Source organism: Sphaerodactylus townsendi, linkage group LG15 (assembly GCF_021028975.2).
Source record: "Sphaerodactylus townsendi isolate TG3544 linkage group LG15, MPM_Stown_v2.3, whole genome shotgun sequence".
Classification (NCBI taxonomy): domain Eukaryota; kingdom Metazoa; phylum Chordata; class Lepidosauria; order Squamata; family Sphaerodactylidae; genus Sphaerodactylus; species Sphaerodactylus townsendi.
In genome coordinates, this window is record NC_059439.1 from 20,023,328 (window position 1) to 20,140,030 (window position 116,703).

The window sequence follows — 116,703 nt, forward strand, 5'->3', positions numbered from 1 at the left end:
CGGTGCATATCCAGGAGGCCACGTTGCGTGCCCACCGGTGTGTGCTGGCTGCCGGCAGCCCCTTCTTCCACGATAAGCTCCTGCTGGGCTACTCCGAGATCGAGGTGCCTCCAGTGGTGCCCAGCCAGGTGGTGCGGCAACTGGTGGAGTTCATGTACAGCGGCTCTCTGGTCGTCGCCCAGTCCGAAGCTCTGCAGATCCTCACGGCTGCCTCCATCTTGCAGATCAAGACCGTTATCGATGAATGCACCCAGATCATCTCCCAGAGCCGCAGCCCAAAGCCTCCAGCTGCCCCCCCGTCGGTGCCTCTCTCCCTTCCTAGGGTTCTGCCTGCCAAGCCCCAAGAGCAGCCCCCCAAGGAAGCTATCGGCGGGGTCTCCCGGCCCGGGGACCTTGAGGCTGCCGACCTTGAGGCTCCCAAGCTCCTCTGCGCTTCTGAGGTGCGCTACAAGCTGCGTGACCTGCTCTCCTCCCAGCACCGGGAGGCGAGGGCCGCCGCCTGCGAGGGGGGCTTGAGCGACGGGGAAACAGGGGCTTCTTATCTGCACCCCGCCGAGGCCACGACCAGCTGCCACAGCCGCAAGCAGCGCCAACCCGTGAGGCTTCAGCTCTCTGAGGCGATGCCCGTCATCATCAAGGACGAGGAGGAGGGCGGCAGTGAAGGCGGCGAGGGTGCGGTGGCCGAACGAGAAGCCAAACTGAGCTGCTTTGCCGAGTGCGGTGGCAGCGGAAACTTCCCCAGCAGCTACAGCAACGAGGCAGAGGCAAAGGAGTCCGGGAACGCCAACGAGGCTAGCAGGAAGGAGAACCTCCACTTGGACTACACCACCTCCGAGGGCCAGGATTTCTTCGGGAACCAGGTAGTGTTCTCAGAGTCCTTCATCCCGACCTGGCAGGGGGAGGAGAGCAACGAAGAAGCCACCTCGTCAGCCATGCGGGACAGGGAGAAGTTTCACGCAGACTGCAGCTTGGAGGCATCCAACTTGAGGAATTTGGCGGGGGAGTTCAAGTCGGACCTGGGCGGCCCCTCCTCGGCGTTCCCGGCCCGCGGTGGCGGCGGCAGCGCTGGGGGGATGACTTTTGCGTCTTCTCTGGGCATCCAACGGGAGTTGAAGGCCGAGGTCAGCGGTGCCGGCACGGCGACCAGCACCACCAGCATCTTCCAGTTCCATCTCCCCCAGCCCGGTGGCGTGACCCAGAGCTTTTACAGCATACAGCAGCAGCAGGAGGCGGGCGCTGGCAACATGGTGCAGCTCAGTCCCAGCTCCATGGTCCCAGGTTCCCTGCATGGCGGAGAACAGCAGAGCCAACAGGCCGGTCCCTCGCGCTGCTCTGAGCCCTCCTACCAGTGTAGCCACTGCCAGAAAACATTCAGCTCCCGCAAAAACTACACCAAGCATATGTTCATCCATTCCGGTAATGGCGGCTACGATCTTTATGTATTACTTTAATTTTGTCTACTTCATTTGGACTCCGCTTTGCTCTCCAATGGGGAGCCAAAGTGGTAGCGGATTCTAATCTGGAGAACCGGGTTTGATTCCCCACTCCTCCACCTGAGTGGCAGAGGCTTATCTGGTGAACCAGATGTGTTTCCGCACTCCTACATTCCTGCTGGCTGAGCTTGGGCTAGTCCAGTGGTTCTCAACCTTCCTAATACTGTGACCCTTTAATACAGTTCCTCATGTTGTGGTGACCCCCAACCCTAACATTTATCCATTTTACAGATGGAGAACAATGATGCAGAGTCTTAGGCGACCCCTGTGAAAGGGTCGTTCGATCCCCAAAGGGGTCCCGACCCCCAGGTTGAGAACCACTGGGCTAGTCACAGATTCTCTCTGAACTCTGTCAGCCCCACCTACCTCACAAGGTGACTGTTGTGGGGAGAGGAAGGGAAAGGAGCTTGTAGGCCTCCTTGAGTCTCCTTACAGGAGAGAAAAGGCGGGATATAAATTCAAACTCCTACTCCTCCTCTTCTTCGTCTTCTCACATCCTCCCTGCCTCCAGTTTATCCATAACTCAACCACCCTGAGAGGTAGGTTAGACCCAAGAGCATTTGACAAGCCCAAGCTAGCCCAAGTGAGGATTTTTACCTGGGCCTCCCAGATCCTCATTCGACAGTCGAACCACAGCACCACCTGGTCAGCGGCAACAGCGCTTTGGCACATAGTGCTTAAAGGAAATTGTGCTTTTTTTGACATTTCCCATTGCCTAGGTTGCCACGGCTACCACCTCTGTTCCTGCCCCTCTTGGCACCAGTAAGGGCTGCTCCTTGTGTTTGAAACACATTAATAACTGATATGTCACTTTTAAGCAGTAGCAGGGTGTCAGTTATTAGTCTGAAACTATACTAATGTGCAAAGGTTAAGGACAAACCCACGGGGTTTCGTCACATCACAATGTTTACTAAACAGACTTTGTTGATTGGGTGATTGACCTTTGCCTTCCCCAGTCATCTGTATATCAGTTACCAAATGATGTCTCAACAAAGTGTGAACAAAGGTGATTAAGGTATCGCTGTACCGTAATCCTACAGCAATCAGTCAGTTGCCTATAATAGCCCTCTAGTGGTGGAAAAGAGAATGGCAGCTGGGGCGGGGGGTGCTGGGACAACAGCCCCTTCCACAGATGCAGAATAATGCATTTTCAATCCACTTTCACAACTGTTTGCAAGTGGATGTTGCTATTCCGCACAACAAAATCCAGCTGCAAAGTGCATTGAAAGTGGATCAAAAGTGCCCTATTCTGCATGTGCGGAAGGGGTCAAGGAAAAGCAGGGGAAGTGATGCGTGGACCCTGTTACTCCTGCAGCTGCCTCTGCCATTCCCGCCATGTGGATGCAGGTTAAGTGTTCAGATGCTCCAAAGTGAGGGAGCAATTCCAGATCCTTTGGCAGGGTCATTCACATTCTGGAGTGAGAAACAGAAGCAGCTCTTTTGGCGCTTATCATAACAAGGTGTGGTGTCAGGGGTTCTCAGCTCTTGATTTTTTTTTCACCTGACTTACCTATGTGTTTCTATTCGAGTTGGGGGAGGGTTTGATTAACTGTTGACTTTTCTTTGCTCAGAGGGGCAGTGGCTTGTTTGTTTGCATTTCCTGGTTTGTTTGTTCATGGCTTCTCTGTCTCAGCAGTCCTTGATGTATCGTTCGTTTTGCCCCTGGATACAACCAGCGTTTTTTGCTGGGGGACAAGGGAGGGTATGTCCCCTTTGACCACCCAAAGAGGCTATGCTGGAGATCAGGGGGCCTTCACAGACCAAACTGTGTGGGATCAGGGCTGTAAAACAGACAGGAGTTAAGTGTAAAATCTGTATGGATCTAACCCCTTTTGTTCTGCTTTAAGACTCCGCAAACTGTGGGCTCCATCATACCCTGAATCATCTCTTTCTCTATCTCTCTCTCCCCCTCTTTGCTTTTTGTGCTGAAAATCCCACTAGAGTCCTGGAACTCAAAAGCTTTTGTGATGTGTTGGACTGTCCTAATACAAAGTTGTCCTAATACTAAGTCAAGTCTCAGAAGCTAAGCAGGGTTGGTCCTGGTTAGTGTTTGGATGGGAGACCACCAAGGAATTCCAGGGTCACAATGTAAAGGAAAGCAATAGCAAAAAAACCTCTGTTAGTCACTTCCCTTGACCACCCTAAGGGGCCAACCAAAACCAAAAGAGAACTTGCTACACCCAGGCTCCTGGCTGACAAATTTCATATAAAGAGATGTCGGTATGAAAAGTGCTCAGTTTTAATAAAGAGCGTGCAACACTGCTACCATCTAGCATATAACCCTGGCTGGGACTGATGGGAATTGTAGTCCATGAACATCTGGAGTGCCATAGGTTGGCCACCCCTGCCTTAGATCTTCCAACAAAATTGTGATGGGGATCGTAGGAGAGGAGCTGTCGCAGGAGAGGAGCTGTTGGGCTGATGGGAATTGTAGGAGAGGAGCTGTTGGGCTGATATTTCTCCGGCGTTTTAGCGTTCCCCATGCTTCGTGTTGACCTTCCGCCTCCTTTCCTCTGGCAGGTGAGAAGCCCCATCAGTGCAGTATCTGCTGGCGCTCGTTCTCGCTGCGAGACTACCTGCTCAAGCACATGGTGACCCACACGGGGGTGCGCGCCTTCCAGTGCTCCATCTGCTGCAAGCGCTTCACCCAGAAGAGCTCCCTGAACGTCCACATGCGCACCCACCGCCCCGAACGCTTCCAGTGCTGCATTTGCAACAAGTACTTCTCCCACCGCACCCTGCTGGAGCGCCACATGACCACCCACACCGCCTGGAAAGGCGGGCAGCCCGAGGCTCCAGTGGCCATCGTTGCCGCCCCCTCCGCTGCCGACTGGAAGGACAAGCCGAGCATCGCTGCCGCCTCCGCCCAGGGGACCCTCCCCTCCGTGTGGAAGTCGGGAGAGGCGTCTTCCGAGAGTGGCGTCACAGCGTGGAAAGCGGGTGACCCCGTCTCCGGGGAAGGCAGCCTGGTGGCCTGGAAGGGGGAGGAAACTGGGGAAGGGCCCGTTGCCGTTTGGAAAGGGGACCCGGCGGCAGAGGTAGCCATACAGACTCACCCAGGCTAGGAAATTCCCTTTTGCTACTTCAGGAAGGGGCCTTGCCCAGTCCTCACTGCTCAGGCAGGCAGACTCATGGGGCTGTCTTGAGTTGCTGGATCAGGAAGGGCGCCCAGCATCCTGTAAGTTGGGGAGAGGTCCGATGCAGGGCCAAGAGTTTTCCTTTTGCAGAGCAGTGTTTCTCTGGGTCTGGGAGGCTGGAGGGAGCATATCTCATTATTACTGATGTTTGTAGGCCAGCCTCCCTCTACAGGGGGCAGATTCATTGGGGGCCATCCCGTTTCATCTTCACGACACCCTTGTGAAGTAGGTAAAGTCCAGCGTGATCGTGACCTGCCAAAGACCACGCTTCATGGCTGATTGGGCTTTGGAACCCAGGTCTCTCCATACTACACTCTATCCACTAGGGAGCCCTTCCTCTTTGGCGCTCGCTGTTAGAGGCGTGGCCAGCCAGAGGAATGGATCTCCGCTCATACCATTCACAGAAATGTTAGAGCTGCCAGCATGAAGCCACCATCATCCTTAATGTTTAGGATCAGAAATATCTTAAGGCAATTTTTTAAAAAAAGATTCCAAACGTAGGAGTGTTATGCTAACCATCTTAAAGCAGTTTCTGGTCCTCATTGTCAAATGTCTGGGTTCCAGGAATATTTACACACATTGACATTTCAGTTGGCTTCCTCTGCCCGTCCTCCCCACAGTATGAAATAAAACAGTGCATATATTGATGGCTGAATCACGTTTTTGGAGATTCTTGGAAAACGTCTGCAGGATCAAAGCCAGAGGTGGGATCCAGCTGGTTCTTACCAGTTCCCGAGGGTGTGTGCCGAGAGGGGGCTACTAATTGGGTCTGCTTTTCCATTAGAAATTCCATTCGGTCCAAAAATCATAAAGTCCTGTTGTTCCCTCTGTGGCTGGTTAGCAAAGGTAGAAAACGGGATAATTCTCCCTGTTGGGCTGTTTTCAAAACATGTTTTAGAAATATGGTAAAGTTCCTTGTTTAAGGAAAGTATCCTTCTTTTTATTTCTAGAAACAAAATTAAGTATTTGAAAGTATTAAGTATTTGACAGGCAGTCAATTAGAGGAGAAGTAGTTGTTTCTGTTGGCAGTAGACGATAGGACTTGCTATAATGAGTTTAAATTATGGACAGAAAGATACCAGCTGGAAATTAGGAACAGAGAAATTATTAATGCCCCGCCCCCAGAATGCCTGGCCATGCCCCCGTCGTGCCCAGCCCCATTGGCTATTTGAATCCCACCACGATGGGAACCTGTTACTAAAATTTTTGGATCCCACCACTGATCAAAGGCTTATCACTTGACCAAAGAATCTGGTGAGTTAACATTTTCCGGAGACAGAGAAATGGTTGAGGTTTAAAAGTGGCCAACTTTGCAGTGCAGGTGGCAGATCGCATCAATATGTGGACCCTATAAAGGTCTGTCTTGTCTACTCCAACTTGCAGCGACTCTTCCGGTCTCATCTGGAGGTCTTCCCCATCATCTACTGTGTGTTCCCTTTTACTAAGACTTGCCAGAGATTGACCCCTGAACCTTCTGCGTGCAAAGCCGATGCTCTGCCTTCCGCACATGCAGAATAATGCCCTTTCGATCCACTTCCACAATTGTTTGCAAGTGGATTTTGCTATTCTGCACAGTAAAATCCAGCTGCAAAGTGCATTGAAAGTGTGCTATTCTGCATGTGCAGAAGGGGCCTGAGATACAAAAGCCATTGTTGAATGCGCTTTCGCCTAAAAAGCTCCCTACGAGAAACTAGAGAGTTCTCAGATTTATTTATTTTTTTCAAATAGCTTGGTCATTTGGTACCCAATTTCAACTTGGGGAAGGGGTGATGGATTCTGGACCTGAAATGGCTCAAAGGATCCACTGCTTGCAGTACTTAAGAAAAGATATGGATCGCTGGTTGAGTAACTAAATGTTTTCCCCAACAGGGTAAATATCATTTATTTGCTTATTTACCTTATATACTCGCGTATAAGTCTACTTTTTCAGTACATTTTTTGTTCTGAAAAAAGCCCCCCTCGACTTATATGCGAGTGAGGGTCCCACTTAATTCTTGTGTGGTGTTCCCCTTCTCCCATCTTCGCTCTCCTCTGCCTTCTTCTCTGCCTCCCCTTCCAGCCGCTTTCTCAGCCTCCTTCTCTGCTTCGCTCTCCTCTGCCTTCCCCCTTTCAGCCGCTTTCTCTGCCTCTGCCTTCTTTACGGTGGCAGCCGGTCCCTGGCTCTCGGCGGGTGACAGCCAGTCGACCTGGGTGAGCTGGACAAGCTGTGGGAGGGAGAGGTCAGTGGCAGAAACCTTGGGATTGGTGAGATGGGGGGTCAGTGGCAGAGACCCCCAAATAGTGCCCGACCTTATCTATTTTTATTTTTGGAATTTACCAGTAGCTGCAGCATTTCCCACCCTAGACTTATACTCGAGTCAATAAGTTTTCCCGTTTTTTTGTGGTAAAATTAGGTGCCTTGACTTATATTCAGGTCGACTTATACACGAGTATATATGGTAGATATTTATACTGGCTTTTCTTCCCCACTGGGGTTTCCTGTCTCTCCCTTTTGCCATTTTCCCCTGAAGAGCTTTCTTTTCTTAAAAAAAAAATTTGTGATTGCAAGGTCACTGTAACAATGGTCATGGCTGCCAACCTCCAGGGAATGCCTGGAGAATTCCTGCCATTACAATTGATCTTTAGATGATCAAGATCAGTTCCCCTGGAAAAAAATGGCCGCCTTGAAGGGCGGAGTCTATGGTATTATACCTTGTTGAGGTACCTCCCTAGACTCCACTTCCAAATCTTCAGGTATTTCCCAGCCCACAGCTGGCAACCCTAATTAAAATAGTGCACTAGTCCCCAAATCCCCAGAGTTCACTGGAAAAAAGTATGGCTTTTTCTTCCAGAAATATGCCTTTCTGGTCTGCACAAAGAAAGAAGCTAGAAACCTTTTTTTAAAAAATGAAACCTGGATCCACTACACCACACTACCTTAACTGTAGTTAGTTCAACCCCATGAAATCCACTGGGACTGTTTCTCTGGGAGAAACTGGGAGCAGCAGTGGTGTAGGAGGTTAAGAGCTCGTGTATCTAATCTGGAGGAACCGGGTTTGATTCCCAGTTCTGCCGCTTGAGCTGTGGAGGCTTATCTGGGGAATTCAAATTAGCCTGTACACTCCCACACACGCCAGCTGGGTGACCTTGGGCTAGTCACAGCTTCTCAGAGCTCTCTCAGCCCCACCTTCCTCACAGGGTGTTTGTTGTGAGGGGGGAAGGGCAAGGAGATTGTAAGCCCCTTTGAGTCTCCTGCAGGAGAGAAAGGAGAGATATAAATCCAAACTCTTCTTCTTCTTCTTCTTCCTTCTTCTTCTTTCCTTTATTTCTTTTATAGCCTGCCTTGCTCCCCTACATCATTCTGTTCTCCGTTTTATCTTCCCAACAACCCTATGAGGTAGGTAAGGCTGTGAGTGTGTGACTGGACCAAGGCCACCCAGCAAGCTTCCATGGCAGAGTGGGGATCTGAACCCAGATCTCACTGATCCTCCAACACTAACCATGGTTTGCTTAAAAAAAAGTGGGCAAGATCTTCATTCCCTTCACTAAATTGCAGAGTAAGCAATCCTAGGCAGATCTACTCAGAGGCAAGTCCCATATTATTCACTGGGACTTACTCCCAGGAAAACAGCTCCAGTGTTATCAGTGAGACTTGTAACACCCATTTATCATCTTTATCCCATACTGCAAACTTAACTTGCGATAATAGCCATTCTGTGACTGTCTCTGGAGAGCTTAACGCTCGCTGGGCCCATAATTTGAAGTGCCCTGAAGAAATATTGTTTGCATTCATTAAGCCTGTAATGATTGCTAACTGAATGCCCCAAGGGCATCGACTGCCCCCTTGATGTTTTAGATCTCTGTTTCTCACATTGAGAAGACTGGTTTTAGTAGATCTGACTCTGCTGAAATCCAGCATATTACTATAATTATTATTATTATTTTATTTATTATTTATACGCCAGCAGTGGCCTAGAAGGTTAAGAGCGCATGTATCTAATCTGGAGGAACCGGGTTTGATTCCCAGCTCTGCCGCTTGAGCTGTGGAGGCTTATCTGGGGAATTCAGATTAGCCTGTACACTCCCACACACGCCAGCTGGGTGACCTTGGGCTAGTCACAGCTTCTCGGAGCTCTCTCAGCCCCACCTACCTCACAGGGTGTTTGTTGTGAGGGGGGAAGGGCAAGGAGATTGTAAGCCCCTTTGAGTCTCCTGCAGGAGAGAAAGGGATATAAATCCAAACTCTTCTTCTTCTTCTTCTTCTTCTTCTTCTTCTTCTATATGCTGCTTTTCTGAAACAGCTCAGTGGCTCACAACATTCTTATAAAATATACAATTCTAAAATGCTGACAACTCAATAAAATTACTAACTGTTGGACAACTAGTGCACACAATAAAACAGACTAAAAGCATGCGACTGACAGAAATCTTCATATACTCCCACTCTCCTAGGAGAGTCTGGTGATAGTACAGATGACAAACTGAATGGAAGTGGGGAGGCCGGCCTCAACCAAATGCCTGGCGAAATAATTCAGTTTTAGAGGCTCTGTGGAACTCTTTCAGACCCCACAGGGCCTCGATGGCAGAAGGTAAAGCATTCCACCAAGTGGGATCCAGAGCAGTAAATGCCCTTGCCCTAGTTGAGGCTAGGCATATCTCCAAGCGACCAAGGTCCACCAGGAAGTTAGCCTCTGAAGAACGGAGGGTCCAGTTTGGGCAGTATGGGGATATTCGGTTCCTAAGATATGAAGGTCCCAGCCCGCTAATGGCCTTAAAGGTTAAAACGAACACCTTAAACCTGACTCGGAACGCAACTGGAAGCCAATGTAGCGAGCAGAGAACTACGGCTCCAATCGCTCCACCTCTCAGCAAAGACATTACCTTTGCTTCCGTGATGGCAGAGAATAAAAGAAGATGATAGCCACCAATCAACTTCTAGACATACCAGCTGCTCCCCCAGTCCCCGAGGACACTCTTGCCAAAGTTAAACTGTTCTCACAAAAGTGGAAACTTTTAATAGTTCTCCGCTTAGGTTAATTAACTAACCATCTCCAGAGAGAGGCGGGCTGGGGAGTTTGAAAGCCCTCCCCTAGAGCTTATTTACATTCCAAGATGAGGATGCATCTAGAGGCACCTTTTTAATCAATCCCCAAGCAACTCGCTACAATTACAGCTTCCTCCAGTCAACAATTTGAGCTTGTTATATTCAATGTTCTCACAGGTTGTACCCTTCGGGCAGATGTTTCTACTGAACTAGCCAAGAGAGGTGGTGGGGATGTTACCAGAGGAGTTGCACGACCAAGACTTGCTCCCAGAATGGTTCTGCAGTGGGCAAGGAACAAAGGGGCAGTCTTGGTGGTCCATCATGGAGACCAGAAAGGGCCATGGAGGGTGGAGGAATAAGAACATAAGAACTAGCCTGCTGGATCAGACCAGAGTCCATCTAGTCCAGCATTCTTCTACTCACAGTGGCCCACCAGGTGCCTTTGGGAGCTCACATGCAGGATGTGAAAGCAATGGCCTTCTGCTGCTGCTGCTCCTGAGCACCTGGTCTGCTAAGGCATTTGCAATCTGAGATCAAGGAGGATCAAGATTGGTAGCCATAGATTGACTTCTCCTCCATAAATCTGTCCAAGCCCCTTTTCAAGCTATCCAGGTTAGTGGCCATCACCACCTCCTGTGGCAGCATATTCCAAACACCATTTGAGGGGGTGGCAAAATGGAGACCTAAGCTTGTCTGTTTGGATAGGTTTGGCTGTTGTTACTTTATAGCAGTGGTGGTGAACCTTTGGCACTCCAGATGTTATGGACTACAATTCCCATCAGCCCCTACAATTGGCCATGCTGGCAGGGGCTGATGGGAATCATAGTCCATAACATCTGGAGTGCCAAAGGTTCGCCACCACGGCTTTATAGTAATCATTAAAATGTGGTGTTTATGAATGCCTTGGACCGCCAAAAATCCCAACTCAGTGGGTTCTAGATTCAATCAAGCCTGGACAGTTCCTAGAAGCTAAAATGACTGAACTGAGGCTGCCGTACTTTAGACACACAATGAGAAGTCAGCGGGAGAAGAGGAAGACCCAACATAAGATGGGTTGACTCTACAAAGGAAGCCATGGCTCTCCATTCGTAAGACCCGAGCAAGGCTGTTAACGATAGGACGTTTGGAGAACGTGGATTCATGGAGTCGCCATGAGCTGGAAGCAACATAACAGCACTTGACACGGACGCACGGAATCCTTTCAATCTGAAGAACTTGACTGCTGGAAGCTCTTTCCATGTACCGATCCAGATGTAAGGCCAAACCACGTCTTACTTTAACCATGGTTAGGTTGCGAAACCAGGGTTGGACTTGCAGAGGACCTCTCATATCCGCAAAAAAACCCTGGTTTTTATGAAGTTTGCCCTGCCTGGTGAGTGTGTGAAGGGAGAACCAGGGAACAAGCCGGATGACCACATTGACTAATCACGTGTAAGCCAGCATGGTGTCATAGTTTGAAGGTCAGACTAGGATCTGGGATACCTGGTTTCAAATTCTTATGACATGGAAGCTTGTTGGAGGACCTTGGATGAGGTACAGACTCTTAACCTCTATGGCTACCAATCTTGATCCTCCTTGATCTCAGATTGAAAATGCCTTAGCAGACCAGGTGCTCAGGAGCAGCAGCAGCAGAAGGCCATTGCTTTCACATCCTGCACATGAGCTCCCAAAGGCACCTGGTGGGCCACTGCGAGTAGCAGAGTCCTGGACTAGATGGACTCTGGTCTGATCCAGCAGGCTAGTTCTTATGTTCTTATGTTCTAACCTGATTTACTAGAGGAGAGGGGAACTGCATCAGTTGTTTTGGGTCCCCTGTGAAGAGAAAGGTATAATATAAATGAAGTAAATAAAATAAGACTAACCAATTGATGGTTTGAACCAAGGTTTCCAATCTTGGCTGCAGGCTTGAACTCACTAAGGCAAGAATGGCCAGTTGATGTTATTTTTTAGTGAATTCTTAACCCACCCCTTCCTTCAAGAAGCCCTGGGCAGTATTTGTAGGTCTCCCTCCACACATGTCACCACTTCTGCTGTGTAAAGGTAAAGCTGCTGGTCTTTCTCTTCCTGCATACCTGTGGCACACCTGTGGCACCTCTGTGGAGGTGCTGATGGTGAGCCAGGTGGGAGCTACGGCTGACATATTGGTAGCACTGCTCGAGTGGCCAAGCTGGGTTCTTGGCCGGGCCAGCCCTGGTCTGAGAATAATAGAATCATAGAGTTGTAAGACCCCCCAAGGACCATCAAGTCCAACCCCGTGCAATGCAAGAACACACAATCAAAGCACCCTTGACAGATGGTCATCTAACCTCTCTTTAAAGACCTCCAAAGAAGGAGACTCCACCACTCTCCAAGGTAGTGCATTTCACTGTCAAACAGCCCTTACTGTCAGGAAGTTTTCCCTGATGTTTAGGTGGAACCTCTTTTCCTTCACCTTGAACCCATCACTCCTGGTCCTAGTCTCTGCAGCAGCAGAAAACAAGCTTGCTCCCTCACCAACATGGCATCCCTTCAAATATCTGAACATGGCTATCATGTCATCTCTTCACCTTCTCTTCACCAAACTAAACATACCCAGCTCCCTAAGTCTCTCCTCATGGGGCATGGATTCCAGACCTTTTACCATTCCAGACCTGTTACAGAACAGGCGGTAGATTTTCTACGATGAGAGGGATTTTCTTTGTTGGTTACCTGCAGGGTAGCAATTCCTGTAGTCCACCTGCAGCTCTCCCCAACACATTTTGTCACCATTTCTCTAGCAGCACATGCAACAGCAGAACAGACAGGGAGATTTCTGTCATGCGTGGCTGTGCATACCCATAATTGCAGGTGCATCCCGTCCCTTTAAAGTGCATTGGACATGCCCAGCCGTACACATGCAGAAAGGGGACAGCTTTCCTGCTTATCTTTCAGCCCCTTGCCACCTGGACAGTGCATCCTCCAGAACCATTCCTTTTAACCTCATCTCTTGCTCAAGGTTGGGCTGAATTGCGCCCCCCTTGCTGCAGGGGGCACCTGGACCTGAATCCTGTCCAATAAAAGGAAAGTGATGATGGGGAGGGGGAGCAGGAGGCGGGGAGAGGAGAAAGGAATAGAGACATCTGATGCTCAGTCTGGCCACTAGACAGCCGCTCTGGGCCATGTACAAGGACCCAGCATGCCTGCTCTGTGATTTTAACCCCTTCCTTTCCTACCAGAAAATTCTCCCAGTGCAATGAACGACATTTCCTGGATCGGAGGAAGAGCTCTGCTGTTCGGATGCAGGTCACGTTCAAGTTCCAGGCTTCACGGCAGGACTGAAAGCCAGAAAGTTCAGATTGTATTTTATTTTTGTTTCTATCACTGCCACTTTGTTAATGAGAGAGCTATGCCAGTTGAATTAGTCTGGGCAAGGGATACAGAGCCTTGGTGGGATTAGGGATGTCAACCTCCAGGGGGGACCTGGAGATCCTGTCAAACTATAGCTCCTCTCCAGACTACAGAGATCAATTCTGGAGAAAATGGATGCTTTGGAGGCTGGACTCTGCGGTCCCTGCCCTCCCTAGGGTCCTGTCAAGCGGAACATAGGATCCTGGTTTGTCATGTGAATGGGTTTTCTCTTACTTCCGGTTTCCTGCTGTCTTTGTGCTTTGTAACCTATGGCAATGTAGTTTGTGCCCAAGTGCCCGTTGGACTGATAGTCCAAATCCAAATCCAAAACCTTTATTAGGCATAAAACTGGTGTGTGTCAAGAATTCCAAATACAATAAGATCATTATTGCACAACTTGCAGAACACAGGGTAAAAATATAGCAACAGCTTCAGAGATTTCAACATTAGAGTTATTTAGAAGCTTAGCCATTTTTATCTTATCAGAAAGGAGCATCAATCCTGTTGGTAATACAGTTCTCAAATCAGTTCTGATGTTGTTGTATTTTGAACAGTGAAGCAGAATATGAGAAAGCGTATCAGTTGTGTCAGGACAAAACCGACAGCAGCGCTCATTTTGTGGAATATTAGAGAAGCGACCTTGAAGATGTGCTGACGGAAAAGAGTTACACCTTGCTGTAGTCATGACCCATCTGCAATTGTCATTAACAAGTTGTTCCAGGTATATAGCAGGGCTAGATTTCTGAGGGATAATCCCAAAGAATATTTTGGCTTTGAGAACTACCGGCTCTCACATTCCTGCTCTGTACTGTACTGTTTTGATATCTCCAGGGGGTGAGGGCAATGGCGGGATTCAAATAACAACCGTTTCTGGTGGTGGGATAAGGACTCCAATAATTTTAACAACTGTTTGTTGATAAGCACCATTTTAACAACCGGTTCTGCCAAAGTGGTGCAAACCGGCTGAATCCCACCACTGGGTGAAAGGAAGGGGCAGGGGGACCTCGGCAGGCATAAAAGTGTGCTTGAAAAGCCATTCGTTAGAACCGGCTTCTTCTGTGGCTATGCTGTTGTCTGTCAATATTAGGCTTTGATTGAAATCACTACGTTCGATATTGCTAACAGGGCTCGACAGGTTCAAACCCCCCCCCCCCCCCCCCAATCTGCAAAAGTTTTCCAACCTGATTCTTCAAAGCCTGTTGGTGACCTTGGGGGCAGTCACAGTTCTCTCCAAACTCTCTTAGCCCCCCGAGGCAGGCAACGGCAAACCCCCTTTGAACGTCTCGTGCCTTGAAAACCCTACAGGATTGCCATACGTCAACTGTGACTTGAAGGCGCTTTCCGCCACCACAGGTTGGCCCAGGAATGCACTGTACAGCGTGGATTAAAGTTGCCACTCGTTCTGCTGAAAGGACAGGGTGGCTTTTTTCCTTTGGGAAAAAATGGTGTGGAGAAGAAACACAATAATGTACGGTGGCCTGAATTAGTTGTGTTCCCAGGGTATCATGGACCACAGAGAATATTTCTATTACCCATGGATACACCCACCAGTTTTTGAGAGTCATTCCTACCCATACAGCCTTTACCGTTTCTCCCGCCTAGCACCTTTCTTCAAAAGCAAGCGAAACGACCGCTTCGCTGCCTGCCGATGAAAAATAACCACACACAGATGCATCTACGCTCCTCGTTCAACTTTAATACGCTTTGAATGAAGCCATGGAGATTACAGAGTGAGGTTTTCATGGAAGATGGGTGGGCGATGAACTCTAAATGCCTGCTGATCAGAGACAGTGGGAAGGAAGAACACCTAAAATGAGGAAAGGGGTCCTATTACTGGGGTAGTGGCCTATCTAAAGGCTCCTCTAGGCTACTGAAAACAAAACAGACTTTCCCATTACAGCTTTGCTAGCCAAGATCCAGTGGCAGTAACAACAGATATGCTATCCATGCATGACCAAACAAAGGGACGTAGGCTTGCCAGTTCCAACCTGGAGGTCCGGCTTACAAGTTCAGAGAGAGTGGCTGCCCATGCCATCCTAACCAGAATTATATCCTTCAAAGAGCACTGAAGTCACGGGGGAGGATCCAGATTTTTGTTGTTTCCCTTTTTCCCACTGCAGACATTCCCCCGCCATTCATTTCTCAGACAGACAGCATGGTGTAGTGGTTAAGAGCAGGTGCACTCTAATTGGAGAACTGGGTTTGATTCCCCGCTCTGCCACTTGAGCTGCGAAGGCTTATCTGGGGAACCAGATTAGCGTGTGCACTCCAACACAGGCCAGTTGGGTGACCTTGGGCTAGTCACAGTTCTTTGGAGCTCTCTCAGCCCCACCCATCTCACAGGGTATTTGTTGTGGGTGGGGGGGGGGGAAGGGAAAGGAGATTGTAAGCCCCTTAGAGAAAGCAGGATATAAATCCTAACTGTTCTTCTTCTTCTTTTTATACCCCTTCTTCTTTATACCCCTCTGCACAAGCCACATTTTGAGATCTGTGGGCTGCAGTGGCAAGGGAGAGCAAGAGGGAAGGAAAGTTCTGTTCCATTGATGGAAAATATAGGCTGGTTCCAACCCAATGGGCTTAAAAGGATGTAACTTTACGGAACTATGACCAGGATAGCCCCCAGTTAGCCTGCTCCTGTCAGATCTCAGAAGCTAAGCAAGTTTGGCCTTGGTTAGTATTTGGACGGGCGACCTCCAAGGAATACCAGGCAATGGCAACCACCCCGAACCTCTTTTGCTTTGAAAACCCCACCAGAGGGCCTCCGTAAGTCAGCTGGGTCTTGACAGCTCATACACACATACAAACAACTCTTCTGAGGACTGCATTGTGCATCTCCTGAACTGTCCTTCTGGTAGCCTTTGGATCCATCCTTCTCTCTCACCTGCTGAGGTGAGACTGGATTTACTGTTGCAGATGCAACAGGAAAGTAGGCAAAGGAACGGATGGAAATGCTACGGCTACATCCTCTTCCACATCCTTGGCCCAGAAAGGATTTCTGGGGTTGCAAGCATGTAACCTTGTGGAAATAGCCTTGCAGTGCAGGAGTAGCTGGTTGCCCTTATTGAAAGAGAAAAGCATCATGTGAAGTTATGATGGTGTATTCTATTTCTGTCCCACTTTCTGTCCAAAATCAGGGCCCTTGCAGTGGGTCACAGTCATAAAAACCTCCAAAATAATCAATGGTTATTGTAAAAAATGATTAAAAATAGCAAAATATAACTGAGCAGCAACTAAGCAAAACAGAACGGGCACGACATGGCACAGCACAGCTGTGAAGAAAGCACTGTGGCATTTACCACTTCACCGAGGCCCCTTCCGCAAATGCAGAATCTTTTTGATCCACATTGCAGCTGGATTTTACTGTGCGGAATAGCAAAATTGTGCGGATTTTACTGTGCGGAACAGCAAAATTGCAAACCATTGTGAAAGTGGATTGATGGTGCATTATTCTGCATGTGCGGAAGGGGCCTTAGTTGTACAAAACCTTTCTAGTGGGGTGAAAGAGTGAAAGAGTGGGGCTGGGGTCATTCGAAAGGAGAAGGGAAAAAAGGAAGTAAAAGGCCACCGGCGATGGCATGGGCACTGTCTAATAGGTGTCTGCAAAATTGACACAATGATATTTCAAACAGCCCTCAAATTGCTACCAGGATTGTCCTCTGTGGAAACTCTTAAACGTATTCTCTTTATTTGTCCAAAATATTCTCTGCTTAGAAGTGGCTGCTCTCTCTTATCCAAGACGAACGGCCCTTTAAACCAAACTATCGTGCAACTTTTGAATAGTGATGATCCTCTTATTCTGGAAAAGATTGCTCAGTTTTTGTTACAGGCTCTGGCCCTGTGGGTTATATTTTTATGTATGATCAATTTATGCCTAACAAAGGTTTGTTCGTTTAGTTGTGGTGACAGTTGTGTGGACATATCTGGTAGATAAGTCGTTCCTAACGTTTGGGGAGTTTGTGGCTGGCATCTTCAGAGGTGTATCACAGAGGGAAGTCTGTTACACACTGTGTCTGTTACACACTGGACACAGTGTGTAACACACTTCTCTCTGTGATACACCTCTGAGGATGCCAGCCACAGATGCAGGTGAAACGTTAGAACGAGATCTACCAGACCACGGCCACACAGCCTGGAAAACCCACAACCAGTTGAATCCGGCTGCGAAAGCCTTCCACATTTGTTTGTTTAATTTCACCTTTCTCACAGTTGACCTACAACAAAGCATGCAGATTAAGGCAAAGTATGCACATTTGCATAAGTCTTGTTTTTGTTTTGTTTTTTAAATGTGTTATTACAAAATCCAATTGCTGAATTCTGGATTTTGCTTCAAACGTAGTCAGTTCCCCCCTTCATGTTGGCTTGCTTTTAATGCTGAAATAGAAACTTGTGATGGGGATCAGTGGGTGGATTTGGCAGTCCCGTGTTTTCAGGGTGGGCACTTGTAAGATCTTTCAAGGGCCACCATGTGGACTTTCTGATGCGTGCTGAGGCCCGACTTCTGGCGAAAGCTTTTCCCGCACTCCATGCAGCGATACGGCTTCTCCCCAGAGTGGATCCTCTGGTGGATAGTGAGGTGGGAGCTGACGCTGAAGGTCTTCCCGCACTCGTCGCATCTGTAAGGCCTCTCCCCTGTGTGGATTCTCTGGTGCAAAATGAGCGTTGAACTCTGGCTGAACCGTTTCCCGCAAATCTGGCATTCGTAAGGCTTCTCTCCGGTGTGGATTCTCTGGTGCTTGGTTAAATGAGAACTCACCGAGAAGCTCTTCCCGCAGTCGGTGCACTTGTAGGGTTTCTCCCCCGTGTGGATGCGGCGGTGGAGGATGAGGGTCGAGCTCTGGCTGAACCTCTTCCCGCAATCATTGCACATGTATGGTTTCTCGCCTGTGTGGGTTCTTTTGTGAATGGTGAGGTGGGAGCTCACTCCGAAACTTTTCCCGCAGTCCAAGCATGGGTAGAGCTTATTGCTGGAACCGTGTGGTCTTTGTGGGTTGCTGATGATCTGCTGGGCTTGGTTGAGACTTTGCTGAGCCCGGTTGAGGCTCTCCTGAGCTTGGTTGAGGCTGTGCTGAGCTTGGCTGAGGTTGTCCCCACAATGGAGGCACACATTCTGGCTAGGCCCCATGTACACCCTGGGAGGGATGCTGAGGTTGTCTTTAGGCATGGGGGGAGGGAGAGGCAGCTTGGTCCATCCTTTCCCTGCATCCTCACCTTGATGCCCACCTGGACCGAAGTAAAGGGAGCTTTCGGATCGCTCTGGTAACGGCTTTGGTGCCTGCGTGGCTTCATTCCCTCCTGGCTGAGGATTTGAGTTCATGTTTCCACTGTCTATTGAAAGGAAAGAGAGCAAAGATAGCATATTATGTTTGCTTGATTTTTTTTTTAAAAAGATGTCATTTGGTAATTGAATGGATACTTTATCTGGTTGGTTTGCTGATTTAAATAGAGGGACCCACCCAATGAGAGCCAGCGTGGTGTTGTAGTTAACAGCAGGTGAAGCCTAATCTGGAGAACTGGGTTTGATTCCCCACTCCTCCCCCTGAGTGGAAGAGGCTGATCTGGTGAACCAGATGTGTTTCCACATTCCTACATTCCTGCTGGGTGACCTTGGGCTAGTCACAGTTCTTCAGAACTCTCTCAGCCTACCTACAAGGTGTCTGTGGTGGGGAGAGGAAGGGAAAGGAGCTTATAATCCACCTTGAGTCTCCTTACAGGAGAGAAAAGGTGGGGTATATCCAAACTCTTCTTCTTCTTTGGACAGGGTGCGTCAGATATTGAAAGAATACCCATTTGTTGATAGTGCAACTCCAAAAAACAGTGTTTCCCTTTGAATTGCTACTCTAGGAAAACAAGCCCTGAGCTATAGGACCAATGGCCATGAGTTGGACCAGGGGCAGTAACATATGAGGCTAACAGCTAGCTTTTCTTTCTCACTTTTGAGGCTAATTGCAGAATTCTGTGAGAATTCTGCCAGAGCTATTATACTGGACCTCAGCCTCCAAACTTTGTGAATTGACATGTTCGATCACTGAATACATGTTCCCCACCGCAACAACCTTCCCTACTCTACCACAAAACAGTATAACCCTAAGGTTTCAGTCACTGCAAAATTTAAAATAAATACGGTTCCTAACAGATTTTATTGGACAGAGTTCTGCTGACAAAGCAGGGTGAGGCCTTCTAGGTTTCACAGGCCCGCTTCTACTTGATCAAGAATTCGGTGGGACGCAAAAGTTCACACATCCTCAAACCAGCAGAAACGGCTGATGTTATCAGAATACTGATTATGGTCTGCGATCTCAAGACAGCAACAGCGGTTTGAACTACTTTTGAGGAGGGCAAAATCCAAGAAAAGAAATAAACAAGAAAAGTCCTTACCTAATGAGAGCAGGGTCCCATAATTGTCCTGCACAATGTCCCTGTAGGTGGGTCTCTGGCATGGGTCAAGAAGGGCCCACTGTATCTCAGCCAAATACATCAGCCACTTCTGCAGAAAGTCCCTAGAAAAAAAAGTAAGCGTCGCCTGCTGAAAATTCAACACCTTTAGATCGGGCGCCGGTTTTAACAACTTTTGTTGTTTTAAATTGTATTCATTTAAAGTAATTGCTGCTATCAGGTTTTTAATGGGGTTAAGTTATATTTTTATGCTCATTTGCTGTCTTTGAGAACAGCTATATTGTATTATGGAAAAAAATTGTGAGCCGCCTTGAGCCCTCTGGGGTTGAGGCGGCCTATAAATCTAACAAATAAATAAATAAATCCTGTTCTGGCTGCGACTCGGCTCTTTCTCCCTTGCAAGGAATCCCACCTTTGCTCACCTGAACTCAAAGGCCTTCCACCTGCCTTGCCACCCAATGCTCTGACATTCTTCCCCATCTACCCACCAATCCCGGCCCCACAAGGCTTGCACGTCTTGAAAGTGTTGTGGAAGTTCAACAGGTGCAGCTTTTCTCCACACGGGGTTAGAGGGGGGAGAAAGCTTCGCCAGCTGGATTTCTGCTTTTCAGAAAGGCACAAAGCCTCGACCTGGGCAATGAAACCTCCTTCCTTGTCTCTTCCCTGCGACCTTGTCGTTGCTCCACGACCCCCCCTCCCCACGGAGCAGATGACGGCCCCAGGTTCGAATCGCGGGAGAGGAAGCCCCTCGCTCGCAGCTCTCCGGATCGGGGCCGGCGTGGCCGGCCAGGAAGTTGCCCGGGGATGCATGGCCGGACTTTGGCGCCCCGATCGGCCAGAGAGTTACCTGCCGTCTCTGGCTTCAGGATCGGCTCCCCGGGGAGCCGCGCGCGCACTTTGCGCCCCCCTCGTCGTTGCAAAACCCGGGGCTGGGGCTGCGCGGCCGGTGCGATCCCGAGCCAGGGCTGGGCTGCTTGTCGCTGCTGCCGCCGCCGCGCAAGCAGACGAAGCCCGGGCGGCAACCCCGACAACAAGGCTCTGGGAGGCTGACCTGGGAAGTTCAGCCCCCAGAATCGTCAGCAGCGAAGGGGAAAGAAGAAGGGAGGAAAATTTACGCGCGAGAACCGACTCGGCCTCCTTTCCCTGGCTCCCTGTTTGGGGTTTTTTTTTTTGACAATAGCCAGAGCCCTCTAGCGGCCTCCCTCGTTGCATCTTGCACAGGCCGAGCCACCCAGAGAGGTCCTTCCAAGCCACCGTTTTGCACGGCAGAGCGGCACTGCTGGCCAGGCAGGCGAAAGGCAAAACCAGGCCTTGGACCGCCTCTCCAGCCTGAAGAAGGTGGAAGGCGTGCCAAGCAGGTGGCTGCTGGCCCCTGCACGAGGCAGTGGAAATGTTATTCCAGCCTCAGCTTTGATGATGATGATGATGAGGAAGAGGAGGAGTAGTAGTTTTGATTTATATCCCCCCTTTCTCTCCTGTAGGAGACTCAAAGGGGCTTACAATCTCCTTGCCCTTCCCCCCTCACAACAAACACCCTGTGAGGTGGGTGGGGCTGAGAGAGCTCGGAGAAGCTGTGACTAGCCCAAGGTCACCCAGCTGGCGTGTGTGGGAGTGTACAGGCTAATCTGAATTCCCCAAATAAGCCTCCACAGCTCAGGCGGCAGAGCGGGGAATCAAACCCGGTTCCTCCAGATTAGATGCACGAGCTCTTAACCTCCTACGCCACTGCTGCTCCTAGAACTAGAGCCCCCCACTTTACTTCGTCTGTCCCACCCAAATTCTACCCCACAAAGAATTAGGGTGGAATTTTTTTTGGAGGCAGGGAAAAGCCCTTATCCGCACATCGTTGACCGCAGCCTCACTCTTGCTTTATGTCGCGTCAGCCGCTCACTGTCTAGATTGGCTTATCTTCAGGAGATGATCCGGGCCCTGAGATCGAGCGCTAGATGTGATTTCGGGGTTATTTGTCCTCCCTGCTTTCTCTTTCCTGGAGATCCCAAGGGGTTAATTACATTGTATTCCCCTCACAACCACCACTCACAACCACAACCACTCACAACCACAAGTCTTGCCCTCACAACCACCCTGCGACGGTGGGCAAAACTCAAGAATTGTGATGGGCCCGAGGGCACCCTGCAAGTTTCCTCAATAGAGCAAGGATTTGAACCCACTTGGTTTCAGTGTATGACTGTAACCACTACACAACACTGGCTCTCGCTCTTTCGTTAGTATGTATTTCTTCAAAGAATGCAATAACTTCTGGTTACAATAATAATCCTCGTGCCATTAAAAAGACAGGAATTGATTTTGGCTCAATAGGGATATTTTAGGATCTAAACTGGTTCTTTTAATGGATCCAAAGCTAGCATAATGAGTGAGTCTGATAAGATTTTCTATCCTTTTTTCCTGTGCTCCAAGGAGGCGAGAAATACACATGCCTCCCTCCCCACTTTATCCGTGCAACAGTCCTGTGAGATAGATCAGGCTGAAACCGTGGTTACACCAAGGTCACCTGGTGAGTTCCAAGACAGAATGGAGTTCAAACCTGATTCTCCCATGTTCTAAACAAGTAATTCCCAACTTTTTTTCACTTGCGTACCCCTTTGCAGTCTATTTCCCTAAAATTGTACCCCCATATTAGCAAACCCATTATGTAATTTTTTCATGTACCCCCACACACTCTGGCAAGGACCCCTGTGAGTAGGCATACCCCAAATTGGGAACCACTGTTCTGGACCAACACTCTAAGCCAGTGATGGCGAACCTATGGCACGGGTGCCAGAGGTGGCACTCAGAGCCCTCTCTGTGGGCACGCACAAACAGAGCCCCCCCCCCACATCTAGGCTGGTCTGGGCTGCTGGGCTCGATTATTAGCATTAAACCTAAGACCTAGATTTGCGGAAACAGTGTAGGTAACCTTGTTAAGCACTGTTAAACCCCACTGATTTTCATGCGAAGAACTAAAGCGTGATCCTTTACCTGGAAGTAAGCTCGGTTGCTGGCAATGGGGCTTGCTTCCGAGTAAACCCTTCTAGGGTCATGATTCACCTGTTGGAAGAGTTGCACGGTTGCTTCAAAGCAAAGCCACCGACTACCACCCAGCTTGCTCCCGAGTAATGCATGCCTTGTAGCCAACCTCAGTATTCAGGTTAAATTGCTGTGTTGGCACTTTGCGATAAAGAAGTGGGTTTGAGGTTGCAATTTGGGCCCTCGGTCTTGAAAAGGTTCGCCATCACTGCTCTAAGCACAGCACCAGACAGGCTTCCTGGTTATAAGAAATGAGCCTAAAGCCCTGGTCAAATGCATTCTTAAAGTTCTATGTCAGATGTACAATTTCAGTGCAACTTTCAAACACTCTTGGGTGTAAACTTAAGAACAGCTGGATAAGAACAACAGTCCCCTTGTCCAGCATTCTATGATACACCGTAACCAACCAGTTTCTCTGGAGGGCCAACAACAGCTCAAGGCCTCGCCTGGTGTAGCTTCCTGGCACTGATATTCAGAGGTTTGCTGCCTCTGAGGCCCCTTCCGCACATGCAGAATAATGCACTTTCAAGCTGGACTTTACTTGCAAAATAGCAACGTCCCCTTTTTACAATGTAAAAACGGTTGTGAACGTGGATTGAAAGTGCTTTATTCTGCATGTGCGGAAGGGGCCTCAATGTTGACGTTCCCTTTTATTTATTTTATTTTTATTTATTTCTGAGATTTGTATACAGCCCTACCCCCGGAGGGCTCTGGGCGGTGGACAGCATAAATTTACCACATATACAATTAAAAACCCATTAAATTAAAATACAGCGATCAATATAATAAAACAGCGTCAGCAATAAAACCCTTATTAAAAACCCTCCCAGAGAGGGGGGGAAAGGGGGTCCCATAGTTGGTAAAGGGACCTCGAACACAGGAGAATAGAGGGGGCACTTATCAGCGGCAGGACACTCCAAAAGCCCGGTGGAACAACTCCGTCTTACAGGCCCTGTGGAACTCACCAAGATCCCACAGGGCCCGAACAGCTGGAGGAAGAGTGTTCCACCAGGCAGGGGCCAAGGCCGTAAAGGCCCTGGCCCGAGTGGAGGCCAACCGCATCATTGAGAGGCTGGGGACCACCAGCAGATTGGTCTCTGCTGAACACAGAGGCCTAGTAGGGACATATGGGGTAATGCGGTCCCGAAGGTACGAGGGTCCCAGGCCGCGTAAGGCCTTAAAGGTCAACACCTATCACCATGGCTAATATCCACAATAGACCTTCCATGACTCTAATCCTCCTTTAAAGCCATCTGCGTTTGCGGCCATCCCTACATGCTCTGTTGGTAAATTTCACAACTTAATCACTCATTGAATGAAGAATTATTTCTTTTTGTCTTGAATCTACTACCCACTAAATCACTGGGTGCCCTTCAGTTTTAGTGCTTTGGGAGAGGGAAAAGTTCATTCTCTCAGTTCAGTTCTGGGCACCACAATTCAAGAAGGATATTGACAAGCTGGGGCAGGTCCGGAGGAGGGTGACCAAAATGGTAAAAGGTCTGGAATCCATGCCCTACGAGGAGAGACTTAGGGAGCTGGGGATGTTTAGTTTGGTGAAGAGAAGGTGAAGAAGTGACATTATAGCCATTTTAGATATTTGAAGGGACATCATGTTGGTGAGGGAGCAAGCTTGTTTTCTGTGGCTCCAGAGGCTAGGACCGGGAGTAATGGGTTCAAGGTGAAGGAAAAGAGATTCCACCTAAACATCAGGACAAACCTCCTGACAATAAGGGCTGTTCGACAGTGAAATGCACTACTTCCGAGTGTGGTGGAGTCTCCTTCTTTGGAGGTTTTTAAAGAGAGGATGGATGGCCATCTGTCAGGAGTGCTTTAATTATGCTTTCCTGCATTTCAGGGGGTTGGACCTAATGACCCGGGGTCTCTTCCAACTCTATGTGTAGTAATGCACTGCCGATTGCTTAGCACCGTGGTAGAACGTTGGGACGCCAACGGACCTACGGCCTTGCCGGTCGCACCGCATCCCCACTCCTCATCCCCCCATGAGTCGCGGTGTGAACTGTCTGGCGGCTCAATCACCGAGCGCCGGACGTGGTCTTGCCCCCAGGTGAAGGATTAGGCTCCAGGCAGCTTACGCTCCTTTCGCCGCGTATGCCAGGTGAGATCATGCATCACGCCGGTGAGTCGCCGACCTCCCGCCCCTCCCGCTCTCTCCCGGAACTCCCCCCGGTCCTCCCTCCTACACGCGCCCCGATGGAATAACAACAAAAGGTGCCCCGAAGAAGGAACCGGCATGCGGGAGCTTCGCTAGGAACACGGACCTCCCGGTCTCCCAGCTGCTGGCGATCTCCACCAGATGTTATCTCCAGCGTCACCAAATTCACCGTTCGCTGCGGCTGACCCGCGTGCGTGCGACCACAAGCTGGATGCCGAAACCCGGGAATTCTCGAACCTCCACCCTGCTCACCGTGCGCCTGGGGAAGGGCCGGCCCGGTACCGAAGTCCCGCTGGATCCGAGCATCCAGGAGGACCACCGTTTCGATATCGCCTGTCCCTCTGGATCGGCGCATCCAGAACCGCAGCGTCCCTAGGACACTCTCTCGTCCGGCCGGAACACCCGGTGAGTATGGGAGCTTGCAAAAGCAGGGCTTATGACAAACACGTTGGCCGAACTGAAAGCGTTAGCGAGAAATGCGGCAGGGTCCCGGTAAAGAGAAGGGGAGCTGCATAGGGTGGTTGAGGAGATTGAAGCTCAGTGTCCATGGTACCCAGAGGGGGGGACGGTGAATCTTAAGGACTGGGGAAAACGCCAGGCGCACTCTTAGCGCAGAGCCTGTAGCGCCGATGTCGCTGCTACTGGCGTGGAGACAATGTTTTGTCGCCATCCCAGCCTGCAGACCTATGGCTCCCTTGCTGTAGGCCAGCCCTCGCTTTCGATCTTTCACCTTCAATTTCAACCCCGGAATTTTCTCTATCCACTAAATTGGGCGCCTGTCCTCCTTCTGCCCTAAACCAGCTACTTCACCCAATTTCAAACTCTCAGCTCAGCCGCTACCTCCCCTTGCTCCGCCTTTATTTTCCGAAGCCACTGCACCCTTTTCGTCAGCGCCACGCCAATGGCGCGGGTTTCAAAACTCTCGCCAGAGCGTGTTAGCCACGAGTCTGCGGAGAAAGAAACCCTGGCGGAAGGCGATGCCGAGATTCTTGCATTGTGCCCGATCCACTTCACAGATACTGAGGGAGAGGGTGAAAGGCGTCGTTCGTTGAGTTGTCGATTACCGCCCGCTGGCTATAACATCCTCACTGGAGCTCCATAAGCGATGCGGGGCGTGGGAGTCACTAGCCCTTGCATTAGGAGGGCATGCTGGAGGCCATCGCCAAGGAACCACCTAATGGTTCCAGGCGACTGGAAGACCACCTTTAGCATGCTCCTGAGCCCTGCACAATTTGTAGTCTGGGAAAGCGAGTTCCGCCAGCAGTGCTTCAACAGAACTGGCCACCTCTGGCCGAAGCCCACCACACCGCCAGCGCAGCTTTAGAAGCTTCGATGCTTTTACCGCCAGCCCCAGCGATCAGATTGTCCTGCCTGGGGCCACCCTTACGATTGCAGCCTCTGAGTGTAGCCTATAAGGCATTTGTCAAGGTCCCCTACGCATGCGACCAGCCAACCCAGAGTTTTCTCCTCCATCGGCAAAAAACCCCAAGAGCCCTATGCGGGGACGGTAAACGGGACTCCAGGAAGCGCTCAAGGGGCGGGGTGGATAGCGAGGCTAGGCCCAAAACGGGCTCCTCATGCGCCTCGCAAAAGAGAACGCCTCCACGGAGTGCCGCAGGGCGTCGCGGGCCTGGGCAAAAATCACCGAACTGGCCGACATGCCCAAGGCTTGCCAGGACATCGGGTCCTCCAGCCCACCAAGCTAGCTCTCCTAGCCGCGGCACTCTCCCACCAGCGGGGAGGGGCAGCCTCAGGATGACTGCGCTGCTTTCACTGCGGCGGACCCGGACACTTCCGAAGGGAGTGTAGGCCGCCCGGTCGGGGCGCTTGCCACCCCGCTGGACTAGGGTCCTCCCCCAGGAGGAGAAGGCCCCCTAAGACCCGATGCCCACGTTGCCAGAAAGGCTTCCACTGGAGCTTGACTGCCCGATCGAGAAACTTCCGCCTTGGCGTCTCCCCAGCCCAGGACCAAGGAGGAGAGTACTAGAGCAGACCCAAGCGCCCAGGCCCCTGCCTAAACCACCCCCCTCTCGTGATGGCATCTCGCTCGCATGCACCCAGCCCATCTCCTTTAAGTTCCCCCACGAGGTTCTTGTCGCCCCAACCCAGTATGACGAACCCATCCCTACCGGGACTATTGGGCTGGTGCTGCCAAAGGCCTCTGCCGCTGAACAGGGACTGTTCATCGCCGTCCCAGAGTGATCGACTCCACGCGCCAAGGACCCATCCATCTCCCAAAGTCTGGACAAACATCCCACAGGAGTTGCCTGCCGGAGCCAGCTTCGCTCAGCTGATTCTCGCGCCCCATGCGCCGCCCGCTGCCGACCCAATAAAGGCCCCTACGAGCCCCAGCAGCCAACATGGGGCAGCCGCACGGCCATGGCAGCGGTGGAGACGCATGTCGGGGAGCTCCATGCCCATACCTGGAGGCGGCTTCGCCAGCAGAAGGAGTGTAAGTTCAAGGGCCTGGTGGACACCGGCGCTGATGTTACCGTCATCAGAGCAGCCGAGTGGCCCGACCAGTGGCCCGACCCGAGGCTTACCAGCACATCTGGGATGGGGGGGAGACAAACCGCGAGACGGTAGACATCCGCCAGCTCCGCGGTCAACAGCCCAGGGCTCGAGCTGACAGCTCACAGTCCTTAGCCCCATCGTTTTAGACATCCATGTCAATCTCTGGGGAAGGGACCTCATGAGTCCAGGTTAAAACGACTCTGGTCTGGGATGGGTAAAGAAACCGTCACAGATCACTATCCCAATCGTGCCCTCCAAAGACTACTTTCTAATTTCCGTAAGAAAACTGTTTCCCTCTCCCCTCCTTTTCTCTTTCTGTTTTTCGACCAGTAGAGGCGGGAGGGCCAATTGGCTGACTGGCCCTCCCTGGATTAAAATCTGGGCCCGTCCTGGTACCGCAGCACTGCCAGGACAGGCCCCAGTTTAAGGGGGAAGTGGTGATGGCATTATAGCACTATCATCACTTCTAAGATGCTTGGCCGAGTGGTTTCGGCGGGTGACATCTCCCAAAGATAGTTCGATCAAAAAAAATTTTAGCACCATCCAGCTTCCTGCATTGTACCACCAAGGTTGCCGTAAGTGCAACTCCCTTGCAAAGACCCCCCCCCCTTTTTTTTTCCTTTGTGTGTGCGAGGAATTTGCCTCCAATTGCCTGATTACTTCATTCCCCGGATGCACCCATCCCCCCAAAAAAGCGCTTCCAAAAGCCCCTTTTGTGTTGCTGATTAAGCATGCATACCCACAATCCCCCCAGGACCCGCCTGTTTCCTCCCCCCTCGAGGCTCGGACCCTCGCCTTGTGGCCAGCACCCTGATGGCGGCTCTGAAGCCAGCTCCCACCAGGGTGCAGCCTACCTCCTGCCCTCCCTGTCAAACAACTAAAGAAAGAGGAGTAGGCGGCCCCCAGGAGGATTGCATTAAAAGCAACCTTCACAGGCTGCAAAACAAGCCTTCTTATATTAAATTCTAAACTCTAAACCCGATCCCGATATCCCGCCATCCGGCTCACAGAACTGAGCCTGGGGCGGGGACCAGGCTTATAACCTGGGAAAAGGGGGTGTGTTTCAGTCCCTCTTCCTACAGGTCCCTGTGGACTCGGATTAGCCATGACAAGGCCAACCCATGGAATGGCTGTAGAAGGAAACCAACTACATCGAGGAGATGGAACACAGCTATCTCTCCTAGAGGATCCCAGCCCAGCGATCTCAACAGGAGCGCCCGTCGCCAATGCCCAAAGACCCGAATGACCTGGGGAGGCGTCCAGAGCGACCACCAGCCAAGCCCTAGAGCTGCTGCGCCAGCAAGACCACCCCGAGACACCCGAGAACCTCTGTGCCGCTCTCTTTGCAATCATCACCGCCAACTCGGCGGCCACCCGTCCTTTGCCTGCTCTACTGCCTCCCACCACTGGCTGATCGGCCACCCCTGGCCGAGGCTTTCACCAGACCAACATCTGGGAGCAGTTTGCTGCCGCTGCCAGCGTCTCATCTTTCTGCCTGGAGGCCGGGTACCTAGGAGTTGGGAGCCTGCTAAGCTCCTGCCTGCTCCCGATCTGCAAAGCGCCCGGAGACTTCCTAGCGAGGTCTGGGCCTGAAAGCCCCTTCATGAATGCCTCATCCATCAGGTGCTCTATGAGAGCCGACTACAGGGACCCGATGCGTCCAGACCCTCCCGGCTGGTGGCTCTCCCTTGTCACCAAAACTGTGGCCCCAACCCACGAGTCCTAGCACCTGCGCCCGCGTCTGGCGCCCAGCCAAGCCCGAGGAACCCGACCCGGGCCCATTCAGCCGGCTCGGCCAGTTGGAACTGCACACACACGGAAGACATTCCCCCCATGTTCGGAAACATCCTGCTCCCCAGGGGCTGGTTCTGGACCTGCGGGGAGAGAACGTTTAATTACATTCCCGCCCGACTCCCTGCCGGAACTCTTTGCTGCCTCAGTCGCAGCACACCATCGTCCTACCCCAGGCTCCACCCCGGGAGCCCGGACCCCGCCCGCCCGCCGCTCCGCTCTGCCTACGACCCCTCCTGGCCGGGCCCAGCGGTCGCCCTCTCCGAAGCGGAGTTAGTCTCCCTCGCACCTTCCCTAGTGGGAGTCCCCGGTTCGCTTGCCCTGAGAAATGCTAAGACTATTGGCCGGCTGGCCTGTGCCACTTGCGAAGTCCATCAACTCTACCTCCATACAGGATGCCCTGGCCTCCGAGCAGCAGGAACTTTCGTGAACGACCCTAGACAATCGTGCCGCTATTGATTACTTGTTGTTGTTACATCACCAAGGTTGTGAGAATGTACATAATATGTGTTGTTTTAATCTTTCTGATAATTCCCAGTTGATTCACGTGAAAATACGTGAGCTGCAAGAAGTTGTATCTAATCTGAAGTATGATGTTTTGCCCCATTGGTGGTCAGCCCTCTGGAGCTGGCTGCCGGGAGGATGGTTGAGTGCTATTGTACAGCTCTGCATTGGTTTAATTGTGTGCCTCGTTATCGGATCTTGTTTCGTTCAATGCGTGTCTAATATTGCCTGTAACGTGTGTAAGAAGCCCCTCGAATTTCCCTTACCCCGCAACCAAGTTCTAATGTTACACAAGCAGCTTGGTCAGCTTGACCAGACGGCGGAGGAGACAAGCGTCCCTTTAAATCGCCCCTTAGCATTTCGGTCCCCCTTTTTCTAAAATGTAAAAAAGGAGGAGATGTAGTAATGCACTGCCGACCCAGCAGCACCGTGGTAGAACGTTGGGACGCCAACGGACCTACGGCCTTGCCGGTCGCACCGCATCCCCACTCCTCATCCCCCCATGAGTCATGGGTCATGAACTGTCTGGCTCAATCACCGGGCGCAAGGACAATGGTCTTGCCCCCAGGTGAGGATTAGGCTCAGACGCTTACGCTCCTTTCCGCACGTAGCCAGGTGAGATCATGCATCACATGATGATCTCCCGACCTCCCGCCTCCCGCTCTCCCGGAACTCCCCCCGGTCCTCCCTCCTACACGCCCCCGATAGAATAACAATAAAAGGTGCCAGGAACCGGCATGCGGGAGACTCGCTAGGAACACGGACCTCCGGGCTCCCGCTGCTGGCGATCTCCACCAGATGTTATCTCCGCGTCTCGTCTCGTTCTTACGCTGACCACGTGGGTCGACTACACTATGATTCTGTGATTCTACTCTGCATAGTTTTATAAATCATGTCACCCCTTAGCCATCTTTTTTCCAAAGAAGTACATCCACGAAGAAAGCCGTCTAGGACAGACCACGTTACGAAAGAGACAAAGCAAACCAAAAAAAAAGTGTTTATTTTATACAGAGCAGAGATAGTCACTGTTACTACAATAGCAAAATAGAGTCAGATACCAAGGGCAATTACTAGGGTTAAAAGATGGTGGGAGGCCTTTCATAGGAACAGGAACACTTGCAAAAGGTTGGCTGTGCCACTTCTGCAATAGCATTTTTATTTGTCCTATTAAGACATACCCACTGACAATAATTGGGAGGGGAAAAAAACTATAGAGAATACAAACAATCCAAACAAACAACTCCAAATAAACCCTAATTCCAAATAAATCCCAAAATATCCCCGCCCCAGACCAATACACAAGAGAAGTCAACTGGCCATCCCAGAGAAGGTGTGCGGCACAAAACGAAAACACCAAGTTGAGCCACAGTAAAAACCAATATAGTTGAACGAGTCACTGAACAAGAGGAACTGAAGAAACTTAGTTACTCGCAGCATAGAGTGAATCAGAGTTTACAGAGGTGAAGTAGCGAAGCAATGGCTTGGATCCTGCCACTCTTGCTCAGCCAAATGCGGAGCCTTCCTCCAGTTGGCTGTGCCAACACAGGAAAGCTCTTTAAGACGGAGGCTTCAAATTTCATTGAGTGGTAGACTCCAACTCCGTATTATTTACTCAAGCTAACATTTGAAGAATTAAACATACCCCAGCCTGGAAGCTTTAGGGAAAATCAAAAGCCTGGGATTTTTAGCTTCTTTACCCTCAAAGAACTGCAGTTCCTGCACTGCAAAGATATGCTTATTTCCAGAAAGGGAGAAAAGTTCCACTTGCTGCACTGCTTGGGAGACCAGCCATGAAATGGCCTGCTGCAGGCAAATAATGCTCTCAGCTAGCACAGCCATGATTTAGAGGACTAGGGGCTCTCCCTTAACATAGTATTGGCATTCCCGGTATAAAAGTACAGCTGATTTTGTTGCAGTGAAGCAATACTGTGGGTGAGTCATAAGAGTCCCCCTGATCAGACTGGCAGTCCATCTAGTTCAGCACTGTTTTGAAGAGGCCAACTAGTTGCTCTGGAGGGCCAATATGCCGGGCACAGAGGCCAAAAGCAATCTAGGGCGGGTAGCCTAGGCTAGTCTGACCTTGACAGAGCTCAGAAGCTAAGTAGGGCCAACCCTGGCTAGTATTTGGATGGGAGACCACCAAGGGATACCAGAATGGTTATGCAGAGGCAGGCAAATGGCAAACCATTTCTGACTGTCTCTTATCTTGAAAACCCTACAGGGCCGTCATAAGTTAGCTGTAACTTGATGGCACTTTCCACCACGTTTTCTCGCCTCCAAACCAACAGCTGGTTAACATGCCACAACAAGGGTCTCCACGGTAAAAGGAGTCAGGCAAGGCCTAAATGAGTGAAAGCAAAAACTGTTACAACATTAAGTTCCCTTGCAGGTGAAAATGGCACTTGGAGCTGTCCAGCGATTCAGATTCTTAAGGTGTGGAGATCAGCTAGCTTTGTAGCTGTTTTCAAAACTATCAGAGAAAAGTTAGTTTCCACATTTCCCCCATTGTTGTCTCTGGCATTGGTGCCGCCATGTTTGTTTTTAACCATATCCTGAGGAATGTATTCAAAGGAGAACCCCTAATGCTAAAAGAAAGGTTGGATGCCCATTGAAGGCACATTTACAAGAAGCCACAGAAATATGACATGTGAGGCGGGGGGAATCACCACATGGTGACTCCTTGTCCCAAATTATTACAAAATTCTCCCTCAAGAGTGAATTCACATAAAATAAAAGATGGACACCAGCTTTTCTCCACTATCGCACCATCCCTCATACGATTTTTGTTTTGTTTGGGGCAGAATCGGAGCAGGGTTGCCTTGTTCTTTTTTTTCTACAAATTATATATTTTATTAACTTTGTTTCTAGTGGATATGCATACATTCATAACCTACTAAGGGAGGGGGGAATAAGAAAAAAATATGGAAGTGTGTGTTAGTAATCATGCTCACATACGAAGTACAAATTAAGAAAAACTTGCAATGGGGTTGGGTGGGATGCTGGGAAATAATATTCAGCGTTCCCCCTAAGAAATTGCTTGAAGCGTTGAGGAGACTTAAATAACTTGACTTGATCAGAGGCCAGGCCTGGAGACGGAAAAATTATATACCGCCAGCAATGATATAATATCACTTTTGAATCTGAAGAAAAGTTATCAACTGTAGAATAAACCTTTGAAGACACAGACTCGGTCATTTTTACCTCACAGTTCATGTCACTCATCTCCTGTAAGAGCAAAATTCACGGCAAAATGAACCCCTATAGTGGATCCAGTGAACGTTAGGGCATTGCAAATGACAGGGGTGACCACTCCAGAAATAATTGAATTAAATTAACAGACCCACTAAACTCAACAGGCCTTTGGCAGACAGTACTCTGGATCACACCTCCACTAGATCACACTATATTAATTCTGAGTTGTATTGCTGCATGTGTCCTTTGCAAGAAGGAAAATATCTAACAGGAAAGTATCTCTGGAACTGCCAATTAAACACAGCATCAGGGATAGTAATCTTTATTTTAGATATCTCCATACAGCCAGCAAAGCCTGCATGCTCCCTTCCTTTTGAAATGACTAAACGCCAGATACTGTAGTTCTGAACTATTAAATATTGATGATTCCGTTAGATTGATTCTAATAGATTGCAGCCTTTCTACAGTAGTTTGGGCCATAAAATCTATTAGATTGATTTTGAGCAGACTGCCATAATGCTCTCCCACACCCAAAGATATTTCAAAACGGCAACCGCTCTGAGACTTCAGGGTGACAAATGCAGCATCGTTTCGATCTCCTCCCTTCAGGTACATTTGCAATGATGCTGTCAAATAGCGGGGTTTTTCTACAGGTCTGTGCACTTTGGGCACAGTGGAGAGTCACCCACTCCTTTTTGGGTCGGTCTGCCCATATTTGCCAACCAGAAGTAGTTCACAGCTAACATTTTGGAGGGAACAAGTCATTGCTCTTTGAGACGGTACATGTGTGTGCGATCTAGGACACTTATGTGATTGGTTTCAGTAGCTTAGCAAAAAAAAGAAAACAGCCTCTTCAAAAAATGTTTTAGGGGGAGTAGCTACACTGGTCTAGAATTGAGATGGCAATGAAAGGCTGACAGTCTTATAGACTCTGGCTTGTTCGCACGCAGAATAATCCCCTTTCAATGCACTTTGCAGCAGGATTCTACTGTGCGGAATAGCACTATCCACTTGCAAACCATTGTGAAAGTGGACTGAAAGTGCATTATTCTGCATGTGCGGAAGAGGCCTCTGCCTGGCTCTCACATAGGGTCGCCACCTGGAGATTTGGGGGATGAAGACTGAAAAGGGCGGGGTTTGAGGAGGGATATCAACGGGTATTATGCCAAAGAGTCCACCTTCCAAAGTGGCCATTTTTTTTTCCAGCTGAAGATCAGTTATTACCCCTGGAGATTGTCTACCCATCACCTGGAGGCTGGCAACTCTGATCTCACACCTCCAGAAACTTCCCCCCTCCTGAAAGCTCTAGAAAAAGGTTACAACAGATTAAGAAAGAAAAAAAAAACCCGCACTATTCAATATCTTGGTAGAACGGATTTGAAACACTGCCTCTTGCTCCAAGACAAGTCAACAGTCCACCATTCACTGTATTCTTAAGGATACAGCACAATTCTGAGATTTGGGGATAACAACATATTTTGGGTCTTTGAACAGTGAGTTTGTGGACCCTTCTTCCCTCTTGCTCTCTTTTCAGCTGTTTTGCAGCTCTCTTTCTTTCCCCAAGTTCCCAAGGGGTTGATTGTCAAGTACACCTGGAAAAGACAGGAAAGTCTGGTTCTGTTGAATTGGGTTTCTAATGCCAGTTTCCACCGAAAGGGAAAATGGCAGGAACCCTGCTAGGCTGGGCAACACAGGAGGCACCAATTCTTGCTGGCCCTCTTTCTACTGGCGAGATTGACTACCATAAAGCAAAGAAGAATTGTCACGTGAATCTTAGCATTACATTCGGTCACCTTTTTCCATTTGTAAAGTAGGGAAACGATGGTCCACTTTGACCACCAAAAAGGCTGCGCTGGGGATCACGGGACCTGCCTGGGCAAAACCCATGTGGGCCTGGGGCTCTAATAAAAAGGAGAATTGGGTAAGACTGAGTGAAAAAGTCAGCTGAGTCCAACCTGGGCAGCCCAATCCACAGGGATCTGGGGGCCAGTGACAGCACTTATGCCATGCCAGAGGCAGCAAAAGAGGGGGGGGAACCCCAGTCACCCCGGAAGCCCTCCCTAGGGCTGGAGTTATGCCACCTTTTGGGTGGTGTGCGTAAGGCCCGCGTCGTGGCTTTCCTAGCTTGACTAAAGACAAAGACAGCAAAGCTCCGCAGCAGCGCCCACTTCCAGGTCTGGCCACCACAGAGCTGTGGAGCGCTCGAACCCTATAATCTTTGACCCCTCCACCAGCGCAAGTGCCCATTATGCAGCTGGAGGGAGCAAACATACCAGTGCATCTCTCCACCGCTCCCAGATGTCATTTTAGCTTTCCACCAAGGGGACTGGGCCATAAGCGGGGTAAAGTGGTACCAACATTATCAGGGGTATCGTCATTTAGAAAGTTAAAAGTCTGCCTCTGGAAAGAATGATTGCCCCAACTATCCTACAGTGCTTTTAAAAGGCAACAAAAGCCACATAGGATAGATGAATATCTGAGCATGGCTCTGGCAGATTTTCGAGCCTTGGAAATGCTAAAAGAAACAAAGTCAACAGTCAGAGTCTTTACTACAAAGAACACTGTGCAGGCAGGATTACAATTCAGAGTTACGATTCAGAGTCTCAGCATCTCCTCCATGTTCTAGCAACTGTAGAGAAAAAATATGGCAGTCTTGGGGTGGTTCTCAGTTCTCTTATGGAGACAAATTCACTTTACCGCTGTCTTTTGGCTGGCGTATGAGATCACCCAGAGAAAGAAAAGACATGATTATACGTGACCAATGAAGCAAGTGTAGTTAGATCAGTTATTCTGGCTATTCTTTCCCCAAAAGTTATGAATTACGTTCTGCTGGACAAACATGACTACCAAGATTTAGATGCAGAGGTTCCTCCATTTTGTAAAAGTCCATCCAGGAGATGGGGGGAAAGTGTACAAGAAAAGACCAGCTGGCTGTATAGCATTGGAAGTAACTTTTGGGATTAAGTATTTAGGGTTTGTTTGTTTTTTTAAAAATTAAACTGCTATTTGGTTAACGGGTAATATTGTCATCAAGTACTTCCTGTAACCGACTGGAGCAATTGTGAGCTGCAAGTGTTTTTGGCCAGGTTTGACTTCTAGATTTTACAAGATTTTTGCTCATGTTTGGCTGCATCTCCTTGATTCCAAGAAGCCTGAATGACAACCTGTATCATACCCAAGCAAGTCTGACGCTGTAGCCAAGCATCTGTTTCAGTAACTAGAATGACAGCTGACCCACGTAGACGCAAGGTCATCCCTTTCTGCCTTGCTGGCATTGCCCAAAAGTCTCATTCCTTCGTAGATCTGGAAGCAGATCAAATTAGTTACACCCATAAGTAACAGGACTGCTGGGAGAAATCCTAGTTGCAAAATCTTAGAAGCCAGCCAAGCAAGACACCATTGGGAGCACCTGTGAGTGACAAGAACATTTTGGGGACTCCAACCTGTGGTTTCGTGCCGTTCCTCTCCCGATGCAAAGCACATCAGTCGGATGTCCTAAACAGCTTTTGTCCATTTACATCAACTTCTCCCAGAGGATCTGATTGGCCTCCCAAACTTTCCCATTTGTCTCCATCCTCTTTTTCTCCACAGGAAAACCAGCCACAGAGCGAGCTGTTTGTTTTGAGACTGACGACACAATCTTGTTTATCAATTTATCCCCCACATCCCCATTTCAACATACAGAAAAACACTATCTTCAAAATACTTTTCAAAAAAATAATAATCAACTAATCGGGAGTCTAATGTTGCTTGTCCTAGATAATATTAGGGTTAGGCTGCAGAGGTTTATCAGTAGAACTACAAAAGCCACTAACAAAAGAAAACGAGACAGAATTCGTTGGGGAAATGCGAGAGATGTGAAACACACCGTATGCCGTCCAAGACCTTGTGTGTTCTAGCAGGATTGGATAGAAATTTCGGTTCAGAATTATGCAGCATGGAGAAAAGTCACTATCTCCAGTCTCAGCTGGCCACCTGTAAAACGGTCCGTATACCGCAACACTGTTGTTGAGGCTAAGGATTGGATAGCAGGAATATAGGCCCAATTAGGCCAATTAGGCCCTGGAAGTGCCACATGACTGATTGAACTAGTTCTGAGAGCTGGCCTCTCAAGAAATAAGGTAGCCTTTCTTTTCCTGCTAAATGCTCAGAGGCACACATAACGCTCCTATGTTCCAGTACCATTCTCTTAGATACTGTACGCAGGTAAGTGCGATTACCAATATTTACTTAGTCACAGGGGCAGAAGCTCAAAGGTAAGGCTGGAGGAAGGGAGAGAGAAAAAGAAGAGTTATTCAAAATTCATTCCAAGTCAGTCACCAGAAAACGTTATTCTCTTCCACGGACGGTGTTAACATCGCCACATATTAGCGGCGATTTCCAGTATCTTTTGCAGACTCTTTTTGCAGAGTTGGTTTCCCAAGTTTCTTATGTTTGACAGATGTAGCATTTGTTTTGTTTTGTTTTCAAACGACAACCTGGAATCAAGAAGTGGCCTTCGTTCGAGGCACAGCAGAAAAAGAGGGAGGGGCAATATGGGGTCAAACTGATTAAATACCCGTCCTCCCCTTGCGAACAGTTTGCAAGTCCAGTATCGAAAACAATCTTCTCTGGGAAAAGTTCAAATAATTCTCAATTCTCGGATGACCCTGATGAACACTGCTGAAACTGTTACACTCAGCTCTGTCTCAAATCACAGCGGCTGAAGACTTGGGTAGTTTGGAACACAGAAAATAGGTGTTAAAAGATTATCAAGACCAAAGTCCATCCAAGACCTCAAGACTGGCAATTTCTAAATCCAGGTTTGGATGGATCTAGGAACGGCTCATTAGCTGGCATTAAGCACCTTTGTGGGTCTCCCTCTGGTGCCGCATTCTCAGGTGGGAGGCAAGCCTCTGCAAACCCCTTCTCCCGCTAGGCTGGCACATTTGAAGGGCTTCTCGCCCGAATGAGTGGCCCTGTGGCGCTCGAGGTGGGCGTTGCGCGTGAACCCTTTCCCGCAGTCGCCACAGGAAAAGGGTTTGTCCCCGCTGTGGATGCCCTGGTGGCGCTGGAGGTGAGCGCTGCGGGTGAAACGCTTGCCGCAGCGGGCGCAGCGGAAGGGGCGCTCTCCTGTGTGGGTGCCCTGGTGGCGGGTGACATGGGCGCTGCGGGTGAATGCCTTGCCACAGACACCGCACTCGTACGGACGCTCCCCGGTATGCGTGCTGTGGTGGCGGGTCAGGTGGGAGTTGCGGCCAAAGGCCTTCCCGCAGTAGGTGCACTTGTATGGCCGCTCTCCTGAATGGGTCTCCTGGTGCCGGGCCAGGTGGGCGCTGCGGGCAAAGGACTTCCCACAGTAGTTGCAGTTGTACGGGCGGTCTTCCTCTTGCACCTGCTGCCCAAGGCGTTTCCCACCTAAGGGGCGCTGCAGCCCGGAGTGGGTAGCAAGGTGCCGCACAGGGTGCGAAGCTGGCGCTCGGAATCCTTTCCCATTGCTAGTATATACACGTGTGGGACTTCTCTCCTCCCATGTATTAGCTGCGTGTGTAGGTTCTTCAGGACACGGCTTCGTGGGAAAGGGAGCCGCTGCTTTGAAGTTCCTCTCTTCCGGTTCGCTGACGGTGAGTGCTCTGGTCCAAGAGACGTCTTGTCAGTGTTCAGCAAGAAGCCCGCCCCAAAGGGTTCTCCTGAAGGGTAATCCTATAGCCACTTTTCCAGCGTTAGCTGTCTGGTTTGAGCTGTACACCTCGCTTCCTTCGAAACCTTTTCTCAAAAACCTCTGCGCAAATCTCTGGATCCTCAGTACTTCCAACTGCTGAGGAAAAAAAGAGAGGAAAAAAGACAGAACATCAGATATTTTATGCTTTGTTTACTTCATTTACACAACATCCTTCTCGCCCTGGGGATCCAAAGAGGCTCATGGCATTCTCTTCTGCTCCATCTTACTGTCACAACAGCCTTGTGAGGTAGGTTAGGATGACTGGCCCACATTTGCCAAGCAAGCTTCCATGGCAGAGAATTCATTCACAGAGTTCATTTATAGAATCCACACCTGTCCTGTGCTGTGAGTCTGAGTATTTTTGATAAAAGGACACTCTTAAGGCTCTGATGACAAATTAGTAGTGAACTCAGTTTATTATGGCTCTTAATATTTTGAGTGTTCATAAAAGAAGGAAACCTACGTTCCTTCCTCAGATGATTTAGGAACATGTTGCCACCATTAATAGATTTGCATTTCGATACGAATCAAGAAAATGCAGGAGAGAGCAAAGTATCCTGCGCTGCATTTCTGGAAGGCAGGGCAGAGTCAAAATGTGCTAAACCTCTCTTATTTAAGTGATATACGTTGCGTTTTCTGTCTCTGATCACTAACACCATTCATTCATTCATTCATTCATTCATTCATTCATTCATCCATTCAGATTTTATATTTTAGACACCACTCCCCTGAAGGGCTCAGGGCAGTGAACAGCATAAAATACAATAATATAATAATGATGTACAGGAAAAATATAGTGATGTACTGGAAAAAGCCAGGCATGGGGACATCTTCATTTAGTGCTGGAACTGTTAAAAGGAGGAAACAGTCATCTAATTTAGATAAGACAGTCAAGCTTTCCAAGAGCCCTCTGATCAGCACAGAAGTTCTTGCATCGCCTTAATTTTTACAACATGCCTTCGGCTGAGTCAAACTGTTGGTTAACTGAAGTTAGTATGGTCTCAGGCTGGTAGTTCTCCAAAATATTAGGCTCAGAAAGGTCCCTTCCATACATACAGAATAATGCACTTTCAATCCACTTCCACAATTGTTTGCAGGTGGATTTTGCCATTCCGCACAACTGCAAAGTGCATTGAAAGTGGACTGAAAGTGCATTATTCTGCATGTGTGGAAGAGTCTAAAGATCCTTCCCACTGCATACTGTCTGATTTTCTTAACTGACCTGGACAATTTGGCAAGCCAATCAGATCCTCTATCACTGAGGCACGATCTCTGCTTTTTTGTTTGTTTGTTTGCATCTATCTCAACACCACTTCATCTAATGTCAACTTCTTCCCTTATCTCCATTTAATTGCAAACACTATAGACCAGGGCAGGGCCCCCAACATGGTACTCGTGGGTGCCATGAAAGTGGGTGTGGTCAGCTAGAGTTTTTGCCTGGCAAGGCTTTTGATAGACCACTGAAGATTTGATTGGCTGTGCAATATTTTTTAAGCGTTGCTTCGGTAGCGCCTGCCACCACAGCACCACAGCACAACTTATGTTATGTTGTGGTTGGCTCCGCCTCCCGCAGTAGCCATTTTGTGGCCGCCGTTTAGCTGCTGCGCCCGCCATGTTATGTCAGAATCCCAAAGGTGCCCACAAGCTCAACAAGGCTGGGGATCCCTGCTCCCTCTGTTCTGTACAGCACCTTGTACATCCATAACTAGACAAGCCTTTATTTTCAATTTGGGAGGATTATTTTGAATACCACAGAATCAGGATGCACAGCCAGTTACTTCAATCTACAGAGGCAAAATGCACATTATCCAAATCAATAAAGGCTAAAAAGGGGCTGGTCCCTGCCGCAAGGAGCATACAATGGGGCTGACTCCCTGGCAAGCGTTCTCTGGATTGCACAGAAATTCAATCCCAAATGGCACACAAACAAAACCTAACAACAAAACAAGCTCTACAACAGCCCAGAGGCGGCCCCCGCGCATCCCTGCGAATTGCGCCACTGCTGCATGGCGGATTGAATCCCCGACCTTATCCTCCCGCGCGGACAAGGCGATCCAGACTAGCGATTGGCTCCCGCGCAAAAAGGGCGCAACAGCCCACCAAGAGCGGATGCAGCCAGCCTCCGCTCCATTGTGCCTACAATAAAATAACTCGCAATGGATCTTTTTTTTTAAATCTCGCCTCTAGATTGGAGTCGTGCTGAATTGCACGGGGAAAAAAAGAAAAGAAAAGCAAATTTTTTTGGGAGGGAAAAGGGAAACAAAAGAGAGATTGCAGACGGATCTCTCCGTTGCAAACTGATGGGGGTGAAAATGGGGGGAAACGCGTCCTCCAGCGGCAGCGCCCAGGGAGTGGGTGTCTCCAGGCGCGCCCTCTGCCCTTCCTGGCCCCATACGCTGGACGGCGCCCCATCCACGTGCTAGCTGCGCTCTCACCGCTGCGCCCCTGCCCGCGGATCCGAAGAGGGTTTGCGCGCCTCGGGCAGCCGCATTCCAATCTCCGGCCTGGGAGGGGAAGAGCCACCTGGAGCGCGCGAGCGGCGGCGGGTGCGCACGCAGCAAAGGCGGGTGCGCACGCCTGCATCCTGTCCTCCGCTCCATTGGCAAGGCAACACCAGGCACCTCTGTGGTTTTAACTGTCGCCATGCCGAAGGAAACAGAACCTTCGTTTAATTTGCGGTAGGGGGTTACGCTTGGATCCTTAGTGAGGAAGCTGGAAGTCACCATATATATGTGTGTGCGTGTTTTTCCCCTTTTCATTTATTATCATTGTTATGGGGGGGGGGGGGGGGGGACTAGATCCTTGTCGTTCTACATATGTGTTATTTATGTGCACAATAAATAAAAATTCTTATCAAAAACAACAACAGTGGATGGGTATCTAAAAAGAAATGAAAACAAAACCGACTGGTTAAAGGAAGCTGGGAGCACAAAAAGCATGGGTATATAAAGGAAACAGAATGAAAGCATACATGCTAAAGGGGAATAAACACTTTTAAAAGCTATAAAAGGGGGATAGACATAACAAACAATAAAATGGGTACATTAAAGGCTGTGACTATTCAATCATCAAGCTGGCTTTGTTGTACAGATCACTCCTGCAAAGGACTTCAAGTGCTGGGGTGCTGTGTGGTTTCCGAGCTGTATGGCCTGTGATTCCGGCTGTGAAAGCCTTCGACAATATACTTCAAGTGCTGCTACACAGAACTTGACCAGGGTGTATGTTATGTCAGGATTGGTATCTGTAAGCAGTATGGAAATATAAAATTGTTGAGTGTGGCCTGGAAATCTACAGCAGTGGCAACATAAAATGAATATGTATATTTTGGGGATCCTGATCCTCTGAAGAAGCCAGCCACAGATGCAGGTGAAACATCAGGAGAGAATGCTGCTGGAACACAACCATACAGCCCGGAAACCCACAACACCCCAGAGATTCCAGCCGTAAAGCCTTTGACAATATGTATATTTTAATAATACTGGCAGTGGAGAAGCACATTTATTGTTTCTATGTGCCCAGATCCAGAAACATTTTCTCTCTAGATAGGTGCTTAAAAATCATGCAAATGAGTGCCAGTGTGGTGTAGTGGCAAAGAGCAGGTGCACTCTAATCTGGAGAACTGGGTTTAATTCCCTGCTCTGCCACTTGTGCTGTGGAGGTTTATCTGGTGAACCAGATTAGCTTGTGCATTCCAACACATGCAAGCTGGGTGACCTTGGGCTGGTCACAGCTCTTCAGAGCTCTCTTAGCCCTACCTGCCTCATAGGGTGTTTGTTGTGAGGGGCGAAGGGAAAGGATTTTGTAAGCCTCTTTGAGTGTCCTTACAGGAGAGAAAGGGAGGATATAAATCCAACTTTTGTTCTTAATAGACCAAGTTTCGAAGCTTGAGTGGGTGAGAATGGGCATGAATATGCAGCATTATCTACAGTATAGAGGCATTGTAAAGCTGGGTGGGATCTAACCAGTGTTCTCGTTGATGAGAAAGGGCGGGGAACTCTCTTTTGTCCACCCAAAAAACTATGATGGAGCACTGATAGCCACACTGAGCCTTTTTTGTGATGTGAAGCGGACTGTCCTATCTGGCTTTTGACCTTGCAGGACCCATGATGCCCAACACAGATTTTTTAATGGTCAAGGGGAGCCCCTTTCTCATCAGTAGAATAGCTGTTTGGTGGGTATATCACTGACCTTGCATGTTGCGTACCTTCTTGTTCTGGATAATTTTGGAATTCACTTGAGCTTTGTTCAGTCTCATTATCTCAGAATAAAATTTCTGGTGCTCTTCCGTGCTTGTACTTATCAGCTGCTACATAAGCTTTAAATGTATTCAATACTTGATCTTTTGACTTGAGAAAATTCACCTGGGCAAATCGGCTTGCTGCATCAATAAAAGACAGCACATATTTGTTTCCACCAACAGAAGACACTAGAGGTCCAATTAGGTCTGAATGTACTTTTGTTAGCACGTCCTTTTTTCTTACTCCTTGTTGCTTTGAATAATGAGGAGCAGTGCATTTGGTCTTAATACATATTTCACAGCATTCAGTACTTTTGTTGCATTCAATTAGTTTTTTATCCAGAGTCTTTTATAAGTTTTCTCACTGAGTTAACACTTCCGTGGCCTGATTTTACATGCCAGCCATAAACACAACTGGAGTGAGTACAGTCTTCCTTGGTAGTACTACTAGTAGTAGTTGTAGAAGAGGAGGAGGAGGATTTATACCCCACCTCTCTCTCTGGGGAAAGCAATGGCAAACTACCCCCCAAAGAGGCTTGCCTATAAAATCACTGCTCGCAGTGGTACCCCAGGGTTGAACACGACTGAAGGGGAAACTTTACTTTTTACTGTCTCCTGTAAGGAAACTGAAGGTGACTTACAAGCTTCTTTCCTGTCCTCTCCTCACAACAAGACACCTTGTGAGGTAGGTGGGGCTGAGAGAGTTCCCAAGAACTGTGACTAGCCCGAGGTCACCCAGGGAATGCAGGAGTGTTGAAACACATCTGGTTCACCAGATAAGCCTCTGCCACTCAGGTGGAGGAGTGGAGAATCAAACCTGGTTCTCCAGATTAGAATCCACCTGCTCTTAACCACTACACCACGCTGGCTCCTCACTCACTTTGCAACTCACTTTGTATCAGAGAGAAACATATCATCCTAACAGGGGTGTTCCAAGGCTGAAAACCTTTAGGAAGCAGACTTCCTAGTAGGCTTCACCTCTGGGAACACCCACAGACCACACCAGAGCAAGATATTGAGCCCGGCAGACACCGTCACAGCCCGGACTTCCAGGTTTGGCTGCTGCTGCAGAATGATCCAGCACCCCACTGCCCATGTATTTACCCACCCTGCCAGTGTATTTGCTCTTTACACCGGTGAGGGGGGCACCCACGTGCGCCAATTCCACAATGGATTCCTCCCGCCTCCTTTGGTTTGGGCTTCTAGATATGGTACTGGCTCTAAGTTCACTGAATATACTGGCTTCAGCTAAAATACAATGTAAAAGCTATATTTCGATTATTCTTTGGTTCACTCAGGTCTACCTCTCAGGCCTTCTCCTTTGAGGGCATACATTGTTTTTAGATTTGTCTTTAATGTATTTTGGCCTTTTGGCCAAGCTCAAGAACATAAGAAAGAGCCAGCTGGATCAGACCAGAATCCACCTAGTCCAGCACTCTGCTACTCACAGTGGCCTACCAGATGCCTTTGGGAGCTCACCTGCAGGATGTGAAAGCAATGGCCTTCTGCTGCTGCTGCTGCTCCCGAGCACCTGGTCTGCTAAGGCATTTGCAATCTCAGATCAAGGAGGATCAAGATTGGTAGCATACAGTAATCATTTGTCATGGATATGGCATCTTTTTCATTTATTCTCAGTAAAATATTCTGTAATGCTCAATGGCTGGTTTGATTTCCCCATGCTAATCAAAAACCTTAGAAGATTCACACAGGAATGTTTAATACAGTTAATTAAAAAAAACCTTACATATTATATATGTGCGTGCATCTTCTATAAAATAAATAAATTTAAAAATTTAGCTGTCAGGATGGATTCCAAACTTTGTCACCAAGTTTATTGCCAATGAAATAAAGTTTATTTTTACTTCTGAGGTCCTCTTGTCAGGTCCCCACAAGATTGTAAAGATGTCAATCGGAAGAAGGAACAAGGAAAATAACTGTAAAAATGTGGACTGGGCAATGTTACTGTTACATGGATTTGCAATTGGTTGACTGACCAAACCCAAAGAGTGCTCATCAATGGCTCATCTTCATCCTGAAGAGAAGTGACTAGTGGGATGCCACAATATTCTGTCCTGGGCCCACTGCGATTCAATATTTTTTTATCAATGACTTGGATGATGAAATAGAGGGCATGCTAATCAAATTTGTAGATTACACCAAATTAGGAGTAGTGGCTAATACCCCAGAGGTCAGAGCCAGGATTCAAAATGACCTAGACAGGCTAGAGAGATGGGCCAAAGATAACAAAATGAACTTTAACAGAGATAAATGTAAGATACTTCACTTAGTCAGAAAAAATTAAATGGACAGATATAGGATGGGTGACCCCAACTTGACAAACACTACATGTGAAAGGGATCTGGGAATCTTAGTAGACAACAAGCTGAACATGAGTTAGCAGTGTGATGCAGCAGCCAAGAAAGCCAATGCAGTCCTGGGACGCATCAATAGGATTATAGTGTCTAGATCAAGGTACATAATAGTACCGCTCTATTCTGCATTGGTCAGACCTCACCTGTGTTCAGTTCTGGACACTGCAATTCAAGAAGGATATTGACAAGCTGGAACAGGTCCTGAGGAGGGCGACCAAAATGGTAAAAGGTCTGGAATCCATGCCCTATGAGGAGAGATTAAGAGAGCTGGGTATGTTTAGTTTGGCAAAGAAGGTTAAGGGGTGACATGATAACCATGTTTAACTATTTGAAGGGATGTCATGTTGGTGAGGGAGCAAGCCTGTTTTCTGGTGCTCCAGAGACTAGGACAAGGAGTAATGGGTTCAAGGTGCAGGAAGAGATTCCATCTAAAGATTAGGAGGAACTTCCTGACAGTGAGGGCTGTTTGACAATGGAATATGCTCAGTGGTGGGATTCAGCAGGTTTGTACCACTTCAGCAGAACCGGTTGTTAAAATGTGCTTCTAAACAACCAGTTATTAAATTATTTAAATCCTACCACTGAATACTCTGCCTCGGAGAGTGGTGGAGTCTCCTTTAGAGGTTTTTAAACCGAGGCTGGATGGCCATCTGCCAGGGGTGCTTTGATTGTCTGTTCCTGCACGGCAGGAGTTGGACTTGATGGTCCTTGTGGTCTTTTCCAACTCTATGATTCTATATAATATACAAAACAATATAATAGAAAGAAGCTTTAGGACATGATGTGAAATTCTGCTACAGTCTTCTTGTGGTATAGATTATAGTTATAGAGCCGATGCTGGTACCCAGTGACACCCTACTCTTTAATGAACAGGGGGCAATAAAATGGCTACATGCTACCGGAAACACAAACAGGAGAGTGAACCGCATGTGTTTGTGTGGGTGCTGTGCCTCATTCCAGAAAGTTCTCATTTCCAGATTTGCTTTTTTAAATTACAGCAGGTTCCTGCAACTTTTGAGCTAAGCGAAACAACTGCTGAATTGCCACCAGCAGGAAAGGAGAATGTTAAAATAAATCCCAGAGAGGCAGCCATGTTTTTGAAACAAATTTAATATGACATATGGTTTCTTGAGCCAGAGGACATTTCCTCAGTTGCATAAGTGTGACACTGGATTGGCAGAGAGGTTTAGACCCAGGGCTACAATCAGCTAAAAGGAAGGAAAGAGAGATAGAGAGTTCTAACAAAGAGAAGCCCAAATGATCAGTTTCCCACAATAAGGTGTGCTACATTACGCTGCAGAGCCCAGGTAATAAGTAAACAAAAGAGTGAAAGATCCACTCTGATTGTGGACAACTCCCAAGTATGGATGAACTGTAAAAGAAGGATCAATTTAAAATAATGGACTTAAACCTTTAAGTCAGAGCAATTCCTTTTTGTAATGCGCTAACCCTCCTAATTTCCTATTGAGTCCAAGTCTGATAGCATCAAATCTGCATGTCCATGGCAAAGGAGCAACTTCTGGTTGGAATCTCCCTTTGAAACCCTTGTTTCAGCGGAGGAGGGACTGCATTTCCTCCTTTCTTTTCCTCAAGTGTATGTTTAGACTGTAAGCCTGTGTGATAGAGCTCTGGGATTTTTTTAAATTGAAAAACAACTTGCTGCTTTTTAGATATAATAATAGTAACAAGGATTGTTTTTCGAAATATTGTGCCAGGAATCTCATTTGATAAGGAAAAACTCTGTCAAGCTGGGGGAAGTACAGCTCAGGTTGTGGGGGGAGGGAAAGTAAAGCTCAGGGTTTATAGCACACACTCGGCATGCCCAAATTCCCAGCTTCAATCCCTGACATCTCTGGTTCAAAGGATCTTGGGCTTGATTTAAAACCTGGCACTGGGGAGACAAAAGAATTTAACCCATGTGACTTTGTGCTCATTCCTGCCGCTTCTGTGGAGGTTTAATGAGTAGGAATGGACAACTGGATCTTTTCCCGGCAGGAAGCTCCATAACAGAACTGGATAGTTGGCGAAAGATCAAATGGATATTGAAGGGCTATCTAGTGGGGCAAGTTGAAAAGTTGGCCGTCCGACCCTTGGCTTCCAAGTTGTCATGCTCGAGTCCCATAGCCTGGGCAGGTGTTATGATGATGTTGCAGAAATAGAGAAGTTGCATGTACAGCAGCTAGGTTCGCCTAGAATTACAGCCACATGTTGTAGAAGTTAGACAGTTGTGCTAGGCTCTGGGAAACCAGCTTCGAACCCCCAATTTGCCGCTTTTGGGGTGATCTTGGGCCAGTCACACATTCTCAGCCTAACTTACTTCACATGATTGTTGTGAGAATAACATGGAGGATCTCTTATATGTACAGTGTCTTATCAAGGTTACAGTGTACAATACAGCGGGCACTTTTGGATGTCTGATCAAGAGACAGAACGGTGATGTACTGTCTCCAGCTAACCGTAGTAGAAGTTAAATACTGTGCAGAACACCTGCAAAGAACACCTGCAAAGCTTCATATCAGCCTTGAAGGTCCTTTTCCTGTTTAAAATACCTTCTGAAGACAGATTTCAAGTCATGGCTTCTAGAATTTAATACTGGCATAATAAGGCACTTCTTAAATGAACACATTGTGATATATCTTTCTTTTCTTAACAATACTGTTCTTATATCTTATATTCTAGCTTAGCTTAACGTATCTTAACTGATGGCTTATGATTTTTCATTTCTAAATTTACAATCTATATTTTTTTCTTTATCTGATCAGTTCATACTTAAGACTGATATATGACTGTTACTCTCTAATAACACATTTTTCTTCTTCTTCAGGAGAATGATGTAAGCCACCTAGGCAGAAAGGTGAGGTGAGGTTTGCCAACTCTGGGTTGGGAAATACCTGTATATTTTGAGGGGGAGCCTAGGGAAGGTGGGGTTTGGGGAGGGGAAGGAGTTAAATGGGGTATGGAAGGTGGACCTGAGGAAATTATGTCCACACTGAGCTCCCTACTCTAATCTCCGCTTCTGCCAGACTTGGCCTTCCCATTTCCAGGATCTTCCCTAGCCAGAGTTAACAACACTGGTAGCAGCCAACTTTATATACGATGTTGGACATATGCAAAGCTGCATGAGAAAGTCTGTTTGTTCTATCCATTCCATGGTGTTGCAATCACCTTATGAAGAAGCTTTATACCATCCACTTAGCCATTTGTAGGTGCGATCACTAATGACGGTTTCTATGAATGAAGCTGGTTACCGTCCAAAAACACTATTCTGTTTCACATAAAGATGTTAGTAGATTTTATATTCTTCCGCCACAAAACAAAGCATGGTGGACCTTCTTTGTTGTAGAATGCTCCGCCTAGGTTCTAGTGCCTACCTATCCCTGATTCCTTCCTAGTTGAAAATAAAAATACATTTTGGCATAAATGCTCTTGTATCAAAGTGCCATGTTCAATAATGTACAAAATAATGGTTTTGACAAAGGCAGCGTGTAAAAATGTTTCTTCGGGACTATATTCTAATGCGGAAGCATGCAATTTTCTCAATTGTTGAACCTCAAGTGACCAAAGTAATGTGAAACAGTATATCCATGTGATTAATTTTTTTTGATCACCCAATGATACACAACAATGCAAACTTTTGAGCTCTCTTTATCAGACCAGATGTTACCAAAAATGTAATTTAAAAAAAAGTGGGGGGGACAGGATTTCAGGTCATGAAAAATCTCGAGGTCAAGCCATTTCAGCATTTGGTGTAGATACTGTGCTAGGAATTGCTGTTGATGTTAGACCATGAGGCCTGCATTGTGTAGTAGTTTCAGTGGGAGAAGGTTTCAAATTACTGCAAGCCAGAGGCAATAAATCAATTACTCTTCACAGCAATAGAAAGGCAACAAATGGCTCTGGTGTCTCTTGAAACCAGCCAGAGGAGCCTTTTAGGAAGAGAGATTTCTTTTGTAACATTAACAGGAAAAAAATTGAAAGTTTTGAACAAGGTATAAAGTCACTTGAAGCCAAATCATGTATTTCTCATAGTCACTCTCTTGCTAGACACATTAGCCTCTCTTGGCTGGCTGGATTTATCTGTCATAAAAACAGAAATAAGCTATTGTGAATGACCTCCATACTTTTGTTTGGTTGCATTTGAACAGTGCATAATTATATCTCACCCCATCAGATGTGGCTGCTAACAACTTATTTGTTTTACATAAAGTGTATTAAATTATATCTAAAACCAGAAGTCCTGTGGCACTTCAAAGCCTTACAAAATTGATTCCAGTCTAAGATATAAGGAATCAAATTCATCAGATTTAAAGAGCGTATATCTATAGCAGTTATTTCTCCTTAGAGTTATACTGTACATGTTCACTCCATGTGTTTAAGGGAGTTCTGAACTCATTAAACTGTAGGCTGGAATCACTTCGGCTTTATTTTGTTCCATGTGCGAACATTTCAGATGCAGCCTGGATGTAAAGATAATGTCCCCTGGAGAAATTGGCAAGGGTTAACTCTACAGTTAACTTTCAAGGGCAAGGGTTAACTTTCGAAGGGTTAACTCTATAGTCTTTATCCATCCTGAAGACTCTGTGAACATACTTTCAATTAGTGTAACAATGAAAAGCCTTGTCCCTTAAGACAAAGTACATGCCTGAAGCAGTCCAGTTGAGTTCTTCCTATTGCTTTACTTCACTAAATTAGCATCCAAATAACTCCCCACCTATGCCCTGTAATGCTCTGACTTGGATAGCCCCAAGCTAGCCTTATCTCATCAGAAGCTAAGCAGAGTCAGTTGTATCTGGGGATGCCAGCCTCCAGGTGGTAAGTGGGGATCCCCCAAAATTACCTCTCTTCTCCAGGTTACAGAGATCAGTCCCCTGGTGAAAATGGATGCTTTGGAGGGTAGACTCTATTGCATTATATCCCACTGAGATCATTGTCCTTCCCAGGTTTCACCCACAATATGGGAGTTTCCCAACTTGAAGCTGGTTACCCTACCCCTAAATCCTACTAGTGGCTAGGGGGGGCTTGGCAAACTTAGCCCTGGCTAATATTTAAAAGGGAGACCTCCATGAAAGGCTCACGACACAGAGACAGGCAATGAGAAACCATCTCTGAACGTCTCTTGCCTTGAAAACCCTACTGGGTTGCCATAAGTCAGCTGTTAGTTGATGCCCCTCTCCCTCCAATCCTTTAGTCCACACCTCAGGAAACAGGGAACTTTATTTGCCTAAAAACTTAAATGTGTGGGTCTCATCCAAAGGTAACTTGAGAAATTGAGATGTCTTCTTTTTTCTTCCACCCTAAAAACTGGAAGACTATTTTTAATTAGGTGCCTTTTTAATAGGCTGGTAAAAGTGGAAAGCAGTGGCGAATCCAAAGAGTAGTAGTATCATGCATCATGCTGGCAGGGGATGATGGGAACTGTAGTCCATAACATCTGGAGGGCCGCGAGTTTGACACCTGTGGATTAGATCACCATTATCCTGGGATAAGGCTTTCCCCACAACATTTAATGTGGCTTACATAATTCTCAACTCCATTTTAGGTTCACACCAGCCTTCTGAGGTAGGTTAAAACATATGTGTGCAATGCAAGCTTCCATGGCAGAGTGTGGATTTGAACCTGGTCCAGCACTAACCACTATACACAATGGCAGCAGATGCCCGAGTTGAATGTTATTCAAGGAAACTGAATAAAACACACCTAGAAGACTCAGTCAAGCAATGCTACACACCTTAAAGAGAGCACCTTCAAGACCTTATTGAGGTGCAAGTTTTTTTTAAATGTGCCCACTTCATAGGATGAATAAGAAACACCCAACTGATCTTAAACTTGGTAAACTGTTATGATTGTAAAGACTTTGAGCAGAGAAGGCCATTCCATTTTTACAATTGTTACAATAGTGGACACTTGGAAACTTTCTTCTAATGTTTCAAGAGGTATAGAACATGCTTTGTGGGGAACGGGTGGTGGTGGTGGCATGGTGGCCATATTCAAGTTGAGAAACTTCTGGAGATGGAGATTGCCTGGACAGGGACCTCTCTCGGGTTCAAGGTATCCATTCTCTCCAGGGGAATTGATCTCTGTAGTCTGGAGATGAACACTACTTCCAAGGGGTCCCTCAGGTCGTACCTGGAGGCCAGCATCCCTCACTTAGTTCTCAGTACCACACACACACACGCTTTGCTTTGTCCATCGTAATTCAACAGGTGATTTTAATAGAAAGAAGAGAATGACACAAATTTGAATTCCTACTCAGGTATGAAACAGACGGGAAGTCCTAATTCTTAAAAGTGCTAATTCTTATACCCTTCTAGTTTCAAGCCTTGTACATTTATTATGGCATATACTTTCATAAGCCCAGAGGATGCATTTTATCAGTTATTTTTAGCGTTAGATTCCATTGGCAGAGAAATTTCCACTCTGGACTATAACCAGGTTGCTTGTGGGGAGAAAGTTATTATGAACACAGGGCTGTGGGCACAGTTTCCTAGGATAAGGTCTATTCAAGCCTACTGGTGCTGGCTTTGGCTCGCTTTTCACTGCTCATTTATTTAGAAAGAAACAATTTACTTCACCAGAGCAGGCCCTCCATGTTTTATCACAGCCAGCCTAAGGACCATTTAAGGTCTGACAGAAAAGCCTTGTCTCCTGTATGAAGACTCATAAACAAAGTGGTGGCAAAACCCTATGTGTGTTACAGGAAAAGGATTTGCTTCAGCTGCCTAAAAGATCCCTTCACTACATAAACAGGCCAATGGTGATTTTTTTTTTCACACTCTCTTCCCTTCCTCTCTATACTACTATCTAGTTGCCATGGTACCTAATCTTTTCAATCTTTTTTCATACGTCCCGCCCCTTAAGATGAAAGCAGGGCGATCTTTTTCTTACAACCCACCCATTCCAAGGAAAAGGATTGGTTAGATTAATAGATAGATCGGAGTGGGATAGGGTAAATTTTTTGTCCGTCTCTCTTTGAACACCGCGGCCGCCCATAGGCTCGATTCACCGTCGCTCCAAAAAAGGCAAGCGACGGTTGGCTCGACTTGTCTAGCATGGGCCCCTCCGCGAAAGTCACGATTGGACGGCCGCGACGGGGCGGCCCCGCCTTTTTTAAGAAGGCTTATCTGAGGCGCGTCTGGGGCGGAGCGCCTCTTTTTTTTCCCGTCATCCCTCGGGCCGAAGAGGCGGCGCTTTGGGCGCGAGGCCTGTGTGGTGTGGTGGCTGCGCGCGCAGCTCCCCTTGTCTCCTCTCTGTGTGGCGCTATTCGTGCCAGCCGCGGCGGCGCGTGTGAACGGTCCGACTTGTGTCTCCTCCTCCGTTTCCTGTGGCGGCGCGTTCCGTCGACGTCTCTCTCATTTCCTCGGTGCTCTAACGCCCGGTTTTCGCTCGGTGGGAGGTGGACATGTCGGCCACGGCTCCAGCTCCTGCGGAAGCGGCCGCTGGTGGGGGCAGCAGCGGGGACAAGCAGCAGTCTTCCGCCGCCGCCGGCTCCTCCTCCTCAGCAGCCGCCGCCGCCGCCTCCACCACGGAAGGCTACGACCTGCTGGAGAAGTGCGGGGTGTGCCGGGAGCGGCTGCGCTTCGAGCGGGACCCGCGCCTGCTGCCTTGCCTCCACACCGTTTGCAAGGAGTGCTTGAAGGCCGAGCCCAATGCCGCGGCGGGCAACAACAAGGAAGGCCAAGGTGAGGCGCCAAGGGGGGGGGAGTGGCGGGGGGTGGGTGGCGCAGATCCCTTTGGAGAAAACGGGACGGGGAGCAGCGAGCAAACGCATCGTTGGTGCAAAAATGCCTGCTCCGCTTCCCGACCGGCGTCTCGTGTGAAAAGATGGGTCGTGATTTTCGTGCCAAGACTTTGCAAAGGTGGGAGGGTGGGGAGTAGTGAGTAAACGGATCGGGGATGCTTCGTGCAAAAATGCATACTCTGTGTCTCGTTTGAAGGAGTGGGGTCGTGCCCAGACTTTGCAAAGGGGTGGGGGGTTGGGGTGTAGGAGAGGTTGTCCGTGCAAACGGAGTTAAAAGGAGGGGGGGGCGTGGAAAGGAAAAAGGCGTGGACCGAGGCTGCAGAAATCCCCGGGGAGGGAGGTGGGAGACTGTTGCTCAGAAATGGAAACGGGATTTTGGGGAGGGGAAGATCCGGATGGTGCAATCATTAAAAGGGGGGAGGTGAGAGAAGGGCGCTCGGCGTGGACCGAGGCTGCAGAACCTCGGGAGGGAGGCGTGGCCTGGGTTGCTCAGAAATGGATCGGGGGGGGGGGGGAAGAAACGGGATTTTGGGGAGGGGAAGATCCGGATGGTGCAATCATTAAAAGGGGGGAGGTGAGAGAAGGGCGCCTGGTTGACGACCGCGGTGCAGCTAGGGAGGCGTGGCCACGTGCATTCCGGGGGGGCATCGGCAGGGGTGGGAAGCGCGGGTCTCGCGAGAAGTGGAAGGGGAGGGGGTGGAAGGCGACCAGGAGAAGGCGGGAGCTGCCTTATCTATCTATTGCTTCCTTTTCCCGCCTTCTTGCACCGCATTAGCCCGTTCCCTTCTCTCTCCTACCCCCCCCCCCGCCAAATTCCTTGCAAACCACTTGTATCCAGCCAGCGTTAAGGATTTTATGTGCGCGCAAACCTGCTATAACGCAACACAGGAAACAGTGGGTTTATTTGCTGGCTTTCTGGGCTTTGCATTCTCTTTCCCTCCTGCCTTTAGGTTTAAGGGCTCTTGCATCTCAGAAATAAAGTTTTCTAGCTTGTGTACGTTTGTCAGTGCAAACAATCTAACAAACATCCATTCAGAGCACATTTTAAAACGAGATTGGCAAACCCTTCAAATTCCCAGAAGTGAGTGCAAGAGGTTAGTAGGTCATGCACTGAAAAAATGGTAGCCTCATTGCAGGGCTGCCATTCCCATGTACCAACCTGCGCATCTCAAAGACGTCACGCAGTTATTTCTTCTCGGTTTACTGTGATTTACTGTGACTTTTTTTCTTGTCTGGAACTTGGCTTGCTGATGCACAGGTGAAAACCTACTGATTTCAGACTGGTCTTTTGCGGTCTCAGAGCAGATTTTCCCTGCCTTCAGCTCTAATTTAGGAGCACCCTCCTAGCACCACTGTCAGTAGGACCCCATGGGGCTTGTCTTCTCCGGCCTTTTGGAACACTCTAGAGCTGAACTTGTCTTTCTCTCCCTAGTCTGCTAGTGCTTTTATCCTTTGCTTTTCACAAATTACATTTTGCAGACCCTAAAACCAACAGGGAAAAGACTTTGTGGCCATAGGAAGGAAAACCTTTGTGTTAGCAGCTAATCTGGAAAAGTTCTGCTATTCAGTGCCAAGGAGGTCATGTAACATTTTAGGCAGTGTTCCTGGATAAGAAGTTTGTTTCTCTAAGGACTGTTGAGGGCTGCTTCTCTAATGCTACGATTTGGGATCAGGAATATATTTTGTACACGGTATAAAGGAGTTTTGGGCTTCGTTTGCAGTAGGAGTCAGTGGATGAAGGGGTACCTCAGGTTCTTGGGCGCCAGCAATGGAAGGAAAGGTGAAATAGTTCTTAAGGCTCCATAACTGTTTATTTAGACTGAGTTAAATGGATGGATGTTAATTCTAGGCAGAATTATTCCATTGTTCAGTGGAGTAGACTTTAAGTATCTCTGCCTAGGATTGTGCAAGTTACAGCTTGCAGCATCTTCATTGCCCACATACAAAAGCCAGTGTTTTATCAAGTTTGCAGCATCTGGATTGCCCAAATACAAAAGCCAGGAAGTCTGACCAGAATGATACACAACGGTCAAACTTTTCCATCAGGCTGGATGTTTAAAAAACATAACCCTCATTATCTTAAGATTGGGCTCCCCCATCCCTCAATTTTTAAAAGCATCCAGCCTAGTTAAGAATTCTGGAGAATCAGAAGGTGCATAATTTTATATCCGTTTTGGATTGATCTTAAGGAGAGGATACTGAGGTTGATTCTGTTTTTGCATCTTGTTTGATGGCCTTCTGCAGTACTGTATACATGAGAAAGTCAAAGAGTGAGTTCATTCATCCCACGGAATAATTTAAAGCATCTCCAGCATCATTCACTGGTAACTGGTGGCATTCTTGCTATGAGCCAAGAGGAGAGTAATGGCAAACATATTTTAAGTTTAAAAAATCTCTCTCCTCTTTGAGCACCTCTTTATGGTGAAAGGCATGCATGTTTTCTTACTGGATGCAGTAGACATTGCAGCTTTTCATGAGTGATGAGGGAGGTTTTAGGTAGTGTTTCATATGGTATTTTAAAAGGAAGCTCTGGTTGTAACAGTGGATATGGTCTGAGCAGTTGGCAAAATTTCTGGCTCCTATTTAACTAATTGCTTTATGCCCAGGGAAAACAGGAAATGTTACTGGCTTGAACGTTCTGTTTTAATGTATGTTATTCTTTGCACAGGTCAGTTTATTTCAGAAGTTCTGATTCTAACCAAAGGCCTGATTTCTGCTGAAACAAACACCTTAGTCTTGAGCTTTGCGCTGAGGGAATTTAGTGGGAGTTGGCCTTATCAGCAATCTTAATTCTTTTCCCCAGGCTTCCAGTGTCTCAAGGACAATATGGGATGCCTCCAACTATGCGAAGATTTAGCTTTTTCTCCCTTCCCCCATTGCAGAGAAGGATTTGCCTTCTACCTAATGGCCTCAGATTCTTTGCTTTGTAAAGCAAATGAGGACAAGATGGGCGGAAGAATTTTGGGGGAGGTATCTATCATTTTACAGCAGTCATCCTGTTGTATACAAGAAATTATGTCTAACCAACTTTGCAGGGTGGTTGGGAAGACAAAATGGAGAGATATGAAGGAAAAGGGTCCCCCCCCCACCTTTTTTCCAGTAACATACCGAGAAACTGGGTCCTTGACCCAGATACTCTCAAACAGCTGAGTTTTAAAAATTTTATTAAAAAGAAAGAAAATACAAACAGGTTTCTCTCTCAGCTCTGACAGTTCCAAGCATATAAAAGCAATACAGTTGAAGACATCAACTGGATCTTAGAATGAATATGAAGTCTTTCTCTAAGGCTCTTTCCGCACATGCAGAATAATACACTTTCAAACTGCTTTCAATGCTCTTTGAAGCTGCGCGGAATAGCAAAATCCACCTGCCAACAGTTGTGAAAGTGGTTTGAAAGCGCATTATTCTGCATGTGTGAAAGGAGCCTCTGTCTGAATCCTGAATAATCTTAAATCTCATGTCAGGGTTTTATGGCATCTCTTCCTCTAGTCCTCAAAGAAGCAGATGCCCCCCCCCCCCCCAAAAAAAAATTATTTGTGATTAATACCTATCTGTCTGGTTTTAGATGTTGCCATTGCAAAACCCAATTTCCATTTGTGTAAACACAAACACAGTATACAACATTAACGAGGGCCAAAAGGTTGTGTTATTTACGACCTAAGACCAAGTGGTTGCCATAGAAGTTAAATTATTTCTAAGTAAACTTCAGGGATATATAGACTATATATAAACACACAATATCCTAGTTTGTTTGAGCACTTTTCCTGCAATGGAAATGAGATCCTGAAAGGTGAATACTTTACTTATCAGCTGTTAACTGCTGAACAGTTTTGGTTTAATCTGGTCTTCTAGGTAACTGAACATTTCATGCCTGCTAAGAAATAAGATTCTAAACTCAAAACAGTTCTGAATTAAACTGAAAAGAAAGGGGTTGATTTCTGCAAAAAGAGAAAAATGAAATGGACTAGTTCTGCATGGGGAGAAAGGACTCTGTTTACATGAAATAATGTTTACTGATACTAAGAGGAAGGAATCCCATTGTTTTCTAGCTTGCCATGACAATGGAAACAGGCAACGGAGGATAATGCCAGTTCACCCTCATGGCTGGAAAGGAGAATTTGAAAAAAAAAGTGTGGTTCCTTGCATTTCTTGTCTGATTCATCTTTTTACAGTGGTTGACTGTCCTGTGTGCAAACACCAATGTTACATGAAGGACATTGTGGAGAACTATTTCCTGAGGGATGGTGGCATAGAGCCTCTTGGGGATACCAGAGATGCTAACCAGGTATGTAGCCTTCCCTCAGAAACTTCCTGTGTTTGTAAGAAAAGCTTGCTTTGTGCCAAAGATCTCATCAGATCTGAGAAGATAAGAAGGGCTATCTCTAGTTAGAATTTGGACGGGGGGCCTTCAAGGATGACCAGGAGCTTGATGCAGAGGAAGGCAATGGCAAACTACCTCAAAATTTCTCTTGCCTTGAAAACTCTACCAGGTCGCCATAACTAAGCTTTGACTTCACAGTACAGTCATTCACACCCCTTGGGATTGGCAGAAGGGTCCTGCCTGGGTTCTCCTTAATTAGCTTAATCGCATCCCTTTTCCAAAGCAGTGTTGTACCAGTTGTGAAGACAATGCCCCTGCCACCAGCTACTGCGTGGAATGCTCGGAGCCCCTGTGTGAGACATGCGTGGAAGCTCACCAGAGAGTGAAGTACACCAAGGACCACACTGTCCGGTCCACAGGTAGGCGGCTGAATACGGAAAAGGCCACCAGGGTGGTTTATTTCTTCTTTTTTATTCCATCTCATGAATCGTGGTAGCATGTAAGGTTCCTTTGAGTGGGATTGTGGAAAACATCCATGGATGTTTGGAGGCCTGAGGAGGCATGGAGGAACCAAAATGACATATATGAAACCTTGCTGATCTGTCTTCATGGCTGATAGAAAAAGTTGAGCGTCACTGAGTTGGAATCTCCGGATTTGTCGCCTAAATCTTCTGTGGTGCCTTTGTTCAGAGGAAGCTGCTAACTATAATGGAACAAATCCAGAGTGTTGGGCCCATTTGGTTCCACTGATCTCCAGTCTTTTGCTTACCTAAGTGAACAAATTTTTGCTTATGAACAATAGCTGGTTTTCAAGGCGCTGGCTGGTGTTGTTTTCCTGAGTTCATGGGAGAAAGATCCCTTCTCTAATTTACTAGTATTTTTCACTGGTGGAATTTTAAAACGTCAGTTGAGTCAGAAATTAGACCTGAATGAGACTGGTGAAAGGAAGAAAGGTGCTTAATGTAATGTCAGAATGCTTGAACGTATTTCAGTCAGACATATTAAGAGATTCTGAAAGGTGTTTGGCTAGGATTATAACTTTTGATACCTGTTCACTCAAGATTTTGATTAATGGGGTTTTTAACACCATTTTAGAGCGTTTTTAGTCTGAAAACTGTTACTTCAATGCCCTCCGTGGTCTCTATTGTTACGCTGTGGCTGAATTTTTAAGGAATGCAGAACTGCTTAATGTTTTGTTTTTATTATGTTTTATTTTGTAAAACTTGCTGAATCTTGCTCTGCTCCTGTTCTCTACCCCTGAAGAGTGGTACAGAGCCTGGAGTGATAAGAGGAAGGCTTAATTTCTTCATAGTGGCTGGCAGCATGCAAGAAACCATTATGGTAACCCTTAAATGGTGGATACTTACAGTCTACAAGTAGTTTGTCCTTTGTTCTTTCTAGGCACATGCAAGGCCCAGGAGAGAGAGAAGACGGTCTACTGCACTGTCCACAAACATGAGCCACTGGTGCTGTTCTGTGACACCTGCGACACTCTGACCTGCCGGGACTGCCAGCTGAATGCTCACAAGGATCATCAGTAAGCATTCCTGTCGGGCACCGTGGTAACAGTGGTTGAAGTGTCAGGCCAGGACTGGGGAGACCTGTATTCAAATCCCCTCTCAGACTTGAAGTTTACTGGGACACCTGGGATCACTTTCTGTGTCTCAGGCTAAGCTGTCTTACTGGATGGTTAAGATAAACATGGCTGAGGGGGCTTTCTGTGGAGAAAGGGTAGAATACCAATGGGATAGATAGGAACTTATTGAGTGTTACTTCCGTGAACCAGAAAGAAAGACAGTGTATAAGTATTCTCCCCTGAGCTAGAGGACATCTTGTGAGTGGTTCCCATTGTCCACTCAGGGAGGCAAGAAACAACTTTTTTCCTGTGGCATGGGATTGCTATTCATGCTTCCAAGGAGAGTATCACGTCTACCCTGTTTGTTTCTTTGCCCCTCTGCACATTTGCACTCTCTTTTTCTTCCCCTTTCTCTCCTTACTTCTAATTCCCCCAGCCTAACCCTTCACGGAATTGCGGGCCCCTGTTTTCTGCCCTTTTTCCCCACCTCCTTCACCCAGAGCTTAAAACTTAAAAGCTGTGTGCAAGTTCATGTGGCCACCCCCAGAGTCAGTTTCCCTGTGCTGTTTCTCTTAAGGTGTAGCCACTTATAACTTCTTTTGTAATCATCTAAATTTATCCTTCGTATAAAATTATGAACAGAATTGGCTGCACCCAACGAGTAGGAATCCTGGGCTTCTTTCTCAGGCTCTTCCTCCTTCCATACCCCAATCCTATTGGATTTATGGCAGTGGAAAAGAAGCTGCCCCTGTGTGTGTTTGTGAGAAATAAAAATTTGGAGATACCTCAATAATCTGAAATGAGTAACTTGGTTGTGATATGAGTAAGCAACTGTACCTCTTACTTCCTCCTCCCCATGTCCAGATTGGCATTTTTATAACTGGAGGAACAACAGCATGCATGCTTTCTAGAGGGGCACGGATTTATTGTGGGACAGCTGTGAAAGGGCTATTGCCAGATATGTGAGACCATCCTCTTATTCCTGAAGGTACCAGTTCTTGGAGGATGCAGTCAAGAACCAGCGCAAGATGCTGGCCTCATTGGTCAAGCGCCTTGGCGATAAGCACGCCAATCTCCAGAAGTCGACCAAGGAAGTGCGTACCTCGTAAGTAATCCTTTCACTGACGGCCTCGGGGAGAAAGTTAAAGACTGGTGCTATGAAGCACCGGAAAAGACGAGAGCAGCTCTTTTTATGAAAACGGCTATGGAGAAGAAGGGAAGGCTATACTAAAACTGTATTGTGTCAATTCCTCCCGACAGAATCCGGCAGGTGGCGGATGTACAGAAAAGAGTACAGGTAGACGTGAAGATGGCCATCCTACAGATCATGAAGGAGCTGAACAAGCGAGGCAAGGTCCTGGTCAGCGATGCACAGGTGAACAGGTGGTTTGGGCTCTGCACTTATGGCCCATGGTTTTCTGGGAAAGGGCAAGGTGGGAAATTAAGCACCCTCTGTTAAAATTTTATTTGAAGCTGGAAATAGTGGTAAACAGCCATGTATCTGCAGTTGCTGACAACCCAAGTTGTAATTTTTCTCTCTTTCTCACAGTACTAGAACCAGGGGGCATACATTGAAAATGATGGGGGGAAGAATTAGGACTAATAAAAGAAAACACTTCTTCACGCAACGTGTGATTGGTGTTTGGAATATGCTGCCACAGGAGGTGGTGATGGCCACTAACCTGGATAGCTTTAAAAGGGGCTTGGACAGATTTATGGAGAAGTCTATTTATGGCTACCAATCTTGATCCTCTTTGATCTGAGATTGCAAATGCCTTAACAGTCCAGGTGATCGGGAGCAGCAGCAGCAGAAGGCCATTGCTCTCACATCCTGCATGTGAGCTCCCAAAGGCACCTGGTGGGCCACTGCGAGTAGCAGAGTGCTGGACTAGATGGACTCTGGTCTGATCCAGCTGGCTTGTTCTTATGTAATTTCAGTGTCCCTTTAGAATGGTAAAGGTTTCATAAAAAATACCACTTATGGCAGAAGACAGTTTAATAACTGGCACGAACTGAGAAACAGCATTGCGCGACATGTTGGGGGAGGCTGACGCACAACCAAACAGGAAAGGGGTCCGCTTCTGTTGAAACGGTCACACGGATTGTTTGCTTTCCCCACCAACGTTAGAAAATCACTGAAGGGCAGCAGGAGAAGCTCGAGAGGCAGCACTGGACCATGACTAAGCTCCAGCGCCACCAGGAGCACATTCTGCGCTTTGCAAACTGGGCCCTGGAGAGTGACAACAACACGGCTCTGCTGCTGTCCAAAAAGTTGGTGAGCATGCTAGTTTTCTTCATGATATGACATCAGCTGATGAGTCAGTAATGACCCGGTGCGTGCACAGAGTACAACTGTTACCCTTTCAGGAAGTTGCTTTGAATTTTTCTCATGTTTGGGTGTTGAATCAGATATTGATGGCAGCCTCTTGATGTGGTTGATCCCACCTGGTCTTAGGGTTCCTTTTTGGCTAGCTAAGTGGGGCCACCCCTACCTGAGATGAAGCAAGGAGTCAGCTGGCACCTATCTCTTTCTCCATTTCAAATCTCCACAAAAGATTGGAGTTAGCCAGCTACAAAATTCCCTAATGGTGGAAATGCCAGAGGTCCTTAAGCAATACTTTTTGCGTGTAACGAAGTGCCCTTCTCTCTTCCTGCTGTAGATTTATTTCCAGCTGCACAGAGCCCTGAAAATGATTGTGGATCCTGTGGAACCTCACGGGGACATGAAATTCCAGTGGGACTTAAATGCCTGGACCAAGAGCGCGGAGACATTTGGTAAGCTGTGGTGAAGGGAAGTGGTTCTTGCACGCTTGGGGAGAGGAATGGAAGGAGCTTTTGGTTTGGGCGCATTACTATTATGGGAACGGGTGCAATGCCCATTCCACCCTCTGTACCACCTTGCTTATGACTCTAGTTACAGAACTGCAGTTCTGATTCGATGTACATATCATAGCCAGTTTGATCCAGCTGGTATCCAAACTCACTCAACTTTCCTCCTTGCTACAGGGCCTATCCTATGTGGCTTTTGACCATGCAGGACCCAACACAGATTTTTTTAATGGTCAAGGGAAGCCCCTTCTCCCTTTCCCATCAGTAGAATAGCTGTTTGGCTCTAACTCGTTGTTTTCTGTCGGGTGATGGTTTGGGGGCGACACGATGCACTTGCTTTAATCAGGGTTCTTGTATAGACTTTCAAAGAGAAGTATGGAAAGTGGCCCAGGGACAAAGTGGGTTAGATCCACCCCAGCTGGTTTGCCAACTCACCTTAAGTGCGAAGGTGTACCGGTTAAGAGCAACAGCCTCAAATTTGGGAAACCAGGCTTGATTCCCTGCTCCTCCACGTGAAGCCTGGTGGGTGGCCATGGACCAGTCACAGCTCTCAGCCCCACCTACCTCAGCAGCAGTGGCGTAGGAGGTTAAGAGCTCGTGTATCTAATCTGGAGGAACTGGGTTTGATTCCCAGCTCTGCCGCCTGAGCTGTGGAGGCTTATCTAGGGAATTCAGATTAGCCTGGACACTCCCACACACGCCAGCTGGGTGACCTTGGGCTAGTCACATCTTCTCAGAGCTCTCTCAGCTCTACCTACCTCACAGGGTGTTTGTTGTGAGGGGGGAAGGGCAAGGAGATTGTAAGCCCCTTTGAGTCTCCTGCAGGAGAGAAAGGGGGGATATAAATCCAAACTCTTCTTCTTCGTCTTCTCACAAGGTGTCTCTTATGAGAAGGGGAAGGGAAGACGATTGTAAGCCGTTTTGAGACTCCTTAAGGTAGAGAAAAGCGGGGTATAAATACCAGTTCTTACTATTTTTATAGCCCTCTTTTCACATGATTTCCTTCCATTTAGGTCTCTTGAGCCCCAACATAGCCTGTTTCAGTAGATTTGTGTGACCTGCCTGCATAGCAAATGGGACTGCTCATCTAAAAAAATGTAAAAGCAAAAGAATGACTGAGTTTTGGCTGCAAACAACCTAACACTCTTTGTATCTCCTCCAACCTAGGTCAGATAATTTCGGAACGGAGTGGCTTGCCAGTGGTGCTCAATGCCCAGCCCTCCCAGCAGCGAGCCAATGCCACTGGTGCTGTGCCCGGTTCAGTCAGACAACCTGGCATGCCACCTTCCCAGGTACTTCTTGCTCCATCTACTTTCCCCTGTAAAACCTCTTTTTAAAAAATTTGGAATTTTAAGAATAAACAAAAATACAAGCCAACCGTGTTCAATACAATGAGATTTCAAATGTCTCCCCTGATTGGGAGCGTTACAAGGAAAATCTTAACTAAACATAGGACTTCTCTTTCCTTACTTTAATGAAGATTAACATTACCTAACCTAAATAGAAGGGCTCGTACCGTAGACATATTCAAGGAGATCACATCACCTGTTCGCTAAACAAAGCATGCGTATACAAAACTCTGTTAAACTATATTAGTTTAAGCAAAAAATTCTCTAGTGGTTTTCAAATTTCCTCTTTCTTCTTTGTGTTTTCTGTCTGTAACGATAATGACAATAGGTCTTAAATCCATAAGCATATATTTTCCAACCATTCATCTGCATGAGAAACTTCATTAGCTTTCCATTTCTTCACTATAGTTCACCTTGCTGCTGCAGAGAGATAAGCTATTAATTTTGGTTTGTGGGATTGGCTTCTAATTCTTGTAAAGCCTCTCCTGATTTTTAGCCAGGTGTTGACTGGTCCTCGTAGAATTGGAGATGTGTCTGCACAGCTGGCAGAGTCTCTAAGGAGTGGCCGGTGCTTTGAGGAGCTCAGTTCCTTTAGTTACAGGACTTTCCTCTTCTTTCCTTGTAGGGTGTCCAGCAAATGTCTCTGCAGACAGGCATAATGAACAGGGCCTCCAACAGCCAGCAGGGTGTCCCTGACTGCTACATTAATGATGCCAGTGCCTCTTCTGCAGGGCAGGTGAGCTTCTCTCCATGGCAATGGAAGGATGCCCAGATGGCAACCGTTGCATTATAGACTGGAAGTAGCAGTTTCACAGCAGGTAGAAAACAGTGGCAGTTTTCTCCAAAGGGCAGGAGGATTTGGTGTCAAGCTTGTCCTGTTCCTTGTTTCTGCTCAAATCGGGGAATCTAAAGCTAATGCCCCCAGAGCTAAATGTGGCTTGGTTCAGAACCAAGCATGGTTTTTAAAGAAAGAAAATAAGCATTGGAAACAAAGGATACATTGGAACAGCAAGTGCTAAAACAATCAGTGTAGGTGAACTTATGAGCTGTTTTACAAAAAGAAAAAGGACAGAACTGAAGAATGGCCAGTAATCAAAGAGTGAACCATGCACAGATTTCTACCAGTGCAGTAGAACATTGGTACAGAATACTTACGGGAGACCTCAGGTGCATTTCTTCCAGGGAAGAGCTAGTGCTTGGTTTGCAGAATATTTGTGAATCGTGAAACCGTCACGTCAAGTAACGTGGTATGTTTTCCGTTTACCTGACCAGGATAGCTCAGGCTAGTCTGATCTTGTCACCTCTTGGAAGCTAAGCAGGGTTGGCCCTTGGTAGTGTTTGGATGGGAGACCACCAGGCAGAACCAGGGTTGCTATGGCAAACCACTTCTAAATGTCCCTTGCCTTGAAAACATGCGGTCATCCTAAGTTGCCCTGCAACTTGATGGCCGCAAAAAGTTATAAAAATAGGCTCTTTGATCCTCTTGCTCTTCATTTTTTGCTGGTTTGGCACTTTGATTATGGAAGTCTGTGCAGACTTGGATGGTTAACAAGCAAGAGTGCAGAATAGAGGAAACGAGAAAAAGTTGCAGGCTGTTTTGAGTCCACAGCTAGTTCCCAATGTAGGACAGGTGCCCTGGTGAGGCTGAATGTCCTAGCTTTGCATCTTTAAGAGCCAGGTGGCTGTTTTTGATGTCAGAGACATGGCAGCCTGGCTCTAAACTTGAACGTGCCATGTAAACTGGAGCACCAGGAAAAGGGATTTGCTTGGTTATTCTGCCATGCCATGTAACACCATTGTAGGGGCTGATGTTCTCATCTGGTTGCGAAAATGCCAGGGCTGGTCTTGTTCTTGGCAGTGCTGTGAGAAAGTCTTCCTAGTATTTTTTTGTAACGGGGCAGGGAGAGGAGGAAAGCAGTTTGTTCCCTTCCTTTCCCCACCTTTTCTAGCACCTCTGTTGCTGCCAGCAGACAGTACAGGGCTTTTTCCTCTGCTGACATCGCTGTGTTTGTGTTTGTCAGGGGATTAGTATTCGCCCCTCTTTTGTGAGGAGCAGAGGTCTCTTACAAACTTTTGCGCTTTCAAAATATACAGAAACCTGTGATTTTGTCTTGATTCAGTGGTCTACTTTGGGACCACCAACTGTATTGTCAGAGGAAAAGAATCCTAAAAAGACTTCTAGTTAGGAAATCACTTGATGGAAAATCACTCGCAGATAAAGTCTCCTGCACCAATATATTATAAGTTTCTTGGGTCTATGGGCAACTGAAATCTCTCCTCCCTCTTTACCTAACTTGGCATTCTGTATCTCTTAAACCTGGCTCAGTTCTCTTTGGGCAAAGCTTTAGGCTTTCTGTGTCCTTGGGGTTAGCTCACAATATCATGTTTTTTCTACATGCCTAAGGAGTCCCCCGAGTTTGCAACCCCCCTGCCCTGTTTGTGGATGGCCCTGATTTAGCCTAATTTAAAGGGATGTGTGTCTCTTTCTTGACCTCACTTTGTTCTTTTGCAGCCAATGGACATCGACGGCTTTGGAGTTGGTAAGTAAAAAAGGGGGAAGGCTGTTAATTGGGGAGCCCTTTTAATGTTTATGGGGAGAGGGTGGTGGGTTAATCTCTCTCTCCCACTGAGTGCCAGACATTAAGAATATGAAGGCCTTGTAGAAAGCTCTCTTTGTGGCAAATATTATTCTGATATTGTATTCCTCTCTCTCCTCTGTACACAGAAGGATATTCTGGTGATGCAAATGTGTCTGGAACTAAAAGGTATGGTTTCTCTCTCTCTCTCTCTCTCTCTCTCTCTCCCCCCACCTCCCCCATTTGCTAGACTTGGGCATCTGACCCGCCTCGTATCCCTTAATTTCCCAACCACATTTTAGGAATGTTGTGTGTTTGGTGTCTGGGGTCTGTGGACTGTCCTGAGTCTCAAGCACAAACAAATATGATTTTTAGTTTTTATAGGTGTGTAGATGGCAGTGCAGATACAGTATAAGACTGGCTATCTTGGTACAGTAGGACAGTGTTTCCCAATCTGTGGGACAGTGTTTCCCAATCTGTGGGTTACAAAGCCTTGGAAAGTGGGCCGTCTGCCAGCCTTCCCTAATGGTCTCGCCTCCCCTTTTCATTGCTATTTCTGGTATCTTGAGAACCACGATTTGACTGAATCTTTGGTGTTATGCTTCAGTTGGGCCTTTTTTTTCTTTCACACCATATACATATTGATCAAGTCAAATGTGTCCTGATGGTTATTAGACTGAGCTTGGCATTTAAGGGGGTGATTAGGAGATTTGGGGAAGGAGAGGTTGGTCAAAGTCTAGAATGCAACCTCCATATGAAAGGTTGCATATTTCCAAATGTACTTTGCTTGGGGTTTCATTATGGGGCCAGCTGCACGCTTTGTGTGCTGTTTGCTGGTTTCTCAAAAACTTCTGGTTAGTTGCTGGTTTCTTGAAAACACCTAGTTAGAAAATAAAATTCTGAACTGAATGGTAAATAAAATGGCAAATAAAATTCTGAACTGGGTGGCAAGGTTATAGCTTGCCTAGAGTATCCTAAAACCTTCGGCGAGTGCCAGATGGGTCACCATACCTAGTAATTTGGACTTTGGGGTCACCCTGTGGAAGAGGTTGGTAACTGTTGCTCTGGGATGTGCATCCATTCAATGTCCCTGAGACATCTCTCCTTTTGACTATTCTGCCCAGCTATTTTTCCTTTTTAAATTACCTTTATTGCATTATAAAATTAAAACAAAGTCTTCAATTTCTGGTTACATCCATACAGATTCACAAATAACAACACTTCTTACATACACTGACACGTTATAACAGACTCAAACTTCCAACCCTTTGTCCCTATCACAAATCTTTCTCAGTCTCTTGTCTTTCTTTTCCCTGCCATTTTCACATTCCACGGTTCAAAACAAAAGCATCATGTTTCGACTTCTGCAGGATTTTTTCTTGAAATTAATAGCATTGAAAGAAATGGGTTGGCTTTTTAAAAAGCTATGCAGACGTTCGTTTTAGGTAGGGGAGGAGATATTTGCAGACTGTCCATTAGCATAGATGGATCCTGTTGATTTTGGCAGATGATTTTAGCATTCATAAGAATCTCCCTTGCACTGAACAATGATTGGTCTGCTGGAGCCATCCCCCCCACCCCCCAATCTGACTTGGTTTTTCACACCATCTGCTTACTGTCTATTTTAATTAGAGATGTTTAGCACCTTCTGTATAAAACCAGATGCTGTTACCACGAGCATCAGCCCCTTTTCCATACACAGGAAAATAATAACGTCCATATAGGTACTGTAGTAAAACCTCCTTAAACCAGACAGCCTACATGTTTAAGCATAAAACAAGTATTTGAGGGGAAATTCAGAGCAAGTTGAAGCAGGGCTCTTTCAGACATTGAAGAACTGGAAGTTGTACAGGTTTGTGCAATCCTAACACTGAAGGTTGTTGCCTTCAACCCTGTGTGCTTGTGGTTGTGGCTTAGTTCATGCTTCTGATTCTCTCGGTATCTCTGCCTCAGACCCCGTGGCCAAGATGGAGAATCGGGTGTCATGCGCAAAGTGCCCCGCGTAAGTCTGGAGCGACTGGATGTGGATTTGACCTCTGACAACCAGCCACCCGTCTTCAAAGTCTTCCCAGGCACCTTCGACTGAAGATTACAACCTCATTGTAATTGAACGTGGGGTCTATGCAAGCGTTGCATAGCCGTCGCCTAAATTAGCAGGGCCTGGCAGCGGCCTCCACTGCGGTGAAGGTAAGCCCCTTTGCCCTTTGGAATTGAGAGAGCAGTGCTCTTCTTGGTGCAGGGGAGATTTTAGCATTACATGGTGTAGTAATCCTGTGAGAGCCGGCATAGTGTAGTGGTTAAGGTGGCAATCTAGGACCTGGGAAAATGCAAGTTCGAATCCCTGCTCTACCATGGAAACTTGCAAGTCACCCACTCTCTATGCTATTTTCTCCTTGCTCCATTTACCGGTGCCCCAGCAATTTATTTGAGATCCCAGCAAGGCTCTTAGAACTGGAATTCCTGTCGGGGCTCTGCCAGAGACCTCTTCTCCATGCTCTTGATTGCCCTAAACCCCTTCTAAACCTGCACTTGCTCACAGGAGGAGCAGATGGAGGCAGCAATTGAACACCCTGCAGCCGCTGATGCTAAGGACACCAAGCCCATTCTCCTGCCCCAGGATGCATCCCTGGCAGAAGGCTCTTCGGCCACCCGTCTCATCTCTCCCAGCGGCAGCAGCAGCTCCGCCCTGGATATGCAATCTGTTCAGAGCCACGAAGGCACAGCCAATGGGGAAGAAGCTGCATTCTGCAGGGTCTGCCTGAAAGCCGGCGCTGTCGTCATGTGTGATGGATGCAAGAAGTGCTACCACCTGGATTGTCACCTGCCTTCCCTTCAGGACATCCCCAGGTGCGAGCTTCCCCTTCCCTGTTTGTCTCGGGAGTTGTGAAGGGCTGTAGATGTTACTGAGGAAGGGCTGTAGATGTTACTGAGGAAGGGGGTGATGGGGGCAAAGGTCACTTGGGGACTTGAGCATTCTCCTTGAGCCCTTCCTCATTTTGTTGTCCTTGCAACTCCTCTCAGGACAAGTCTTAGTTTGGTGTCAGGCTAGGATCTTGGATTCAGATCAGAAACCTGAATTCAAATCTGATCTCTCCCTACAGGTCTCTCATGACCACTTTTTCTTTGAAACCCAGTAATGTTGTGGCTATAATTTTGGGAGATGGTCATTTTTTAAAAGCCGCGTTTGCCTCCCCGCTCGTCACTTTAGGGTTTTTCAAATCCCACTTCCTGTTCAAATTGACTTTGCAAATCTTGAGGTTCTCCTACATTTAGAGAAACAGCTTTCCCTCTCTGGGCTCAGTATGTGTAATTTTTGGGATCTGCAATGGTTACCCTTTTCAGAATAAAGATGACGAGATTTGTGAATTCATCTGCCATTTCCTGAATTATCTTTGTTCCAGAATGCTTCTCTTGGGTCCAAGTGCCTACCTAGTTCTCTCCCCAAGGCATTAGGACCCAAGCAGGACATTCTAGAACAAAGACAGTCCAGGAAATGGCAGATGAATTCACTAATCTCCTGTCTTCATACTGAAAAGGTATGAAAAGGGTACCTGAAAAGGGTATAGAGTCAGGTTCAGTGCAAGAAGGTGATGAGAGATGTAGAAAACATTCCGACCGCTCGTGCCAGCTAACTTTTGCAGTGGTAAAGAGGGTAGACAACTTCTGGAAAGATGATAGGATGGAGCTGTAGGCTAAGTTGTACGCGCAAGGTACAACTGTAAATTTAACGCTGTGAATTTAAAGATGCTGTAAATTTAATGCGGTGAATTTAAAGATGAAAATGAAGGAAATTTGTACCCACAGGCTACAATGAAAACTTCAAAAAATTAGTTCTCCCACTGGAGTAGCAATTTACTTTAAAGTAACCAAAATAAATTTATAATTTTACAAACAGTAACCAAATGTTTTGGAAAATTGTTTTCGTTCTCCCATTGGAGTAATATATATAAACATAAGTTAGAACGGCACGGCAAAGTAATCTCAATGTAAATATAACAGCTAGCCAAATTCTAGATAATTAACCAACTGGCCTCGTTAAACTTCACGGCTGTTCTGAAAAGAAACAAAATAAAGACTTGTTACAAGGAATTACAATTTACATGTGAAACTGATTTCCAAAACATACAAATACTTACAAAGGCAGGTCAGGGTTTTTCAAAATACAGTAATGGTTACAATCTACAAAAAATAAGTTAACAGTTGTAATTATAGCGTTCAACCAGTAACAATTTGATTATTTTATAAAGGAGAAAAAATGCCAAAATACCAGTGAGGACAACGCTCTGCAATTGGTTTGTTATTATGCCTCTCGAAATGTCCTTAATACCACAGCTTCTGCGTGCTGCTGGGTACTGTGTCTTCATGGTGTCAGGCTACTAAGCTAATGGTTCTAATAAGCAGCAGGGTTTGCCTCTGATGGTGCTAATAAGCAGCAGGGTTTGCCTCTGATGTGCAGACAGGGCACTTATAACATAACAGAGGAGAGGGGTGGAACCTTGCGATTAAAGACCTTGCTATTTCTCTTACTTCTCCCCCACAGTCAGGAATGGAAGTGCCTGCTGTGTGAGCAGCCAATGGCCGCCAGCGAAGAGGTCGGAACTGCCTTGACTGCGATCTCCGTAGATGGCGACCAGAGCATCCTCAGAAATGCTGACCAGCAGGTTTGTCAGTGGTGTGGGCGGATGATGCACAGTGTGCTGTGGTGTGCTGTGATGCACATTGTGCTGTGGTGGAAAGGGGCAGATGGCATGGTGGGGCCGATGGACGGTGTGCACTGTGCGACTGTGTTCGTTATTGCATTTAATCCCCCACCCTTCTTTCCAAGGAGGGTCCAGAGTGGCTCCGCTTTATCCCCACAATAGCCCTGTGAGAACTTGGAGCAGCCCACCTAGACACTGAGCATTCCAGAAATGTTTTAAGGAAGGCTTCTTGGGACAGCTCGGAACACTTTTGCTCATCAGAAGATAACCTGTTGGTGGTTCCTGGCCCTAAAGTTATCTTCCTGCCCTCAACTAGAGCCTTTTCGGCTCTGGCTTAGTGGAACTCTCTTCCGAGTGAGATCCGGGCCGTGTGGGATCTGATGCCATTCTGGAGGGCCTGTGGTTGAGGGCGCACTGATGGTTTCCGTCTTGCTGACCTCCATTCCCTTTTCTTACCTTATTTCTTATTGCAAAATCCCTATTTATTAATTTATTAACTCTTTCCTTGACTTATGATTGGGACTTTCACTAAATCTGGCGCCGTGTAGTTTCATTACCAGTTATCAGTTTAAAGCAGGATTTTAATGTATTCATGCTGGAACCTACCCTGAGCTCGACTGGTTAGGAAGGCACAGGGTGTAAATCAAACATTGTTTCAATTTTGTCTGACATTCCAGCTGCCAGTTCTTTAGCCGGCTTCATTACAATTTGAGCCTCATCCAGAGGCCCTGGACGTTGTGATGTATCAATGTTCTAATCATGTGGATCCCAGCAGGGCTGCCCTTTGAATCTGTTTTGTCGATTTGAAGATGTTTCAAGTGCCACGCTAGTGTTTTCGGGATGGCGCCCAGCGTGCCGATTACCACTGAGACGACCTCAGCTGGTTTGAGCCATAGTTGCTGAATCTCAGTTTTCAAATCATGATATTTAGTGACCTTCTCATGTTCTTTTTCAATGACCCTGCTATCCCCAGGTATTGCTGAGTTGATGATGGTTACTTTCTTATCCTTAATCATTGTGATGTCTGGTGTGTTATACACAAACACTTTGTCCTTTGGGATTCAAAAGACTAACCTTGTTTTCTGTGACTTTGCCTGGGCGATGTTCCCACTAGTTTTTAGCCATCCTGATACTATCATTATTGTTTCAGTTTTGTTTAATTATACCTGCCCATTCTTTGGCTGGTTGTTGGCCTTTCGTTACAATTCAAGCCTCTCCCATAGGCCTTGGACGTTGTAATGTATTTGTGCGGATCCCAGCAGGGCTGCCTTTTTGAATCTGATTTTGTCAGCTTGAAGGTATTTCAAGTGCAGCCCTAGCGTTTCCGGAATGGCACCCCCAGGGTGCCCGTTGCTACTAGGACGACCTCAGCTGGTTTGTACCTTAGTCTCTGAATCTTTGTTTTCATATTATTATTGCTGATACTGTAGTTATTTCAGTGGGGAAGCTGGATCTCTCTCACCTCTTCTTGTCTCCCAACAGAGATGTGAGCGAGTCCTCCTTGAGCTGCTGTGTTACGAGCCTTGCAGGCCTCTTCACCGACTCTCTAATGCCACGGTGAGTCTGGATTATGAGCCACTATGGGCATTTTATAGCTTTGAAGAAATGTCAACTTCATTATCGCCATTGAGGCATTTCTGGTGGGTGCTAGTGCTTTTCCTGCTGCTTCAGATCTTCAGAACATCTGGGAGGCTGGTTCTAGTTTGGGGGTCTGGCATTCAGGGTGTCAAGGTCTTAGGCTTAAGGCTGAAGAATGAATGACCTCAAGGAAATCTCTGTTCCATAAAGTCATGAGGCCTTTGTGTAAATGTTGTGTTCATTTCTCAGTCACATGGGGGGAAAACGGAGGTAATAGGGAAACCACTTATTGTGGACAAGGCAGAGCTCTAATGATTGTGTGAGGCCCTGGCCAGTGGAGGCGGTTTTCTTTCTGAAGTTGAGGTTCAGGATTCCTTGCCCATGGTGTGGTTTGTCTGGCCTGCCGGGATCAGCTAGTGAAACAGAGTAGAAACTAAATCAGTGGTGGCGAACCTATGGCACAGGTGCCAGAGGTGGTACTCAGAGCCCTCTCTGTGGGCACTTGCACACAGAGTTCATCATGTGGGAGGGGGGTGGAAAATCACACCCCCCCCCCCCCCCGCACATATTTAGGCTGGCCTGGGCATGATCCTTTATCTGGGAGTAAGCTCGGTTGCTGGCAATGGGGCTTGCTTCTGAGTAAATCCTCCCAGGATCGTGATTCACCCATTTGAAGGATTGCAGTGGCATAGGAGGTTAAGAGCTCGTGTATCTAATCTGGAGGAACCGGGTTTGATTCCCAGCTCTGCTGCCTGAGCTGCGGAGGCTTATCTGGGGAATTCAGATTAGCCTGTGCACTCCCACACACGCCAGCTGGGTGACCTTGGGCTAGTCACAGCTTCTCAGAGCTCTCTCAGCCCCACCTACCTCACAGGGTGTTTGTTGTGAAGGGGAGAAGGGCAAGGAGATTGTCAGCCCCTTTGAGTCTCCTGCAGGAGAGAAAGGGGGGATATAAATCCAAACTCTTCTTCTTCTCTTGTTGCACGGTTGCTTAACCAAGCTTACTCCTGAGTAAAGTGTGCCTTGGAGCCAACCAGTTTTTCTAAACTAAAACCTCAGTACTCAGGTTAAATTGCCGTGTTGGCACTTTGAGATAAATAAGTGGGTTTTGGGTTGCAATTTGGGCACTTGGTCTCGAAAAGGTTCACCATCACTGAACTAAATCAAGGAACTTTGTTTTCTGTGTGGCTTCTTTCTTTGTGAATTTTGCTCTGTATTTTACTTGCTGTAATATTTCTTAATAAACGATGTTCACACTGCCTGGGTTCTTCATGCCTTAACTTTGCCATACATTGGGGCAGTCCCTGACTATACCCTGTTCAGGATGAAGATGACAGGAGATTTCTGAATTCTTTTTTTCTGGAATGTTCCGCTCAGATCCTAGTGCCTACCTAGTTTCCCCCCGAGCCAGAGGACACCTTGTGGGTGGCTCCCCTTTTCCCATTGGGGAGGCAAGAAATAGCTCTTTTTCCCTTCCTGTTGGTGGAACCGCCCCCTAGTCCCCAGTTCATTTCAGTTCTGTCCCCAAGGCACTAGGACCCAAGGGAAGCATTCTAGAACAAAGACTATCCAGGAAATGGTGGATGATCTATTGTCATCTTTATCCAGAACAGGGTATAGAAGGGGCTGCTTGGTGCAAGGGAGAATACTCTGGACCTTGCAGATAAATCCCTACAACTGGAGAGGTGGCAGTAAATTAAGGCCCTTGTCTGCCGTGGGCCTGGAAACCGCAGGAGGAACGGCAGTTGGAGAGGAAGAGTCCTGTCTTTGGCAAACCTAAATAGCCCTGCACTGTTATATGATGCAAGGCAGACATATCCAAACTTCCTATCCATTCCCAGTTTCCTCTTGCAAAACTCTTGATTGCTTCCCCAAACTAGAAAGTTATCTGGCTGGCAAGATGAGCCCTGTTGCGTGCATTGTGGCCTCTTCGGGCACTCATGTGAGCAGTCTTTCCGTGCGGCTGCTTGAAATGAGCTGTTACATTTCGCTGTGCACCCTGATGGTGTGTTCTTTTTCTCATGCATCCCCAGGAGGGGCAGAACACCATTGACCTGACCTTGATCAGAGCCAAGCTGCAGGGGAAGCTCTCGCCTCCTTACACCTCTCCTGATCAGTTCGCCGATGACGTCTGGAAGATGTTCAGGCAGTTTAACAAGCTGACAGAGGTGAGGCTTTTTCATCCTCGAAGGGAATGGAGCGGACCTGCTCACTGGAGAAGGAATGTAGGAGCTGGAGAACCAGTGCCAGTTTTTACAGGATGCTGAGCAGAAATAGTCCACCTAGGTTCAATTGGTGGTCTCCCAAGTGGCACCCATGAGCATGATGACACAGATTGATGCATGTTCTGATGGCCACGTGTTTATTTCCTCGAAGGATAAGTCCTGGGTTTCTTCTGCTTTCCCTTACGGGAGCAAGAGGTCCTTTGGAGCAGTGGTGGGATTCAAGTAATTTAACAACCTGTTCCGGTGGTGGGATTCAAATAACTTAACAACTGGTTGTTTACAAGCACCATTTTAACAACCGGTTCTGCCGAAGTGGTGCGAACCGGCTGAATCCCACGGCTGCTTGAGAGCCATTGCGTCATACATGGGGCCTGTAAGAAAGTGATGTAAATCAGAACCAGTTGCCTCAGTCATCCTCTTTAAGACCCTGATTGCCTCCGTCTCCCACGACGGGCTGTTGGTTTTTTTTTTGGTTTGCCCCTTAAGATTTGTTATGGAGCCCTACCACTTCCTCAAATTCCAATTGTCTCAAGTTTGGAGGCACTTTAGGCTGGGCTACCTGATCCGCCCATTAAGTGTATGCTTTTCTCAGAGATTAAGCCATGCATGTGTAGATTCACATGGGCACTTCAGTGAAACTGAATGGCTTGTTAGATCAGTTACGGTTGCTTGGACATTAAGAAAGCCCCTGGACCTGTTGACTAAGGCTGCCACAATTTTCAGTAACTTGGAATAACATTGGGCACCTGTTTTGCCTGGTTTTGCATGAGTACCACCCAATAGAAGTGACAGTGAAGAAGACTCACAGCAATCACTATCTACTTGTTATAAGTCTTGTTATAAGTATAATCCGTGTCCAAAACTGCACACAATACAACAGTACCACAAGGTACCTGAAATACAGACCCTTATAATGCTGATAAAAATTATGTGCAGTAAGTGTCTTGTAGGTGTCTTGAGAACATCTGTTTACCTACTTGACTACCTGGTTGTACTTATTATGTCTTAGTGTAGGATTCTCTTGAGTTATTATATGATATTTATTCTATTTACAGGCTCCACTAGCCTTGAAGCTTGTACAAGACAGGTACCCATCTAGGTTTCAGTTAGCTTAGTGAACTTTCTTTGTATTACACAGGGCCTTTCTTTTGTACTACACGTGATTTTTGTCAGTATTAGGGTCTGTATTTCAGATGCCTATTGTATTGTGGTTTGGGACACGTATTATACTTACAAGGCCTCACCTGAAAGTAGAAAGCAATTGCTGCGAGCCTTCTTCACTGTCATTTCTGTTGGGTTGCACTGTGTGTGCTGATCCCCTCTTAATTCACATGGTGCTCTCACGAGTACTAAGCGGAGTACTTTTGCATATAACTTGCCTTGCCTGCCAAGAGGGGATTCTTTGAGGGGGTCGCATTCCTGGATACTGACCTCTTTCCACATGACTCTATTTCCCCCTCCCAGGACAAGGAAGATGTCCAGTCCATCATAGTGCTGCAGCGCTTCTTCGAGTCCAAGCTCAACGCCGTCTTCGGAGACCGCAAGTTCTCGGTGCCGGCAGACCCCATCAATGTGGACGAGCCGCAGAGGGGAGAGAGCAGCCTCTCTCTCCACAGCTCCCCAGCCACTGACCCGGGGGAAGTCGCTTCTTCCAAACCTGAGGGGAGTGGTGGGGATCAGGGAATGGCAGCATAACAGACACTGCCTGCTGTGTCCTGGACCAGCATTCCACGGAGGAGGGGCAATGGAGGGAAGCAACCCCCCCATCTGTCTCTGCCCCTCCACTCCTTCTGGTCCTTCCTTAAACTCTCCCCCTTCTGCACCTCTCTGCCTTTTTTTTGGAGAGTTATTGTAGAATTTGACTGCTTAGGTAAATGGTTATAAATGGTTTGTCTCTCTTCACATTTCCCTTTTTTTTTTTTGCTTGTTGAGTTTTATGCCCTTGTTCTGGCAAGTATTTTTTGTACTAAAACGAAATTCAAGACCTTCTCCCTTTGCTTGGCCTCTTGTCATCCTTTTTCTTGGAGAAGGGGGAGCAGGCAAGGGAACGTCTCTTTCTTCCATCCTTTTATTGCTCTTTATTTTGTTCCTTTTCCTCCCCCAACCCAGAGAAAGCTCGTGTGGGGCCACATGTAGCGTCGATCGACACGTACAGGCAGTTCTCAGTTAGTCTCTGGTAGATTCTTAACCATACCAAGAGTCAAAGGGACAGTGTTGCAATTTTGGCTTGCGATGGGAGACACAGAATTCTGCACACTGGTTCCTGACCGGCTTTGCCAGCCTCAGCATAGACGTTTGCTGCCCTCTGATTTGACAGTTGTAACTGGTGTTGAGCCTCCACGATGAGCTGTTTTCTGAGGCGATTATTAGTCTCACACAGAATTTTTTTTACCCCCTATGTCCCAGTAGGCCGCTTCCTTCCCCCCCCCCCCCAATTTTGTTTATTCAAGAGGTGCCCGCAAAGGTAGTAGTAGTTTTTAAAATCCAGTTTGGTCCCCTCCGTGTAGCCGTATTTTCTGGCTGTACGTATTATCAAATGCTTTCTGGGCCTAGTAGTTTTTTCCACACTATCTCCCAAGAGCCGTTCTCATGAAAGTGTGCTTTTTTTTTTTTGGCTTATGTATATTTTAGAACTTGCTTCTTCCATGGTCAAGAAATAAAAACTTGTTTGCGACTTGGGTTTTGGTTCATGAAGAAGTGTTTTGATTCTGGAGGGATCTGGCTGGGTTCATATTATCCTGTAGGCATAATCCAGGACTGTCAAAGGGGTTTTTCCTATGTTTTGAATTGCTGTTTCTCATTTGCCATTCTGGGCTCTTGTACAATTACACCGTGTGGCTGACAACCCAAGCAGCTGAATCACTTAAAAAGGAACACAGAGTTTCCCTATAAGCAAACAAAAGACAAAAGTGGGTCGAAAATAGACACTCTGATGTTCTATTGCAGTGATTCTTTAACTGCAAACATTCAAAACATGAAATCAGGATAGTTTTCATATGCAGTATGCACAAAATAAACACAGTTTTAACAAAGTTGGATCTCTTGCCTAGATATTAAAAACACAAATCACTCCTAACCACTGAGCAGTGGTTAGAAGTTAAAATGGGTCATCCATGGCAGCTATTTGAATGGAACACCTCAGGAATACCAGAGGTGTGATGTGGAGGCAGGTAATGGCAGCACTGTGTAGTGGTTAAGAGCAGGTGGATTCTAATCTGGAGAACAGGGTTTGATTCCCCACTCTTCCACCTGAGTGGTGGGGGCTTATCTGGTGAACCAGATGTGTGTCTGCACTCCTACATTCCTACTGGGTGACCTTGGGGTAGTTGTTTGGAACTCTCTCAGCCCCACCTATCTCACAAGGTGTTGTGGGGAGAGGAAGGGAAAGGAACTTGTAAGCCACCTTGGGTCTCCTTACAGGAGAGAGAGGTGGCGCAAAAATCCAAACTCCTTGCTTTGAAAGTGTTACGACCACAGGGAGTTAGACAATTTTTCCAGCGGTTGTGTTACAAACGAGTAGATCACCCAGGAGTATACAAAGCAGGAACAGCACACGGACACACAGGCAACAGCACAGAAGTTCCTTTATTGTTGCAATGTTGACTAACAAAACGCTTTGCCCGGCAACAGGAGTTTCATGGCACACTCCCGTTTTCTCTTTGCTACATAAGAACAAGCCAGCTGGATCAGACCAGAGTCCATCTAGTCCAGCTCTCTGCTACTCGCAGTGGCCCACCAGGTGTCTTTCGGAGCTCACATGCAGGATGTGAGAGCAATGGCCTTCTGCGGCTTTTGCTCCAGAGCACCTGGACTGTTAAGGCATTTGCAATCTGAGATCAAGGAGGATCAAGATTGGTAGCCATAGATCGACTTCTCCATAAATCTATCTAAGCCCTTTTTAAAGCTATCCAGGTTAGTGGCCATCACCACCTCCTGTGGCAGCATGTTCCAAACACCAATCACACATTGCGTGAAGAAGTGTTTCCTTTTATTAGTCCTACTTCTTTCCCCCAGCATTTTCAATGAATGCCCCCTGGTTCTAGTATTGTGAGATAGAAAAATTTCTGTCAACATTTTCTATCCCATGCATAATTTTATAGACTTCAATCATATCCCCCCTCAGACGTCTCCTCTCCAAACGAAAAGAGTCCCAAACACTGCAGCCTCTCCTCATAAGGAAGGTGCTCCAGTCCCTCAATCATCCTCGTTGCCCTTCTCTGCACTTTTTCTATCTCTTCGATATCCTTTTTGAGATGTGGCGACCAGAACTGAACACAGTACTCCAGTGCGGTCGCACCACTGCTTTATATAAGGGCATGACAATCTTTGCAGTTTTATTCTCAATTCCTTTCCTAATGATTCCCAGCATAGAGTTTGCCTTTTTCACAGCTGCCATGCATTGAGTTGACATTCCCATGGAACTATCAACTAAGACGCCCAAATCCTTTTCCTGGTCTGTGACTGATAGCACTGACCCCTGTAGCGTGTATGTGAAGTTTGGATTTTTTGCCCCTATGTGCATCACTTTACATTTTAATACATTGAACTGCATTTGCCATTTCTGAGCCCACTCACCTAATTTATCAAGGTCCGCTTGGAGCTCTTCGCAATTCTTCGCGGTTCTCACCACCCTACATAATTTGGTATCATCTGCAAACTTGGCCACCATGCTACCCACCCCTACTTCCAGGTCGTTTATTAATAGGTTAAAAAGCACTTGTCCCAAAACGGATCCTTGGGGGAAACATGGTATGTGATACTAATGCTCTCTTTTATGTAAAGGGCAACTCCACCCCCAATGCGCCCTGTCCTATTCTTCCTATAGAGCCTGTAGCCTGGTATAACAGCATCCCACTGGTTCTCCGCATTCCACCATGTCTCAGTAATGCCCACTATATCAATGTCCTCCTTCAAAACTCTACTCCAGCTCCCCCATTTTAGGTCTAAGGCTTCTACTATTAGCATAGAGACACTTGTATACCCTGTCTCTGTCCTTAACCTGGGATTTATGTGCTTTACCCTCAAATCTTTTGTAGACACTATCCCTTGTCACAGGCACATTGCTATGTTCCTCGCTTGTATGTGGTTGATTTAGAAAAACCTCCCTCTCTGCCTGCACTCCCATAGATACTGTATTCCGAACCGAAGTCACCTCAGCTCCTGTCGGCTTTCCCCCAGGGATCAGTTTAAAAGCTGTTCTGCCACCTTTTTAATGTTGAGCGCCAGCAGCCTGGTTCCTCTTTGGTTAAGATGAAGCCCGTCCCGTTTGTACAGGCCTGCCTTGTCCCAAAAGGTTCCCCAGTTCCTGACAAATCTAAAACCCTCTGCCTTACACCACCTTCTCATCCACGCATTGAGACCCTGTATCTCCGCTTGCCTAGCTCGCCCTGCGCGTGGAACAAGTAGCATTTCTGAGAATGCCATCTTGGGGGTCCTGGACTTCAACCTGTTACCTAGCAGCCTAAATTTAGCTTCCAGAACCTCCTGGCTACATTTCCCACTATCATTGGTGCCAATGTGGACCACAACTGCTGACTCCACCCCAGCACTGTCTAAAAGCCTATCTAGACGAAGCGTGACATCCGCAACCTTCGCACCAGGCAGGCAAGTCACCGTGCGGTCATCACGCCTCTCACAAACCCAACTCTCAACGAGATGTCACCTTGGGAGTGGGACCTGGCTGTTAGGTCCCTGAAAGCCTCATCTGTCACCCTTTCTACCTCTTTCAGCTTCTCCAGGTCTGCCACCTTGGCTTCAAGAGAAAGCACATGTTCCTTGAGTGCCAGGAGCTCATTGCAGCGAGGGCACACCCACAACTTCTGTCCTAGTGGCAGATAGTCGTACATGTGACACTCAGTGCAAAACACTGGAAAGCCCCCACCCCCCTGCTGGCTTCCTGCCTTCATATCTGATTTTGTTTAGATATTTAAATATTAAACTTTTAGTCAGTGCCCCCCCCCCGCCCCCCCACAGCTACTATCCCTCAGGAAATGTCCTTATTTATTTAAAAACAAAATTGCTACTTATTACAAATACACTGGGTGGAATCCACACGTTCTCTTTAATTCACGGCTGTTCGCACGTGGCCGGCTGTCGATCGGCAACCCGACGTGTCAGTTTGGAGAAACTCCAAACCCCCTTTGGTTCCAGAGCCGGAAACGGCCGAGAGGAGCCGAGTGCTTCCGGAGACTGCGTTGCGTGTGTGGGCGGAGCTTGAGCGGCGTGCCAGAAAGCGGAAGTCGCCGACGGGCTTCCGGGAAGGGCTGTAGGGGGCTGTCCGTTGCTGTGCGGAGCCCGAAGCGCCCCTCAGTCGGAGAAGCGGCGGCGCACTGAGGAGAGGCGGCCCCGCTTGCCGGTTCCGCTCGGCTCGTCCGCCTCCCCTCCCTCCCCCTGTCCCGCCCCGCCCCGTCCCTCACCTCCCTCCTCTGTGCTTCTCTCGCCCACCTTCCCCAACCAGGCCGGCCTAGGCCAAGGCGAGCCTCGCCGCCCCTCCTCCCCAAGCCCCGGGCTGGGCTGGGCCGGGCCGGGCCGCGGTAGAAAGGCGGGAGAGAGGCCGGGGCAAGAAGGGAAGGGAGGCCGACGGAGCCCGCCTGCCCGCCCGCCAGGATGATCAAGCTTTTCTCGCTGAAGCAGCAGAAGAAGGAGGAGGAATCGGCCGGCGGCACCAAAGGCTCCAGCAAGAAGGCCTCCGCCGCGCAGCTCCGCATCCAGAAAGGTGGGCGAGGAAGGGGTTAAAAAAAAGGGGGTGGGGAGGGGGTCCCTGGTTCCATATAAGGAACACCCCTCCCACCACCTGGGCACTTATCTAGGGATTGGCTTCCTGGTTGAATCCTGGGTGGCATCCCCGTTTGCCTGCAGGTTTTGATCCAGAAAGGACCACTTAGTGGTCTCTTTAAAGTCTTTATCAAATGAGATCTGGCTGATTATGCTCGATCTCGTTGAGCCTAAACGTCGTTATTATGGGGTCGTTTTATTTGATGTGTTGCCTTAAGGAGCGGTGTGGTTTAGTTCTCTGTTTTTCTAACGTTGGTGACCCGTTTGTGTATTTAATTATGTTTTTTTTTAATAATGTGACATTCTATCTTTTTTACGCATTGGGCTGTACTTGAGACCTTTGGTTGTGGGAACTTAATAATAAAGGAAAGATATAAGGAAGCACTTGCTGTTTATCATTTGTTATTCATTTGTTTAGGTTTATAACCCACTCTCCCTGCTAAAACAACTTCCAGTGTTTTGATAAAAAACACTTAGAATATAAACCTCTACAATATAATGTTCTCTTAACAGATCTGACCAGGGTGGGGCAACTAAAAGGAAATAAAGTAATAACAACCCTCTCAGCTCCCCTAGTTCACAAGACAAAACTGAGGGGAAGGTTTCTTCTAATCCTGCATCTATGATTTTTTTAAAGAGAGTTTGGGTCTGTTCATTGCCAGACTTTCTTGCAGGTTGTGCAGGCCGCTGTCTTCCTCTCCCTTTCTCCATGTTAGCTTCACGACACCCCTGAGAGGTATGTTAGGCCAATAAAAGATGACTGGCACATGGGGGTGGCCTTCTCTTTTATTTATTCTTTCTTGTAGAGGATTATGGGAACTGGCTATCCATGCATTCTCAGTCTGATGTTCTGATCGCCACATACTGGGCTCCGCTTGGAGACTCTCACATTTTGTATGTATCTTGCAGGATGACCGTGGTTGCATGAATGAAGTTAACAATACTTTGTGTATGCCTTAGGTAGTCTACAGTTGTTTGAATTTTTGGGTTGAGCCCCTCTGTTATTGTTATGGGTGATCCGGGCTTCGTGGCTATGCCCATTGAACTGCAGGCCATTTTCACAGGAGAAGGGGCAGTGTTGCTATTGGCTTTCTGTCCATGGCACAGCTTTGGCCCCTCAGAATTGCATTGCTTTTGTGCATGCCTATTGTAAGCCATTTTGTGTGGCTGAACAAGGATTTGAATGCAAGTTCTCCTGTTCAGCGATGCATCTCTTACAGCACACTGGTTGTCATACTAAGGCCATTTTCCCCAAAGAGAGAAAGAGATTAAAAAATAATCTATTTGGTAGTGGTATTGCAAGATAGTTGTTATTGCATTTCCCATTCTTTTATTTTCTATGAAGTATGTGGCATACTTTGGGGGGGTCTCCTTACTTTTTTGTTCTACAGACAGCTCTGTTGACTCTCTGTCATCTGTTTTCCAAAGGCTGTAGAAACTGATTTTTGTTGAATTGTGAAAGCAGAATAGTAACTGGGGTTGGGGTGGGGACATACCAGTGGGTTTGTGTCTGGATCAACAATCATCCTTTTATCTGCAAATTAATGGCTTCTTCTGTTTTTCCTTCCAGATATTAACGAACTGAATTTGCCGAAAACATGTGAAATAGACTTTTCAGACCAAGACGATCTCCTTAACTTCAAGTTAGTTATCTCCCCTGATGAGGTAAGCAAATAGCAGCGCAAACACCCAGCTGGCCAGATTTTGGGCTTGCAGTTCTATTTGTCACTTCTCCTGTGTAAATGGCCTATGCAGTTCAATGGACATAGTCACAAAGCTTGGATCACCCATAGCAAATTACAGAGTCTGAGAGAACTATGAGAGAGAGAAGCTGTCCGAAAGGGTCAGAGTGGCTTTATGTTGAGTGAACTCCTCAAAGTATTTGTTGCGCCAGTTTTATTTTATTTTGTAATTGTTTTGCTTGAAACCTTGAGTTTATCAGTTACAAATAAATAAAATCTTACTTTGAAGAAACATTGGAATCCCACCCGATTTTCCTGGAAACCACATAGGCCATCCACTATTTATGAAGGAAAAGAAATGAGTGGCCATCGCTTTGGGTAGCCGTGGGTAGAAGGGTCACCAGAGCCCTCTTTGTTACCTTTGCTTCCCTATATCCATTTTCTGTTTGCGTTACCAGCAAATCCTGTTGCCTACACGCTGATGTCTCTTCTTGCTGCTCTCTTGCCTCTGGGGCATGAGGTTGAATGAGTTAAGCTTCCTTGAAAATTAGGTGTCTGGCAGTAGTGCTGTGTGTTTACAGTTTGACTTCAGTTGCTTGTGTTGGGGGTATGCATTTTTCCTTCCCTTCTATCTGCAATATAGATGGTTTGGGCCATACTGGCCCTGATAACAGGATTCATTCCTGAATTATAATCAGGAATTAGTCTACAGCCCGAACAGTGGCAACGACTGTAGTCATGTGAGTGTGAGAGAGGGATGCGGAGGGCTTCCGCTGGTATCTATGCAGTGCTTTTTTTTGTGTCAGCCCTAACATGCTGGCTGTAAGTAACAGTTCAGGAAGGCATTTTGATCTTTTTTGTTCTGTTGCAAAGTATTAACAAAAGATGGCTGCAGGATTTGCTCTAAAAAAAATCCCTTTTGGTATTGGGTTTTTTCCCTGGCTTTTTCAGGTCATTGACATCTGATTCCAAAATTTTGCCAGTGGTGGCATCCAATTCTGTATGGATGTTCCATATGGTTTTCAGAGGCAGCGACCCTAAGCTGAATGCTGGGCTGGGTCTAGCCTTGTGTTCAGCTTTCTGTCGCCTCAAACTTATATGGACTATGGAGATAACTGGCAGGTAAGTAAGTGAGAGAGAGGTGGGAGAGCCCCCCCACCCCAATTCGGCATTTTTCGGGTTCCATTTTTCAGGTCCCTTAAATTACCACCTTTTGGGGGGCTCAGTTCCCCTTTATCTGGATGCACATCCCTGTTGTCGTATTTTGTATGCCACCAACCTATGTTGTCAAAGCACCTGGATGCCACCACGATAGAAGCCCTCATTTTTCAAGGAGGATAGTAGTATGCTTATAACCATTCTGTTATTTATTGTTTGTAGTAAAATATCAGAGTAGTACCATTGCTGTGGTTAAAAACACACACACAAAAATGATACCATTGGCTACTTCTACGGTAACTATAAAACATACGATAGTTGAGGAAGACAGAATTCTTTGGAGTTGTAATGAGAATCCTGCAAGCCTCCAGCTATTTTTGCATCCCATCAGTTGAGAACCACTGGATTAAAGTAGGCCTGTATTTTACTCTTGGGCGGATTCCACATGGGCCAAAAACAATGGTGTGAAAACAGTGTGAAACGTTTTCACGCCGCTGTTTTTGGCCCATGCGGAATCTGCCTCAGTCCTTTGGAATATGCAGACTGTCACTGTTCAGCTAATTCAATGCATTCACAGTTTCTGTTCTCTTTTAGCCTTCAGTATATCTTTAACACAGAGCTTTCCCAGGCCGTGCCACATGTAGCTTTCACCTCCAGCCATGCTCTTTCCTTGCAGTTCTATTTCCTTGAGAGCAGCGGCTGACCTCTAAACATGCTGACACTGATTCTCTCTGGCGTGCCAAGCATCTAATTCAGACCTGGGATGGGAAACGGATGTCTTAATCCTGAACACAAAACCATGAATGTGATGTTCAGCTCTGCACCAGGTTCAAATCACAGGCACAACATTTGCAATTGCCATTTGGTAACTTGACTCAGGAAGCCATCGGAATTGGTGGCTTGATTTGAAGCATTTTTGGCTTTCCACACATCTTGTCTGTGCCATCCTGCGGCGAGATGACAAATGAGCCGCCAGAGTTTGCTAGAGTGAATAAAATACTGAACCTTATCGCACGAAGCATGCATTCAAGTTCAATGTGCAAGGTATCTAGGGGAATTTTCAGTGCATCAAAATGTGGGCCTATGAATTCTCCAGTCTCTGTTGTTGTTTTTCCTGTGGAGAAATGCCAGAAATAAGAGCCAAGCTATGCTATGACAGCATAGTGGAGAGTGACCTGTAATATCTGGTGTGGGCAAAGTTGCCCATGTGAACTTAGAAACCCAAGGAGCTGTTTGGATTTTCAGAAAGAAGACCTCTGGTTTCTCGGTATCTATGACTGCTAAATGGACTGCTAAGCTGGAAAATACAGCAGGTTTCTCAAGAACAGGGGTCTTCAAACTATGGCCCTCCAGATGTTCATAGACTACAATTTCCATGAGCCCTACCACTTGGCCATGCTGGCAGGGGCTGATGGGAATTGTAGTCCATGAACATCTGGAGGGCCATAGTTTGAAGACCCCTGCTCAAGAACCTGGCTCTCCTCTCGTGGTTCCAGCTCTTGTTTCTTGATGCCTATGTGCATTTCCATTTTGGTCCTCTGCAATTCCCAGTCTGAGACAAATTGCAGCACACGGTTGGGCTAGGATTAGGGTAGGGAGATGGCTCCGTGTTTTGAATCCAGACTATGTTTTCAGTGGCAGAATGAAACTTTGCTGTCTCTTACTGCAGCCTACGAGTCCCCATGAAATGCTATTCCTGAGGGACAAAGGACCCTAAAGAATGACATGAGGAATGGGGAAATTGCCAGTTTCACCTGGATTTGACCTATTGGTTGAAATTTAGTATTGGCTGAGCAACCTACGCAGAGTTTGCCACTTTTGTGGTCTGTGTTCCAATTTGACTGCTCTGGTTCAGGGACTGGGAAAATCTTACCAAAGAATTCTAACTTCAGCTCTCCCCCTTAGCTAAACCTTGAGTTTTTCTTCTTCTTTGCATGGAGGTTCCAGAATTGCTTTTAATTTTTTCCCCCTTTTAATTTTTGCATTACAGGGCTTCTATAAAGGCGGGAAGTTTGTCTTCAGTTTTAAGGTAAGCTGTCTCTCCATTCTCTTGGTGTTGTCTTTGGGTGGTTCACCTTGTGTTCCAAAACGAAACCTTACAACCATTGGAGGTGACCTATTATGAGTTACTCTTGGGTGGGATATTTTACTCGCCCAATGTTGTGCTGGCTGAAGAGAAGTACCTAGCTAGACTGTCGCCACTGTTTCAGCAAGCTGATTTATGCAGCAGAGTGACTTAGAAGTGTGAGTGATAGTGAGGGTTATGGGGTTGACTCAGAAGAGAAGAAATCTAGAGAGCTAGTCACGTCAGTTTGTTTTGCAAAATCCTGGAGCTTTGTGGCACAATGGAGATGGATTTTGCGGAAGGGGCTGAACTCAGCTGTAAAGCATCTGCTTTGCATTTAGAACCGTGGTGGCGAACCTTTGGCACTCCAGATGTTATGGACTACAATTCCCAACAGCCCCTGCCATCATTGCCAATTGGCCATGCTGGCAGGGGCTGATGGGAATTGTAGTCCATAACATCTGGAGTGCCAAAGGTTCGCCACCACTGATGTAGAAGGTCCCAACTTCAATTCCACCACATTTGGTTGTAACAGACTGGAAGTAGGTGATGGGAAAGACCTTGGTCTGAGATGCTGCATAGCTGCTGCTTGTCAAAGTAGACAGGTCTGTTTTCAAGGATCTGATTCAGTAGAAGGTGGGTTCTTGTGTTCATGAAATAGCACCAGTGTCCTGCAGTGGTCAGAGTGTTGGACTAGATCTTAGAGACTTGCGGGACCTTAGGTCTGTCATTTGCCTCTTTCCGGTTACTGCCCTGAACCAAGTGTCATCTGTTGTTGGCCCGATTCCGATGAAAGTGATACAGGAATGGGTGTTTTGTGTAGCCTACAATCCGTTTATAGATCATTTCTGAACCGCTCCAACTGTTTCAAGCAATGCTGCGCGAAACCTTTGCCTTTTGTCACAGCTGCAATGATCTTGCTGACTTTTGAATATCTCTGACTGAGTTTGTGTGCTTCTGGATTGATGGAAATGTGTGCTTCTGGGTTGATGGAAATGCAAGGACAGTGCATGAAACAGTCCTCAGTATTATTTTGTTTCTGCTGAGGAAAGGAGAAAATTACAGGGTATTAGATCATATCACTGTGTCAAGGAAATAAGAGTGGGATACGGGAGAAGATGACCTAAATATAAAAGGTCCAGATGTTTTCCATGTGGTCACCTTACGAAGGTTGCAATATGGAATAGAATAAAGTTTTGGTGGGCACCATGGGAAAATTAACCTCGGTCTTTTTTGTCTTAAATTCTGGTTGCAGGTGGGGCAAGGCTACCCTCATGACCCGCCCAAGGTGAAGTGTGAGACCATGGTGTATCACCCCAACATAGACCTAGAAGGCAACGTCTGCCTAAATATCCTCAGGTACTGACCAGACTGTGCTGCCCAATCGGATTCCCTGTTATCTCACTGACTTTATGTGTTGACTCTTTTAGCTGTGGGTTTAGTTATATGTACTGACTCCCTCAGCGCAGGGATCCTTTATCATACACACTACCATATATTTGCAGCCCCTTATTTCTGAGCACCTGAACTTGGGTTGTGCTTTTGTTTTGTTTTTTGGACTGGAAAGCTTGTCTTAGACTCCTTGGGAGCATAACCTGGTAGGTTTCTATATAACCACAGTGTCAGAAATTGTTTCTAACTTGATTAGTTAAGATATAAAATGTGCCTTTATTTGATCTCCAAGCATTTGAAGCTGTTTATCAGCATTCTGAGACAAAATTCCTCAGCAATTTGTGTAGGGTTTTTTTTTGGCAGGCTGCCCAGAGAAGTGGCAGGTCAACTTCGTCCTTGTGTAGAACATTGTCACTTAGACATTAGAAAACAATGACCCCAACTTAACAGCTGCTTAAAGCGGTTTTTCCCCCCTGTAAACAGAAAGCACTGGTTATAAAATAGCTGCAGAAAAATCAACTGATCTTTGCATTTGGAATGTTCCCACTCCCTTCAAACATTTTGATTGGCAAGGGTTTTTTTACTGCAGGTAGTACACACATATTGGGGTAAGAAAAATATCCAGGTTTTTTTAGTAAACTTATTTTTGCCAATGTTGCTCTAGCATGTAGTAAACATTAGTAAACATCAATCTAGTAAGCATCCAATGCTTTTTTAATAAACATTGATCTAAGGATGCAGTATTAAGTGCTCTGGAGTGATGTTGGTCCCTTCCTCTTTTTGCGGAAAGAGGACCACCTAGATTCCATAGAGGAATGTGAAAGAAATCTAAACAAAGGGTTTACCAGATCCTGCCAGTTTTTCTGCTGGTGCAAAAGGGAAGACATTGCCTTTGACAATCCAGAAAAGCTGCACTGAGAATTATGGGACTTATGTGGGTGAAAGCCACATGGGATACAGTCAGGAGAACGATTGTACAAGACTGTGTGCAAAACCTAGCTGGAGCCAGGCTATTCATTTCACCTTCTGTAAAAGCGTGTCACAGTTTTGAGTGAAACCGGCTCTGGGAGTTGTGAAACACACTGCCTTTGGCCACCAAAACCAACTGTTCCTTAATGGGATATTTTTTTGAATGCCAAAATACAGGCAAGCGTTTTCACGTACTGTCCTGGCCATTTGCAAAGTAACTGCTGCTTCCTGTGCTGCGGGTTGCACTGTTGTTTACTGGACTCTCGCCCTCAGTTGTGCCCTTTGGTTCTGTTTTTCCTTTGATTTGGATCACCGTTCTCATCTCTCTTCTGTTCTGCAGAGAGGACTGGAAGCCTGTACTAACAATAAACTCTATAATTTATGGCCTGCAGTATCTCTTCTTGGTGAGTATATGTAGGAATGGAAATCTAGGATCGATGTATGCCAGGTGGGAAGAAATTGGGCATTGTGTCGAGAAATATGCATCTCTGTCTGTCTGTGCACAAGCTGAGCAGAGAGTGTGTGTAAGAGGTGGCATAGAAAGTTGGAAGAGACACCCCACCCCCAAAATGCTTTTGGTGAATTTGTGTATGAGGAGGTGGGTGTTCTGGAAAGGCAAACGGGAGCCCATAGCTTCCCTTTGTGTGGGAAGTGTTTCTGCTCAGCTGGCAATGTGTGAACTGATGAATACTGTGGTTGTGTGCCAGCCTTGGCTAGAGGAATTGTCTTTTGCGCAATATGCTTTTGTCAGTATCTACAGTGCCCAAGACAGTTTGGATGATGGATTCTGTGGCCTCCTTGTTGTGGTCCAGTTTGCTTCTCCCTTGTACTTCCCATTAACATGTATTAACTGACTGCCATGTGGCGAAATGGTTAAGTGCTTGCACTGCCACTCACATGGTCAGGAGTTCGATTCCCCTGTGGGTCAGATATCCTGGAAGCATCCATTCCTTGGTCGGTAAATGAGTACCTAGCACAGTGGTGGTGAACCTTTGGCACTCCAGATGTTATGGACTACAATTCCCATCAGCCCCTGCCAGCATGGCCAATTGGGCATGCTGGAAGGGGCTGATGGGAATCGTAGTCCATAACATCTGGAGCGCCAAAGGTTCGCCACCACGGACCTAGCACATAGCTAGGGGGTAAAGAATAGCCGGGGAAAGCAATGGCAAACTACCCCACAAAAACGGCCTGCCTATGAAATCACTGCTTGCAGTGGTACCCCAGGGTCGAACACGACTGAAGGGGAAACTTTACTAACTGACTGCATTGCCACACTTCTGATGGTGTAGTCACTGAGATTTGGAGCCTGAAATAGGACGGCAGTAATTTTTTTTTCCAAAATAAGGTAAACAAAAGACCATCATGGTACCTTGAAAACCTTTGCCCTCGGTTCAGTGTGAGCCCAGGGATCGGAAACTCTTGGCATGTAAGGGTTGAGGGCTGTGTGGTCAGTTTAGACCAGACTTGAGACCGGTTGATAACACTGGCAAAGCTCACAGGCTGTTGGTTGGAACAGGCAGGGTTCTGTCGAATGTAGAAGCTGGCTTAGTTTGGCTGCCTTTGCTGTATCTTGACCTTTCTGATCACTTCTTGAGGGCATCATGTGAAGGGCTGTCTTGTTGCCTTTGCGGGGGAAGAGAAGTTTTAGGAAACTGAATCCTTGGCTGTGTTGACAAAAATCAACATGTTTTGTAACTGGACTGTAGAACTAAATCAGCCTCTGCTCAAAGTAAGTTGTGGGGCATGTTTTAAAGCAGAGGACTTCAACCCATAGCCTTCCAGATGTTCATGGACTACTGTTCCCATCAACTCTGCCAATTGGCCATCCTGATGAGACTGATGGGAATTGTAGTCCGTGAATATTTGGAGGGCCATGGAAACTTGATGGATGACTTTGGGCCAGTCACACACACTCAGCCGTGACCCTGGCAAGTGTTTGGATGGGATACCTCCAAGGAATACCAGGGGTGTTCAGTGTCAAACCATCTCTGAACGTCTCTTGCCCTGAAAACCTTATGGGGCTGCTATAAGAGAGCCGCAACTTGACACACACACACACGGAATTTGTAATACACAGGGAGTGGTATTGGGTGCAGGGCTGTTGGGAGGAGTAGCAATAGAACAGGAAAGAAGGTTTCAGGTCGTAACAGTCTTGTCTCTTTCCATTTCCAGGAGCCAAACCCTGAAGACCCCCTGAACAAAGAGGCTGCGGAAGTCCTCCAGAACAACAGACGCCTGTTTGAGCAGAACGTCCAGCGCTCTATGCGGGGCGGCTATATCGGCTCCACTTATTTTGAACGCTGCCTCAAATAGAACTGACCGGCTCCGGGCACAGACATGCCCACCCCCTGCCCCTTCATCTCCCTTCCAGCTCTCCTAAGGGACTCTGCCAACACTGCTGCCTTCAGCCGCCAAGGGGGCACAGGAGTCAGGAATTGGCAGGGGCCCCTTCCCTTCTTGTCCCCCCTCTCCCCCAGCCTGCTCGCCTTCCTACCGCCCATTGCCCGCCTGGGGCCTCAGCAGCCGCCGCCTCACCAAATCCTCGAATCTCCCTCTTCGCTGTCCCTATGTGCTGCTGTGGGGGGTGAGGGGTGAGGTCACTGCTGCTTCTCTGCCCCACCCAATGCGTTGGGCTCGTCATCTGCCCAACAGGGGTGGGCGAGTGTGTGGGACTCCACGCCGGTGCCTGTCTGCCTTTGGGAGGGGGGTAGGCCGTGGTTTTGCTGCTAAGAACAGAAAGATCTTTCTGTGTGCTCTGGCACCCCCTGCCTGCCATGCAGTGCAACTGCCCTGCGCAATCTGTGGGCCACTTGCCTCTCTTTTCCTCCTCCCCTGCTGGGCACCAAGGCTTCTGAGCGTTAACTATTTATTACATGGGGTGGGGGAGGCTCTCGAGGGGCTGGATGAGTCTGGAAGGTTGGGGAGGGGTGCTCAGCCCTCTACCTGCTGCTCCAGGAACTGGGGCTTCGGGGAGGGCTGGGTCAGTCCTGGGATATTCCTTTTAGAATCAACTCACTTGTGTGTCTGGTTTTTAAGGAAAAAATAATAAAAAAAAACCAACCAAACCAACCAGTGCTAATAATAGTAGTAATAAACATGTAACTGTGGCAGTGCTGTGTCTACCAGGGCCTGCCCAGCAACAAACTTGCTGCCTCTCCAGTGACTCCTGTGAGCCCCTGGCCAAAATAAAGCCACTGTACTTCTAGTGTGTCAGGTTATTAAAGGGGAATGTTAAGCGCACTCAAATTTAGCCCTTGTCTGCTCTTGTTTCCTGCATCCTTCTTCCCTGGTTGGGGGAGATTGGGGGGAAAGAGAAATCCAGTATGTATTTATGGGGGGTGGGGCGGGTATCTCATATTCTAATATTGAGCAAAAGCTTGGTATGTTTCTTACAGTACTTGAGACGAAACGAGTGGATCTGTTGTACTTAACCTTGGAAGTGTGTGAGTAGGTCAAAAGCTTTCACGGCCGGATTCAACTGGTTGTGGTGGATTTTCCGGGCTGTGGGGCCGTGGTTACACATCTGTGGCTGGCATCTTCAGAGGTGTATCACAGTGTGTAACAGAACTCCCTCTGTGATACACCTCTGAAGATGCCAGCCGCAGATGCAGGCGAAACGTTAGGAACAAGATCCACCAGACCACAACCACACAGCCCGGAAAACCCACGACAACCTGTGTGAGCAGGAGTCCGGGGGGGGGGAGGGGGGTCTTAAAAGTCTTGAAGGCCAAAACTGTAGAAAGGGTTCTGTTTTCTCAGTGGTCATGGCGGGAAGCATTTGCATGTTGCCCAGTGGGGAAAAAACTTCCCAGCAAATGTGGAGCCTGCACAGAATTCCCCTTGTTTCTGTACGTTCGGAGTAGTTTGCTGCTACCGTGATTGCACTGCGGCTGTGATCTTTGCCATGATTTTACACATGCAGACCAGACTGGCTTTCTTGAAGCTACTGAATCTGTCCTGTGTCTGAGCGATCCTGCCTTCTGACTGCATTTTGATCCTGATTCCAGAGGAGGATTTCTAGTCGCAGATTTCTTGCAATCTTGCTGCTGCCGTTTTCTCCCTGAGTTCACAACGATGTGGCTTTTGGTGTAAGGCGATAAAAGAAATCTGCATTTGAAAAGGACCCTCTGCTCAGTTGTTTATATGAGAATGATAGGTGGTTACTTAGAACAGCTGGACAGAAGCTGTGACTGCCCTTGGGAATATTTCCAACTAAAACCATTGGTTTGGAGAAGTGGATGATATATTTGTGGGGACAGCTTCGTAAGAAAGCAGAAGGAGCAACTGCAGTGATTTCAGAATTAGGAATTCTCATATCCATCTTAAAAATACAGAGCTGTTATAGCCCTTCTTCCCATTGATTATGTGTCTGAAAAATGTCAGCTTTGGACTGGGACTGGGTCTGTGACCACATAGCTTAGTACTGTGACACGAGCTGGCATCTGGCACCCAGTGAGGGCAAACTGTTCTCCCTTCCCCTTGTTCCGGTCCTCTTGTTCTTGGTCTCCCTTTCCCCTTCCCTCACTAGAAGCGCATTTCAGATTGTGGAGGCAGAGCAGGTAGGAAAGGAGCAGTTGTGGTCATTGGTAGGATGCAACCAATGCTTTTATGGCCAGGGTGGCCTTCAGCTTCCTCTGCAAACTTGAGTTGGTCCCTGACAGGACAGGCTTCACATCTTGCTTATGAAGCAAACTGGCCTGTATGGCTGTGGCATGGTTGTGTGTGTGTGTGTGTGTGTGTGTGTGTGTGTGGTGGTGGTGGGGGGGAATAGCTTTGCACTTTCCTGGTATTTTGCATTTTCGCCTTGCTGGCCTCAGATGCTCATGATCCTGCTGTCCTGTGCTGATGCCCTCGATCCTCTGGGCAGTTCCTGCGAAGTAATAGGCAACCGTTACAGTTGCTAGGGAAACCCCTGTGGGGATGCCTGGTCATATTTCCATAAACCCTTTGCTCTCTGAGGAGCTCCTCGTTTCATAATTGCCTCTGTTGTGGGATTTACCAAGCTGATTTTCCTCCCTGTTGAATCTTGCCTCGTCTCTTCTTGGGTGCAGCAGTGGCATAGTGATTAAGAGCAGGTGCACTCTAATCTGGAGAGCTGGGTTTGATTCCTGCTTTGCCACTTGAGCTGTGGAAGCCTATCTGGGGAACTAGATTAGCCTGTGAACTCCCAACAAACACCAGCCGGGTGACCTTGGGCTAGTCACAGTTCTTCAGAGCTCTCTCAGCCCCACCCACCTCACAGGGTGTTGTGGGCGGGGGGAAGGGAAAGGAGATTGTAAGCCCCTTTGAGTATCCTACAGGAGAGAAAGGGGGAGTTATAAATCCAAACTCTTCTCTTCTTTAGTTCCTAGGAACATGCTACATGAGAGGGTGAGCAATTCTTTTTTCATGAGGTTCACCCAGCAAGGGAGAAAAGATGGTGGACTGAAAACTCAATTCCTTGTTTTTCATTTAATATATATGTACCTTCTTTTCTCCCCTACTTGAACTACAAACCAAGCTTACATTTTATCCTTACAACTCTGTGGTGTTAGTTAGGTTGACATTGTGAATTGAGTGACTGGCCCAAAGTCACTCAGTTAAGCTTCCACAGTGGACTAGGAATTTGAATCTGGATTTCCCATATGCTAGTCAGACGTTCTAACTGCTGTATCAGGCTAGCTCGTCACTGTTTAAAGTTCCGAAATAGGAAGATGCTTAGGATTGTTTCATCACTCGCCAGAATAGCCACTGGCCATGCCGGCAGGGGCCGATGGGAACAATTGTAGTCCGCCTAACGATTCGGAGGGCCATAGTTGCCCATCCTCCCGTGTTTAATACCTAGGTACACTTAGTAGATTCCAGCAACCCATCACAACAGTTGTGACAGTTGTATGTAGGTCTTCCGGCAAGAGTTCCAGCACATTTTCTGCAGCTGTGAGTGTACATCACTTGGACGTGTTAAGCATTTAGTATGGGTTATATGGACTGCTTTAGGTTTAAACTGCTACAATCTCTGCTTAGGTGCTGTTCATGACTAACATGTGCTTAGTCCCATCCGTAAGCTAACATTTCCAAGGTGGTTCGCTCTGGCATCTGTTCCAATGGTTCCCAACCCTATTAATATGGTGATCCACAAATCCAGATGTATTTCGTTCGGCAACCCATCCAGAGTTGGCCCGTTTTATTTCCGTGCCTCGAGCAAACCAACCTCGACACCCATTAATTCCAGCAGTCTGTTTTCTATAGTGTCCCACTAGATGTCAATTGACTTCTCAAAACAAATGCTGAACATCTCTTCATCATTCTCCAACCTTCCGCCCCATTTCTTTCAGCCACTACCATGCAGTTACTAGCTGGATGGCTCCCCATTATTGCCAAGGAGAGGGAGGGGGAAATAGAAATGCGAGAAGTTGGCAAGGAGGCAAGAAAAAGAGAAAGCCATGTCACAGGTTTGCGACCCAGAGGTTGGGAAATCTTGGTTTGAACTCTGCGTACATACCTCTTCGTCCTTCCTGGGTCCCCTCCCCTCCAATATCTGTATGTGCTATTAAAAAGGAAGTGCGCATGTTTTGTTCCTCATGGAGCCATAATGGATGAGGTTGACTCTTCTCTACCTTTGCACTGTGGTTTATTCTCAGATGCGTTGTGGTAGATGGTTCTAGTTTTTAGAACCTTGTTTGGAGGGTCTGGAAAGCAAGAACTGAAAGTAGCGAGGACCTCCACTTGCCTTTCACTGTGAAGCGAGCTGAAACCCACAATGACAAATGAATAAAAAGCAAAGCGGGGCGGAGCCGGAAGTTCCAGTGTCAACGGACTGTCGCCGTTAGCTACGATTCCTCCAATGCGCCGTTCTCTCCCCCGCCATCTCTATGGCGGCGCCCTTGTGTTACTTTTCCCAGTTGTAGCTCAGTTTAGTCTTAGACCGGAAGTTTCCGACAAAAGTCGCCTCCTCTCTCCCTCCATCTCTATGGCCCTTCTCAGCCCTGGTTTAAGTGCCTCCCTCCCCTCGTGACCCTGACGCGAGCGTGCCACTCCTGTGACGCCAGCGGAAGAAGAGAGAAGAGGAAATAACAAGGAGCCAGAGGGAGGTTGCGGGTTTCTGCTGTTGGGTAAGGACGGGGGGGGACAGGGTGGGGTCGAGAGCCCAGCCTCTCTGGCTACCCCCTTCTCTTCTGAGTAGGGTGAGAGTATCTTCTGTCTGTCTCTGTGTGTGAGAAGCCATATTTGCGCCTGGTGGTTGGGGCTCTGAGTAAGGTGAAAGGTGAGCAGCTACTCATCCGTCCTCCTCTGTTTCTGGTCTTTTGTACCCCTCCCATACTTTTTTTTTTACCCGAAGTTCAGGGCTGTATCAGTGGTGCTGGCCTGTCATTTTATATGTACGCTGACCCTGTGAGGTAGGCTATATTGCAAGCCACCGTGGGTTCTGCAAGGTAGAATGGTGCCTATATTGAAATTAATAATAATAAGATTAATAGGATTTTACATTTATATCCCTTTTTTTCTTGTAAGAGGTCTCAAAGAAGCTAGGGAACTCATTTCCTTCCTCTCCCCACAACAGACACCTTGTGAGGTCGGTGGGACTGAGAGAGTTCGGAGAGAACCGTGACTGGCTCCGCGTCACCCAGCAGGGTGAATGTGTACGAGTGGGAAAACAAAACCGGTTCTCCAGATTAGAATGTGCTGCTCTTATGGAGGAATAGGGAATCAAACTGGGTTCTCTGTATTAATTAATAAATAGGTTAAGGTTGTATGCTTGTGGTGGAATCAAGTCCAGGGGGCTGCCAGCTTTCAGATAGGGGCTGAAGGTCTTTTGGAATTACTGCGGCTCTCCAGATGATAGTGATCAGGTCCCCGGGAGGAAATAATGGCTTCAGATGGTAGACTCTAGGAACATCATACCCTGTTGATCTCCTTCCCCAAACTCTGCCCTTCTCAGATATTTCCCAATCTGGAGTTGCCTGCCCCCCTCCCCCAGCTTTTTGTGAACAGGTCTGGGAAAGAGCCTCAGGTACTTGAGGAGCTGCCCTTGTACAAAAAGGAGAGAAGATGATACATATTTCAAGCATTTGGCTTGCTTGAGCTTCTGTCTACTTCTCTTAAGTGTGTTCGTGGTGTCAGCCACACCCAGTTTTCCAACCTCATGGCTATTACTACAGTGACGTACTTTGACTTCTATCCTGCTGTTCAGATGTAGAATGATTAATCCTTTATCCCCCTTACAAAGAGAAAAATTCACTCTGTGGTGTATCTACAAGGAGCATTTCTTTCTTTGTCTTTGGGTGGCCAACTGCTGTTGGCATTTTTCCCACTAATATGTAAATGGGGCACATTGGTCATAACCTTGTTACTGATGTCTTTGGTGATACGCTTTCACATACACGTCCAGCAGTCTTTATCGTCTCTGTACACTGGGCTACCCTGGGAAAAAATTCCTTAATACAGATGTAAGTAATTTCCATTTTAGCTCTTGTCCCTCAATGAGAGCCACCCTTGTTCTGTATTACCCCATCTCTTCATCTGCACAGCTGCACAGGACTGGGTTCCCTTTCCTGTTTGTGTGTGAGTGTGACTGAGATGGGATGGTGAACCTTGCATTTATGATCTCCGGCGTGGTGTCTTCTCTCTTGAAGCGTATTTTTCCCCCCATGCAAAGCAGTAGGTGCTTCAGAAATGTGGCAGTGACATCATCTTTCTACCTGCCGGAATAACTTGTTCAGAGCTGTTGTCCGTGCAGGAGGATGTGTGGCTGGAACTTCCCAATAGTTTATCATTGTACTCCTCCCTTATGGTAGCCTTTTGTAGTTGCCTGTAAAGCCTCAGTAGTCTCAACATTCCAAAAACGCTTACATGTGCAACGAGTTTAGAATAAAATAAAACCCAGTATGTTAAAATGTTGTTTAATTACCCTGTACACGGTAGACAAATGTTTTTCGTTTCATCTTGGTGGTAAGAGGGTTGTATTTACTTTGGTTTGTTTGGCACGTGAGCTGCATTAAATAACTTCTGCCTTCATGGTGATCACTACCAGCCGACAGGTGAGTAAAAGGTGCAAATACAGATAACAATAGAAGGGGTCCAAAACAACGAATGCTCTGCCTGTGTGGGCTGGTGGTGAGTCAGAGGTGGGATCCAGCAGGTTCTCACCAGTTCCCGAGAGGGGGTTACTAATTGGGTCCGCTTTTCCGTTAGAAATTCCATTAGGTCCAAAAATCATAAAGTCCTGTTGTTTCCTATGTGGCTGGTTAGCGAAGGTAGAAAGCAGGATAATTCTCCCTGTTGGGCTGTTTTAAAAACACGTTTTAGAAATATGGTAAAGTTCCTGGTTTAAGGAAAGTATCCTTCTTTTGATTTCTAGAAACAAAATTAAGTATTTGAAAGTATTAATTATTTGACAGGCAGTCAATTAGAGGAGAAGTAGTTGTTTCTGTTGGCAGTAGACGATAGGACTTGCTATAGTGAGTTTAAATTATGGACAGAAAGATACCAGCTGGGAATTAGGAACTTTTTTTTTTACAGTAAGAGTTTTTTACAGTAACAGAGAAATGATTAATGCCCCGCCCCCAGAATGCCCGCCCACGCCCACGTCGTGCCCCACCCAGCCCCATTGGCGTTACGCCACTGTTTGAATTCCACCACCATGGGAACCTGTTACTAAAATTTTTGGATCCCACCACTGTGGTGAGTACATTTGCTTGTGCAGTGCAGCCCCACAGCGCCGTACTTCCTCCCCACAATGCAGGTATTGTGGTGCCGCACACGTTGTGTGTGGCTTAGTCCTTTCCCAGGTTGATTTGATGTCAAATCTATAGCAGGGAGGCATCTGTTCAGAGGCACGCCTCTTCTCTATCCCAAAGGTTTAGGGGTGGTTCACAAACATACCTTTTAAAACACGCCTGCTTTGCCTGTATACTGAGCGACCTGCTGTAGCCTTGGATAATTTCCATTTCTTCTCCCTCCTCCCTCCTCATTGCTTTCAAAGGCGCAATTGCTTCCACTGCTTTGCCCAGTTCATCAATAATGTATAAAATGGTCAGAGTAGCTTTGAAGGAGGTGAGAGAGGGATCCACCCAGCGTTTCTGCTAGTGAGAGTAAGGATCTCCTTGACCACTTGAAAAGGCTCCGTTACGGAGCTTGGGTTCTAGGTGAACAAAAGCCATGGTGCAAAGGCTGTAGTTGGCAGGCAAATTGAATGAACTTGGGTTAAAAGGATGCATCAGCGGTAACCTTCAGATCCCCAAACAACAGAGACTATGCCGTTGTGGTTGTGGATCTCCTGAAACCATATCCCATATTCTCCTGGAATGTCATCTTCATAGCAGCCCGCGTATGATTTTAATTTATCCTTTGCTGTTTCCAAGGCTTCATTATTCTAAATTCCAGACCACTCGTTTTTTGCTGAGTGACTGTAGTCCATCGATTACCTTGGCAGTGGCTAAGTTTTTGGAAAACATTTTAAATACCAATATTTAAATGTCTAAATGTAAATAATCTTTTTATGCCATTAAAGGTTGAACTGAACTGAGTTAAAAGGATGGCTGCGTCCAACCCCAAAGGCAGAGTGTAACAGTAATGTGGTTATTCAGCACCTGGCATGACACTTGTCTTGATGTTTATACTTGTTTCTGTGGGGAAGTCAGTGAGACTCTACTCTTTGTTAAACTCTGGTGCAAAGTGAAAGCAACACCAATAAGTAGGCTGAACGGTTTCTGCGTTTGCCTCAGCAGGGCCAGAATAGTCATTTCAGTTCTATCACCTTGTTGTCTTTCTGCATCTCTGTGCCCAGGTTCCAGCCACCCGGGTCACTTGCTGTTCTGAGGAACAGAGCTCAGTGTAGCGCTTGAAGATCTCTAAAGATTCTCCTCTGTTGACCCAGTTGCAGGCCGACCCATATATCCGCCACCATGGATCTGCTCTTTGGACGCCGGAAGACTCCGGAAGAGTTGCTCCGGCAGAATCAGCGCGCGCTAAACCGCGCCATGCGAGAGCTGGACCGTGAGCGCCAGAAGCTGGAAACCCAGGAGAAGAAAATCATTGCTGACATCAAGAAGATGGCGAAGCAGGGGCAGATGGTAAAAGAAAAGATGGGTGGCTCTTGGTACCTGAAGATCACTGGAGGAAGTTTGCACTTCCTTCTCTAAATCTGTTTCTTCCACTATAGGATGCAGTAAAGATCATGGCTAAAGATCTGGTGCGGACGAGGCGTTACGTCAAGAAATTCATCATGATGAGGGCAAACATTCAGGCAGTGTCTCTCAAAATACAGACTTTGAAATCAAACAATTCTATGGCTCAGGCAATGAAAGGCGTCACCAAAGCCATGGCTACCATGAACCGACAGGTCAGTTGGCTCAGCAAGGGGGGGGGGGGGGCAGGGCGGCGTTGGATAGTTGTGAGGAAGACTTCCATTTCGTACGGCTTAGTTCTGGTTATCCCAGATCCCCTTTCTTGCAACAGGATGTGTGGGTGGCAGAGATGGCTTCCTGACACAGTTTCTTAGAGTTGAACACCTTACCACTTAGAACAGGGGTCTGCCACCAGCATGGTGTAGTGGTTAAGACAGGTGGATTCTAATCTGGAGAACTGGGTTTGATTCCCCACTCCTCCACCTGAGTGGCGGAGACTTATCTGGTGAACCAGATGTGTTTCCACACTCCTACATTCTTGCTGGGTGACCTTGGGCTAGTCACAGTTCTCTCAGAACTCTCTCAGCCTCACCTACCTCACCAGGTGTCTGTTGTGAAGAGAGGGAAAGAAACTTGTCAGCCACCTTGAGTCTCCTTACAGGAGAGAAAGGTGGGGTACACATCCATACTCTTCTTTTTCTCAAAATACGACAGCCTACTGCTTTGGTTTTTTTCAGCTGAAGCTACCCCAGATCCAGAAGATCATGATGGAGTTTGAGAAGCAGTCGGAAATCATGGACATGAAGGAGGAGATGATGAACGATGCCATTGATGATGCCATGGGGGACGAGGAGGATGAGGAGGAAAGGTGAGCAAGAGTGGGGTGGCAGCTAAGGCAAAAATAACAGAGGTCGAGCAAGATGTGTTTTGCGCCTTTGTCTGGATTGCAGATAAGTGATGGTATAGGAATGATGCCGTGTTCCCCCAGAAACATCTTCCTTCTTTTTAGGGAGACAGCAGTTTCTTCATCGGTGTTTTTGCAGTGACCAATTCCAGCATGCTTTGCAAGAATCCCACTAGTTGTGGGGCGCTCCACTAAAGAACCAGTGTGGTGTAGTTAAGAGCAGGTGGATTCTAATCTGGAGAACCGGGGTTGATTCCCCACTCTTCCACCTGAGTGGCGGAGGCATATCTGGTGAACCAGAGGTGTTTCCTACATTCCTGCTGGGTGACCTTGGGCTAGTCACAGTTCTTTGGAACTCTCTCAGCCCCACCTACCTCACAAGGTGTCTGTTGTGGGGAGAGGAAGGGAAAGGAGTTTGTAAGCCACCTGGAGTCTCCTTACAGGAGAGAAAGGTGGGATATAAATTCAAACTCCTCCTCGTCCTCCTCCTCAAAAGTGCCAGGACTACAAACTATCTTCCACCCATCCCTTTTCTAGAGGGTGGCCTTTTGGACAAGGTGTTGCTTTCCCCACCTGTTTCTCTGAATATGCACATGGAGGAAGCAGTGTGTAGGCTGGATCCTATGAATGTTTTTGCCAGGGACAATCAGAGCATGGATCCTTTTTTTGGACCACTAGCAAGCCTGTGTCATGCACCATGGGATTCGAAAGCCTCCCAACACAGGGACTACCAAGAGCAAAGGAACTGGGCAAGATAAAGCAGAAACACTGTTTGGGTCCAATCCAGCATACATACATAAACCCAGAAGGACATCCGGTTTCATATATGTGAATTTTTGTGTGTCTTAACACGGCAGGCAACTTAGCTTGAACGATATAATTGCATGGGATAAGGGGACTGCAGTCACAATTGGGAAAGGTAGATGACTATGTTGAGATTTCAGCCAGTAATGCAGCCCTAGAAGAATTGTATCAGTTTGTGCTGAATTTCGAAAGGAGGGGGTTGGGGGATGCGTGCAGATACACCGTTGTGGACTCTGAGAGAGCACATTGGTCTCATGCCTCTTCTGTCCACAGCGATGCGGTGGTCTCTCAGGTGCTGGACGAACTGGGTCTGACCTTGACGGATGAGCTGTCCAGTGAGTATCAAAGTTGTGGGCGGTTGAGAAGTGGGAAGGTTGCTGTGGCCAGAGGCGTAACTGGGCCAAACTGTGCCCTGTGTGCAGTGTGTTTTTTCCGCCCCCCCCAATGCCCCCCCGCGGCACCCCCTGCCCCTGCACCCCCTTCCCAAAAACTGCCTGAGGAACTATACTTCCCAGGAGACCTTGTGAGCCCCAAGGTCTCCTGGGAACTGCAGTTCCTTAGGCCGTTTTTGAGCCTGAACTGTAAATAGGCTGCTTTTTTCAGCCTGAAAAAGTACTAGAAAAAGAAAAGGAACTAAAGGTAAATGTGGGAAGGGGGGTGAGGGAGGGGCGCCATGGGGGGGGCACGGGGTTCACAAGGAAAAGGGGGAGGGGCTGAGGGGCGATTTTCCACCCCCCAGGCTTGCGCCCAGTGCGCAGTGCACCCTCCACCCACTTGCCACTCTGCCAATAACTGTGGCAAGGCCATGGCTGCCTTTTGGGTGACCTTTGAGGTTGCCTTAGAATCAGATCACGTGTCCGTTCAGCTGAGCACTGGCTTCTCTGACTGGTGGCAGCCGTACAACATCTATCAGGGAAAAGATTTTCCCCACTTCGATAGTCTTTAACCAGGAATGACTGGGTGGTAACCTGAGATTTTTTTTTGTCTGCTCTGCCGCTGATCCTCAGAACCAAGTGAGCGGTGGTTTATGTTAGTAGAGGAAGCCTTCAGGAATATCCATTGCTAGGCTGAGGTTTACTTAGGGCCAAGTTGAAGCGGCAAAGGAACCATTCTGGTTAGACCTTGTGATAAAGGTTCTTCCGAGCCCACAAGGGCCTCTCCATCTCTAAGTTGGCCAGATCTCTGCTCTGAACAAGTGTGACTGATGGAGGTGGTGACCGAGGAACAAAACGCCTCCATCTTGTGTCTCGATCCCTTTCCCTTGCAGACCTGCCTTCAACCGGTGGCTCGTTGAGCGTGGCCGGCGGCAAGAAGGCCGAGGCCTCGGCAGCACTCGCCGACGCGGATGCCGACTTGGAGGAGCGGTTAAAGAACTTGCGGCGGGACTAGCGGGCACAGAGCCGGGCTCCTTCCCTTCCATGCTGCGGTGTGGCTCTCAACCCTCCCATGTCGCACCCTCTTGTGTGGCAGGTCACAGAGCCCCTCCGGCTTCTGGGATGGCTACGAGGGAGTCAAAGGTGCCAGGACGTCTGTAGTGCTTTTATGTTCCCTCTTCTTCCTTTTTCAAAAGAACTTTTAAATGCCACCCGGTGAAGCTGTGGGGCAGTGGTTCCTTCCCCCCCCCCCCCCGGTGTAAATTGCTAAATGCCTCCATTGCACGTGCCTGGGTGGTTTGGAGGCTCCAATGCGCCCTCTTCTGAAAAAGAGGGTGTGGGTCACAGAACCCTTCACTACCCCCTATCCAGTTCCCGAAGCTCTGTTTTTGGTGGTGGGGAAGGGGAGCTACAGGCAGCACCTTGGCCAAGACCTCCTGCCTGCTGGGAGGCTGCGGGAGGTTTTCCAGCACTTTTCCTGGGCTAAAGCTTTATATACAGTTTCCCCACCCCCACCCCACCCCCGGGGAGACAGGTGGGCCTTGCTGTTGCCGTCTCTTGTAATAAAGGTTGTAGATTTGTACTGAAAGTTCCTGGGTCCAGTTTGTTGTCTCCCCCTCACTCCTCATCACCGGGACGTCAACGTTGGCTGGCATAGCGTGTTCGGCTTTTCGAATTGTATGGCTGGCCACCCCTCGGGAGGAATGATGCCTCACGCTGCGCTTGCGAATGCTGAGGTTCTGAAAACGATCCAGTGCGGCTGGGGGAAAAAGATCAGCGGAAGGGCTGATAGGACCGACCTGGGGGGATGACCCCGACATCCAATTTATTTAAACAGCCATAAAGCACTCTGGGAACATATTAAGGTGCTGTAAAATGTTACGGAAGGGAAATGAGTAAAACACGGATGCGGGAGGTGGAGGGGGATGGGAGAGACCTGTGAAGTGGGGAGGTAAAAGCCGGCTTGGGGGAGATGTTGGAGGCACCGCAGTTCGGATGGAGAAAAGGAGCAGCCACTCAGTAACGGACGTAGGCCCAGCCTGAGTAAAATGCAAGGGCTTTATTGCGCTAAGGAACCCTCGCACCCAGGACCCTTGGGGCATTCTGTGTCCAGCGCCAAGGTACACCTCAGTTGGTACCGTCGCTCTTCGGGGGCAAGCTTTGGCAGGATGAGATCCTTAGCTCGGCAGCTGGAAGAAGAAGAAGAAAAAATCACCTGAGGGGTTGGCAGGTGATGGAAACACAGCAGCGTCACCCTTAGAGTTGGGACACTCCTGTAAGTTTGGGGTGGATCCTGGGTAGGGTAGAGTTGGGATTGGGGGAGTATCCACCCTCCAAAGCCGCTGTTTTCTCTGGAAGTTCCGATCTCTAGTCTGGAGAACAGTGGTAATTCAGGGATATCTCCAGCCCCCTCCTGGAGGATGACAACTCTAAACCCTTGCTTAAAGAGGACGTAGACATGCTTGGCCATTACAAAGCTGAATATCGAAAAGCTATATACAGCTGTTCCTTCCACATTGTGGGAGCCAGGGACACAGCGCCCCCCACGATCTGGAAATCTGCGTAAAATCTTGTGGCCCTCCCTTTGTGCCAGAGAAGAAGTCTGATCTTTTTTTGTTTTATTTTAACTTTTAAAAATAGTGTATATTTGTGGTTTAAAAATAAAATAAAATATGGTGATATTATACAATCTTATACACATGTTTTGTGCCTTACTGAGTTTTCTAAACTTTTCCTGTGTCTGCTGGCCTTTGCATGTTGTCTGCGGGTTTTGCAAACACCCCCCCCCCCCATTCCCATTTAATTTTTTATGCTGACCCACAACATATCAAAACCGCAATGGTGAAAGTCGCAACGCGGAAGGATAATTGTAATGCCTCTTCCTAAGACTAGGCAAAATAGGACACAGCCCACCATGCAAGCTTTTGAATTCTCCAAAACACTCAGGCTGTAGGTTGTGGCTGACAAAGAATTCTGGCGAACTGAGGAAGAAGGATGATTTTGGATTTATCCCCCACCTTTCTCTCCTGTAAGGAGACTCCAGGTGGCTTACAAGCTCCTTTCCCTTCCTCTCCCCACAACAGACACCTTATGAGGTAGGTGAGGCTGAGAGAGTTCCGAAGAACTGACTAGCCAAGGTCACCCAGCAGGACTGTAGGAGTGCGGAAACACATCTGGTTCACCAGATAAGTTTCCGCCACTCAGGGGAAGGAGTGGAGAATCAAACCCAGTTCTCCAGATTAGAATCTACCCACTCTTAACCACTACGCCATGTAGTTATTGTTGCTGCTGATAGCTCTTTGCTGCTGTCTTAACCAAAATCCAGCAGCTGTCTTGTTTGAAAGGATCCCCACTTGCTGGCCCTTGATTGTATTCTGCTCGGTATAACCGGCAATTGTCTACGGCAGGGGTAGGGAACCTGCGGCTCTCCAGATGTTCAGGAACTACAATTCCCATCAGCCCCTACCCACAGTAGGGTGTGGATTCCTGAGCTATCTGGAAGAAACACTGGAGTTCTGATCTCTGACTACGCTGACATAACCCTGAGAATGGGGATCCAGTGGCCTGCCAGCCCAGTCATTCCTTTCATTCTGATGGTTGCCCTCAGAGGTCCTCTTACCGTGGAGCTGTTTGCTACATCTTGGGGGCTGATGCCCAGTGCCCGCAGACACGAGTGATATGCTTCCAACAGGTCCTTGCAGGCCTCTTCCCCATTCTCTTTAACACTGCAGAAGTAAATGGAAACGGGCCCGTTATTATGAAGCTCGGCTTGGCTTGGGAGGTTGAGACCTGAAAAAATAGGCCCATGCGCCACAACTGCTTGCGATGGCCAAATCCTGCTCTTAGACAAGGTGCCCAAGGCAGATAGCAAAGTGAAGGACCAAAGGAGGAAAATGTGCTGGGACCAATACTTGAATGGGTTCTGGAGAAGGAAGGTCCCTGTAGACCACCCTAGGGCAGTGGTGGCGAACCTTTGGCACTCCAGATGTTATGGACTACAATTCCCACCAGCCCTTGCCAGCATGGCCAATTGGAATGATGGGAATTGTAGTCCATAACATCTGGAGTGTCAAGGGTTACTTCCACCACTGCCCTAGGGGTTTCAAGGCAAGAGATGAGCAGAGTGGTTTGCTATTGGCTTCCTCTACGCCATAGTAACGGTCGGAGTCACCGAGGGCTCAAGTCAATAAGCGGACTCTGGATGCTGGATCAGAAGTCTTTATTGATAACAGCTCGTACCTGGCTTTCAGAGAGCCAGTTCTGCCTGATTGCCATAATACAGTTGCCTTTATTCCTGTGGCGTTCCCGCTGTAAGTCCCCCTCCCATTTTCCTAGGGAATGAATGTGAAAATAATACAGTGGAAGAAAGATATTCGGGAGTTGAGCATCTCAAGGCCAGTGCAGTGATAGTTCCAGCCACCTGCCACCACCCTCCTGCTGGGAAGGAACCAAGGTCGCTCCTACTTGTCTACAGTTGCAAGCATCAAGGAAAGCAGAAAACGAAAGCAAAGGGAAAAGGTCCATTAACATAGCAGGCCTATTAACATACCATACCCCCTAAGCCAGGTGTGAAACCCCCTACCTATTCCTGTTGATGACAGGAAGGGAGACATCCTGACAGTGGCAAACCCTCCTTAAAACAAACTCTGCCTGGTAAATATTGTGATGTGACGTCACATGGTTCAGTAATGATCCAGTGCTTGCCCAGGGGACTACCTTTACCTTTTTAAGACGCCTGTAACTTTTCACTTGAGGAAGCTGAATAAATTAGCGGGAAAGCCACTAGATGGTAGCAGAGGACCCTAGATAGGAGAAAGGCTCAGCCTTTCACGTCTTATGAGATAATAATTGCAGGCAGCTAAGCTGATACAGATTAATTCCAAAAGGGCCTATCAAAATATCAGGAAATGGCATGCAGGTTTCCAAGGTCTGATTGTGTTGCCAACCTCCAGGTGGGGCCTGGAGATCTCCTGGAATTTCAACTGATCTCTAGTGGAGATCAATTCCCCTTGAAAAATGCTTTTTTTGGGGGGAGGGGGTGTGTGTGACAACTCTATGGCATTATACCCATCTCTCCCCAAGCTCCACCTCCAAACCTCCAGAAATTTCCCAACTTAGATTTGCCATATCTAGTTCTCCAGATCTCTTTGAGTGCACATAGGAGAAATGTTTCGAAGAGCCTCTTGTGTGACTCTTTCCTATCGTGCTTTACGCGCTTTGCTGCTGCATTTATCTCTGGCCTCCAGACCTAACTGATACTGGATTTAGACTCTGGGCTGGTAGCGTTTTTAACCAGTGTGCAGGTCGAGCCTTTAGGAGCCCCCCTCCCACCCACCCCCCAGGGCCTCCTCCACAGAATTGTCTGTAAGAAGCAAATTGATAGCTACTCACATATTTTTTTTAGGCCTGCATCTCTTTGCTAGAAAGGGCTTCAGTTGAGGCATGTCTACCAGCTATGTGTCATTTATATGTGCTGTTTTGATTATAATGACAATTTAACAAATCAAACTGCTTTACTTGCAGGCCGGCCAATGAGTTGTACCTGCTGACGGGGGAAAATTAGTAGCTCTTGGCTCCGTTGATGTTGGAAGTAAAATGGGGGAGCATGAATCTGTAGGCTCACTGTTTGAGCTTCAGACACTGGTCTTAACTTTGATATTTGAATAAGCTATACCAGGGGCAGACCACATTTCAGAATTGGTGCTGCAAAGTATGTGTGACCTGGAAACTTTCTGGCTCGAATCTTCTCTGCCACAAATTCACTGGAAGGCCTTAGGCTGGCCTCCCATCTGTAATGTGGAAATAAAGAATCTTCATTTGAATAGAATGTTTGGGAAAGTGCTCTAGCACCATTATAGTATAGGCTGACCAGATGTCCCGCTTTTGGTGGGACAGTCCCGCCTTAAAACAACTTGTCCCGCGGGTTTTTTCAAGTGTCCCAGTTTTTGGAAGGCTGCCGCACTGCCTTCTGGGGCGCAAGGCAGTGCGGCAGCCTCCCGTGTGTGGCCGCAGGAGCGCACAGCCTTCTGGGGCACTTCCATTTCCCGCCCTATCACAAGGTCCTGGTTCACAAAGGTGACCATCTGGTCACCGTACTATAGTATCATAGAATCATAGAGCTGGAAGAGACCCCAAGGGCCATCAAGTCCAACTCCCTGCCATGCAGGAAGGCACAGTCAAAGCACTCCTGACAGGTGGCCACCCAGCCTCAGTTTAAAAAACCTCCAAAGAAGGAATCTTCACTGCACTCTGAGGCAGTGTATTCCACTAACAGCCCTTACTGTCAGGAAGTTCTTCCTAATGTTTAGGTGGAATCTCTTTTCCTGCACTTTGTCCGAGTCTCTAGAGCAGCAGAAAACAAGCTTCCTCCCTCACCAACATGACATCCCTTCAAACATTTCAACATGATTGTGGCTCAAAACTTGTACATCTCATTTTGGACAGTAAGCAGAGTTTCTTGGTCTGGACCTGGAGCGTGCTGGGAAATGGCAGCCCGAACAAGTGGACAGAACAGAAAACGAGTTCCCGGTTAGAAGCTACAGTTTTACTGCACTGCGGGTGCAATGCACATGCAGAGCCAGGAGGTAGCATAGATTAGATAGTGCAGGAACATCAAACGCAAATCTTGCTGGGAGCCAGCCAGTGTCCAGAGGAAGCTAATGGGATCAGCAAAGGAAGTTTCACTTTCTCCCTTTCCCATGTGACCATACTCGGTGCAGACCGAAGAAACACTTTCTCTTGTGTCTTACATAATCCCTCTGACTCAAAAAGCTGCTCGGGGACAGGGGTTCTAAAGTGGAGATCCGAGTTTCTTCTCTTTGATGGCAAGACAAGCAATACAATCTTGACATTCTGCACACTAACTCTGCTGAGTCTGTGGAATGGCCTTCAACTGAGACTGTCTCTTGGGGTATATGTGGGGTTGCCTTTGGCAGCACAGCACAGCATCCCCTGTTCTGTTCTCCTCACATTCCCTCTCTCGTCCCGACCTCTTTCCTGTCTGTGCCTCTGCAGAAAACACTCCAGGCGGAACAGTGCCTCGAGGGGACAGTCTGGTCCTAGTTTAGCCGGGTATCAAATCCTTGAATATTATTAACCTTTTCATCCCCCTTTCTAAGGAGGGAAATGCTCGAGGGCTGAAATCAGTTACTGTTTTTGGAGGTCACAAAGGGACTCTGGTTTGTCTGTGATGAAACAAGTCTTAATAAACGAAGAATGGTAAGAACAGCATTTTTTTTGATACAGTGTTAATTTTCTGCACAGGATTGTGCCAGGAGATATACAGCTTCACCGACCTTCCCCCTGTTGCATATCAGCTGAGGTTTATCTGAATGATGCTTAACTGTCCTGTTTGGAGATCTACTGTAATTTAGGGTAATGGGGAGTAGGGGAGCTATGCATACTTCACTGAGCTCCTTAGAGAAAGAGTGAGGTGTAAAAACAGGTCAAGGGTGTAATTGTGTTGACTACTTTTGGGCTGCTAGTTTAATAAGATATTTATACCCCACTTTTCTGCCTATGGAGAACCCAAAGCAGTTTACAGCATCTTCCTTCCTCCGTTTTATAATTACCATCCAATAATTAGGGTTGCCACTTTCCAGGTAGGGCATGGAGATCTACTAGAACCACAACTGATCTCTAGCTAGTTGTGGAGTCCAGGAGCCTTGAAACTGGATCTCCAGATTACAGAGACAGGTTCATTGGGAGAAAATGACTACTTTGGAGGTTGAACTGTACATCAAACCCTACTGAATTTCCTTCTATCCCTCAAATTCACCCTTCTTGGGTTCCCCTCACAAATGTCCAAGAATTTTCCAACCCAGAGTTGGAAGCTCTACCTGCATGGTCATGAGGTTGAGCCCATGTGCCTGCAGCAGGCTTCTATGCAGATTTGAACCCAGGCCTCCCAGATCCTAGTTGGAGCTTCTGACCATTATACCACACTGCCTATCTCTTAAGTGGCCTGGTGATGATGGAAAGGGAGGTTAAGTCATGGCTAGCTTATGGTGACCCAAGGGTCTTCAGGGCAAGAGATGTTCTGTGGTGGTTTGCTATTGCTTGCCTTCATGTGGGTTGAGAGAGTTCTGAGAGAACAGCGACTGGCTTGGGGCATTCATCAGGCTTCATGTGGAGGAGTATTGAAATGAACCCGGTTCTCTAGATTAGGCTCCGCCACTCTTAATTTCTATCTGACTGCTTGTCAGCCAGCCTGCCCCGCCCCTCCACCCCTCTCTCTCATTCCCTTGCCCCGCCCCGTCCCCTCTCCCCCGGAGGCTCGGGGTGGTACCGTCTAATAAAACCATCTAATAAAACAATATATCCAATAAAACACCATCTAATAAAACAATATATCCAATAAAACACCATCTAATAAAACAAGACATCCAATAAAACACCATCTAATAAAACAATATATCCAATAAAACACCATCTAATAAAACAAGACATCCAATAAAACAATAACCAATAAAACAATACATAAAACATGAAAATTCCTTTAAAAATCACACTTACAAAATATTCAAATTTAAAGTATCCCTGTTCGAACTCCTGTAGGCTCACAGTTCAATTTAATGTATGGATCCTGCCTTCTATTAACATTTCATTATCTGATTGGAGCGGGACCCCAGCAAGGGGAACCAGAGGATTGAATAGAAGAGCGGTAAGGAACAGGGAGGGTCTATTGATGTATCCCCCTAGCTGCTTCAACCATATGCCTGGTGGAACAGCTCTGTCTTACAGGTCTTTCAGAACTGCATCAAGTCCTGCCAGACTCTGGTCTCCCCAGACAGAGAGTTCCATGAGGCAGGGGCCAGGGCTGAAAAGGCACTGCCACTGGTTGAGGCCAGCTAGACTTTGCTCAAGCCGGGGATCTACACCATGCCTAGTCAGACTTAAAATGCCCCAGTTTAGCTGATGCTAGTGTAACCCCCATGCTCAGAATGGGTTGACCCAGAAAGGGGTGGAGACCCAAAGCAGGAGGAGGCGGCAGAGCTCATGTAGTTTGGAGAAGACAAGGCTACCAGACTCGGACCTTGATTGGTATATGCCCTTAACACCTTGTTAAGGGTTTTTTTTGTGTTTGTAATGGGTGAGAGTTCTCCTGGAAACCTTCATCATGTTGAATCCTGTTCACCAAGCCCTTGGAGTCTTCAGGAGCCAACCCACTTGCAGGAAGAATTGCACTTGGCAGTATCAGAAGACTGTAACTAGAAGGACTTGAAAATGCAAACCTGAACAGGACCTTGAAGTTTGATGTTAAATGTTAAATGTTTTAAAAGTGTTATTGGTTAAGAGAAGTAAACGGTTTTGTTTAAATTCAGTTCTTTGCAACTCCTTCCAAGTTCTGCCCCACAGAACCCACAAGCTGAGGTTACACTAGCTCTCATCCTGCAAGCATTGAAATGAAATAGCATATCCTAATACTTGCCAGGATATTTTCTGAAAGCAGGATATTTGCCAGGATACTTGGTAGGATATTTTCTCAAAGCAGCAGAAACCTCCAAGTTCTACGCAACTCTGCCCTTTCTAATTGCGCTCGTTGTGCTCACAATAATTATTCCGATCTTGGAAACGAGAGTTGTTTATTATGCTGTCTGGAGATGTCTGGTGTGAGATGACGGTTGCGTGGTTGCAGCAGGGAAGGGGTTATTCACGTGTGGGCCAGCCCTGTCCCATTATTGCTATGTGGCTGCCTGCTCTGTCTAGAGCTAATGAAGCTTGTGCTGAGTCAGCAACTATCCTTTCCCCTGCCTATTGGTTTGCTACGCTGCTACTTCTTTCTCTTTTCACTATTGCTTCCCTCCCCAGGTTTGTGTGGGACATAAGGGTTCCTTACAGCAGAGAATGTAATTATAAGATTCGTGGCTGGATCTAGCCACCTTTTGCTTTCCCTCTTCCCCCCTCTTCCTCCTTCTACAGCCCCTGCCCCACATGTAGGATTGCCAGGTCTGGGTTGGGAAATATCTGTAGGTTGTTTTTTTGAGGGGGGTGGGGGTTGAAGTCTGAAGAAGGCAGGGTTTGCGGGAGCGCCTCAGCGGGTATGGAGCCATGGAGTTCATCTTCCAAAGCATCCATTTTCTCCAAGGGAACCAGTCTCTGTCTCCTGGAGATCAAATGTAATAGCAGGAGAACCCCAGTCGTCCCCTGCAGGTTGGCAACAATATCCACAGGATTTTTTTTTGTCTGTGACGATCCCAGAATGCCAGTTTTGGGGTCTTTTTTTAACCAATGAAAAAAACTGGTTAGGTCTAGGCTTGCCAACTCTGAGCTTTGTGGGATGGCGGAATCTGGGAAAGGTGGGGTTTAGGGAGGGGACGGACCTCAGTGGGATATAAGGTCATAGAGTGCACCCTTCAGAACGTCCATTTTCTCCATTAGAACTGATCCCTGTTGCTTGGAGATCAGCTATAATTCTGGGAGACCTCAAGGCCCCACCTGGAAATTGGCAACCCCCCCTGGTTTTGGAGAACTCAGAAAAGCACAGAGATGATGGAAAGTTTTTTAGGGCCTTGGACATATCTAAGAGAGCTCTGAGAAACTTTCCCTCCCTCCTTGTTAAGCAAATGGGCAATTTGAAATTATGGATGCAGAATAGGACAGGTGTTTTAATGGTGGTGTTAGTAGAAGGATCATCATCTTGTGAAATGTCCTCCTGTGAGGAGATGTAGTGATGCAGGGAGGGGAGGGGGTGACTTTGCTCATCGTACAAAATGTACAAAATGTTGGCAGACAGAGTCATCCCACGTAGTCGGTCCAGGCATGTGCAGTGCCCGTTGCCACGGAAACACAGCAGGAAGAGCCCAATGTGGGTCAGGGTTGTGCTGCCGGCAGTGGATTAGTTGAAATCCACATGGCTGAGCAGGTGCCAGCTGTTGGAGGCGAGTGACATAACGGAGACAGGATCTGGCTGGCTGCTTCAATGGCATCCCAGCAACCTCTCAGGTCATGTGACAAGGAAGGAAGTCAGTATCCCAGAACTCATCAAATGTGAATATGTTGTGACCACAATTCTTCCTTCCCTGTCCAATTAATTTGTTTCATACACTATTTTCTTTACTTGTTGGGTAGATCCAAGCATATATTTATTTGTATTGTGACATTCCCATTGGGGAGAAAAATGGGGTATAAAACTTCTATCACTTTTCTTCCTGCCTCAGTTTTCTCCTCTGGACACCAACACAACTACATGAGACTAAATTAGGCTAAAGCAGTGTGACAGGCCCAAGGTCACCCACAAGCTTCCATGGGGACTTGAACCTGTGCCTTTCAGTTCCTTGTCTGACACTCTAAACACTATGCAGCACTGACGTTTTGGTTCTGTTAAAAAGTAATGCTAGAAAAAGTGTCAATGTGTGGTGAGAAATGCACAAGATTTAAAAGCCGAATTTTCGAGCCGATCTCGAATTTCCCCAGCTGCAACGAAGGGACCGAAATTGCAGCACCTCTAGAACTAGGCATATTTACTTTACAAGAGGATTTGTTTCTTTATATTTTAAAACATTAATTCTGAGATCTGAATCTTATTTGAAGTCACCCTAATTAGAAACAGGACTGGAAGTATGTTCCGCATTTGCTCACAGTTTGGATTCGGTGGGGCCAGTGAGGGTATTTCAAGAAAAAACTTGGAGAGAACCGGCAAGAAGCATGTTTAAATGACATTTAGTTTTACAAAATGCAACTGCTGAAGTGGTGATTTAAAGACAGAGTTGTGTCTGAATGGGCGGGGGGGGGGAGTGGCTATTAAACAACTCTTTTCCGAACCTCTTTTTCATATTGAAAAATGCGTCCTCCCTGGTGTGTTTTGGTCTTGTTTTTTTGGGAAAAATGCAGATACTTTTCTGCTCTTAATGATGCTAGACTACTGCCTTGCATTCAGTAGTACTCCTCAAACATTACTGTTGTAATAGTTACAACAGTCTTATAAGGTAGGCCTGTATTATCACCATTATGCATGTGCAAGAGGGCTGAGTCTGAGTCTCTTGCTTCTCTGAGACTTCAGGACTAAGGTAACATTTCTCTAAGGACTTCCCAGTTGAACAGGGTTGGTCCAAGATGCCTGAGGTAAAAATCACAATGACATTTTCTTTTCTTGGAATGCTCTATGAGTATTTTTCCTGCCCATACCATACACTGAAATGAAATAGCAGTACTCTTGCACATTTCATAGGGGCTTATGTAGGAAAACTTACTAATATGCAGCATATTTGGCCCATGGGCCAAAATGTTCCCTCTTCATTTCAACCAAGTCTCCCTCCAGATGCCACTGCTATGTGGTTACATTGTGGCTGCAGCTCATTGTCTTAACTAAGAACATAAGAACAAGCCTGCTGGATCAGACCAGAGTCCATCTAGTCAGCGCTCTGCTACTCACAGTGGCCCACCAGGTGCCGTTGGGAGCTCTACTACTACACCACACTACCTCTTACCCCCAGGCAAACTAAAGGCACTATCTCTTGGTGAAGTTCTGGAGATTTGGCAGCTGAGTCTCTTAAGGAATACTACATATTTTACAACAACTGTATTCGATAGTTGAATTTACAGTTTCCAACTGTGATAATGAGGTGGTTGCTTATCAGAGTTCTAATGCTCGAAGAATTCAAATGCTCGTCGAACAGGTTTGTATTGGGTTATTGAAGAACTGTGAATAAGCGTAACATGCTGTCAAGCCACAGTGAACTTACGGTGACCCAGTAGGGTTTTCAAGGCAAGAGGTGGTTTGCCCCTAACAGAGGTGGTTTGCAATTGCCTTTCTCTGTAATGGGCAAAAATGCTGTTGATCCGAGGAGTCTGGCAGCTATTAATGTTGCTAAAAACTGCTTAGATGAACACCAAGCAACAAGATTTTTTTTCAAAACACAAGCCCTTTCCTCACGGGCACTGAGAGGGGGTGCATTGGCGGTCCCGGTAGGGGCGCAGGGGAAGGAGCAGCCTTCGCACAGGCTGCGCCTTCCCCAACTGGCTTACCTGCTTCTGCTGGCTCCCATCATGCTGTGGAGGCCAGGGGACATGCCCCCTGGTCAGAGCAACGGCTCTGGAGATGAAGGCCAGGGAGGCATGTCCCCTGGCCTCCACAGCGCGATGGGAGCCAGTAGTAGGAGAAGGTAAGCCAGTCGGGGGAGATGGGAGGGAAACGCCGCCTTCCAGCTGCTGCTGTTCGCATGGCAGCAGCTGGAAGGCGCCCCTTTTACAAAATCTCGCTTGTGAGCAAGGTCCATGCCGCTGGGCGTCGCGAGCACGGTGCTGCTGCATTGCAGCAGTGCCTGCTGTGCGAACGCCTCCCCAAAGACGGCGTTTTTGCGTCCCTGGGACTCTCTATTCTGCCTGTGCAGAAAAAGCCACAGTGTGTTGGATTAAGCCAGATTTTTTCAGTCTATCACACCCAATTCTCCCTCTAACTCCAGCCAATGCCCTACATGAATTTTGTCCATGCAGATCCCATGATTCCTAGTATAACCTTTTTGGTGTTCAAAGGGAACGGCCTCCTCCATTTTGTACCACCAGAAAAGCTGGCTGGATCCAATTCCTCCGTTCATTTATACAGATTAATGTTAATTGTGGCTGATATATCCATTTAAACAATTGCTGGCCGGTTGCAGAAGAAAGCCAAGGCAAGGATGAGAGAAGCAGAATTCTACTGGATTGTGTGAGAATTGCCTGTGCATGGGAAGCTGACTGCTCTAGGTGGTATGAAGGAATCCACTGAAGCAACCTGCTGAACTGCCATGAACTAATGAAAAAACAGATAAAAGGTCTGCTGAAAAATTGGCTACCTGTTTGTGACTGACTGGAAGACAAAAAGTCTGCCGAAAAATCAGTTTGTGACTGGCCAATGGGGTGGAAGTCAAGCGGACAGGTGGTTTGAACTGCCCTGGGACAGGGGTTTTTTTTTCTTTGAATTATCCTGTGATATCTCTTGATGGTTGTTCTGAGAACACACATGGGGTGGGATCCGTGACTGGAATGTTTTGTGGGTCCTCATGCCTACGGTGGCCAACCCCCAGGTTGGGGCTGGAGTTCTCCCAGAAATGTAGCTGGTTTCCAGACCAGAGACTGGATTGCCTAGGAAAAAAATGGCAGCTTTGGAAGATGGATTCCATGCTATTGGGATAGGAGCAGCAGTGGCGTAGGAGGTTAAGAGCTCGTGTATCTAATCTGGAGGAACCGGGTTTGATTCCCAGCTCTGCCGCCTGAGCTGTGGAGGCTTATCTGGGGAATTCCGATTAGCCTGAGCACTCCCACAAATGCCAGCTGGGTGACCTTGGGCTAGTCACAGCTTCTCGGAGCTCTCTCAGCCCCACCTACCTCACAGGGTGTTCGTTGTGAGGGGGGAAGGGCAAGGAGATTGTAAGCCCCTTTGAGTCTCCTGCAGGAGAGAAAGGGGGGATATAAATTCAAACTCTTCTTCTTCTTCTATTGCATTTCTGCTCAGCTCCCTTCCCAAACTCTGCCCTCCTGGGCTTTGCAGCCAAATTTCCAACTGGCAGTTGGCAACCCTCCTCCTGCCCCTTATCTGACCATAATGAGAGCCCTGTGTCTTTTTCTATCTCTCAGGTTGGGGGCAAGGCTCTGCAAGTATCAATAATGTCCCCGGAAGTTTTTCCCCATTTTCCCAGTTATGTAATTAATTGTCCCAGGATGATAAAAAATCCCTGTGGTCTCATTAGTGCAGCCATGTTCCCCCTCAGGCCTAGCAGATGGCAAATCACGGGCTGTTCCTGTCAGCCTAGATTAACACTGACAGGCAATTCAGAGCTCTCGGGGTTGTGTGGGCGAGTGTATTGCAATAGTTGTGTCATTTATGCGAAGGGATTTATATTTTCTGGTCCAAACATAGACCGAGTGGGAATGGCCATTGTTAAAACTGTCAGAACATACGAGTAAAGACAATAAAATGTTTGGGGCAATCTTACCAAAAGGCTTGCTTTGACAAAATCCCTTTAATCAGCTTAGAAGGGTGTGTACCTCAGGTCTCTGCCAGGCCTTTTGAAGGGAGGGCATTCTACAAGTGGAACGCCATTACTGAAAAAGATCTCCTTTGCACCTGCGCGAATCCTATCCTTGAGGCTGCCAGTCACCAGATTGGAGCTGGGACTCTCCCAGGATTACAATTGATCTCAAGATGATGATGAAGAAGAAGAGTTTGGATTTATATCCCCCCTTTCTCCCCTGTAGGAGACTCAAAGGGGCTTACAGTCTCCTTGCCCTTCCCCCCTCACAACAAACACCCTGTGAGGTGGGTGTTGGAAGTGAGGCTCCAAGCTGTGGTGACTAGCCCAAAGGTCACCCAGCTGGCGTGTGTGGGGGTGTACAGGCTAATCTGAATTCCCCAGATAAGCCTCCACAGCTCAGGCGGCAGAGCTGGGAATCAAACCCGGTTCCTCCAGATTAGATACATGAGCTCTTAACCTCCTACGCCACTGCTGCTGATGAAAAAGATCGATTCCCGGGAGAAAACGGCTGCTTTGGAGCGTGGTCTCTATGGCACTATACTCTGCTGAGAACTTTTCCCTCTCCAAACGCCACCCTCTCAGGTTCCATGCCCAAATCTCCGGGTATTTCCCAAGTGGGAGTTGGAAACTGGACCTCTGGTGGAAGTAACTGGAGCAGAGCCTTATCTCCAACGTTTGGAGAGGTTCATGTAGGAAAAGTAAATCAG

General features: G+C 47.4%; 6 protein-coding genes and 1 long non-coding RNA gene across 11 annotated transcripts in view; 5 read left to right on the forward strand and 2 right to left on the reverse strand.

Moving 5' to 3' along the window:
* The window catches only part of ZBTB45 (zinc finger and BTB domain containing 45), an 8,548-nt gene extending 3,263 nt beyond the window's left edge, over positions 1-5,285 (forward strand). For both annotated transcript variants that reach the window (XM_048518368.1, XM_048518367.1), the window contains exons 2-3: positions 1-1,416; positions 4,014-5,285. The exon at positions 1-1,416 is cut by the window's left edge and continues 189 nt beyond it. In XM_048518368.1, the coding sequence (XP_048374325.1) occupies positions 1-1,416; positions 4,014-4,558 (1,961 nt within the window). In that variant the 3' untranslated portion in view covers positions 4,559-5,285. The remainder of the gene's footprint in view (positions 1,417-4,013) is intronic.
* Positions 5,286-17,188: 11,903 nt separating this feature from the next.
* Positions 17,189-20,648, reverse strand: LOC125444613 (zinc finger protein 239-like). 2 transcript variants are annotated; one of them, XM_048517119.1, is made up of 3 exons: positions 20,260-20,648; positions 19,395-19,516; positions 17,189-18,344 (listed from the first exon to the last, which is right to left on the reverse strand). In XM_048517119.1, the coding sequence occupies exons 1-3, from the start codon at positions 20,622-20,624 to the stop codon at positions 17,446-17,448; spliced, it is 1,386 nt and encodes a 461-aa protein (XP_048373076.1). In that variant the 5' UTR covers positions 20,625-20,648; the 3' UTR covers positions 17,189-17,445. The 2 variants fall into 2 exon arrangements, with proteins under 2 accessions (XP_048373076.1, XP_048373077.1); XM_048517120.1 differs by lacking the exon at positions 20,260-20,648 and adding an exon at positions 19,901-19,992.
* Positions 20,649-30,402: 9,754 nt separating this feature from the next.
* Positions 30,403-38,245, reverse strand: ZNF324B (zinc finger protein 324B; the record flags this gene model as incomplete). Its single annotated transcript, XM_048516462.1, has 1 exon — positions 30,403-38,245. A coding segment is annotated over one exon (756 nt), but the record flags the coding sequence as incomplete, so codon positions are not given.
* Positions 38,246-52,298: 14,053 nt separating this feature from the next.
* Positions 52,299-76,494, forward strand: TRIM28 (tripartite motif containing 28; the record flags this gene model as incomplete). The annotated part of the gene is given in 20 exon segments (XM_048516464.1): positions 52,299-52,602; positions 56,834-56,946; positions 57,269-57,401; positions 58,384-58,519; positions 59,547-59,663; positions 59,819-59,933; positions 60,687-60,833; positions 61,219-61,333; positions 62,555-62,679; positions 63,362-63,472; positions 65,249-65,276; positions 65,462-65,501; positions 67,266-67,389; positions 67,391-67,435; positions 67,467-67,499; positions 67,852-68,159; positions 69,853-69,973; positions 71,495-71,569; positions 73,624-73,758; positions 75,280-76,494. Coding segments are annotated over 20 exon segments (2,556 nt in total), but the record flags the coding sequence as incomplete, so codon positions are not given.
* A 1,015-nt stretch (positions 76,495-77,509) lies between these two features.
* LOC125444640 lies at positions 77,510-103,739 on the forward strand. The gene is made up of 2 exons (XR_007246238.1): positions 77,510-77,554; positions 103,424-103,739. It is a non-coding gene; the product is annotated as an uncharacterized LOC125444640 (long non-coding RNA).
* Positions 80,044-91,098, forward strand: UBE2M (ubiquitin conjugating enzyme E2 M). The gene is made up of 6 exons (XM_048517162.1): positions 80,044-80,530; positions 82,160-82,254; positions 85,420-85,458; positions 86,750-86,853; positions 88,196-88,259; positions 90,031-91,098. Exons 1-6 carry the CDS (start codon positions 80,422-80,424, stop codon positions 90,169-90,171), a joined length of 552 nt encoding a protein of 183 aa, XP_048373119.1. The 5' UTR covers positions 80,044-80,421; the 3' UTR covers positions 90,172-91,098.
* Positions 94,794-102,627, forward strand: CHMP2A (charged multivesicular body protein 2A). Of its 3 annotated transcripts, none has more exons than XM_048517159.1 (6): positions 94,794-94,949; positions 98,714-98,909; positions 98,999-99,178; positions 99,701-99,831; positions 100,945-101,006; positions 101,939-102,627. In XM_048517159.1, exons 2-6 carry the CDS (start codon positions 98,742-98,744, stop codon positions 102,058-102,060), a joined length of 663 nt encoding a protein of 220 aa, XP_048373116.1. In that variant the 5' UTR covers positions 94,794-94,949; positions 98,714-98,741; the 3' UTR covers positions 102,061-102,627. The 3 variants fall into 3 exon arrangements, with proteins under 3 accessions (XP_048373116.1, XP_048373118.1, XP_048373117.1); XM_048517161.1 differs by having other exon boundaries at positions 94,825-94,949; positions 98,720-98,909; XM_048517160.1 differs by lacking the exon at positions 94,794-94,949 and adding an exon at positions 94,957-95,101.
* Positions 103,740-116,703: the final 12,964 nt, after the last annotated feature.

Excerpts from the sequence above, each read along its gene's own strand:
- LOC125444613 (XM_048517119.1), bottom strand. The coding sequence starts at position 20,624 with ATGCAACGAGGGAGGCCGCTAGAGGGCTCTGGCTATTGTCAAAAAAAA. Across the intron at positions 19,517-20,259 it reads CCTGAAGCCAGAGACGGCAG|GGACTTTCTGCAGAAGTGGC; the intron begins GTAACTCTCTGG and ends TTTTTTTTCTAG. Across the intron at positions 18,345-19,394 it reads TGGGACCCTGCTCTCATTAG|ACAGTGGAAACATGAACTCA; the intron begins GTAAGGACTTTT and ends TCCTTTCAATAG.
- UBE2M (XM_048517162.1), top strand. The coding sequence starts at position 80,422 with ATGATCAAGCTTTTCTCGCTGAAGCAGCAGAAGAAGGAGGAGGAATCG. Across the intron at positions 82,255-85,419 it reads TAGTTATCTCCCCTGATGAG|GGCTTCTATAAAGGCGGGAA; the intron begins GTAAGCAAATAG and ends TTTGCATTACAG. Across the intron at positions 86,854-88,195 it reads GTCTGCCTAAATATCCTCAG|AGAGGACTGGAAGCCTGTAC; the intron begins GTACTGACCAGA and ends TCTGTTCTGCAG.
- CHMP2A (XM_048517159.1), top strand. The coding sequence starts at position 98,742 with ATGGATCTGCTCTTTGGACGCCGGAAGACTCCGGAAGAGTTGCTCCGG. Across the intron at positions 98,910-98,998 it reads TGGCGAAGCAGGGGCAGATG|GATGCAGTAAAGATCATGGC; the intron begins GTAAAAGAAAAG and ends CTTCCACTATAG. Across the intron at positions 99,179-99,700 it reads TGGCTACCATGAACCGACAG|CTGAAGCTACCCCAGATCCA; the intron begins GTCAGTTGGCTC and ends GGTTTTTTTCAG.